Consider the following 144,179-nt stretch of genomic DNA (forward strand, 5'->3'; position numbering starts at 1 on the left):
TCAAGTCGATCACTTATATGGCACACGGGACTCTCTGATAAGCACCAAACTTGGCCACTCGCATGAAATTCCAACTCATATTTATGTCAAAATCCATCAAAGCTTATGTCGCCGCTCACCGTTAGAGACATAATACAATACCCAGCCTATCTACCTACCTACCTACTATATAAATCTATCTATCCATCTATAAAACCCCCCTCAATACCTATCTCTATATACATATGTATGTATATAGTTTTGCTTGAAAATCAGCTTAGGTGCTCGTTGGCGGCAAACAATGCTCGGCTTTGGCTAGTCAAATCCGACAGGGAAATAATGTAGGAGCAAAAAAAAAACCACAAAAAGGCTCAAAAATACAAAAAAAAAAAACCAAAGAATTATATATTTTAATGAATAACACAAAATCGTTTTGAAAATGATTTGTTTAGATCATAGGTGTACACCACATTTTGTTTTGTTGTTCTGCCGGTGTCGGTGTTGGTCATAAGATGGGCGGGCTAACTTGTTTCTTCTCAATTCCTCCTCAACCGCCCCTCGGCCATCACATTATTACTAAGGTTGAGTCAAACTTCCGACGTGACAATCAGTTAGTAGCCCGCGGCGCTCTCTATAATCTATCTCCATATCGTATCTAACTTAATCGATGGAAAATTGATTCTTGTATATACATATAATTCCCCCCTTATTTCGAATTACTGCCATCGCGCTGACGTCAGCGTTAATTACATAAAAATATATATAAAATAATAGAAGAAAGGAAAACAACAAGAAAAAAAATCTCAATGCACGACTTCCAGCCAGCTGAATCACTCCATTGCACGTGGCTGATTTATTACAGACTCTCGTAGTCGTATCTGAGGCATACAAACATACATATGTATATGTAAGTACTTCTAGATATATACTAGATACCAAACATATACATACATATGTGAACTGTCAGATATATGTATGTACATATGTATATACATATTAGTAGAGGGCTCAAAACCTTTTTCTACCCATTAGCCTTGACCGCATATAGACACAGGGGACCTAACTGACTGAATGACTGACTGACTGCCGCCAACTGGTTGACTCTCTCCCTACCTTTTGACTGGTCATGACACAAAATGGTCTCTCCCCTGCTCCACCCCCTCCATTCGTCTATCCGTCATCGGGGTCTAGCAGCAATTAGCATATTTTCTGCTGATATGGGTCAGCATTTGTATAAATGAAAGTGGGTTGGGCACTAACCCAAGTATGTACCATATATATATATATAGATATATATGTATGTATATGTATGTAGTTACTTAAAGGAGCTTGGTTAAAACTAATCATCATGGGCGTTGCCATTGTCCCCAATTTCGCACAAATGAAACGAAGGTAAACCACACAATTTTCACATAAACTTTAATTAAACTTTTGGCCAAAAGTTAGCCGGAATGGAATTGCACGGGAATGAGAATTGCAACGTTTTATTTTATTATTTTTTTTTTTTTTTGTGTGTTGAGGTGTGTTAGAAAAATGGGATAAAGATTTGTATATCAACAATTGGTTTTCATTATTCATTAGAAGGTATTGAAATGTCTGGTGTGATGTCTATTAGAAGGTATTGAAAACTTAGTTATCGTTTAACCATAGCAAATGTTTCCAGCTGATATTATATTAGGCTATTAAATATCTTATTGCAATTAGTTATGCACGTTTATTGAAATGATCTCTACCACTTTACATATATATAAACGAAAATGTGTAAGTGATTATTAAAGAGTATAAAAGGGAAAACCATAATAATAATTCCAGTATACAAAGGTTTCTAATGGTATAAAATACAATTTCGCGTTTTATATGGCAGATTTGAAATTGAATGTAAAACTTGTAAAAGTTATAAGTGAGATTTGTTATGGTAGATAGATCAACTCTTTTGTCTCGCATCATTCGATCTCTAACCTTTTTTGATAGTTATTTGTCTCTTGTTTTTTATACCCTTTATCAAATGTTTGTCGCGCACAGAAAGGGATCTTTTCGATTCCATAAAGTATAGTCTTACTTATATTCTTCCTCAGCGTAAGCAGTTGAGCCGATTTAGCGATGTCTGTCTGACCTTTCGTCTGTTCGACTAAGCGAATCAAATTTAAAATCTATTGGGATGAATACGGGATTTAAGCGAGATCAAGTATAAACTTTGTTTAGAGAACGAGTTGCAGTATCCTTATTAAATTAGGTATTGAGATAGTTTCTTTTGCAAAAACATCATATCCCCAAATTTTAGTAAGTCAGTATAAATCCGCTCAACTGTAAGTATCGAACTCTCTACGGATCAGTGATATACATATGTACATATGTATGTAGAAAGGACAATAACCTAGGGATAAGAAAAAGAAATTAAGGTCCTAGCGAACTAGAAATGTGTCTACATACGTCTCTAAATACGTCTAAAAAAAAGTGTTTGGAACATTTCAAAATATGACTGCAAGGGTATAGTAAGGGTTCGGCTCTGCCAAAGTTAGTTTTTTTTTGTTATATATATTTTTGTTTGTTTTTACAGAAGTTTGCCGCTGATGTTCGCCTCAAGTCACTGTCAGTCACTCAGTCAGTCAGCCAGTCAGTTAGTCTGTGAGTCAGATTTTGCAAAGAGTAGTTACGTGTATTCAGCATTCGGTCGATTGGCATTTAACGAGCTTCAAGTCTGCGTTTTCATTATGAACATTTTGGCATAAGTATGCACACACACCCAGCCTATTTGTTGTCTACATAATGTGTGTGTTCATGGTGTGTGGTGTGTGTGTGTGTGTGTGTGTGTGTGTGTGTGTATCTATGTCATCCGCCCAACTATCCCTGGCTATCTATCTAACTATTGTGAGTACTTGTCATTTAGTTTACTATTTACTGTCACGCTTTTCAATGAGCTAAGCTGAACTGAGTTGATTTGAGTTGAGCTGAGCTTCATTTCAAGCTGGGTTGGGCCTCTGTCCGCTGCTGCCGTTGCGGGTTAAATATGGGATGGGCTAAACGATAAGTCAAATATATTATAGCCCAACATACATTTCTTTTATTAAATCTTAAAAATTCTTGTCATATAATACAATTTTCTTATCTGAGAGAATAATAAAGAAAAACAAATTCTTAAAAAATCATCGAGTAACTATCACTAGCATTACCTTCTATCTCTCTTCTCCTTCTCCTCCTCCTTCTCCTCATCATTATCGTCATCATCTTCATTCCCAACTCCTCCTCCTCCACCTCCTCCTCCTCCTCCTCCTCCTCCTTTGTGTCGAAAAAGCAGCTTGCCTGTTTGGCCTGTCTCTTGCTCTGTTTACAAGTTGACCAAGTTAAGCCTCAGAGCTTTCAGTCTGATCTGGCTGGCTGGCGGGTTGGCTGAATGGTTTGTTGGTTGTTGTTGTTGTTGCCATTGTTTGTCAAACGTCAGGCGGCTGTAAAGTTGACTAACTTAACAGCTTCACTCCCGCCTCAGTTGCCCTCCCCTCTCTCTTGTTCGCCACCCGGTCCCCTCTTGTTCGAGTTTTTCTTAAGACTCTCTTTCCGCTGGAGTATGTATGACTTTTTTTTCTTTTCTTTTCTTTTCCTTCATTTCTGGCGACAAAAACGCCGCGTCAAAAGCAAACATTTTGCTCGGCACAGTTTTGATTTATGAGCTGAAATTAAATTAACTGCTGCAGCAGCCCCAAAAGAATTTAAAGCGTTAAAATGGACAACAGCAACAACTACAACAACAGCGGCAGTCACAAGAAATTGCAATGTTACCCCTGCTCACCCCTCACCAGAGCACCCTTCCCTCTACCCTATCGATTCCAAGTTGGTCGCCTGTCCAGTTTCCCCTCTCAACTGACAGCAGAAAATATGCCAAAAGGAAGAAAAAATGAGAAAAAAAAAGAAAGAAATCAACTGAAATTGTTATTATATTTATTTTATTTTTCTTCTTCTTCTTCTTCTTCTGTCTTTTTACCCTATAACCGTTAGGCTAAGGCAGAGTATATGTCAACTGGTCATCGGTATGGAAAAAACAAAGAAAAGGTTTAGTTTTTAGCCTGATTCTACAGACGTTGGCGACTTCAATCCAAAAGGGATTATCTTTCGAAGAGAAGCTTTCGTGGCTTTCAAATGCAGCCTGTATATTTGATAAGAGAATCCTTTTCATTATCCCCAATGGAACTACCTTTAAAATACTGCCTTCATGGGATGGGAAACTTTACTTAAGTCCACAATCTCCATCTCGCCACCGAGAATCTATACCTCGATTAGAGTGGAGCTGTGCTTCTTTTGCTTCTACTGAAATTGTTATTCTTAAGGCTTTTACATCCTTTTTGATCGGCACTGGTAAAGAAGGAATTATAAAATTGGTCAGATGTTTATTAAACAATTGATTTGGAACTGTTTCTTTTCGTTTCGTTTCATAGATGGCAAGACATAAGCCCAAAAGCAATGTAAAGGACTGAAACAGGTGAATTTTGTTATCCACCAACGATTTTCATTTCAAAATGAACGGTTATCCTTCCAATGTCCTATTTCTCCTCGATAACTATGGGCAAAGTTCGCCACTCAGTTTTTAATTTCTAATTCAAGTAAGCTTAAATAAGATTTATAAATTGTAACAGAATCTAAGTCCTTATAGTACTTGAAAAATTCCCCAAGGTTGAGGAAGAAACAGGAGCCTCGTCGTGGAAAGGGATAAGCTATGCCTAGATTATAGGGTATTTCTTGATCGTTTTGTGGAGGACATTTAGTTTTGGGTGGATAATTTGCTGCTGACGAGGCTGCGAGAATTGCAAGAGGTTCACATTTTGGAGTTACAAGGAAACCATTTCCATTCCCCAGACCCTTTAACCATTTCGGACGATAAAAAAGTAAAACTATATACATATATAATTTTTGGTGTATGAGTGAGACTGTCGTAGCCCCCCTCACACCCTTTTCCTTTTACCCAGTTGATAAAAAATACATATATATATATATCAGTGTGGCCTGTGGCGTGGTTTTTCTGTGTGCGATTGTGGGGTATATGTTTTCTTTTTTGTTTCTTTCTTTCTTTCATTTCATATTGTATATATGTATATATATTTTTTCATCGTTTTATTTGATTCCTGTACTTATCGGTGTAAGGCCCGAGGGGGTAGGCGGTTGGGGCGGACAAGGGGGGTTTGCCTAGCACAGAAATATAGTTGTATGCATTCTCCTTGTCCATATCAGTTGGGTTTGGCATTGCTGGCTGCAGCAGCCGGCCCAGTCAGTCGTATCTATAAAGTGCATATCTTTTCCTTATGTTCCCGTCCGTCTGAAAACCCAAAAATACAAAAAGAAAAGAAAGAAAAATAAAGAGAAATACTCGACGACTCGATGTGCGTGTTGCTGCAATTGCTAAGGAATGGAGCAACTTGCTGCCGCTCTTGCTGTTGTTGTTGTTGTTATTGTTGCTGTTGCTGCTGCTGATGATGATGATGATGCCTCCGATGCCGCCGCCGCATTGCCGCACTTTTGCTGCAGTTTTATTGTTTGCGCCATTAACTCGAGAAACTGCGCGTTGCACTTTTTCGAAAGTCTTCTTCGAGCACAATATTTGCTTGCATTTTTCGTATATGCTACATTTTTGGTTTCTTTTTGTTTTTCCTTGTTGTTCTCTCTCTGTGTGTGTGTTTGTATATGTGTAAGTTTTTTCTTGTTTTTTTTTTTTTTTTTGTCAAACTGCCGACGAAAAAGGTTTTTGACATTGCAACAAGATTCGAAGGTCTTGGGAATGGCAAAAATAAAAAAACACAGAACATGTAACAGCAGCAACCTAAAAGAACCAGCCAGCCCATTGGAACGCGGAGGTCGGTCGGCCAATTCGGTCGAAACACAAAGAACGCATTGGCCCCAAACAGTTTGAGCAAACGGCGCTCAATCATTTGGGCCAAGGGAATTGAAATTTGTGCCTCGGGGTTGAATGAATGTTTAAATAATTAAATGAAATGCGCTCAATGCTTGTCCAATTAAAGTTTTGTTTAAATCAATTGCAACATAATTAGAAAACTCCTTTTTGCTTGCTCCTCTTTATATCTCTCTTTTTCTATGTATAAATTGCCGTCTTTCAATCAGAAATATATTTGTAAATTGTGGCTTGAGCAAAAATGCCTAAATAATTGTATAACGCTGCTCAAATGTCTTGGATCAATCCAACTATAATTCTTTCAGAGACTTCAGTTTTATGAAAAATAAAAAGGTTCTCATAATTAGCATTAATGAAAATTCTCTTGTTGAATTTTAGTATTCTTTCCATTAGAACTTTAGTGGAATAGATTTGGTAAACAAATCTACAAAAAATTAAAAACTGCAAATGAAAGTTTGATAGACATTCATTTTAAATTGCGCTTCTAAATGTAATTAAGAAACGATTTCTTTATTGTAACTAAAATGACCATTTCATAGACTTTTAGCCTTGGCTAACTTTGAAGCAAGTTACACACATTGCCTACGTCTTAGTGTTCTATTAGTTTCCAAGCGGTTTTCAATTAACTAACTTACTGACCAGTAAGTAATATGTAAGTATAAAGCTTAAAAATCTAATTCAATGCTATATTTTACGCAATAAATTGCAAAACCAAACTAAATTGAACGGCGGCTTTTTCAGTTGCCATTAGAGGCAATCTAACTGGTTACATGTTTCGTACGATTTCTATTGGTGGGTAGGGGGGAACAAAAAGAAGGCAAAGGGGGCAACTCATTGAAGGGTATATGGGGGTATTTAAGTACATGTGGGCCCCATAAGGGGAAGTCCAATCATGGAAATTAAATTAAATTTACGACAAGTTTCTCAAGTGTCTATGGGTTGAGCTTATCCTCTCTGATAATCACAAAACGATCAGCATGAGAGCTAAACATATATCATTTTATGGAATTTGAGAAATAATAGTAACCAATGAGGTACATATAAAACCTACGTACATATATGTAATATATATAAATATATATATATATAGATATACATATATGTAGAACCTAAATTGTAGATGTATTTGAACAATAAACACTTAACACTATATCTTATCTTGGAATTTCTGTGGGGCTCACTCTATTTCTCTGTGCATGTATGTGTTGGTATATGTATATATGTCTGTGTGATGATTGCTTGCTTGGTCTTGTTGGTTGTTTCGTTCTTGGCAGTTGCTGTTGGTCAGTTTGGGCCGCGTTAAAGTTACTTTTGGTTTCGATTTCGTTCTTTTTGGTCGTTGTTGGTATTTTGCTTATTGTTTTTCTGACACTTGTTATGCTTCCTTCATATAGGGCACGTAATTATATTTCTTTAGCCAAAAAACAAACATGAACAAAAAAAATAACAAAATTTACAAAATAACTTAAGAAAAACCATAACAAAATCACGTAGAGATCACTAACGTTTAACCGCGCATTCTCTTGACCCTCTGCCTCTTCCTTTCTATTTCTCTCTGCCTGCCCAGCCATATTTGGAGAAGCCTTCGTTTTGGGTTTTGGTTTTAGCTTTTTGTTTTTTCTTGTTGCTGTTTTCGTAACGTTGTTTTTTGGTCTTCCAAGAGCACGGTATGAAGTTCCTACGAGTTTATTAAATGAACGTAGGAACTCTATACCTCGCTGATGGCAAAAACCAGGTAGCATATTTTCAGCATTTCCTTTTTACGAATAACACTTTTGGGAACCAACCAAACAACCAACCATCCAACCATCTAACCAACCAAAAAAAAAAAAAAAACAATTTTAAAAAAATCTTGCGAGAAAAAAAAGAACATCGACTCGTGAATTCCAACCTTTTTTCTTTAGTTTTTTTTTTTTTGTTTTTTCTTTCTTTTTACTATGCTTTTTTCTTTTTTCGGCTCTGGGTCGGCGGTCAATATGATGATGATGATGATTTCAAGTTGCTGTTGCCCTTCTCCAAGCAACATGGCATACGATTCTCTGTGTGAATTAAGTGTACGTGTGTGTGTCTGTGTTTTCTTATATGAACAATTCTAGTTTGTTATGGAAGTTGTTTTTTTTTTTGTTTTATAAAATTTACATAATTTTTTCAAATTATTATTGATAGTTAGAATATGTTAAAAAAAAAAACTCAAAAAAAAACAACAATATTTCTTAAAACTTTCCAAAAATGGTTTGTGTTAACCACTGAATGGAAAATTTGGCGCATTTTATTATAATATTTTTCTTCTTTTCATAAATTTTGCCCTTTAGTTTTTTCCAAACACTTTTCTTTGATTTAATTTTTTATTTCTTATAAATTCTAAACTTCACTGATTTAAAAAAAAAAGAAATAATTTTTTCCTAAATATTTTTTTTTGTATAATTTTTGGTGTTTGTATTGATTTGAGAAAAAAAATTTATAAAAAAAAAATTGTTTGTTTATTTTCATGTTTGCTTTTTCTTTTGAAAAATGTTTAAGTTTTGACGAGATTTTCGATAGGAACACGGAAAAAAATATTGCACTGTTAGTCGTAGACGAGAGTGAACGGAGCGATTATTTAGCGTAAGATGCGCGACACTGGAGCTCCAAGAGCGAACTGAATAAAACGCAACGAAGTCGCGCAGAAAATAACTCGAAACGGCGACGGCAACACAAGCGATGTCGCTGCCGATGCCAACGTCGACGGCGCAGCAACGAAACTCAGCAGAATAACACACACACACACACATCGTGAGGGGGCGGAACGCGACGCGACGCGACGCAACGCGACTTGAAGCGAAGAGGCGATGACATACACTACGTATGATCGCGCGACTTTGCCGAAGTTGTGAACGAAGTTAACGCTGCCGCTGCTGCTGCCGATGTCGCTGCTTTGTTGCTGATGTGTTTGCTGCTGCTGCACTTACTGTTGGACAGAGCACTTCTAATGGCGCTCTGCCGCAAAGAGATCTCTAGCATATGCGGTGGTGTGTGTGAGAATCTGTGTGTAGTGTGTGTGTGTTGAAGTTGCAGTCGCTGTTGACGCTAACGTTTTCTTATCTGACTCCTGTCTCTCTACTATCAATCGATAATCGCCAGATTAGAAAACGTCGACGTTCACTTGTGCACGTAAGCAGCAGGCCCCCAAAAACGAACGGAGCAGCAGCAGCAGCGCTACAAGTGCAACAGAAATACATATACACACAGTAAGAGTGAGTGAGTGAGAGAGAGAGAGAGAGAGAGAGAGAGAGTCAGAAAGAGAGAGCTAGCGAGCGATCAAGTAATTCCAGTTAAACGACAACTGCAATTCGAGCTGAAGCATCTTTTGGAAAATTCATTTTACCGTTAGCACAACTGAACACGTTCGCCGACAAAACGCAACTGAAAAGCACGCGGTTGCCGATGTCGCTGGTTGGCTGTTGCTGCCTTCCTATGCTGCTGCTGCTGCCGCTGCCAATACCTCTGCCACTGCCACTGCTGCTGCTGCTGCTGGCTAGTGGTGAATTTTGAACTGCCGCTGCTGCTGTTGGTTTTTGTATTCGTTGGTGGTGGTTTTTAGTGGCCATGTTGAGTTTCTCTTGCCGTTGCCGTTCTTCTTGTGGTTGCAACTCTTTTTTTTTGGGGTGGGTTGGGGGGTTTCGTCTACACACATGCCGATGCAGTCGGCAGCAGCAGCGCATTTTGTAGTTTTGTCGCGCACGCAAATATGACGCAAACAGCAAAACGGTGAAAGCTGTTTGTGTGTTGTTGTGTTGCTGCTGGCTTTAAAGTTGTTGCTGCAGTCGTTGCTGCTGTTGCTGTTGCTGTTGCTAGTGTTGCTGCTGCTGCTTTTGGAGCTGTTGCTGTTATTGATGCGTGGGCGACGCACGCGTTGCCAACTCAATTAATCTCACAACAACAACAGCAACAATAATAACAACAAATAAGCAAACAGAAAAAAACGTTGTTTTTAATTAATGAAACAATTAAAAAGTTACCAAAAAGAATAACAAAATACAATATTAAATGCGCATTTCAAGGCCAACGGCAGCAACAGCAATAACAACAACAACAACAACACCCACAAGCTGTTGCTGCTGCTGCTGCTGTTGCTGTTGCTGCTGTTTGAACGGAGTTCGATGATCTGTTTACGATTGTTTTGCGCGTTGTGCTCAGTTGCTGCTGCTGCTGCCGCTGTTGTTGTTGGTTCGTTGCCTTCACGAGCAGCAACAGCAGCAGAAGCAGCCCCCCAACAACAACAACAACAACAGCAGCAACAAGAACAACAAATACAGATACAAATACATTACGATACTATGTGGGCCCACCAAGCAGCGACGCTGACGCAGATGTTGACGTCGCGTACGTACAGTAGCATGCCTCAAGTGTATTTTCACAGATATTTATCTAGATACGCGCGACGAGCGCGCGCGTTTTTTTATAGTTTTTTTCTTCCTCCGTTGTTGTTGTTGTTGGTTTTTTGCTTTTCGTTTTTTTTGTGTGTGTGTGTGTGTGTGTGTGTTATTTACCGTAAGACTCACGAAGGCGGCGGGTAGAAAGCCCAAAAGTAAACAACAACAGCAAGCACTGCGACAGCAGCAACAACAACAACACGCACGCACACGACTTTTGAAGTGCCTACAACAAACAACAACAACAACCACAACACCAACAACAGTTAGAACACCAGCAAATAGACTAACAAAAAAAATGAAAATTGAAAAAAAATGTAAATAAGTTGTCATCCATTTATGATTAGACTACTTCGCAACGACAACATTGTTTTTTGGCGCCTTTTTGGCTTTTCGCAGTTTCTGTTGTTGTTGTTGGTGCTGTTAATTTTTTTTTCTTTTTATTGGTTGTCTCTTCTGATTAACACATACAAAATGTCTTGGAACTCTGTTGCCTGTTTAGCAACTTTTGACACGTGTTTGAAATGCATTTAAACCCGCAAATACGCATACGTTTAAGGTCAATTGGTTGGCATAAAGCAAGCGAATAAATTCAAAAATAAAAAATATAAACAATGAAATTTATCCTCAGAATTTAAGTAATTTCTTTTTTAAGGAGAGAGGGAGTTAGTGAGAGAGGAAGCGAGCGTGTGAGCTATTGCATTGTCTTATATATGCGACGGCCGACGGGGCGTATGAAATTAAGTATTTTAACCCTATAAGCCTTGTGAGGTTTTTTTTTATCGATTAACATATAATTTAACAAATATGTAATTATTAAGACTGTTAGTTTTTTTTTTTTTTTGTAAATTTTGTAAATTTTTTTTTCTAATTTGGTACACTGGCAAATGAAAAGTTTTTAACGTAATCTAATATCCCAAATTATATTAAAAATGGTCGGCTTTAATATTTTTATGAAACACATTCAAAGATGTGACTTGGGGCAATCTTAAGTTTTAGACTTTAAGGAATTGTGATTGTACCTTTTTTGCTATAAACTTCTAAACTTATATTCATCGAGCTTAACCTATCGATGCCCTTTATCCCTTTAGCCCCTTTTAGGATCCTCTGCACTGATTAAGACCTTAAAGAGACAACCTCTGTAATCACCTTAGAGTCTTCTCTTCCTCTAGAAGAGAAAACTGCATTAGACATCAATAAAAAGACAAATTGATTTTGGTTAATTAAAAACACATAACATTTACCTAGTTACCTAGTCTAGATTAACACCTGCATATAGAGTTTTTGTTCTTGTTCTGGATTGCAGTTCTCCTTAGTGTTGGGTTAATTTTAAAGTATTTTCCAAAAATAATGTATTTGTTGGTTTATGTAGTTACCTACTTATTTTTGTTTTGCCAATATATCGTTGTCATTCTTGGTATATATGTATATATATATATTGGTATTTATTGTACATGAAATTGACTGTGAGTGTGTGTGAAAGCTCTTGACTCAACTTTTGTTGCTTTCCGCTTGAAAAAAAAACATAATAAAATGTTAACAATAACATGAGGGGGGCCGTGAGGTAAAGTGAGAGAAAGAGAGAGGAAGAGGGAGAGAGCAGCAGCAAAAAAAAAAAAAAAAAACAGACAACCTGTTTCCAAGCAGGCCGTAGCCAGCTTATACTCGTATATTTAGTATATATTTTTTTGTTGGTTTTGATTTTCGCTTGGTTGAGTGTTGGCTTTTTGGCTTTTTTTCTGTTGTAGTTGCTGGAATTCTTGTTGTTGTTGTTGCTGTTTGATTTCTGTGCGTTTTTGTTTTTTTTTACTTTTTGACTTTTTTTGAAGGTCAACTCTTGTTGTTGCCTTAGCTGTGTTTCGTGTGTTTAAGTTTAATGAGCCATTTGCGTGGATAGGTGGGTTGATTGTGTGAGAAAAAACAAAAAAAAAAGAGTTGAGAGTAGTATTTTTTTTTTTATTTGTTAATGGCTTTTTGGTAACTGTTTCTAATGAAAAGAGAGGGCAAGTGGTGGAGAATCTTAGGGGAGGCACAGAGATGAAGACGCATATAATCTTCTGGTGTATGCCATAGAAAATGTGCCAAAGATTTCACAGTGAGAGAGAGAGAGAGAGAATGAGAATGAGAATGAGAGGGACTATGACAAATGCCTTCTGTCTACGTCTACAAGACAGCAAAATACATACAAGCCGACGAAGCTTGAGAATTTTTTCTGCCAACTCATATCGCCAAATTTTTTTGGCTGGCAAAGACAAAGCCAATGCCCCACGAAAGGAAGAGGACAACATGGAAGAGGAGGAGGAGCAGTGGTATAAGACGTTCTAAAATAAAAAAAAAAAAAAATAAGCAGGCCAATGTGTCAAATATGACGCAATCGGCAATTGCCCCTGCCCCCACCGCTCTATGCTTCTCTTATTTAATTAATATTAAGCGATTTTAAACCCACAAATACATAGCTTCCCGCCTGTCTCTCTCGCTCTCTCTCTCTCTCTCCCTCTCTGTCATCTAGTCACTCTGTATAGCTTATGCTGTCTCTTTTTTTGGGCGAAAAGATGAACATAAATTTGAAATTTATAGCTCAAATACACACACTAACACACTCACACACACACACAGTAAGAGATACAGATGGAACAACCTGACAGAGCCCATAGATTTATTAGATTATGCCTATACACATAGTTTCATCCATCAACAGTTCTTTTCATAATCTTTGAGCCAACTTCCCTGACACACAGTTTCTTTTTTTCCATCTCTGTCTGCTGTTTTTTTTTTTTTTTAATATTTAATATGCCTGCCTTGTCGAAAAAAAATTATAATTTGTTTTATATGTTAGGGCGTTATTATATGTAGGTATCTTTTGAATGAATATATATGTACATATGTATGTGTGTGTGTGTGTGCGATCCCTCATATAAATCTTGAAACACTGCGTAGGTGCAGCCACACATTTTCATTGCTCGGTTGGCGGCACGCCCTGTTTTTGAATGGTTATTTCTTTTGAAAATTTGTTAAATAACAAATAACACAAATCACAGAAAGAGAGAGAGATGGAGAGATGGAGGGATGGAGGGATGGAGAGCACAACAACAATAAGAAAACTGTGTCTTGTTTACTAAGCATTGAAATAAATCAAGGGAATAGAGCAAACCTTATGAAAAGTATAAGAATTTGAGTGCCCACAAAGGGGTGAGGTAGGCAAAGAGTCCAGGGGCCTCTTATCAGTCATGTCTGACATCATTTCTTTATATGTATTTTGTCTTCTCGCGTTTTTTTTTCTTTCCTTATAGAATATATATATATTGTTGTTTTTTTTTTCGCCATAACTGATGATTGCTTTTCAATTGCTCATCAGCAACATTTTGGATCGCGCCCTGAGAACGTTGAGACGCAGACAGACAGAACATCGGACATGGACACATGAAACACGGTCGATCGACACCAAGACATAGGCATCGACATAGGCATCGACATCGTCGAGTTGAGTTGAGTTGACTTGCGTTGAGTCGACTTGGTTATGGTAGTCACTGATAAGATAAGCCGCGTTTTGCCCCTTTTTTGTTGTTGTTGTTTTGCTTTTTCTCTCTCTTCTGTTGTCGTTTGCAACGTCTAAAAATAAAAATTGGATGAAGCTGTGCATTTTGTGCGATAAACCAGATAGCTGAGGGCAGTTAACCCGCCATATAATATACAAAAAATAAATATACATACATAGGTACACACATGTACATACATACATACATACATATATGTATGTTATTTAGTTGGCATTATGTTAAACCTTTTTGCCTTAATATGCCTTAGATGCAATTGTTGTATATTGTCAAACAGACTTTCAGATAATCTTTATATGGATAGTTTGTTGTGTGGAAAATTCTACAATCGAAAAACTGTAAGTTCTAGGAATAATAAAACTTCTCTAACGAAATTTCACACATAATCTAAGATCCTTAAAAACAAATTAAAAATAAAATGGGTCATTTTTTGGGATTTGAAAAAAAAGGTGATTAGATTGCAATTAAGTTTTTTTTGCAACTGAAAATCTATTAATAATATCTCAACGATCTCAAAATCAAATTTGTTTTCATTCAACTTTTTGTGTAGTTAAATATGTAGTTAAATATTATATCAAGAGATATCAAGAGAATGTCTTTTTAGAAAAATATGGAAAAAATGGCATCAAAAAATACATACATACATATACCAAATAAATGTTAATAGATGAGGTATAAGTATGCCAGCGACTAAGAGAGAGAGAGAAAAGTTTTGAGCCAACTTTTCCGGCACAACTTTGTGGCACAGTTTTTGGTTTCTGGATTTTGTTTTACTTTGGGTCGTTGTTTTTCTTTTGTTTTTTTTTTTTCGTACGTTTTTTCGGTGACGCCTACAAATGATACTGCTCATGTGTGAGTATGTGGCATTTGTGTGGAGGATATAAACATGGCAGTCAAACATTTGGCCAAGAAACCACCACAACTCCCAGACAGAGACTGAGAGACAGACAGACGAAGGAACACACACACACACACACACACGAAGTAAGTACAGAGACTGAGACACATATTAAAGCCAGGAAGGGGGTGTGGATGAATGGAGCGTTGGGTGAAAAGGAAAAAAAAAGTCGGAAAAGTTATGAACTACCCATAAAAATAGTCCACATATGAGGGTGATTGTGACTCGAGGACTTCTTGTACCCACCCCCGCCGATTGCCTATTGATTATCGTTTTCCTGGCTATTTGGGTGAAAGTGAGATAGAGAAAGAGAGACAGAGACAGAGAAGGAGAGAGAGTGAGAGGGAGTGAATAAGCGATGGAGAGACTAAGAGTGTATGGTTCTTTAGGTTGACGCATTTTATGGCCATCCCTTTTTAGCCTGCTAATAGAACGAAAGTTTTTCCTCTTGTTTTCTTGTTGGCGTGTGTGTGTGTATGTTTTTTTTTTCTGTTTTTGTTACCCTAAATAGCTAAATGGTAGCTACGTACTTTTGATTCGATTTTTCCCTAGACTTTGCGTGCCTATTTAACATTCAGCCATAGTTGTTGTTGTTGTTGTTGCTGCTGCTGCTGCTGTTAGGGAAATGTCTCATAAAAATGATTTATGCCAAATTGCGTGTTGGCTTCAAAAAAAAAAAAAAAAAAAAAAAGAAACGGAAAAAGCTGAAGACGAAAAAAAAAATACACAATCATGAATTGTAAGTATTTATTTTAAGACTTTAAGCAGTTGAATTTCAATTGTATTAAAAACCAAAAGGTGTGTCCAGGTGTGCCTAAGGCGATCCTGATCTCTTTCCGTTTCTTTATTTGGAGGACTACTTCAGCAGACCACTTCAGTTATGAATTCAATTCTTTCAATTGCAATATTAACAATCTGAATGAGATGGAAAAATAAAGCCAATACCACTTGCTGATTCCCCACATTTCCCCTTCCCCTTCCCCATTCCCAGTCGCAGTCGATCTCAATCGAGCATGTCAATCATATGGCAAAGAGGCACTCTTCATATATAATATATATATATATATACATAGATACCCTTTGATAGATAGTTGCAAATTTTCTTAGATCCCTGATTTACTAAACTCTTACTTCAAGTTAAAACTTAGGCAATTTCTGTTCAATTTCATTCTAGTTTAAGAAAAATGTTGCTCGACAATAAACTGTTCTTGTTATTTATGGCAGAAGGTAAGTTGCTTGCTTTCATCAAGGGTATAGAAAGTTCGGCAGATCACTTTTTTCATTTTTTAAGGTAGTTTCTGTGTACGAGGGTTGCTATCTATATTTCGGGAAATAGAACAAAAGTTTTGGAAGGAAAATGACTTTATTGATGTAGATCACTTTCGTATGAGTTTGAAACATTGTCATAGTTTTTTGATTACCCTTCACGGGGCAGTTTTTCCTTGATGGGAGGGAGAAAATTAAGTTATTGGGTGGCGATAAGGCAGATGAGTTATTAACTCAGTGTTTTGATTGCTTAGAAAATCACCTGTTTGCCAAACAAATGGTCGTGTACAACTCCGGATTGAGAGTTGAAAGTTGCTCTAGTGAAAAAGTGACCACAATAAACCATTTCTCGAAGAAATATGCGACTATTTGCTTTGAAGTGCTTTGTGTTCGAACAACTTTTGTTGAATTTGTCAAGCCCGCTCGGTCGATTAAGGATCTCTAACGATTACACAAACGTCTTTTGAATGGTGATGGCAAATAAAAATCAGTAATCGATTATGACATCATATCAATAATCGAAAGGACGCTACTATAAAATACTAGTAATCGAAGAACGAATAAAACAACCGATTAATAAAACGATTTTTCCCCTTTTAAAATACATCTGTAAGGCAAATATTTCTTAAAAGCAACAGCAATTAAAAAAGACATTTAGAAGCAACACAATTATGCATTATGATCCTCTTTTCCGTGGAATGAGTACTTGCTTTGGAAGAAGACAGTCCCGAAGAGTGCAGTGGTAACCTTTGCCACTAGGTGAAACGTCGCTTTAGTTTTCATTTGCTTTTAATAGTTTAGCTATTTTTTTTTTAAATCCCTCATAGCTAAAAGTAAAATAGTAGGATAAAATAATATGGTTTATACTAACAATAAGAGGCGATTATTTGAAACAATAATCGATTAACGATGCAAGTAATCAAAAGTCATTTTTCAATACAAATTAATCGTAAAGTTGTACAAAATATTCGATCGTTACGCAAAATGCAGTGTATTGAAGGAAGGATGCATGAATTTCGATCTAACACTCTCAGTATTATCGTATCGATTAAATTCTGCAAACCAACGATAAACTAGTGCCTTTTTGCCATACAAAGAACTAAACTTATCGGCACATCCTTATTGGAAAGAATACACGTCCAAATTTATGTAAAATAATCCCACCAAAAACCCTCTCGAGAAATTGACATTGTTTTTCCAAAATTGATTTTTCTAACTTATTCCAAAAAAAAAAACAAAAGCCAGTTTTACACAAAAACATTGTACAACCGTGCTAAAACAATTAAACTTTTTGGCACGTATTGACATTAGTATTGCCAATTTTACAAATATAAATAGCAGCCCTCGTAGGTAGGTTTTTTTTTAACATCAAAATAACCATATGGAAAAAAAAACAACAGCAACCCCAACAGCAGACAAAGAATTTAAAATAAATTCGCATTTTTTTGTGACTATGGACTACTTTGGTTTGTTTTGTTGTATTGTTTTGTACATGTGTGTGTGACAGTGTGTGAGTGGTGTGTGTTTGTTTTGCAATTGAAAGTCAATTGAGCAAATGTTGCGGAGGTTGCATTGAAAACTGAAAAAACTGGAACTTCCTTTCATCGCGCAATATGCCAATGCCAGGGTTTGCATTTGGATTTTTAGGTTTGGGCTTAAGTTTTGGGTTTGGGTTTGAGTTTGGGTTTTTGGGTACGGTTTTGCTTATGTAAATGCAAATTCACGCAGCGCTGGCGGGCACAGTGAAAAAACCAAAAACAACAAAATATCGAAAATAAAACTCTTTTGAACTGCAACAGCAGCAGCAGCAGCAGGAGAATCACCAGCTGCCTGTCCCCTTTCTGTCATGCATTTCAGCAATTTGCAAATTTACAAGTTTTACACACACACATACATTCAGAGACACATACAGAGAGGCGAGTGCATGTTTAATATCAAATTATGAAACGGCAAACGGCCTTTCCATCCTATGCTCCACAAGCCACATCGACATCGGCATCGACATAGCTCTCCAGAACACGGACCCAGTCCCAGACCGAGACGCAGTCCCAGTTTTCAGTGTTCGGTGTTCAGTGTTTTTTTTTTTGTTTGCAGTTCCAGCGATTCTGATTGCACTTTCAAGTGCCTTGGCAACATTTGTATGCAAATTGCTTTGACGAGTGCATAAGCAACATGTTGCTTGTCGCGCGGTATGGGTACATCGACTGGTCTGGCCTGGTCTGGCTCGGCCTTTCCTGGCCTCTTCCTCCTGCCATGAAGAGAGACGACCACCATTGTGTGAGCGGGTAAGGCGTTGGTGGTGGGGGATTGGGGGAGACGGTCCCGTCAGCGGAGGTGAGCGGCTGCCTGCAAATAAAGAACGCATTGAGTTTTTATTAGTTTTTGATGATGCTCATAAAACGACGCGACGGCAGTGATGATAAAAATCAGTTTGCTTAAGTAAAGTGAGGCATTTAAAGAGCACACACACACACACACATACAAGGCACATTGAAGACCAAAGAGCAACGAGTGTGTGGAGAGGGGAGGCTTAGAGAGAAGAGTTGAATTGAATGGCACTTAGTTGGTTGATTGTAAAATAAAACATGAAAAAAAACAAAAGAAACACACACACACAAATACACACACAACAAAAAGAAACACTCAGAACTGAACTGACTAACTAAACCATTGATTCTATATACTAAGCAATTGTTTATTTGAAAAGTGTAGGCAAATAAAACTTATCATTTTCGGACGAAATCAAATCTTCTTTCATCATATTTCAAACTGCTCAACATAGAAGGGTTAGCAGATTAGAAATCGATCTTGCACATTTAGTTAGATCTTTTAACTCAGCTTAAAATCAAGTTTTCCCCCCTCCAACTGCTGTCCAAGGACAATTTGCTTGCTGCTGATGTTCCTGTATTCCTGTGATGTTTTTTGCCTGCTATTTTGCTTTCATGTTCATAATGATAATGACTTGGGACACTCAGAAGGGGCCTCTTTTGCTTCTCTTCTTTTGGTCTCTCTCTCGTTGGTTTTGGCCTGCATGTCACACATCATAATAATTACGGCTATTGATGGCTTCTCGGACTGAATTATAAGGATAATTATCTTAATAGTGCCAGCAGCGAAGGCAATTGCAATAAGAACTATAACATTTAATGGACTTTTAGCTAAATTAACAAAACCAACAAAAACCTCTAAAGGGAAAACAAGAGATAGAGATAGATAGCTAGAAAGAGAAAGAGAGAGAGAGAGAGCGAGAAACCCCTCAGTTACCTTTTTTTGTTTGTTTCTTTACTTGGACGCGCCCCTTTCTATCTACTATATAGACATATATATACCTACATATATATGTATATGCCGTCTATGCGTCTAATGACACAACATTTCATTAAAAATAATTTTACTAAACATTTGATGTATTACGTGCAATTGGCATTTCTAATGACAAAACTCATACAAACACACACACACACACACACGGACAGACAGATACAGAACCGTCTGTCCGAGTTGACTGACAATTTGTTTGGTTTGCTTTGTGTGTTTTATTTTTTTTTTAGTTTTGCATTGACTATACACAAATACATAATGGTAATAATCATCAAATGGTTTTGTTGTCGCGCTTGTTAGACATTACCGGGTAGCTCTCCATACAATTTTGTTGAAATGTATTACTGATTTATACCCAGTGTATTAGAATCCATAAAGTATATATGTATATGTGTATATAAAGCTTTCAATACGACAAACAACAATTGGTCAGTAAAAGACAAGAAGCCGATTTTGGTATAGTTTTAGCCATCAGAGTACTCAATCTCTCACTAAATAATGATTCTTCCTATCTCACTTTCTCCTACGTTGAAGTATATGTTTCTATCTCATTAAAATGTCACATTTTTCGTTACATGGAGTTTCAAATCACAATGAACTTTAAAAAGTTTTCACTTCAAATAAAGTTCGCTTTTTATTACTGGGTATTTGGTGAATCGGCTAAACCCATTTTGTTCAACTATACTACGCCTGACTGCAGTCAGCAGTTGTCCATCTTATCAGTTTGTATCGCTTGGTAAAACGTTTTTAATTTTCTATCGCTGCCGCACAATCATTTAATTATAGTGCTTGAAATCTATTTAGTTTGGTTTTAGAATGTTGACGAGAGGCATAGTAAATACTAGAAAGATAGTCAAGTGGGTCTTTTCGATTTGGATAAAAAAACCAACAACAACAACAACTCCAATAACAAGAGTATCGTGGGCAGGTGGGGAAATAGTTTTAAATGTGTGATCGAAAATTGATTTCCTTGTAGATTGGCTATCGTATATTGTGAGCTCATGTTTTCCCACTGATTGAAACACACACAGAGATTGTAGGTCACAACAACAGCAAACCAGTTGGAAGAAAAGAAAAAAAAATAGAGGGCTTTGGCTAATTTCGGACATGCCGAATTTTATATACCCTTCCTTGTTTTTCTGTTACTTTTTCTATCCTTTTTTGAAAAAGTCAAAGAAAAATCTTCAATCTAAAGTTGGAACCATAAGGCGCATATAGCATATATTTTATCCGATGTTTACATAATATTGTTATCTGATTTTAATCAAATTAGCCCGAAATAATCGATTAGTATCGATTAAACAAGTTAATAGCCGTCTTCACCATAAACGCAAAGGAAGCAAAAATGTTTTTCTGACTCAAAAGCTTTGGCGTTCTATTAGAAGTTTGTGTTTGAGCTTAAGAACTCGACTGATCACTTCTATGATTTGCACACTTCTGATCAAAAATTAGTATACCCCTTTTGCAAGGGTATTAAAAAATTATTGGTGGGTTGACGATCAAATTCATGTAACCAAATGTAACCAAACTAAGAGCTTGACTCCATTAGGCCAAATCAATTGAACATCATAGTCAGGGTTGCAGTTAGAGCAAGAGCAAAAGAGAAAGAGATAGAGAAGCTCTGCGAACGAAAGAGAGAGAGTGGGGAAATTATACTATTTGCTGTCAATCAATGTCAAAGCAAAACTTGAGCCATAAACAATATCAGATTTCTGGCCACAGAATACTAATTAAATTACGCAAAAAAGGCAAGACAGAGAGAAAGACAAAACAGACAGACAAACCGACAGAAAACAGACAGATGGACAGTTGGAGTAAAGGAAAAAGAAAAGATGCGAAGATCCAAAAAGAAAAACCGAAAGATTTTCAATGCTGAGATAAGCAAAGACACTGAGATGAGGAAATATGCTGCACATGTATCTGCAAGATACTTACAACTTGCTCATGTTGCTAATAATAATAATGATGATGTTGCTGCTGCTGCAGCAGCAGCAGTTGTGGCTAATTTTAAATGGCAACATCAACTTTTGAGTGAAGTTTTTCACTTGTTGTTGCTGCTGCTGCTGCTACTTGTAATATATTTTAATTTATGCTTGGTTGGCCATACTTTTGGCCAACAGGCAGGCAGCCTGGCTAGCTTGCTGGCTGGCAGGCAGCGCCACATTTCAGGCACGCTGTAAAATTGCGCGTAAATAAACATTAATTTTAATTTAATGAATTAAACACAAACACACAACAACAACAGCAACAGCAAAAAAGAAACAACACTGCAATGCACACATTCACAACACTCGACTGCATTTTCAACGCTCTAACTGACTCTCTCTCTGACCAATGGACGAGGCGAGGTTCGTCGTATAAAGACATCAGACCTCCCTTCTGCTCCTCCCTTGCTAAAAAATTTTCCACTTTGCTTTACCCCTCGGGGGCTGAGTCACTAGCAGCTACTGTTGTTGCTGCTGCTGCTCGTCGCCTTGGCACAATAAATATGTAAGATTTTTTTTTTGTTGTTGTTGGTGTTGTTGTTTTCGGTCGATTATGCGCATAGTGCAAGTGTTTGCCATACATATACAATGCAAATATATATATGTATGTACATATACATATTTTATTGTATCTATATCTATTGCAAAATTGTAAATACATTCAGAGACTCGCTAGTGTTGTGCCCATTCATAGAAAGTGTCCATTGAGGAATCTGTTTAATGTTCCGAATGGTTCCGTACGAATCGATCGACAACGACGTCGACAACATGTCAATCAAAAGCGCCAGTTGAAATTGCCGATTCTTGTATTAATTATCATAATAATTCGCCACATAATTGCAATCCCAGACAAAAACGCCTAAGAAGTAAACAAGATGTATGTATGTGTGTATCAAATGTGAAGCGAAAGCAAAACTATAAACTAGAATCATTGATATTTTAAGTAATCAGAAAGCAGATTAAATAGATTTCTTATATTCACTTGTTCTCACTGACTCACTGAATCACTTGACTGACTAATTTACTTGTTCACTTACTTATTAGTTCACTGAATTACTTCATTATATTAGATTAATTCATCAAATCATAATTTTATAATAATTAAAGTGACTATATGGATTAATCGAAGATTTTGCAATATTCACAAACTTTGTAATACCTTTAATACATAATTTATACAAAAGTATCAAAACTGATCAGGGACTTTGGAAAACAATAAATTCAGCACAAACTGATCAAATCAATCGGTGAGACAATTAAACAACTGAGTCAGTTGTTGAACAACTGAGTAACTGAACATGTTCATCGACTAATAATGTGTTCCAGTAAAATCATTGATCAAAATATCACTACTATATAGAAACCCATTTGTGTACTTAGAATTCAGTTTTATCAGTTCACTTTATCAAAGATGAAGTGAATAAATTGCCCTTTTGGCATAATTATGCAATTTCATCCTTGAGCTAATGACTGGGCGATATCCACTAGTGGATTTAGGGCTATGTGCCCCCTAAAGTATGCAATAAGTAGCTAAAGAATTCCATTTTTGAGACACTAAAAGATAAGTTTGAAATGTGTTGTGTCTAAAAACTAATTTTCGCAGCAAACATGCAAAAGTTATAAGCTTGTTGCAAAACAATGATTACTTTTCCATCACATTGCATACTTTAAGGGGCAAAGTTTCCCCCGTTTCGTAGCCCTAGATTCGAAAAATGTGCTTAGCAAAAACTCAAATAGTCCCGCATTGATTTAAGTATAAGTTTCCATAATTTAGTGTTTGCCTAACGGAGTTTTTTTTTTAATATTAGATTAAACTAAAATTGTATACTCTATATAGTTATTAAGCTAAATATTGTATTTTGTTTACTTTAACAAGTTTTTTTGGTTTTTAGACTTTTATCTAATATTGGATTTAAACTTGAAGAATCAAGTAATACAAAAACGGTTTAAAATGATTACACAATTTTTTTTTTTTTGTTTAATTCGAAAGTACAGTCTTTGAATTAGTTAGTTCGCTAGGTTAGTTAGTCATCAGTGAGCGGAAAAGAGATATCGAGAGAAAGAGAGATCACAAACCTCAACAACATAATTAAATATGCAACCAAAAACTATGTACAATTAAATTAAGCCGAGTTGCAGTTGTTGGCAGTAGCTTTAACTTTATCTGGCCCATGCATCGCCAGTTGTTGTTGTTGTTGTTGCTGTTGTTGGCAGTTGGCAATTGCTGGCAGTGGCTGTTGCTGCTGTTGCTGCAGTAAGTAGTCGCAGGTATTTCCTGTCAGATTTTGCATAAATAATTTTTGATAATCAGAGTTGCGACGGGCACATAAATTTAATTAGCAGCATATGTTGCATTTAATTAGCAGTAAGCTCACTGAGGCCCATTTTCGGTTTGCATGTGTTTGTGTGTGTGTGTGTGTGTGTGTGTTTGTTGGGGATGGTGGGGGAAAAAGGGGGAGGTTCGGTGTGGAGGTGGTGAGGGATTGTTGTTGGGGAGATTGGCTGGGATGTCTATGAGTTGCATTGTGCGTCTAACTGCTGCTATAGCTACAGTTATTGCTGATGTTGTTGTTGTTGCTGCTGCTGATGCTGCTGTTGTTGTTGCCGTTGTTGTTATTGTTGTTGTAGTTTTAATTAAAATTCACACGATGTGAAACGCTCATTTCGTAGGCCAACTGCGTGCGTCGTTTGCCTTTATTGCAACTCGTATTTTTCTTTATTTTGTTGATGCATTATTATTATAATTTTTCTTTTGCATTGCTGCATTGCATTGCATTGCATAAGCAGCCAACTGGCAGCCTGTTGCTGCTGACTTTTCTAATGCAAACGCATCAGCAACAGCAACAGCAACAACCACATTATGAAAGGTGATGAAGTGTAGTCGAGGTGGTGCTGTTTGGTTGTGGTAAGGGGGGAGTACCCTGAATATGTGGCATGCATAATTAGCAGCCTCTACATAGAGCAAGAGAAGGAGATAGAGAGAGAGAGAGAAAGAGAGACATTCATTCAGTCAGTTAGTCAGTCGATTGCTGCTAGAGAGGAGCATATACATAACATTTTCATTTTCATTTCTATTCATATGACCAACAATAAATTTATAATCAACCACAGCTAAAAAGAAAAAAACCAAAAAATAATAATAATAAAAAAGAAAAATGAGAAAAACGCCACAAAAAGTTTCAGAAAGAAGAAAAAACCAAAAAGATATATACGAGTCAATGAAAAGATTGTTGTCTATCCCTTTTCCCCTCTCGCCACTCGCCTGCCTCTGGATCTCAGCATTTCTATGTTTCTCGCTTTAATGAGCCATTAAGCTTTAGATTTTTGTGTTTAGATATGCCCCCTCAACTATTTTCTTTTTTTTTTTTGCCTGAGACGACGAAACGCAGTAGAAGAAAATGTGTTTTCCACGAATCGAATTAAGTTATTAGTTATGCTTGAACTGGATAAGTCTTTGTGTGTGTGTGTGTGTTTGTGTGTGACTGTGTTTCTATGGTTATGGAATCAGTTTCATGGGATTACAAATTGATATGTGAAATGTCTTAGAATGTTTCTATGTGGATGTGGGTGTTTGGGGAGGAGAAGTAGCAGAAGAAGCTTATCGGTTGGCTGGCTAACAAGTTGCCATAAAACGACAGTCAGACATTCCCTTTCTCACCTTTTACAACCCGTTACCCCATCTGCCATCCCTTTCATTCACCACACACCAATTCCCTGTCCGTGTGTTGTCACCTTGTCAAAGTGACAGGCATTTCATTTTCAAACAATTTGCTGAAAACTTTATTAAAATTTCACCACAATTAGGTACAAAAAATGTGGCCAATATTATATACATACATATAAATTATCCCTCTCTTTCTCTCGCTCATTCCGCTGTCTGTCTGTCTCTTTCATACTTTTCTGCTGTTGATTTCCAACTGTCAAAGTTTTGTTTATTTGGTTTTGGAGCTGGTTTCTCGTATGTTTATTTTAGCTAATTTTAGATTAAAAACAGGAGGAGGAAAAAAAAAACTCTTTTTTTTTTGGCTTTGTTTTTGCTTTGTTTTTGTGACAGCTTTTTGTTGTTGCTTTTTTTTTTTTAATGTGCAAGTCTCCCTTTCTATGCATTGTAAGTTTGTGCCCCGTTTTGTGTCTCTATCTCTTTCTCTCTCTCTCTCTATCTATCTATGGGTGTGTGTGTGTGTGTATTGCATGTGAAAATTTGCTCAAACAATGATACAAATAATAATAAAATAATCAACAATACAAATAGCAACAAAAGCAACCAAAAGCAGTTAGGCAAATAAATAAACACACATACAGAAAACTAAGTGAAAATGTTCTGGTCTATTCTAAAGGTAGAGGGAGGATGGGTAGGAGGCAACCAGGCAGACGGTATGACGACAACTGACGCTGCATATTCTATCCCATGGGTGTGTGTGTGGAAAGTCATGCAAACTAACTGAAAGAACAGACAGAGAGCTGATAGAACAAGTGCGGCAGGGCAGAGGTGTGTACACCTCTCTCTATCTCCCTTTCTCTCTCTGGCTGTGTGTATGTGTAAAAGACACAGACCCAAACAAATAATAATAAAATAATAATTGTTTGTCAACATTCGTTTAGCATGTGGCCCTAGCCGCTCATATGAAGAGATGGCAAAAGGAATGAACCAATTTTCTACTATTTTTTTTTTTTTGCATATGTCGCCAATTTTAATACTCTATCAACTATGAGGAAAGTTGATACCTTGAAAAGTATGTATACATATAGAGCCCTTATTTACGAATGAGTGAATTGAGCACTTAAAGAGAAACAATTATTACAGAGTCAATAGATATTGAGGAACAATATAAAAATTAAACCAAGAAAAAGTTACTTTTCAAATAAATATATATGATTAAGTAACTATTGTCTATTAAGTGCCCAAGTATATGGATCCCAAATGCAAGGGTATTCAAAAAAAAGGGGTGTAGTTGTTACAATTGACAATTGTCTACATTTTGGCATGAAATGTCATACACACATACGTACATACATACAAATGTACATCTAGACACATATGTATGCCCCCTGGCCCATAGACAAGAAACAAGAGAACGTTCCCGTCAAAAGCCTTCTCTCTAAACTGCGTTTTGTGGTTAAGACATATCACGGAGAGCAGGAAAGGAAAGGAAAGGAAAGGAAAGGAAAAGGAAAACGGTTGCAGCTAGTCCAGGAGCGTCAAAAGCGGGTGAATGCCACACGGCATGGTTTCTTATAAAAATTATATTTCAACTGGCATTTTCAGCACGTCATTTGCTTATTAAATTTCATGACACGATGTCGTCATGTGTGCATACATATGTGTGTGTGTGTGTGTGTGTGTGTGTGTGTGTGTGTATCTGTGTGAGCCATGTCTCTATGTCTTGCGTGCGTCACAATTCTAGTATAATCATTTTTCAACCCACCAACAACTCTGCGATAATTGATGATAAATGTTGTATAATTTGACAAAAAAAAAAACACAAAAAAAAATGAAAAGAAACAAACGAACGTGTCAGGGCAACTAGAGAATAGAGTATAAAGAATGGCAGTGGCACCCACAATTATCGGCTAGAAAGCATTTCCAAATAATTACCACACATTTTCCCAAAAAAAAAAGTAAAGTAGAAAAAGAAATAAGAAAAAAAACAACAAAAATTATAATAATATGCAGTTTAAAGCATGTTTCTGTTAACCATATGGAAAAGAGTGATGAAGGGTCATTCGATTACACCACTTATTTAGAACTTTGAAATTAATTTCAAAGAACTTTTGTTTATACCCTATAAAATGTAAAAAGTTAATGGTATAAAATTGCTAAATGTGCTTAAAAATAACTGTGAAAACGTTAAGTGAAGTTTTCTCTTGCACTAGATTACTTTTAAGTATTTTAAATATTAATCAAAACTAGAGGTCAATAAATCGTATAAATACATACGCACAAAATTTGAGCAGGTTGCCTCTGTAGCTAACGTTGCCAAAGAATTTAGAGTTCTTATGGCCATACCGATGTTAGAACTATTTGGGAATTCTAACTAAATGAAGCAGAAATAGAAAACCAAATCTTGCCACCTTTGTTAAATCCTGTTAACTGAAAGCTAATGTTAATGTTGCCGACTGAACATAACTCTAAACACCAACAATTCTATTCTAAGGGAATTAAAAATTCGTTGTAAAATATATTTCTGGGTAATTATGTAGTAATGGAAAATAATATGCATACCATTTGAATAACTAACTGTAATGTGTAATGTGTAGATGGGTGAGGTGAGGTCAGACGTTGCAAGGTGTTTCATTCAGTTTAAATAGTTGAAAACTAAATTAGAGAGAGAGAGAGAGAGAGAGAGGGAGGGAACAAGTCCCCTTAACTTTCATATTTCATCATTCATTTATCTCCTTTGTTTTTATATTTGATAAAATTACGTATACGTCATGTTCCATTAGTTCAAAAATTCAGTAAAATTTTTGGAATAAAAATTCAAATAAAAAGGAAAACAGCAACAACAACAAAATTGAAACAAATTAGAAAATTAGAAAATGAAACTTTTAGCACACCACACACACACACACCACACACACATACACCCAGGGGGAAAAAAATGCGTAAACTAAATTTAATTTTCTTTTTTTGGGTTCCGCTTGATTTTAGCATGTAGACGATACCTATATATAGTTTTTTTTTTCTGTTTCGTGTTCGTGTGTGCTGAAGAGTGTCGATGAGTAATTGCCTCATAAAAATTATGTGGAAATTAATTTTCAGTGTTTTCTATGCTCTCTCTCACACACACATACACACAGCTAAAGAACACGGTGATACGTTTTTTTTGTTGTTTCTTTCTTTCTGGCTATTTTTAAAAGTGGGAAACACACATAAAATAAAACTAGAAGAAGTAAAGAAAAATGGAAAAATATTGAAATATGAATGCAGTCCGCGGGGCACTTGTCGTTTTTGTTGCTGTTGTTGTTGTTTCTGTTGCTGCTGCTGCTGCTGCTGTTCGTTCCACCTGCCAAAAATTCAAAAATATACTGGCGATGTCGTCGCTTGACACTTTTAGCCCTTCACCTCACAATGTTTTTACCCATCCCCGCCGTACTCTGCACAACCCCCTCTGGGAAAGAGTGCGTGTGTGTGTGTGTGTGTGTGTGTGTGTGGAGGAGGGTGGTGAGAGGTATAAGGAAGAAATGCCAATGCAGTCGTTTCATTTGCTGGCTATTTTTGGTTTTTTCTTGGTTTTTGCCTTCAAAAAAAAAAAAAAGGCCCCGCGTGTTATGTATTAAAATTAGTATGCAATATTTTTGTTTCAAAAGAAATGAAAAGAAAGAAAAGAAATTCATGTTGCGTTTTTCTTACTCGTATGTGTATGCGTGTGTGTGTGTGTGTGTTTATTTTTGAAGCGTTGAAAATAAACCGTAAATAATCGCGTCGCTCGGTCGGGCAGCTTTACAATCAATTCACTTGCACACTCAATGCAGATACATACATACATACATACATACATATATATATATATATATATAGCAAGACAGAGAGAGATAGAGTAAGCGCAGGAGGTGAAGCAGGCGAAGGTTTATATATATGAATATATATGTATATATATAGTAGGTGCTTATAAGTATCTGCGGTTATATTTATAACGAGTTGCTTGCACCCATAACATCAGCAACAACAACGACAACAACAACAACAACAGCAGAGGCAGTGGCAGCAACAAATTTCAAAATTATTGGTAATAAAAATCCACCTTCTCCTACATCCACCACCACCACCAGCACCACCAGCACCACCATCGCCACCAACAACTCCACCTCCTTCTACCTTTTGAGCACCCCTTCGAGCACAATATTCTCGCATTATGCATCATAAAATTTGGATATTTAATATAATGTTTTGAGTGCTTATGCCGTTCGTTTTTATTTTTGAAAAATATTTAAAAATGAATTATATAAATATGCATAAGTTTACGTTTAAGTGGGCACAGCTGACATTTAGATGATTCTTTTGAATACCCTCGAATAATTGAAAGGGTGTACTTGAATATATAAATAAGATAAATTCAGATTAAATTAAACTAACAATAAAACAAATTAGAAAATATATAATTTTGCTAAAAACTCGTAGAAATTATTATAAACTTTTTGCTTTATTTTTAGGTATATTGAATGCTTACAGGGCATACGACAAGTCGACCATGCCATATCGTTTGAACATTTCATTTTCATATTCTCTATATAAATTTAGATATATATTTTTTTATATCTCGCTTTCTGGGATGGGGAAGTGCCTAAACCTCACATATGGACCACACAGCTGCCAACAGGTGCTTGGGCCAGACCAAAGATGTTTTTGTTTCATTTGGTGGGGGGATAAGAAACCATTTCCAACTGCAATTAGACTTTCATTAAGCCACTCGATGAGATCCAGAAAAACATATACATACATATATTGAAAGATCAACGTTAGATACATATGTAAATCCAGACAAAGATCTCAGATTGCAATTGGGTTTCATGTTGCGTATTAATATACGATAAAAGTTTTCTAGTCTCTGACAATCTGTTCTTCAAATTTTAGTGTGAGTGTGCATATAGTTTTGATTGCCCAAGTTTTATGGTTCTGAGAGTGAGTTTCAGTGCTGTTTTTTGTTCTTTTTATTTTATGGCTCATATATGTAGGTATGTTCTTTCATTTGCATGATTTCAAGTTTTCCCTCATAGCTCTTAATTCAATTAAAAAATGTAAAGTTGCTCATATAACTACATCAAGTACTACTACATCTTAAATACACTTGAAGAAAATATTGTATAAAAAAGAAACCCATTGGAAGTTGATTTTTTTATGTGAGACCAGCTGCAGCTATATAATTTTATAGAGTATGGAAATATTGTTTTATTACAAAAACTCATTGGGGAATTAACAATAAAAATGTTGAAATAAATTGGTGCAGTTAAATTTTGCACAAAAGTTTTAGATAAGATCAGTGCCGGATTGAGCCAGTCCGGGAGTAATTTGCCAATGTGAAAAATCAATGATGAAAATCGGTCAATTTACGGATTTACAGTGACATTGATTTTTTAGCATTTTTTAAACTGATCAGATTTTTTTTTGACCATTTTCTAATCTTTTTCAAAAAGTTTTAAGCCAATTAAAGAAACATAATTTTTAAAGTGTCATTAAACACTTGGATATTTAAATAAAATTCATCAATAAAAATCTTAAAAATTAAATCGTCTTTAATTTTTGAGATTTTTATGCAGATCTAAAGAAAGCCATTTAACTTGGAAGTAAGTGATTCAAATACTTTCAAAATCTACTAAGTTAGAGTTTTTTAATTAAGGTCTATTGAAATATTGCTGTTCTTTAGCTTTTGAAAATATAACTTGCTAATTTGTGTTTAAAATTTTAATTAAAACAATTTAAAGATATCAAATTGAATAATTAATTAAAATTTGGCAAAAATTAAGAAATTTTGTTTGTTAAAATAAAACTAAAATTAATAATCATTTGAAATTTGGAATCTTCATTTAAATTTACATTAAATCGACTGAATAAAGTCTAGAATAAAGTCCTAAATGGGGCTTGTGGAATATATTTTGTATAGAATCGTTAAAAAAGTTTCTTGCTTTTTGATTTCTTGATTGATTGGTTTTCAATTTGTTACTTTTGTTTGTTGGTCAAGTTTTTCTTTTAGTGTACTTATTGTCTCTATGAGTTGAGCTCAGTTGGACAGTATTTTGGTTAGCTTTTTATGACAAATTGTCACGAGTGCATTGATGCAAAAAACTTAAATGAAGCGACATGCTGTTGAAATGTCTGTGCCGCCCTTTTTGTTGCTGTTGTTGCTGTTGCTGTTGTTATTGTTGCATGCCCAAAAGCAGATAGAAACGATATACATTGCGTGTACTTGCAGATACTTGAGAGCAGGCTGTTCGGTTGTCTCATCATCTACGTCGTCATCGACATTGTCATCATCGTCATTATCATCATCATCATCATCATCAACGTTTCTTTCCATTGTCCAAGTTCGTTTAGGTAGCTCAAACGAAACAATGTGTGGATATTGCTGCTGTTGTTGTTGTTGTTGCTCTTGTTGCTGCTGGCTGACTGAAAACTAATATGGGCCAGAATTGTGGAGATGGAGACCACTACCCAGAAGTGACTAAGCCCGCAGCATAGCCTAATATTGGGTATGTCTGTCCCTTTTTCTCTACTCCTGGTCGACCCTGGTTTCTTCTGGTTGGGTTCTTGGCCATTGTTGTTGTTGTTGTTGTTGCTCCTGTTCTGTTGTATATATGTGGCTCTCGGATTACCAAGCCAGCAATGTGGCTGCAATTGAAAACTGAGCTTGACATTTTTTCACTGTTTTATTTTATTTCGGTTTCTGCTTCTGCCACTGCTTTGTTGTTGTTGATATTTTTTGTTTTTTGTTGCTGTTTGGTTTATGGATTGCCGAAATTGAACTTGGGGGTCTGGTTTAAGCAAGTTGTAGCTGGTTACCGTTAGAAAAAAGGCATTGAATCTACACTCTATACACAGTCTGGAGCATTTTTAGGTCTTCCTGGAAACGTAAGCAATATTATATGAGTCTGAGTCTGAGCCTGAATTGCTGCTGCTGCACACACATACATATACACATACATACACACAAATAAAGGGTTTGCCCTTTTTTTTGTTTGTGTCTTTTCAGTTTTCGTTTTTTATTTTCATTCTTTTTTTTTTGTCTTTTTCTGTTGTTGCTGTTTTATTATTATTATTTATTTTTTTTTTTTTTGGGGACTGGCAATTAAATGAGCCAAAACGTAACGAAACGTAGCAAACGAAGCGAGCTTATGCAGCAATAATTCAATTAGCACTCTTTCGGTTTCGTTTCATAAAAGTATTAGTTGATTTTGTTTTCTTCTTTTTAATTAATGTGCACTTATCATGCAATGCGATTAAGAGTCCAGAGAGTGAGAGGTTCCCTCGTTTGTCTCCTCCGTCTGTAGCTGCTGCTGCTGCTGCTGCTGTCGGTTGTCGGTTGTTGTCTTTCTGTAATTGCAACTTGTTTGTTATTTGTAGTTCAAGTCAGCCAACGCGAAGTAGGAGGAGAACGAAGAGGAAGAGTCAGTGGTGCTAGTGCTGGTGGTGTGCTGGTGATGGTGCAGCATAGTGGAATGGAATGGAGTGGAGTGGAGTGGAGTGGCGTGGTGTAGAATGGAGTGCCTGTCACTGCCTCTGTCTTTGTCTGGTTGTTGTTGTTGTTATCTGCCAAGAATGCTAATTATAAGATTAGTGCAGTAGCCCAATCTCTTCTGTGCGCCCCCTCCCTGCCCTCCCCTCCCACAATATAAGTTTACTTTGTAGCTGTTTTGGTTTATATCTTTTTCAATCTTTCTATGTGTGGACTCTTTTTGCCTGATAATGCACACGCACATCAAAAAAAAAAAAATGAAAAGAATAAAACGCCCCATAGTAATTTAATTTCTCTTAAATAAAATTATTATTCATTAAATAAATAAAATTCCTATTCTAAAAAGAACAACTTTATATTGCCATTTGGAATGCAATAGTTTCGTTCCATTTTTTTTTTTGTGTGATTTAACACAAATTTAAAGTATTTTATAATCATAAATTCAGAGTTATGCTAAATACTTTTGTACAGCTTAGATTTTTTTATACAATTGAAAAATTTCTCATCGGTTTCCTCTTAACCACAGAAATATTTCAATGCGGTTTGGCTCTACTCAGTCTTACGGCCTCAGATAATTTTGACATAAAAATTCTTTTGGTTATTAAAACATTTCAAACTCTCAGCAAATTCAATATAGAATATTCTATTGAAGAAGCTTTCAAATGTCTCAAGTTAGCTGAAGTTACCGCTTCATTTATTAAGTTTTCGTCAAGTTTCTTTTTGTTGTTAACTAACAATTTGAGGCTGATTTTTAATGTATAAGACAATCAGTTGGTCAAAATGTAAAGTCAAATCTTTCTACAGAATTTCTGCCCAATTTTAAAGGTAATATTTTATTATACATAGAAACTTAATATCATAATATGATCTAGAGATTTTGTTCGATCAAAAACTTACTTTAAATTATCATTTATCTGGCCAAGATTCTTGGCTTTACTGAACCATGTTTAAAAGAATTGTAACACCCTTACACTTACACTTAGACCTTTGCTTACTTTTCTGACTTGCACTGGGATCAAAACCTTTAACCCTTATTTAACTTCCTAGTATAGAATGTTTACTATCCAAGTACGCCTAGTACGATCCGTAGTTGGATCATAGATTCTAACCAAACTGCAAAAACTCGCATTATCTATCATTATTTCACACAGGCTACCAAATGCCACTCTTGTCTCGTCATAAGTAAAAACAATGAAAAATCCGTACAATTTGGTTATTTTTTTAAGAAGGAGGGATGCCAATGGTGGCTTTTCCATATGTCGCTTTGACTTATAAAGTCAAAGGCAGTACTTTTCTCCTTACCTCACCCGAAATTGTTTACTTTTTATTGATTTTAAACTCAAGTCATTCTTTTCCATTACCATTATCTGGTAAGTCCATGCACCTACTTAGGTCAGTGTGGAAATTGGGCATAATTTTGTTTGTTTTTTTTTTTTGGCTACTTGTTACAGACCTAGGCCTGGTATTAAATGGGACACTTGATGCGTCCTATAAAATATGCACAGAATCCTTTGCATTATCCTCTCGATGGAACTACCTTTAAATAATATTTCTGTATTATGAAGTGGCAAGAAAGTGACTGATTATGTTAAGATTTGTTTGATTTTCTGGATTTCTAGCCTACTATTGGGAATGAAATTAAGTGCAGTTTTTGAACAGAAGGCTTTTGATATTGAAATTCATTGTTGTGAGTTTGTCAGCAAATTGTAAGACAAAATGTAAAATTTCCATGGGTTTTCTGTTTTTGGTATCTTTTCGAATTCGGCTAGCCCATGTTCTAACTAAATCTTTGGATGCGCATTTCATCCATCAAGTGCAGCGACATTTGAGAGCTCCAAATCATCATCATCATCAGCAGCAACCAACTGAATGTAACTTGGTTCCAGCGCCAACATATGTACATACATATGCTGCTGGGTAGCTAACACCCCCACTTGCCCATCCTCCCGGATCTCTTCAGAATTCCACCAACTCATACATATGTACATATATATCACTATATGTTGTTGTTATTTCTTTTTTTTTTTGTTTTTGTGGCTTCTCTCCCTCTCGTATCTGTCGTGTGCATCTCTTGAACTATCAATTTAAATGTCAGTTTAAATTGTAGAATTTTTCATTTTGTGTGGACTTCGTGCATGAAAACTATAAAATGTTTTCATTGTTTTATGTTTTTTTTTGTTTCTCTCTCTCGTTTGTTGTTCTTTTTGTTGCTGTTGTTTTCTGCTATGCCGACCGTTTTGTTGTGAGTGTTTTTTCGTTTTTTGAGAACTTGGTTAGGAGAGTTAAGGAATATGGCAAGGCTGTGCCATAATGTGTACCGCTTTTAGTTTTCGATGGGGAGGAGCAGGAGGAGGAGGAGGTGTAGGTTGTTGTAGTGGGTTGGAAGGGGGTTTTAGACCATGGTTTTTGATACTCTCCCTGACTCTGTGTGTGTGACTTGTTTTAGATTTCTATATGAATTGTTGCTGTTATTGTTGTATGGGCTGGCTGGCTGCCTTTCAACATTTGACAGCAGCTGTCAAAAACTGAAAAAAAAGAAACTTGAAAGAGTTTTGCCGAGAGACCCATGAGTCCAAGACTCTACATATGTATACACACACACAGACACACACACACACACATGTATAAACTTATATGGACAGTGCCAAGACGACCCTGGGCCCAAAGCCAAAAAAGCTTAAAGTAAAAATTGCAATATGTTTGTTTTGTAGTTGTTGTTGTTGTTAGTTAGTTAGTTAGTTATTGGCACTTGGGGCGTTTTGTTTTTTTTTTTTTTTTTGTTTTTGTTTTTGCTTACCTTTTAGCCAAGTTTCAGTCAGCCAAAAGTCAACCAAAGAGGAACGGAGCAAAAGAATTTATTCTATAAAAAAGAAAACACAAAAAAGCAATTGTTAATAAAATATGTTTCACCTTTTTTTTTATTTTTTTTTTTTTTTGGTTTTGGTTGTTCCTCTTATCTCTAGAAAACAAAGTCTCATCCCATAACACACACACACACTCTGCTTCGAGACACCTCAGAGAGATCTGTCCAAGTGTCTGTCTACCTTCTATCCATCATGCCGTTAAGTAATCTTCAGAAAAAAAAAACTTTTTTGAAATGCTGAAAAATTTGTTAACGAAAACTATGAAATGGTAGACAAATCGATTTCATTTGCCAACCAGACATGGGCTATTAATTTCATTTTACACTTTGAAGTTAATGTTTTTTCCCCATTTCACCTTGTTTTTTTTTTTATATTTACTATAAACTCTTGATCAGTTAAAGATATAATTAGTATATTAACATGAGGGTTATGAATTATGAATTCTGACTCTCTCAATCGATATTTATAATTTTTATGTTCTATTTATTCTTTGGTGCAGACAATTATCAAAAAGATTTATAGTTCAAGTTTTGTTTTTTCTTTTGTTTTTTTGGTGTGTGTGATTCCGGTTTTTGTATTTATTTTGTCGATTGTCTAATGCAGTTAACGATGATTCTTATATATGATTTGTATATTATTTTTATTTTGGCTATTATTATCATCATCATCATCAAAGGCAGCAGACACTAATTGCTGCCACCGCGAGTCTTTTTTTGGGGACGGTTATTGAAATTGGTTTTGACTGGCGACCATCGAGAAATACAATGAAATTAATTAACTTGTTTACAATTAAAACATCATTAAGTCATTATCTATTGTGTGAAATTGTGTTTCTGTGTGTGTGTTTGTGTGTGTGTTTTTTTCCGTTTGCCAAAATGCAGCAAAATGCCCTTGACACGAGCAAAAAAGCAAAAAAAAAACAAGAGAAGAAGAAGTCAATGTGATTGGGGTTAGGGTTAGGGTTTTAGGTGTAGCGTTAAAGGGAGTCTCTTCAATGTGCCAAAGTCAATATGAAATAAAGTCAAAGCAACCCCGAAAACCCGAGACACACGTCACCGCCTTTGTCTGCCAGTGTCTGTGTGTGTTGTGTTGTGTTGTTGCCATTTCAAATTGCCAATTATCGATGAATTTGCGAAAATACAAACAGACACACAGTAGGCCAACAAAAGAGGCAAAATGAGGGGCGAGCCAGCAGTTGGCAGCTTAAGCGGCTTGTGCCCTTTGTCTGTCTCTTTTACTCTTTCACTTTGCTGCTGATCCTTTTTACCAGTCAATAATTTGCTAGTTTTCCGTGTTGGTGTCCTTTTTCACAAAATACCCCGTATGCCATATAGAATGTTTTGGGTATATTTATTTTGCCAAAAGAAGTTGCCATAATCAGCTTATTTAGATTTCAATTAACAAATTATTCAATTAATACTGAATTATTGTCTTTTAATTGAAAAAGTTTTTCTTAAACAAATTTTTTGTGAAGGATATAGAAACTTTCTATATAGCCCATGATGTTGATAAGCATAGGTTTAGGTGTTTCTATTTTTGCCAAATGCAAAATGACTGTGTGCGAAATTATGCAAATCAAATGGCACACACACACATACACACACATACATATATGCATGTATGTATGGCACACCCGTAGGCCATAGATCGGTGTCAGTTGCAATATTATTGTTGCAATTCAGCAATTTTCCCTTTTGTCAGCATGAGGGCAGCAACAGTTATTTGATGATGATTATGACAATGATTACGACAACGATGATGATGTTGTTGTTGTTGTTGACGATGATGATGACGATGATAATGATGGCTTATAAATGTCATTCATTCAATGGTGAGACAATGTTTTAAAGGCATTTCAATTTACACTTTATAAATATTTTCACTCAATTCTTAACATTTTCTCTTTAGAATAAATCTCTATCGATTAAAAAAAGTATGAAAATCTTATTGAAATTTGAAGCGAACAGCTGCTGCCGCTGCAATGGCCTTGCCTCTTTCCTTTCCCAAAGAAGTAGGACCACACCCCAACAAAAAAAAAAAAATTCGTTTTACCTTATGAACCAACCAAAAATAAATTTACATATGACTGCGCCCTGTCAATTGCCATTACGCAGTGAACAAAACAAAAAAAAAACATAACGAAATTTTATATTTCGTTTTCTTTTAATAGCTTTTTGCACTCAAAAAAAAAAAGAGTTGAGAAAAATGAAGAAACGAAATCGAAACTAAATTGAAAAGAAAACGGAAAACCTAAGCAAACAGAACAGAAGGCACTATTACTCAGGGGCAGTTGAAATCCCTTCAAAGGGAATGGTAGAAAAGTAGAAATTAATTCAGCAGTAAATACAATTTACAGCAGCTTCAGTTCCAGGTTCCTTCTTTTCATTCAGTCAGTCAAGCTGCGGCTACTATTTAACATTCAAATTACAAATCCTTTTTTTTTCCTTTTTTTTTTGGATCTGTCAAGGGGTTGACTGACTGAATATTCTCGAATCGTCTTAGTTAAAATTCTGCGCACTGACAAATCGTTTTGCCTTCATTGAAAAGAAGCAAAAGGAAGGAAAATCGAAAAAAAAAAACGAAATTCCCCCCGTGTCGACCCTCCTCATTGACTTCAGCCGCTTGAGCTGAACTGAGGACTAAAAGTTGAACCCTTCTTCGCATTGTCCTTGCTCTCACTCTATCTCCTTCTCTCTCTCTATATATATATATATATATCTGTGTTCTTTGTGTGTTCTGGGATGCATTCGTCATCTAATTTGAATATCTGCGTTGTATCTCTGTCCTCTGCCTTCTGTCCTCACGGGATGCGTGAGAAAATTGTCAGCATATTGATTCGATGATTATCAACAGTTATGCGCATATTTAATTGTCTCCTAATGGCTCATTCCTCTTCAAACTAAATTCCTCTCTACCTCTTACTCTCTCTCAATAATTCTCTATCTCAATTGATTTTGTTAAGTTGAAGTGCAAATAGTGAATAGCGGCCGCAGAATTTCTACAAATATTTGCCCAGCTTTACAGTTTTCTATTCCTTTTTTTTTGGGATAGTTTGTTTCTCTCTCTCTCTCTTTCTCTCGAGGAACAGAGTTCATCCAGCTGCTGCTGTTACCCCTCTATGACAACTTCATTTACATAAAGAATTTCTTGTTTTCACCAGCAAGCAAGCCAGCCAGCCAGCCAGCCAGCTGACCTTTGTCCGGGGTCACACAAATGCTGATTAACCCAAAAATAGACGCGTAATTAGGCGAGCAACGGCCAAAAAGGTTCAAAAAGGTTATGCCGATGCTCGATTAAAAGGATCAAATAGGTTTTGCTCGCGTTCGCGTTCTCTACTATCTAATTTTCCCATTTTTAATCGCTAGCCATGTTCCTTTCTGTCTCTTTGACTGACTGCCTGCTGTGCGAACGTCCAAAAGCTATGTGGAGTTTCTGTATATTCTATCCTTTGAGAGAGAGAGAGAAGAAGGAGGAGGAGGCACTTGGTTGACGCCAACGTTGATGAATGCTCTATGCCACACAGTGAACGCACTTGCTGCTGCCGCTGCTGCTGTATTCCCAAGCCAAATTCCTAACCAGACTAAAAGTTTGGCATTTGTTGCTGTTGCTGTTGCTCTTGCTGTTGTTGTTGTGGCATGTTTGGTCGTTGCCTCGTGTTGGCTCTTTTGACTGCGGCATTAATCAGCTTCTCGTGTGCATGGGCAACGCAGCCAAAACTATTTAGTAGGGTCGTGGAGGAGCGACATAGAGAGAGCCTGCACTGACTTTGTATTATTTCACTGTAATTAATAAAGATTAAACGTTGTGACACAGCAACAACAACATCATCCACTATGGGGAGCCAAGTTTTCCCTTGATTTCGGGTAGTTTTACCCCCGCCCCCCACACGACCCGAGCTCAATTTCTAATGCCTCTGCTGTTGCCCTGTAATTTTGGTTCCGTCTGGAGTTGTGTTTAAGTGAAATGATTATGCAGTTGACAGTTTCAATATTTTCCATTTTCTAACAAGTGTTAAGATTAATGATCACAACCAAAGAGTCGGAGAGACATCTTTCCTCCACACCAAGCTAAATAAAATGGGAGTGCCGTCTTCTAAAGAAATTTCTTTAAACATTAAATCTAAATATCTATGCAAATGTGTATATATCCACTCCTTCTTAATTCGATCATCATAAAATCGGCAATGGCTGGACATAAATTAAAAAAAAAGATCTCTGATCTTTAATATGCATCTGCTTAGACCAAAATGCTGCTTAATGCTGCTGGCCCATCCCATATTCGTTTAAAGAATTAGGAATGAGAATTGGTAATGGGAATGAGAATGAGAATGGGGGGGTAGGGGTAGAGAGAGGCTATATCATATTGCACATTTTGCATAAAATTCGATATAGAAACCATAAACATAAACTAAGATTAATGCATTCATATATCACTCAATGTAAGACAAAATGAACCATTAAAAAAAATATATATGTATATATCTACATATATATGAAATACTTGGAAAATGAACAAAACAGAATATGAGAAGGGGAACGGGGCAGAGACGATATATACGTATATATATAGAGAGAGAGAGGGAGAGAGAGAAAAAGAGATAGGGAGCTTATGGAAAATGAAATTCAAATTTAGGTCACAAGTGCAGTGCATAATAACTGTGTGTGTGTGTGTGTGTGTGTGTGTGTGTGTGTGTGTGTGTGTGTGTGTGTGTGGTGTGTGTGGGGGGGAGAGGGAAGAGTGAGAAAAGATCATATATGTATGAGAGAATGCCTTATGGGTGCCTTGGCTCGTACTTATAGTTAATTGCAATGGTAATTAATAATGTTATTTATTAGACAAACACACAGACACAGCAGATAGATAGAGATAGAGCGGGAGAGAGAGAGAGAGAGAGAAAGGGAGAGACCGAGTGAAGTAGTGTCGTAGCCAACGTTCCCATGATGACCTCACCCAAAAAATTCAGAACGACTGACTCGTGCCCTCGTCTTTGCTGCGTTGTGTGTGCCTCTTCTATATGTGTGTCATTAAGTAAATTAAGTAAATAAACATATGCCTGAATCCAAAGAAGCTATGAGCATAATTAATTGGCAGTCAGTCAGCCGTTAGCTTGATGAGGCCAGGCCTCGTTTTAGTGTTACCCCAACAAAAGCAACAACAACAACCTACAAATGAAAAAGTACAACAGCTGCCCCTGATTCCTCTGTCTCACTCACTCACTCATTCCCTGACTCACTTAGTCATCCTGAAACGCGTTAGTTTTTGCGCCCTTTAAGCAGACCTTAAACGCCTTAACTTTTAACTTAACTGCCTTCCTATCTACACACACAGGCACACACACACACACAAAGTCAAAAGTCCAGCAATATTGGCTGGTTGGTGTTTTATAAGCATTTCAACGCCTTCATTTGCATGCGTTTTATGGCTTAATAGTTAGGATACAAAGGACTTTTTGGTTTAAGAAAGTCGCCGCCTGCAGCAGCCAAACAACCGAAATTTCTTGTTCCTTGTGTGTGCTCAATAGATTTCTGTTGATAAGAAGTAGCAGCAGCAGCAGCAGCAAATGGCAAACAGGTTGGGCCAAAAACTGAAAAGGTGTTGCCTCTTTTTTTGTTTCTTTAATGCCCACCTCGGGCCACGTCTGCGCACTTAACTCACGCATATTGCGGCACCTCAACACATCATGAGAACCGGCGGAACCACCGATAGCAAAATATATGTATATAAAGATACATATATGTACATATATATGTATAAATATTTGTATATATGTATATTTGGAAGGAACCGGCAAAAATTGAGACACAACTTAAAGCAGAAGTAGCAGCAGGCAGCAGCCAAAACGTTTAATTTACTTTTATTGAACTAGCACGATTTATTGAAATTGTTTTATCGAGCTGCTTTGCCTTTGTCTCATCCTCCCTCTCTCTCTCTCTCTCACTCCTTGTCACTGTCTCTGCCTTTGTCCAGCAAAAGTGTGAGTTATAAGTTATTTATTTGATTTTTATACACTAGCAAAAGGGTGGACTATCTGCTTTTTAATTTCTCACTTTTTAAGCATATTTAACAAAGCTTTGTTTTTGAATTATGCGAATCAAAAGATTCAAAAATATAGAAAATATAAAAAAAGCTTATTTCAAAGCATAATAAAGGAGTACCATAAGCACTATGAGTGTGAGAGAGATACTCAACTTTACGCCAAAGAGCTACATATATGTGTTGAGAAGAATTCAATATGAACTCCATTTGTGGCAAGAACGCCTAGAAAACTTAATATAATTATAGTTACTACATATACTGAATTTGACATATTTATATATATATAATATATATTTATTTATATTTGATATTTCAAACTTTTTATCAAATATTTTACTAATCATATTTTCCAAAGAAAGATAAAAAGTTTTATAAATTTCTATTTTACTTCAAGGACTAAATATTTCCAGATCCAAAAGGGGACTCTGGGTAGATATTTCTAATAATTTTTTACTTGTCTTTACGCCAAAAATAGTAAACCTTAAAAAGTGGTCGAGCAATTTTTATAAATTCTCAAACCGAAAATAACTGAATTTCCTAAAATCTTAATTTTCTGATCGAAACTATCCGGGCAGTATTTTCTATGTCTTCTCAGGGTCTATGTTAACCAATTTTGGATTTCATTTCAGATTTGTATAAGCTAACTTTTAATGGGATACTCTTCTTTGATTTCTTAATTAGAGACTATTTGCAAACATCGAGAACTTTTGAAATAGGAAAGCGAAAAAAAGTGAAACAAATGAAATGAAGCATCTATGAAATTTAAGTAGCTTCTATGTAGAAAGGGTAATCAAAATACTGGGTTTTTTTTTTAAATTTATTTTTATTGTTTTCTTTTGTTATTTTTCATAGTATGTATGACACTTTGTGGCGCGGAGAATTTTTGTTTTTGGCATAGGAAACTTGTTTGTCATTTCTTTTTTTCATTTAATATCCAAGTCTTTCTCTATGTTTCTTAATACTGAATTGCTTCTGTTAATATAGTGAATATCATTCGCAACTTTTTGAGTTTTTATGACTTGGATGGCATTTTGCAGAATTATTGGCAATTATGCTAATCAGACGACGAGAGAAGGAGAAGGAATACAAGTGAATGTTAGTGTAAATGCCATTAGCCATTAGCCGATGATGAACATTTTCACACCGACACAGACACACAACACAAATACACATAAACATATTAATAATGCCCCGTGCCAAAATTATTGGCTATCACTCTTAAATCGATGACCATAACTAAGCAAAGTGCTCATATTATTGGCAAAGCCTTTTTGTAATCTAAAACTATTTAGAGTCAAAGGCATTTGCATATTTATAAGCATTTTTTTCCACTCTTTTTTTTGTGCCCACTATATGTCAGTCAGTTGGTCCGTCCGACACGTCTGTCCATCTATATGTTGTCTGTACGTTTGTCCACTTTATGTTAATTGCATGGGTCTATGAAATTAATACTTTTTATCGCTTGCTCAATCGCCGCGAACTTGTAGCTCACATGTTAGCTGTAAATTAAGTTGACAACTTGGCGCTGCCGCTGACACAGTCATAGATACACACACATACATACACAGAGCACTTGAGTCCACTTACTCCTTAGTCTGGGGGCCCCACAGCTTTAAACAACTCTTGGCGGAGTTTGCTTTTGCATTCGCGAGAATGCCTAACTAGGCGCACAATTGAAATTAGATTGTTGCACAGATAAATCAGTTAGTTCTCCAAGTGTTATGGCAGACAAAGTCAGCTCTAACCAACTATTAGCATACGAAAAGCTAACTCCTACCCCACCATCCCCTCAACCACTTTATCTAAATAAGGTCCACCATAGCACAACAACTACAAGTCATCATAAATTTAATTTTTATTTGATAATGCATAATCTGCATACATATGCAGAGCACAAATTGAACTCGATCTTTCGGTCTTGACTTTAGCCGAAAAAAAAACAACAAACAAAAAAAAACGAGGTCAATTTTATAACCAACTTTCAAGAAATTTTTTCAACTTTATACATACATACATAGATGTCTAGGCAATATCTTGATCTCAGCCTAATGCAAAAAGTAAAATAACATACAACTATTTTATTATAAACAAATTCTTATTGCTTATTAGCAACTACTTAAAACTTGCCTGTCATTTTACAGCTTTAATTAAAAAATTCTAAACTAATCAAAAATGTAATTTCTATTTTATCCAACATATCGTTAAGATGATGTCAAGAGATGATTGGTACTTACTTAACAGAGGAATTTATCAAACTTTTTTCGTTTCAAAACAGGCTTGGAGATTAAAAATACTCAGCAACTTCGATAATTGCCAAGTTCATTCGTCAGTAAACTTTGATTTTCCAATTTTGATGTCAATGCTTAAACCAATTGCGAATTATAAATTACATAATGTGTACTACAGATCTGAAAAAACATTAGAATGAACTATATGCTGGCATCAAAGAGTATATGTATATGTAAATAGATCTGATAGTAAACTGAATTGCTATTGGTAACAAATTGTTTTTATTTCTTTGCTTTCAATCAAAGTAATTGCAAATTCTGATTCGATTTTAACAAACGAATGTATGTCCTATGAGCTACATATATCTGCTAAATCTTAATTGAAATTAAATTATAGTATTTAGTTTAATTAAATGTTTTTGTTTCTTTTCAGTTTCACACACAATTGGTTAGTACCTACTAAGTAATAATTGTTTTTAGGGGAACCCCTTCTATTAGTAAAATTGATTGATTGATTTTAACTTGAATGCATTGCATGGGAAAGGGGCAAAAGTTTTGTGTTAAGTTTTGTGCGTTCAAAATGTAAATTGTATGGCTCATTGACATTAGTATGGAGTTGGCATATGTTCAATAGTAGTATCATCGAACCACTGCCCATAAAGCAAACAAAATGAAAGGCAACGATGATAATCATGATGATGATGATGATGATGATGATGATAATAATGATGTTCAACTTGGCTTTATTGAATGTCGTTACCAGCGCTTCAAGTGCTGCTACTCCAGGATTGTATGTGTGTGTGTGTGTGTGTGTGTGTGTGTGTCTACATATTTGACAGACATCAGTCCGTCATTTGGTCAGTCTATTGGGTACACTTTACTGCGCAAATACTGGAGCTCTGTTGGCTATATACAAAAACGCCAAAAGCCATATTACCATTAGGCATTGACATGGGGGGCTTGTAGCTTGTAGCTGGGAGCTGCGATCTAGGTAGGGGAGTAGAACTGGGGGGGGTGGGGAAGTTACGAGTTTTTTAAGTTGACTGCCAATGTTTGTCTATGCTTGGCTGCCTACACAAAAACCAAACCAAACCTAACCAAACCTCTGCCCTGCCCTGCCCTGCCCTTCGTTGCCCTGCCATGGCATGAGTTTGTGTCTTGTCTATTATTTAGCAAATATTTAGAATATTTGAGCAACAGCTAACAGCTAACGGCCACTTGGCTACTGCACGCGCTTGGCCAAACAAATCAGGCGGAGGAGCCAAGCCGAGCCAACTGCATGTCATGTCAAACTTTTCGTCGACGTTGGTTTTTCTCCTCTCCCTCTCCCTCTCCCTCTGTGTGTGTCTCAGCACCTCCCCCCGCCCCACCACCATTCATTTATGTTTAAATATTTAAGCGGACTTTTTTGTTTGCCTCTGTGTGTGCATAATGCACGCCTCTTGGTTATACAAAAAAAAACAAAAAAAAAAACAACACGCAGAAAAAACTTTCTATAAATATGGCTTTGACTATGAGACATGAGTATGGGCTGTTCCAGCATGGTCATCATTATCATTATGGTCGTTAAAGCCACCTGCTGTCTGTGGTGGGGCTGCCGTTTTGGCCTTTAACCTTTTTTTTCTCTCTCTGACAGAGAGAGAGAGAGGGAGAGAAACTGTGACTGGGATTGTGGCTAACTGAGTCTGGGACTGATGTGTATGTGTGTGTGTGTGTGTGGTGTGGCATGGCTAGGCAAGCGCAGGCTTCCACTGTTGGCCCATCTACACTCTATGGCTATCTGCATATTGGCCGACTGTTGTTAACAAGCTTGTTAATAAATTACCAACAAAATGGCCATAAAATGTGCCAGGCATAAATCATGGTGCGCAATCTGCCGCCTCTACTCCCACCACTCCTCCTACTCCCCCCATCTCATCTACCCTTTACTCTTTGGGGTCTCTCTTTCTCTCTCTCTCTCTCTCCCTCTGCATAAATACATAAATAAATAATAGCAAGTGTGGACGCAAAACAGACAACGGGCAAAATTAGTGACAAGAAATACAATATATAACTATACCTATACCTGTATCTCTCTCTCGCTCTTTGTCTTTCCTTCTCCTTCTTTTTATAAATTGAAATTGGTTGATAGCGCGCGCAAAAGAATGCGCGAAATTATGAAAAGCTAAATAAATCAAATCGCAGGCAATGAAAAAGAAAGAAGAATAAAAAACCGTATATACCTATGTATCTATATATTGTATGGTATATACTCGTGTATATATTTCATTTAAATTCGCCACATGCATAAATCAAATCAATTAGTTGGCATTATACAATACAGGTTCAGATTCACATTCAGATTTTAAATCTGATTTCGATTTCGATTTCAGGTTCGGTCTAGCAAGAGACAGACAGAAAGATAAATAGATAGATAGGGAGAGAGAGAAAAAGAAACATTTTTTTCTCAATGAAAGGATGACAAAAAAAAATTAATCCACACAAATTGGATAAATTGGATAAGACTTGAAAAAGTAGCTCACAAAAGCTAAATGCAATGGTCTTAGCCCAAGACTGGCGGCCACTTCGAGCTACTTTGTAATATAGTAGAGGGTATGCATAGTCGGGCATTGGCACAAGGAGCCCATATATGTATATACACACTCACACACACAGGCAAACAGTGATCATTATATTGCTCACCCTATGTATGTTATTCGCTGTGAGCAGCTCAATTTTTATGGCACCAGCTCATTTTGTATCATAAAAAAACATTTTCAACACATTTCTTAACGACAAGTGACTATAAAGTGCCTGTGCAACATCAGCAGCAGCAACAACAACAACAACAACAATTTAAAGGCAACAACAATGAAAACTTACCCAGCTTTTTGCAGCTTATGGCCCAAAGGCGTTGGCGTTTTGCTATGGCCACGACTGCAGCAATAAACCCAAGAAAGAGACATCTACAGCCACATCCAGAGCAAGAGAGAGAGAGAGAGAGAGAGGTGAAGCGAAAAAGAGAAAGAGATAGAGAATAATAAGACAGATGAGACACAATGAACAAATTATAATAATGATATGTGCATGTGAGAAGTTTCACTTTATATGTCAAAGATCGTTTTTTTTTTTTTTGTTTTTTTTTTGGGCCAGATATCCATACAATATCCCTCACACTTCACTCCAAAGCACCTTCCATACCCCCCACCCACCCACTCAACTCAATAGCAACCGAAAATGTCCCAAAAGTTAGTTTGCTGTTTTAAATTAGTCGAAAATTACGTTGAATTTATAATGCCTTCCACACAGAGAAGAAAAAAAGAAAAAAACCACACCGAAACGACACAGAAAAGCACAAAAAAAAAACAGACGCCATGTCATGTCAGATCATTAAGAAAATATGGTCAAAAATGTTTCAATTAAAAAACCAAAGTAGACGAAGCAGCACGAATAAAAAATTCAACAAAATGAAATAACGTTGAAACTGAAAGGAAACTGAAAATTGTAGGCGGACAAGTTTGCCATAAATTGTGTAGGCTACTTTACTGTCAAGTCATTAACTGAGGCAGCAGCAGCAGCAACAACAACAACAACAATGCGGCAAGTGAATCATTAGCAACAAAAGCAAACATATCAAAAAAAGTAAAACCAAACACACACACCGAAGCAGCTTACCAACTATATAGAAATCAGAAACTGAACTGAAATGATGATCAACATATTCTTTTTTTAATTTCCCCTTTTTTTCCTTTGTTTTTTTTTTAATGAAAATTTTAATAGCCAATTTTTTTTTTAAATTTTGTTTTTAACAAAAATTTGTTTCTCTAATTGCAATTTGCCTCTGGTTAAATGCTTTAATCAATATATTTGTTGCGATAATTTTGAAATGATTAATGAAAATTGTTGGAAAATGTTTTATCAATAAATTATTATTTAGTTTGTTTTTATTTTTCAGAATAAATTAATGTCTGGGTTTTTGATATCACAAAAATTGGACCCAGCGACTAAATAGACTTGGCTAACAACATGTGGACAAACAATTAAAAGTAATATAAAATAAATAACAATTATTTGTAGCTCTATGTATATGTACCTATATTTGAATAACTAATTTGTTGTAGAAACTGTTTGAAGTAGAAATATAATTCAGGGATATAAATTGATAATGTTAAATGCTTTTTTTTCTAATTTATTATTCCACAAAACGCTAAAACACAGGTTGGCACTAAAAACTGATTAATTAATGTGCTAGTCATAATAGCAAGTAATAGTTCAATCTGTTTGATTTTGATACAATGTAGAAAACTTATTCAGTTATTCAAATCGCCTATCGGCTTACAAAAACAAGTATTGATTGATAATTATATTAAGATTGTCTATTAGATCAACGATTTTTTTTGTTTTGTCCTTGTCTTGTCTATTTGAATATCGTTTTTCTTGAGTCTAAATATTCAGTCCATTGAAGTAAGAAATATTATGTAGGGGGCAAATTTGATTTGGGTTACATTTCAATTTTCTGACACGTGGCCCCTTTTAATTTTGTTGTTGCATTTTTAATTAACAACCATTTTTTTCTTTTTATTTTCAATTTCTTCAGTTGTTTCCTGTTTTTTTTTTTTTGGGGTATACATGAGAAACAAAAGTAAGGCGCAAATGAATGCGACTTTGTTTGCTCACCTTTTTCGTGTATATTTTATGGTTTTTACCTGTAATAAACTGATGCGGATTGGTTATATGCCAAAGAGATAGAGGCATTTTGTTAGCAAGCTGGAGCTTTTCAGTTAGTAACTCATTTTTATGCATTAACAAACAGCCGAGACCAATGAAACCGAAAATTTCGATTGAAGCGTTTAAAAACGGCCCATAAAACGGGGCTATAAAAATGCAAATTTTGTTGTTGGTTTTTTGTTTTTTCTATTTCTTTTCGTCTAACATTTTTCTACATTAACCAAAACGTAGTAACGGCGCAAGAGTCAAAGGAAAAAATGAATTAATCAATGAAAACTGAATGACATACATATGAGCCTATGGATTAGGGATAGTTTCTCTACGGTTTTATGCTTTATGTCTAATATTTTTTATGTTGCTTAATTTGTTGTTTTCTTTTTCTATCAAAAAGCCGACTTTATTGACTATTTCCAATATACATAGCTGCCATAGAACTCTATCTAGAATAATTCACCATTTAAAGCATACCTTGAGGAGCGCTATTAAAATAAACCCCAGAGATGAAGATAACTATCATAACTCATTGAAATTGACTACAAGAATTATATTTCTAGCTTAGATAAAATATTCTTTGGTCACATATGTAATAGCATTGGATTTCGATTTTGTGGTTTTTGCTTTTGGTTTAAAAATTTTTAAAAAACGAAAAAGCATAAACGTCAAAATATACAACTCTTTTGGTTAGATTTTTTTTCTGTTTTTTTGTGCTCGTCATGCCCCAATGGCTTGACGACACCCACAATAATGCTTCGTCGGCATACTATAAGGGAAATATAAATCTTCAATATATGTATAGTACACAAGAAGAAAAAAACACACGGAGAAAAGTTAAAAGCCATGTTTGAAAAGGCGTTAGATTCGATGCGGGCGCGCGCGCGTTCGTCGTTCCTCTTCTTGTTGTTGTGTTTTTTTCCCCTTCATTTGCTTACATCAAAGCCTGAAAAGCCGCTAAACAAAATGCCCACACTTGGCAACACACACACACACACCCACATGCATAGACATACAGACATCTATACACAACAAATGCCTAATTGTCTTGGCGGCATCGCACTCGTAAAACCTACAAAATTATTACGGGCCAAAAACTGAGTAGTCGAACAGTCGAAACACAGACAACAAAGTGGCAAAAAGAAAAAAAAAACAAAAACAGCAAGCAAACGCGCCACTTCACATGTTTCGTCGTCGTCGTCGTCATCGTCTCTGAGATGTGCCAAAGGGTAAACTAATGACAGTTTAATTTACTCCCATTGCGATGAAGTGTAACGACTCTCAAAACTCAATTAGGTTGAAACCTGGACAACAACTTGGTCAGGTATACATACATACATACATAGATGGTAGTAGTAGTAGTCAGTCAGTCAGTGAGTCAGTTAGTCGGTGAGGCATTTCTAATGCAGGTGCAACCCAAAAACAAAAATATATATATTCCTTCTTCCTCTTCTGGCTATCCAGTCTATTGGGTCATGACTTAAAAACGCATAATTTGTTGGCTTTATGAGCCGGCATTGTGTAGCTATCCCCTCTTTTCTACCCACTAAGGCCTTCTCTTTCTCTCTCTCTCTCAATTAATTCGCCTAGTTTATGTTTATGGCAATGCTCTACGCATATTTCTGAGCCATATTTTATGATAAGCCCGGCTGAAATGGGTTGGTTGGTTGGTTGGTTGGTTGGTTGCCAGCTTGCTTGCTCTCCTCCGCCTATTGCCTTGGCGTTCTTTATTATAATGAACTTTTACGCAATGCGTATCTCATAGATACAAAAACTGCATGCCAGCCTCAGAGATATAGTAAGAGTAAGAGAAGGGAGGGATAGAGTTAGGTAGGTAGGTAGGTAGGTAAGATAGGTTAGGATCCCGCTCTCTCATATGAATTTATGTTATTAGCCTCGTAATTTTGTACAATATTATTGCAGTTATGTGTTTTTTTTTTTTTGGTTTGTTGTTTCGTAGGCGATGCGCCTAATGAGTTTTTCCACTGAAAATGGGCCTTCATCTAAATTTATGCATAGGCATTGTCTCTCAACTCACCCCTTTCCCAACTCTTCCTTCTTTCCCCCCTCTCTCACTATCTCTCTCTCTCTCTCTGTTAGAGACTGTGGGCGAAAGATTTCTTTCATTTTACCATTAATAAAAATAAAAAAATGAAGAAAAACCTGGTCTAACTTGGCTTATATACAACATTTAATGTGTGTTCTGTGTGGGCAGCTGACCAAGTGCCTACTAAGTGGGCTAAAGATCTTTCTCAAGGATCCAAGCAGCTAATTGGCAAATCAAGACCACAAAAAAAGAAGAAGAAAATACACTTCTTTGAAAAAACCCTCTAATAAAAACTAATTTACTTTAGCCATTTCCATTTCAATTCCTTTTGACTCGTCGTTAAATATGATTCCTATCACCACCACCATATGCATTTCCATTTATCTTTCACCTCAACCTGGCCAGATCTCCCATCAAAGTCAACCACAAAGGCAACACCTATCCATCAACATAACCCACAAAAACCAAAAAAACACAAAGTACCTAAGAAACCGAAGGAAGAAACATTAAGTTAAGCCAGCTCTCGCTCTCGCTTGGGCCTGTCATGAACCAATTTTAAATGCTTTTCAATGGCTATTTAGGTGCTCCTTTCACCTTCTGTGCTCCATTATTCGATTCAACTTTTATGCAAGAGACAATGGATCGTCGACGGATCGAGAAACGGTCGATGGTGACGGTGATGGAGAGATGGGGAGACGATGTCGTCGTCATCACCGTCGCCGTCGTTGCTGTTGCTGTTGTCGTGCCCAGAAAATTCAATTAGAAACCTACAAAAAAGGCCAAGCTATGTGGCATCGGCATTCTAACTAAATAGCATTCACCTGTCCAACACACACACACACACACACACACACACACACACACACAAACACACACTCACACCGCTCACACACACTTGTGAAGCAGCTGTCAATATCTTGGCGCCAAACAAGAATTTTTGTACAAGCCAAAAACAAAAAAAAAACTAAAAAAAAAAAGAAGTCAAAGATCCATGGCCATCCATTAAATGCCTACCGTCAAATCATAATTCATTTTTTTCTCTTTTATTATTGTTGGTGTTGTTGTTTGGTTGGTTGGATGGTTGGCTACGTTGTCTTGCTGAGATATTCTTCAGCTATTAGTTGCGGGCACTCCTAGACACGCAGCCGCAAGGCACAGGCTATAAACCAGGCAAAGAAGACGGCAGCAGCAGCAGCTGCATACAGGTAGATGAGAAGGTTCTTTTAAGCCAAACACCAAAAGAGGGCTCAATCTATGAATCTATGCTGGGAATTTGCACCTTGCGCAATGGACTCTTAAAAGAATGAGGAGGCCAATAAGAGTGGCGTTATAGAGTGTTATTTGGTGGAAGGAGAGAGAGAGAGAGAGAGGGAAAATAAGGGAATTGGGAGTGGGAATGGAAAATGAAAATGCAATGGGGTAGTGAAATGAGATGAGATGTGATGAGGTGAGGTGAGGCGAGGCCCACACTTATTCAACGATCTTCACTTATTCGGTTGCATGGCCCGCAGCTATGAGGCTACATCTTCGTCTTTACTCAACTCAACTCATTCTTATACTCAGGTAAGGTAAGTTCATTGATACCTTCCTCTTCTTCATCATCATCATCGCCGTCGTCGTCGTCGTCGCTTGCTTGTGGCTTTGGGTGCTCAATCAAATGCAATTAATGGCAACTGAAGGAAGAACGGAAGTTTCACTCTGAATATGCCAACATTTTCTTCATCTACATAGTATAGGTAGGTAGGTAGGTAGATATATAGGTATATATTTAATACCTGTATCTGCATCTATGCCTTTTTGGTCATACTATTGAAATGTCAGGTTTCTTCTCAGGTCTCTTACGTCTCAGTCGTCTCCGTCTCAGTCAGTTTCAGTCATCGTTGCCAATATGTCTCATATCATTTGCATTGGCAAATTAGCTTGGCATGCAATTTAGTTAGCAACAACATCATATAGAAATTCATACATATACATATATAGATATAGATTCTTATACGCTGCATTAGCCATTATGGCAACTTTGTCGCTCTCTTTTTTCTTTTTCCTTTTTTTGGCTACCCGAAGGCAAAATCAAACAAAAAAACAAAAATATGAGAAAAAGATACGGTAAACGGGGCAAAACTTTATTAGCCCGTTGACGCAAATTAACGGCGACCGCTTCCATTTCGCATTTCAAAAAAAAAAAAAAGCGTCAAACTTGCGCCGCTGCTGCTGCTGTTGCACCACCATCGGCAGCAATGTGGTGCAGCGGAGTGGTGCCGTTGCCGCTGCCAGCGAAATAATTTGTAAATGTCAGAGCATTTTGACAGTTTGCGGTGATGTTTTTCAAATTACAAATTTACAACAGCAGCGGCAACTGAAGGAAGGCAAAATGGGCACCAAAAATCAACACAAACATAAATGAAAACAATTTGGCGAAAACCAGCAACAACAAGAACAACAACAACGGCAGCAACAAAAATATATATTTGAATTTCAGATTATGCATTTTTTTGTTTGCTATCTCTCTCACTCTCATTCTGTGTATGGTCTTTGGTCTTTGATTTATTCTTTAGCTGTGTGCTTCTATGTGTGGGTTGATTAAAAAAATCAGAGGGCCGTGGCTGAATTCTTCAGTGCCGAAGTTTGTATACCCTTGCAAGTCGAAGTGGCAAAACATATTATAATCGCTAAGGAAATAACAAAGTTAACACTAACTCTCAGTGTTTTAGACTGATTGCTCCTACGGATCTATATAGTATAATGCCTAAAATGTAAAATGCATGCAGTTTGGCTTTAACGATCTAGAAGGAGTTTGCATTGATAAGATTAAGAGAAAGACAGAAAGACGAATGAGCTCTATAAACTTATCTCGTCGTGTTGATCAAGAGTACAAATACATATGTACGTATATATATATATACATATGTATATAAAGATATGTAAGCTTTATATAGTTGGACATACGTACTTCTCTATATGTATTGCACCCCTCTGTCTAAAATGTTTTTACAAATGAGAAATCTGATATGACACAGAGATTTTGCAATATGATTATTTTGGCTTCCATACACTACGTAAATTTACTTCTCTTAACTATAGCAAGCCATTTGCCAGAGCACTTAAATGTTGTTGAACATATTTGCAAGTGTTTCGCAGAGAATGTTACATTTGATCATTGCAAAGAAGAACTAAACCCTTGAATTTAATGTGTTTTTTTTAGAGTTTCTTTTGAAGGTATAAACCAGAGGGCCGGGGCTAACTTTGACCGCTTCAAAGTTTGTATACCCTTGCAAGTTTTTTGAGTAAAAGGTCTAATATTTGCGAAAGAACGGCTTAGGAAATAACGAAGTTATTGATCAAAGTCACTGTTCACCACCGATTGTTTCTATGGGAGCTATATGATATAGTCGCCCGATCTTAATCAAATTTGGCACAGTCATTAATAGTTATGCTAAACTGAGAAATATAAATTTTTATGACAATTGCTTCAAAAGTAACGAAATAATTGACAAAAGTCACTGTTTTCGAAAGATCGTTCCTATGGGAGCTATATGATATAGTCACCCGATCTTGATCAAATTTGGCATAGTCGTTTATATGTGTAATTAACTCACCAATATTAAATTTCACGACAATAGCTCAAAAAATAACGAAGTTATTAAGAAAAGTCACTGTTCGTGACTTTGGCGTTTGTATGGGAGCTATATGATATAGTGATCCGATCCGGCTGAATCCGAGATATACAACGCCTGCAGTATATAGAAGCCTACATGCAAAATTTCAGCTCTGTAGCTCTTACGGTCTAGGAGGAGTTTGCGTTGATCCAGACGGACGGACGGACTGACGGACGGACATGGCTATTTGAACTCGTCTCGTCGTGCTGATCAAGAATATATATACTTTATATGGTCGGAGATGCTTCCTTCTATGCGTTGCACACTTCTGACCAAAATTAATATACCCTTTTTGCAAGGGTATAAAAATTGTTGACAACAGTTTGGGAATATAGAAAGAAGGATTCTAGAAGCTTGTAAATTTGAATGAAAAGCCATGCATTTGATTATTTTAAAAACATGAGTAGCTTGTCTGTATAACCATTTAAAAAACAATCAAGTTTTATCATCAATAGATTTTTGCTAAAGAACTACAGAATTGCAATAGACATATGACTTTAAAGTTAAAACTAGTTGAGAATTGCAACTAAGCGAAGCGAAAAGCAAAGTTAAAATTATTGTAGTACCTCTTCTTATGGTTAATAGCAAGGTTTGTTTTAAATTTCCAAAAAGGTCATAATCTAAATAAATTTTAGTGGTAAAGTATTTTTGAAGGCTTATTTTACAAGGTTTTGTTTCGAGATTAATAGGGCCTCTAAACCACTTGGAGTTTGCTGGCCAAGCTCTGGTGCGCTAGGTTGCGGATTCTGTAGATGGTGGAGAGACGGGGTCTCTTTCGCGGGCTCCGTCTGTCCAGTTCGGAGCACACTAGCGAAGGATACACTAGGACTGGTTGTAGCAGTCATGTTGGGTGATCTAACAGCCTTGGCGAAGAAAACCTCCGGTGTAGTTTTGGTTCAAGGTGATTTTTGGTCCAGCTGGGGGCTTGCGCCCGAATCTTATTCGAAAGGTTCTTTCTATGTTAAATGGTTGATTTATGTTTTCAAAAATGATTTGAATTAAATGTTTGTTTGTTTTAGGTAAAGTTTAATAAGTTGAACAGAATAAATTTTTGTTTAAACAGCATATTAATTACTTTAACTTTGTTAATTACTTTAAAGTAAAGTAATAATAGTTCTATTGAAAAATGTATAATTGTCACAATCTCAATGCCAGATAAACAATATTAATCAAAAATAATTATATGTACTTTGTAGAATTTTTTTTATTATTCTTATTTCTTATGGTAGTGGAATCACAAGTCCGTCTCTGGTCTAAACTAATTAAAATTACCATCGAATTTTTAGGTATAAAGCCAATAACTTAAAGCTTGTCATAAATTAGCTAAATCTAAACTTAAAACAAAATTGGATTATTATAGACGAAAAAAAACGTTGAAAAATGATTCCTTGGCATTTTTCATTTCACTTAACTACAATTGAGGTCTGTTTTTTTTTTATTTATTGGCTCTTTAAGTGAAGAATTTTAACGAGCAGAGTAAAGTTTTTAGGCTTTTATTGTTTTTAGAAAACGATTTAACCGAAAAAAACCAAAACAAAAATAAACTAAACTAATGTGAGAAGATCGCATAAGAGAAAGGGATCTGAATGGGATGCAGTGGCCAGTACTTTCCCACTTTCACCTGGAGCACATTAAGTGTGTGTGTGTGTGTGTGTTTGTGTGTCTTGAATAGGTCTAAGTAAAGTAAAACTAAAGCTAAAGCATGGTAAGGTAAGGTAAGGTAAGGTCTGGCTTTTAATTTAATTAGAGACACTGACTGAGAATGGACTGGAAGTTGGACTGGGTCTGGGACTTGGTCGACTAATAAAATGCCAGTTAAAGACAAAGATAGGGCACTGCGTTTGGCTTTGACTTTGGTGGGGGGGAGGGGGGCAGACCGGGAGACAGAGAACAATAAAATGTGCAAATAAATACTTTGGGTGTGGTAGCCAGTTGACTGAAATGGAGAACTAGCTGGATTCTCTCGCTCTTTCTCTCTCTCTCTGCCCCTCGTTGGACAGACGGATGAACGGCTGCTTACCAGGCACGCGGGCAAATTAACTTGCTGGGCAGATTAACTACGAATGAGTAAGAGAGAGAGAGATACGTGGCATATATACATCGAGTCTATACATTGATAGGATGAAGGGGTTTATATATTTATGTATATACATATATACATTTATATATACTATAGAGGCTGCCCGCAAGGGATAGCAAATGCCAAACAAATGCGATAATAGTTGGCAAAGTCAATGGCTAGACAGCAAAACCAACAACAGCAACAGCAACAACAGGAACAGAAACAACAACAACTTGAAATTGAAGAAAATTACACTAAATTGGCTTCAATTATTGTATTAATTTGGGTTCCGTGTTGCTTTCCGGCTTATCCCTTTTTTTCCACGTTGCAGTCTCTTGCTCTCTTTCTCTCCATCTCTGTGTGTATGTGTGTGTGTGTGTGTGTGTGTCTTGTAGTTGTTGCCCTGGTGTGGCCATGGCCAAATGAACGATCTTTCTGTCTCTCCGCATCCTCCTCCTCCACCATCATCGCTTAGACACGTCTGCAAAACATTTTGTTTTCTAACTTGGTTTTGGCATTTTGATGGGCCACTTTTTCAGTTAAGTTTGCTTAGTTGAGTTATTTCAAAATTATATTAGACAGTTTTCAGAAACCAAGAAACACAGATAGAGGGGGTGAGTGAGACAAAGAGAGAAGAAGTAAATGTATGTAGGTAGGTAGTCAGATAGCTAGATAGATAGATAGGTTTGGCTTGCCATTGCATCTTGCCTCTAGCTGACTGTCGTGCAGGAAGCAGCGCCCTGGCGCGTTGGTCAAAAGGAAGCTGACGATTATAGTTCGTAAACCCGTAAGTATGTAGTTAGTTGCTGAAGTGAATGTGAATGTGAATCTGACTTGACTGAAACACCATCACAATCAACAACAATAACTCTGTAAATGCACTGGGCCCCATATGTATGTATATAGAAGTTGTTCAGCTAAGTGGAGAATGTATGTACATATATATAAACTTGACGTTGTGCAGTTGCATCCGGAAGAATAGCAACAGAAAACAAAAACTTTTCAAAGTTTTTTGACATTTCGACATTTTCGTAAACTTGATTAGATATTTGCTTAAGATTTTGTCATTCACACAATTACATAAAATACGAATAATAATTCAAACAAAAAAGCTTTTTTCCTTTTAAACTTAAATAAGCTGAGAAACAACTCAATTTAACTGATGAAATATCTATTTATCTAGTTATTTGCAATAAAAATTGTTTACTTATTTTAGTCCATGTTAGATAACTAAAATAAATGAAGCCGTTTTTTGTTTTATTTTTAATTAATTAAAGTTTGTAATTTTCTTTACTTGTTTTCCATTTCTCAAACTACATAAACTTTGACATATAATTAGACTTTCAACAAATTAATTTTAATTGTACAAATTTGGCAATGACCTTTAGTATGTATTCAATTCCAAGAAAAATGTGCGACAAATATTTCATATTTTTTTTACCTACTAATTATAAATAGTTAGCAACTGTGTTAGTCAGGTAATTTAATTAGCAAAAGCTTTTTGTGTTCACTTGCTAGTAAATTGCTTAGAAAATTCATCGGAAGTCATTTACATACATAAGAAAAATCTTGCAAGAAAAATTGTTTAGATTTTTTTTCGGAAAAGAAAAAGTTCTAGGAAATAAATTTTCACATTGATCACATCTTAAATTAAGATAACTTCATTTATAATCAAAGTTTAATAGACCAAATAGTTCAAATAAAAAAGGCTTTTAAAATATATTTTAAATAATATTTTAAATTAAAATCATTTTAACTAAATAAAAAGAGTTTACAAAATGTCTCATTTCAATGTGGAGAGCACTAAAATGATTAACACATAGTATAAGATTAAATTAAAATTAAAATTAAAACTCACCAATAAATTCTCGCCACGTTTTGCACACAATAAAAACAACAACAACACATTTTGTAATTATTTATAGCAACAAACAAAAAAAAAATTGTTCACTTCTTTTTTTGACTGAGTTTTGTTTATGTTTTGAAAAAAAAAAACATTTGACTTTCTTTTCGCACACGAAATGTTGTTGTTTTTTTTTTATTTATTTGATTTAGTTCATAGAACGCAAAAAAAAAAGGAAATATTGCTCATTGTGAATTGCCGTCGCCAGAAAAAAAACAGCAACAACAAAAAAAAAAACAAATAAATATATATGTTTATTTATATACTTTGTGTCTAAAAGTAAACTGAAGCTATCTCTTTGGTTTTGTGGGCCAGGACACGCAAAAATTAGATCTTGAACGCGAAAGTTTTGCTTAATATGTGCCAAAATGAAGGAGTTCTCTGCCTGACTGTTGGTCTCTTTCGCTATTCTCAAGTCGCCAATCTCTTTTTCTCTCTCTCTAGTGATTGTTCTGTCCGCGCGGCACGAAAGCCAAAAAGCGAATGCCGCAATTGGCAACTGGCGGCTAAAAAGCGACTCACACAAAATCGAGGCGGAACGGTAAAGGCAAAGGCAAAGGCAAGGCGATGTCAGTGGCAGCTTTGGTCCGACTGAGTCTGAGTGTGTTTACACCAACACACACGCAAATATATATATAGTGTATATATATATATTTGATATATATATATATATATGTACTCCAGTATTGTGTGTGTGAAATTGCAATTTTGCCAGCAGCTGCAGCAGAATGGCAATCGCAACATGTTGCTGCTGTTGCTGTTTCTGCTGCTGCTGTTGCTGCTGCTGCTTGGCTTTTGTGGTTTTGTAGCCCACCACAATATAAATTCACCACAGTTTGACTCTGTGTGCGTGTGTGTGTGTGTAGGTTACTTGCACGTGTTTTGGCACAGGATTTTGGATTAGCCCTAGAACCGACTCTGAGCAAACTCGTTGAAATGTTGCTCAGCTGTTATTGTCGTGGTTGTTGCTGTTGCTGTTGTTGCTGTTTGTGGGCTTGGCGCCTGACTGACATTTCCTTTTGATGCGCCTACGTGCTCAGCCAAAAAGCGACGTCTCTCGACACAGCGGTGAAGGGTATAATATAAGGAAGGGGTACACATGTATGTATGTATGTATATAGGTGAGATGGCAATGGGTGGTAGTGGGGGATAACTACAATATACCTCTTTCCTTATTTTTTCTTCTCCTTCTCCCTCTCTCACTCCCTCTCTCCGTCTCTCTCTCTATTCCTGTCTCGTTTGTGGTCTCCATGATCAAAACGCTCAACTTGATATGCGCATGACTGCACATAGAAAAAACATTGAGAAATTCAAAGAACAAAAACCAACAAAAGCACATGAAAAAAGGGGAACGTATATATACATTTTTTCTTTTTACTTTTTGTTTTTTTTTAGAGTGAGTGAGTGAGTTTTCCCACCAAACTCACTCAAGCAAACCACCCAAAACACCATGCCAAACACATTCAACCACTCTCACCCACCCAACACTTGAACAATGTTAATTGTGGGTATATACCTCTACGTATATGTATGCCATAATTAAAATGGCAACAAAATGTGATGCAAATATGCACAATTCAATCAAATGGATGGAATTTTACCACACACAGCAAAAGCAAGCAACGTGACGTATACTTGATACAGTCACCCACTTACCAAATAACCTGAGGCAACCAATTTTGTGTGTGTGTTTAACCAACAATTTGTGGTCTACTTTTTTTGGCAACAAAAAGGTACGAAAAAAAATAAAACTTTTTTATTTTGGAAAAGTTTTGCCAGCTTCTCTTGGTCTCTTCCTCTCTCCCTCTCTTTCTCACTCTATCAATGAAATGTGTTTTTCTCTAGATATGTCAGACACGCCTCCGACTGGCGACCCTAACACACTGCTAATTACATGCAGCTACATCCGGCAACAAACACACACACACACACACACTTGTTGAAATATAATTTTTTATTTTTCCTTTGGCCCATGTGCTTATCTTTATTACATAATCAGAGGCTGACCACAAAATAGACGAGCATTTATTTTCTCACTAATCAACAGAGATTTGTGTATCTCTCTCTCTCTCTCTCTCTCTGTCTATCCCTGTTTCTCAATCAACACATGTTCCATTTTTCTCATCATTCAAAGAACAAGAGAGAGACAGAGAGCGAGTGACTGACGGGGGGCAACAGCAAGTGGAGGAAGGAAAAAGACATAAACAAAGGGACATATTTATTACATCATAAGAAGCAGCAGCAGAAGATCTGAGAGGGAATAGCCAGGCAAAACTGAAAGTGCCTTCAGTTGGTTAGCCTATAGACCTACATAATACACAACGGGGACAGGACAAGCCAAGTAAAGCAAAGCGAACAAACAAACAAACCAAATGTGCAACACACACACACACACACACACAAGATGAAGAACAAGGAACACAGCAAAAGACAAAAAAAAAACACAAAAAAAAAAACAGGGGCAAGGGCTCGTCATTGTTTCGCTTTCATTGAGATTCAGATTCAGACTCTGAGATTCCGATGGCAATGGCGATGCCGATTTCGATTCTCAGCCAGGAAAAAACACACACACACACAGAAAGAAGTGAAGAGGGAGCAATAAATCAAAGATATAAAAGTTGAATGCACCAGCAGAAAGTGAGATCGAGAGAGGTAAAGGCGGATGCAAAAGTCGTCACCAAAAGAAACGGACAGGAACCTGGGAACCCTTGCCTACCTCAATGCCGTGTGTTTCGTTCGTTCTGATATTACTATACCCTATACTATATCTATCTTCAAAAACAAATCCAAAAGCGTTAAAGGAAATGCGTAAAAAAAAGTAAAGCAGCAGCAGCAGCAGCAGACGGCAGCGTTGAGAAACGTCAGCTGAGCGATGAAATGTTCGAGACAAGAAATAAAAGGGTTAAAAAACAAAAAGAAACCAGTGAGGAACGATGCTGAGCATGATAATCCTGCTTTAATTTGTTTGCCATTGTAGGACATAAGACGAAGGACAACTATCTCAGCAGGGGTAGCAGCAGCCGTAGCAGCAGTTGGACTGATTGTGCCACAGATATTTTACCCTGCCCTGCTTGCGCCCCCTTTGCCCCTTTTTCTGGCACAAAAATAAAGCTTAGCAAATTTCCCCAAATGGAAAAATGACGGCAAAAATGGATGGAAAAATTTCATATAAAAAGGGTTCGTTGTCCGTGGCAAAAAAAATGGCATAATTTGCTTAAGAAAAGTTTTCCAATTTATAAATGACAAACAAAACGGCCAAAAACGTAAAAACGTAGAGAAAAAAACCCCAAGAATCCGGGCAAAGAACTCAGCATAATGAGTGCAGAAGAAAATGAGAAACTTCTAAATGAAGGGCGGCAGCCTTCCTCCCCTCTCCCCTCGCCAAAGCAACTCTCCTAGACAAGGCATCTTTTAGCCATTTCTCTTTTGGTTTTGGTCTCAGTGTTTCTAATTAAAGTGCTTGGTCCTTTTATGCAAATAAAAAGGACACACCGAAAAAAAGGAGCAGCCGTTTAAGCATTAATCAAAAAATCAGCTGAAAATTAAAAGCACTAAAAGAAAAGCTAAAAGGAAAGGGGAAGAACTTGAAAAAAATAACGAGTTGGAGATTTAAGGAGACAAAGAGCACAAAGCAAAAGTTGCTGATGAAAAGAAAAAAAAAATTGTGCATAAAGGACACAATGATAAGGCGTAAAAATTAGAGAAAAAGGATTGCTTGGCTCGTCTATTTTGGCCAGGCACTTCAAATTGAAACTGATTGAGAACTTGTGAGTTTGGAATGCCATTAAAGTGATGAGACCGACGGAATGAGAATTAAATTAATTAACAGTGTTTGGTGAAGGGAGTGTTCGTGTATGTGTGTGTGTGTGTGTGTGCGTATGAGGACATTGGGGGTGTTGAGAAAAATTGAAAATGGGTCAAAATAAATGCACACACAAATTGCCTAGGTTGTTGGCTGGTTGCCTGTCCTCGACACGTGCAACCGCTTTGCGAAACTCTCGCAACTTTATGCAGCATCATAAATACATACATATATGTCTGTATATACATATGTATGTATGTATGTATGTATGTATGTATAGGAACAGACATTTCACTTGCTATTTGTGTATTGTTGTTGTTGTTGTTGCTGCTGCTGTTGTTTATCTTCACCCCGTCACTGTGTTCCGTTTCCCTTTTTTTGCACTCACTCTACAACTTGTCTCTGTTTACGCCCGAGAGTCCCGTCAGTCCAGTTTTTGAATTGAATATTGTCTGTCCAACCACCTCACCACCTCACCGCCTCACCACCTCTTGAAAACAGCTCCACTTACTGGCTAAAAGGATGGGATCCATGTCTCTGTGGGGCGGTTTTTAAGTGGTCCTTGATAAGCGGCTGGGCCCAACGTAATACCCATAATGCGCTTTAACCAAAGACCATACAATGAAGACTCGTCCACTGACTGCAACAACAGCACACTCAGGGACTCGCACAGAGCGAGTCCACACAAATGTATTTTAAAATAAACTTTTGGCCACGACTGTGGGATTGCGTCTGCAACTGATGAAATATCAATATTGAGGTAGCAGAAAACAATAACCAAAAAAAAAAAGAAAAGAAAAATATCAATTTAATTCGATAGTCGTGAGAGACATGCCAAAAGTTTTGGTGGAAGCGTTAAAAATATCACGGATTTCGTTTCTTTTTTTCCTTTACATTTTTTTTCTCTGTTTTTTATTTATTTATTTAATGGCACGCAGGTGCACCAACAGCAGCAGCAGCAGCAGTTACTACTGAGATTGGACTCTGGGCTGAATTTTGCCATTAAGAAATTAAAAGTATTGCCAGTCGATAAAACAAATGAAGTGGGCAGCACCACAAATGGTATTGAGATAATGATAAACTGATGGAATTCATAAATATCCGAAACTCAGTAGACTAACATATGAAAAACTTTGGAAGACTGAAATAATGAACAATAAGGATGCACATCCTGATGAAATGGAGTATAGACGAGTTGAACATAAATATTGAATTTCATTTAGTTATCCACACATAAGCTAAAACAGTAACTATTGTTATAAACTTATAACACTAGTTTAGAATAATAAATGGCATTAGGTAAGCCTCCGAGTTGTAGTTATGGTGAAATCCGTTAATATTTCTTAAGCTAGTTTTAAGCCGTTGACGAAATTTATGAACCTTACAAAAACACTTTTCACAACCTTTTATTCACTCTCTGATATTTCTAACCCAACGCTACAAAACCTATTTAAAGATGTTTTAATTTTTAAGTCAAAAAAACACTACGATTTCATCTTAAACACCCACTGTGTATTTAAATATCTTCACATACACAAATGCCGTACTTATTGTACACATTGAAAGTCCCTTATTCATACCTATTATATAGTTGAAGGCCTCTGCAGTTTAAGACACATGATTCAAATCTTCCTATATATGTACATATCTAGTGACTGTATTGTTTCGAAAGGTATTGAATTAGCCCTTATAATGATATGTGTTATGCTGCTTTCATTTCAGTGTCTGTTTTAACAGATGCAAAAATGGTTTAAAATTATTCTTAAGCTTTGATGGGAAAGATATTATGTTGACTAGTAATTGAAGTAATAAGGAATAATAAACGGGTTTCACCATCGAGTTCCTCGACTTTGGGGTTTTTCAGATGCGTCTTCCATTCGGATGTTCATCTATTGTAATTTGCAGCAGTTTTAGACAGGTAGCTGCCTCCCTCCCCCTAAGGTTTAAATTGAACGCAATGTAACAAATAATTTCTAATAATATCTTCAAGAATGTTAACGCATAGCATCAGAATATTGAAAGCAATATTTGAAATCTATAAATTGTTTGTTAAAAACAAAGATTCCTAAAGAGAAACACAATTAAATTTTTACTATTTGTTCCTTTAGGACGAAATCAAGACAAAAGACAAAAGACATTAAAGAATTTTATTGCCTTTATGCGGTACAAAGTTTTCATAGAGAAAAATCTTTCATTCCAAAATCTAGCGAAGCTCAGGAACTATGGATTCCTAAGTTCACATTTTACCCCAAATATTAAAAAGAAGCTCAACGATTGAAAGGTTAAGACTTGATTGCCCTTGACAATGGGAGAGTCACGTTTTAATAGTGAGTCTAGAGTCGTAGTAACTGGAGAAAAGCGTTTCTTTTAAACCTCTAGGATTATGTCTTTTGAGTGTTGAACGGAAAATGTTTGTGGAAAATTAAGCAGTAATTCTTCATGTTAGAAATTAGACGGCTTGAGTCTTATAAAATTGTAAAGAAACTTTTAGATGGAACTGTTTTAAATTTGGGCTCCCTCACCTTGCGGGCTGCACCCATGTTTAGAAATTCCTAAGATTTGCTTCTTTTTTAAAATTAATCTTTGTTTTTGTTTATAAAAAAATTAATATTGTTAATATCAATATACGAATAAATCATTTTAAATAAAATCTTTGGTTGATTGAAATTCTTTATATCAGTATTAAGAGTCAAAAAAAATTTATGATTCTATAAAATTAATTTTTATTACTTAAAATGACAATTATGATTTGTCTTTAAGGTCATTTTAAATAATTTATTTTAAAAAAAATTAAATAATTTATTTAAAAAGTCACAAGGCATAAACTCGAATAATGATTCTAGTTGTTTCAATTAATGAAATATTCTGGTTCAGTTTGATATCGTAAAATGTTTATTGAAGCTCAAAAGTGTTTAATTTTGAATTATAAAAATCGAGACTAAAATTCGATTAAAATAAACCTCTTAAAATTAAAAAAAAATAAGTAGCAGTTGCTTACTATTTCTTAAAAAAATGGATATCTATATTCTAATTTAAAAATAAAAGTGAATTGAATTTCAACTTACCCAAAATTTGAGTGGACTCGTTTTTCGTGATTTTTTGGGTCCCAGAGTTGAAGTTAGATTTAAGAAGTGTTCGAATGTTCATTCTTTTTTATTTGTTGCAATTTTCCATACTTAAAAAAAAAGAAAAACAACAAAAAAAATTATATATTGTAGAACAGTTTCATTTTCAACTTTTGTTTTCTTTAGTTTTCTTTAGTTTTTGAAAAAAAAATACTTTAGCTATGCCAAATTTCTTTATTTTTGGCGCGTTCTTGGTTGTAAGGTTTATTTTGGCACTCTACAAAATGAGGAATGGGGTTCGGGGCAACCATCTCTATTTGCATTTGCGACAACAACAAATAACCACAGCATGTTTATGTGTAAATGTAATATGGAAATGTATCTGCATCTGCCTCTGGTTCTGTCTCCGTTTCTGTTTCTGTTTCTGCTCTTGGTGACTAAAAGTCAATGTCAGAGCTTTTAGCCATAGCCAAAACCAAAATGGACATACACACACACTTCCACACACATGCATGCATATGACACGCGCACAATACACCAACACCAACACCAACACCAACACATACGCACATTTTACAGTTAGAGTAGCAAACAAGTTGAAAACTGACCAGCCAAGCAAAGCCAAGCCAAACCAAGCCAAGTCAGAGTCAGGCCCAGAGTCAGCCGGTGTCCAGTCCCAGTACCGGGCCAGACAATAAAATTTGCGCCATAAATCAATTTCAAGTTGCAAAGTCGTTGTCGTTGCTGTTGTTGTTGTTGTTGTTGTTGTTGTCGCCGTTCCGCTGCTGCTGTTGCTGCAAGTGTCACTTGGCAAAACGAGAGACTGGAGAGACTGGTAGACTGAACTGAACTGAACTGAACTAAACTGAACCGCTGGCTAGTCTGTTGATGACTAAGATTTATTTGTCGCAAAAAACAACAAAAAAAACAGCAAACAAACAAAAAAAAAAACCAACAACTGTTAACTGGGAAACTGGGAACTGGCAACAGCGGCTGCTGTCATGATACTGCACAAGGCCAGTTGGCAGGATAAACCACGGAGCCTGAGCCCATAGTCACATTTTGAGCCTCAGATGGACCAAACAAACGGCGACGGCCAGCGACGCAGCCAACAGCAGCGGCAGCAGCAACACATCTAGAACAACAAACCAAAAAAACAAAAAAAAAAGAAGAAGAGAAAACAACAACAAGAACAAAAAGCATATGAAAAGGGGGTGGCATTGGCCATGGCCCTGGTTAAAACTTCTGCCCAGCTTCTGCCAGCCGCCTGCCTTCTGCTGTAGTTGTTGTTGTTGTTGGTGGTTGCGCAAACCGCCAAAAAAAAAAGGAAGAAAGAAATTCAAACCATCTACACACGCACACCCTCCCTCTATCACGCACACACACACACCCACATAATACATATGCAAATTAACGTCCTTTTTTTTCCTATATGAAATTTTTTGAAAATAAAAATGGAGCAGCGACCATCAACCGCAGGACACAGGACGCTAGCGTCGACATCAGCGTCGACGTCAGCGTTCAGCTTCCACCATTGCCGTGCAATTTTTTCTAATGAAGCGAATGGCTCCCCCTTCACCATCTCCTTCCGCCCACCACAACGCGAGTTACGCTCAAAATTGAAATCAAAGCGGGGAAAATGCCCAGAACTGGAGCCAAAACGAGGTTACAAAAAAAAGGGAAACAGGCAAAAACCAACCCTGCCAGAAAGAAAAGTCAACACTCGCAACACCCACCCACCCACACACACACACACACACATGCTCACTAACACTAACTAAATCAAGAAAGAGGCAAAAAAATGAGTCCCCATAGCAACAACATCTCTCACCCAATGCCAAATCATCATCATCAATGCACGCAGAGCCCATATACAATTTATGTGCAACAAAATGGGCAAAAAAAAAAAAAAGAAAGAAAGAAGGAAAGCAACGCAGGAGAAAGACGAAGCCACCCCTGGCAAATGAGGGTGACTTAATACCCCCAACCCTCGCCATCGCCCTCGCCCTCGCCCTCACCCTCACCCAAACCCTGCCCAGCACAGGGAGAGCCGAAACCGCCGGCATTTGAGTCACAGAGTGCAAAAAATATGGGAAAAAAATGCTGAAAATCCAATATGGCTACAATTTGCGCGCGGCAAACATACACCCAGAGAAAGAGAGAGAGAGAGAGAGAGAGAGAGAAAGAGCAAGCGAGAGCGGGACTGAGTGGGTGAAAGAGAAGAAAGAAAGAAAAAAGAAATATTGTACATGAAACTTTTTTTTCTTTTTCTATTTGCCCTGGCAACGCAGCGAGACAAAACTAAGGGAGCAAAAAAAAAAAAATGCTGCTGCAAGTGAGGCCAGTAAAGATAAGTGGGTGGGCAGGTGGTTGTGGTGGGTGGGGGTGGGCTATTAGAAACTTTAAGAAGAAGACGACGACAGAAAAAAAAAAATAAAATAAAAACGAATGAAAAAAAAAATAAAAAAAAACTCCGCCCCCTTTTTAAGACAAGCGTCTGCGCGAAGGTAGCCAGACGCTGGCGCAATGCCAGCAGCAAAATCAGCAAACGTCTCTCTCTCTCTCTCACTCACACTGCCTCCCTCCCTCTCTAGCCACTCTCTCTCTCACTTGCACTCGCATTCACTCATATTCACCCCTCACCCTCGTACGCTGCTCTGTCACTCACTCACTTACTCACTCACCCACCAACTAAAACGAATGAGTAATTAAATGCTTATTAACGGTTCGCTGAGTCGCCTACAAAAGCAACAACAACGACAAAACTCTCGTTAGCATCGGCAATATAATTAAACTCAGAACACTGAGTGAAGTTCTCTCAAGGGAAAATCCCCCAAAAAGCAATTGCAACCACCTAACTATCTGCTGGAAAAAAAAGGCGAACCTCAAACTGAACCTCAAACTGAACTCGAATCGAAATTGAAAACTGAAAACCGAAAACGGAAAACTGCACGAAAAAAGGAGGGAAAACATTAAGTGAACTGAATACGAAATTGGGCTCAACCCTCGCTCACCATTTTTGCTTATTGCACTAGCCAACCAATTGCAGTTTTTTTTTTCTGTTCTTCTTCGACCGCTGTTGTTGTTGTTTTCTGCGGCTTTGGCAGTTTTCCTTGCACTTTTGTGTGACGCCATTTTGAAAATGGCATTTGTATGCATTTTAGCAAAGTGATTGCAGGAGACAATCGCACACACACACACATTAGTTCCTCACAATTGTCTTTCTCTCTCTCTCTCTTTCTGTCTCTGTATCTATGCCAGAGGGCACTAAGGCCGAAACTGTGATTAATTGGCCTTAAGGCGTCTATAAAATAATTTTATTACTCACCTTCATGTGTGACGTCACAAACTAAGGTACGGGCCAACATTCAACTCGTAGACATTATTTTAAACTGGCCATAAATATACGGCTTTTAGTCGAAATACACAAAAAACAAAAAATTAAAATTTTAGGCATTGATCATTAATCTCCCCCTCGCTAGTCTAGTTTTGTTATTTTTTTTTAATTGCCGTATTAATTTAGTAGTTTTGCGTAGCCAAAACCAATGTATATAGTAGATCTGGGTATATTGGCAATTTCAAAGAAGAAAACTCTGTTATCTCAAACCAAAAAATTCCCTCTTAAAATGCTTTTGAAAATTATGTTCTAACAGATCTCTTATAAAGAATTTCTTTGCTTATAATTATGCAGATAAAATTTAAATATATGTATATAGACTTTTATTTTATATTGGCATTGCCAAAGATCATCATGAAGAAATGAAGAAAAATTAAAAACTATTTGAAAAATATTAATCGCTTTGAGAAATACTCAAAAAATGCTGTTAAAAGTGAAGTTCAAACTCTCAACAAAAACTTCTTTGCATATAAATATGTGAAAAAATTATACAGGACATATTTTGCTGCGACAAGGACGTCTTATCCCTTTAAAGGGTAATTTGGAGTCAATCTTGGTTTGGGCTCAAGTTTTTTGAGACATTAAACAATTAATAACATTTTTTTAAAAATACGAAATTAAAAACCATAATAATTGAAAATTGCTTATTCTTTTCAAGATCAACCTCGACTTGGCTTAAATGCAAGGTTTGAGTTAGATTAGAAAAAACTGTTATAGATTAAATTTGAATTGGTTTGGAAACGTTTCTAGTAGTTTCTACACATACGTTTTAGATTAACTTTCAAAAGTGAAAACAATTCACAATTATAGTAAGTCTATGGGTTTTTGTTTTGTTTTTGTTGTAGTGGAACACATAAAAATTGAAATCCAAATCGAAATGGAAGAACGCATCATAATTTTTACATTTTTAAAATTTATTTGTATACTTTTGAACGGATTTGAAAATATGTGTTTTTATGCGTTTCTCCATTGTAGATACAATTTGAAATTCACATGAGCTGTGTTGAAGATTTGATTAACATCTTAGAAGACTAAAATAATTAGAACTAGAATTAGATCTAGTTGTTTCAGTTTAGTGTTTACATCTTTGAATATGTAAATGTGTTGAACTTTCTCTTCACTCTTTCTTTCTATTGAATTCCTAAACAGACTTTTTGATTTTTAAGGGTATCTTTTTATTTTTTCTTGTTAAGCTCTTAACAAATGTTGAATTTATGAATTAAAGGGTATTTAGCTGTGCGTTACAAACAGCAAATTGTTGAATGTCAAAATAATTTCGATGCTGCTCTATGTTTTGGGTCTATGAAATTCAATTAATTTTTTTTTTCATTTTGCCCCCCATTCACAACAAAATATTATTATTATGCGGCTGACAGGGTCTTTGACTTTAGAACCAATTAAAAATTGGATTAACAAATATTCCTAGCTTTTTGGTTTTTGTTTTGTTTTTGTTGTAGTGGAACACATAAAAATTGAAATCCAAATCGAAATGGAAATGGAAATCGAAATAGATATAATAGAAAATGTTAATCAACTGAAATTGCTGCATGCATATGTATGAATCTATTTTTGTTTTTTGTGTTAAACAATTTTAATTAAATTAATTAATTAAAAGTCTAAAATGGGTAAGCGTTTATTTGATCGCCTCATTAAAATGTCATTAAGCTGACAAACGGTTTTAGTTTCAATTTTTTTTTGTATTTGGAGTTGAAACTTTAAAGTGTGTGTGTTACCTTTAAATGGAGTGATGCTACCGCCTCTAAAAGAGGCTTCAAGAACTCCAATTGTTTTGGTTTTTTGTTCGTGACCATGACTCACTTTTCTTAAATTATCCTTGGCAACTCTCTTTACGCACAATTTACGCACAAATTTGTATTTTCTTTCCATGAAACACACAACGCACATAAACAAAAATAAAAACAACTAAGGAGAAAGACTGATGAAACCCTTTCAACCACAACAACAACACTCGCACACACCACGCAGAGATCCCGCCGTCAGAAACCTTCTTTTTTGGGGATGTGATGTCCTTTCTGTCTCTCTGTGTACGTGGCAAGCGACGCCGGCAAACTGTCGACGTTGAAACTTGTCGAAACTTGCCTCGGAAAAACGCATCAATTTTGACCGGCACTTGAGAACATACAAGACAAAAGCAAAAGCTGCGTGCTCAAAAACTTGTTCGATTCTTCTTCTTCTTGTTCCTTGGTGTTTGGTTTTGTTTTGTTTTTTTATTTCCCCCCCGAAAGGGTTGCCTTACGCAATTGCCAATGGTCGAAAACAAAAAGGGGTTGTACACAAAAAAAAAAAAAGAAGCAAAACTGCGGCACGCACAAAAACAACGCTTTAACTTTTCCTTTTATTGTTTTGTGGCAGTAGAGATCCCCCCCAGTTGTATGTATTTAGGCTAGGTGGAAAATGCGTCACTTTTGGATTACAAAGCCGAGTGTCGCGTTGAAGAGAGAGAGAGAGAGAGAGAGAGAGATAGAGCTCTCTGGCTAACCAAAGTGAATGTGTGTGTGGTCAACAAGAAAGTGTCAACGGTCAGGGGGTTGGCCAAAGGGTTGGTGTGATGATGCTTCTACCATATTGCACTCACCTCTCGTTTCACTCATTACTCATGCGAGTTACTCGCTTGATTCACTCCACTCACTCGGAAGGGGAAATGTTTGTGTCTATTAACTTGTCGGCGATGTTTTTGCTCGCTGGCGATGTTTCACGACTCGTTCATGTTTACTCCGCCCACTTTCTCGCATTGGATTCTCGTTCGCTCATTGAGTGTAAAAATACGAAAACTGTTTTGAGTGGCTTTTGAGTGAGGCGATGTTTTGTTTTGGTGTTTATTACGTGTTCGGGCAATGCGACTCGATTTATTTTTTCTCTCTCCCTTTTTACTGATCCCAAATATCCTGTGTCTTTTGTGATTTATTCTTCAAACTGTTCCCAGGTCCTAGGAGTGATTTTGTCAAGGTTTAGAACTTGGCTAAATCACAGTTTGTTTTTTTATTGTAGTGTTTCTTGCAAACAATCTCGATTGCAACAAGTTAACGATATTTGAATCATTTTTCTTGATTAGCGCAAAAGCCAGCTGGCGACTATAAAAAAGGAACACTAACTTCTCCTGTGTCCGAAGGTGTCTTAAAATCTCACTTTGACTTGACAGTTTACACACAAAAAAAAAAAAAATGGAATATAAAAAAAGCAGAGAAAAGACAAAAACTGCTTGGTAATTGCTGGGCCAAATTAACATAATTGATGGGCAGGCTAAGACTAGACTAGACACGATTGTTCGTAATCTCCTGGCGCACTGTTTTGCGACTTGCTCCGCCCCATAGATTGGCATACAAAGGCGCAGCAGGTGGCCCCGACTAAGCGTCCAAGCGACCAAGGCGAGTTGCGGATGCCAACGGCGCGCCACAGAAGTCCCATCGATTTTCATTTTTCCCCCCTTTATCTCTCTTATCTGCCATTTAATAGCTGTCACAGCGACAGTAGAGACACACACACTCAGACTCCATTCCATGGGCGACCTGTGCCGCCGTTTATTTTAGCTTGCAAATCCAATAAACATTGAAAATCGCATGCTGGCGATTTTCATTACGCGAACAAATTTGCAAAATCATTTTGTAAATTAATTGATTTTCATTTGCCCTCTTTCCGTTATCCATCTCGCTCTAGCTCTTTCTCCCTCTGTGTGAATCGGGAAATTGCTTACTCATACTCAAATATCAGCGAGGGGCCAGTTTATGTGTTCTTCGAAAGTAATTCTTTGTTGGACGACATCTATTGGGAGGAATGTGAGATGAATTAGGTTAGATGAGTGGAAATATCCTGGCGGTGAACTTTGACAAAAAAAAACCATTAGAAAATGGTTTGAAACTTGACTAAATGGGCTGCAATTCTTATTCGCTTTCAGTCTGCTTTGGTTAAGCACCCCAGTTATCAAGGACATGGACGTAGCTAAAGGATGAACTCTAGAAATGAAAAGTTGGAAATGAGAATTCAGAAAAGGACGAAATGTCTTTTAAACTTCCCCTCCTTTCTCTCATTTAAGAAAATTGAATTTGATTGTTTTTTTATTCTTAGTCATGAATATTTTATTTGATGAACTCATCAAAGAGGATGAGAGTTTGGAAATCAAGCGTTTGTAATTGTTAACAATTTAATTGTAAAATACTATAAATTAATTAATAAATCCCTTATTACAAAACGATTTGTGATTCGATTGTATTATATCTGAAATGAGTTGTGTAAAAATAATAATAATGATTAAATCTACTTTATAACAATACTGTCTAATTAAAAATATACTACTAGAATTTCTCAAATAACGAAATTGCTGATACTTCTAAAATCCACATTGGTTCGAGTTAGTATTGAGAGCCAACAAACCGATTTACCCTGTTGTTATTTTTATTCGCAGGGAGTTTTATAATAATATTTTTTGTATTCAGATTTTGGATATTTTGCGAATTTATAATTTAAAATTCTTCGTTTTTTAAGTTCTTTAAGGCAACTAGAAGCGTCGTTTATAAATTTTTTGAGGTTTTATTAAAAATGTTTACTGTATAATATTTTTTCTAAATATATTCCTTTATTTAACGTTACAAATTTGTCTCTAAAAAATGTTAAAAATATTATTATTTGCATTTAATATATTTAATTTGCGTTTTTCGATTTAATATTACGTGTAGCACTAAATTTCGAATAAATCTCTGAAATAAAGTTTAAAAAATACAAAATTGTTATTAATCTATGTTTGTTTTTAAGCTTTACTAAATTTCTAAAAAGGTTTTTTTTATTGTTAATTTGGAATTTTTCCCATACACATCATCAAAACATCATCATTACCTCTTAATATATGTGACAAGTTTCCAACTTTGAAATATCTCTTGGAAATCTTAATGATATTTTCTAAGTAAAAATTTGACAGGTTTTTCTTTAGCTGGATTGTTGAAGCTGCCGCTTGTGTTTTCACTTATGACTCTTTGTAGACTATATCCAAGTGCTCGAAAACAATCTCATCCCATTCTTGATTGTACTTATTGTACAGGGATTGGATATTCCAAAATGTTGCTTGCCAAATTCCATGTCAGCGACGAAATCCTTATTATCAACTGGTCAGCAGGATTACCAGACCTCAATCTTAATGATAATTTTTACATATGTAAGGTGTGCGAAGAAAATTGTCAATTCAACACATTTCGAGAGTTATTAAAAGGGACTTGGCATAATGGATAATGGACCAGAAATAATTTTAAAAAATTTTATTGTATTAAAACAACTAAATTAACCCCAATAATGAAAATACATTGCTGGCGATATTTGTGAAGCGTATTTAAATTTCAAAGGTATCTAATATTTTGAAATAGTTCAAAATCTTGTTTTATAAAGTTAACGAAGAGCAGAAAACAAATTGATACTAAAAGAACGACGTGAAGTGACTCCTATGTCACCAGGTCGGAGCTTAGACAGAGAGGTGCCTAGCGTCGGGTGGACGGTTATACGGTTTATACGGTTGTATAAAAATATATAATCTAATCTAATAATCTAATCTCTATGAGCAGATTGTGGAGTGTAGAAGGACGTAAGAGGGTGCGCAGATAATCCTAAAAGGTTCACGAAAGGAATAATTTGTAGGACCTTGTTTTGGAGCCAAAGGGATGTCTAGATCTTCTAATCCATCAAATGCTTTATTTTAATGTCTTACCCATTACTTACCTATTTTATTTGCTAAACATTTGCAAAGTGTCCTTAATCTTTACAAAAGTCAAATACACTAGAATACGGATATAAAGACGCTCAAGGGACCAACGATTTTGGTCGTTATATCCGGAAGACGTACAAATCGGAGGCCCTTTCATATAAGTTTTCATTGGGACCAATCAATCACTCATCGAACTTTAGTCGCTATAACCGAACGGACGTTATAAGCGGAGTCGTTATAACTAGTTAAACAATAATTCATTTTAAACTCTATTATTGTTTAACTGTTTGTTATTTTCTTCTGTTTATTACAATAAGATTAATACTTGAATAAAGCAATATAGATTCGTCCCTGCATTCGACAATCATAATTATGAACTTTGTCTTATTGGAAAAATCCCAGAATGTTTAAATTTTGTCCCCCTTTTAAACCCTTTTGATAGCTCTTTTTAACTTTAAGATATTGTAGTCAAAAATAGATTAAGCTCAACATTTACACTTTACGAAATCGGGAAACGTTTGAGAGCTTTATCCAACTTGTTAGAGATGCGAAGAATTCCCTTTGCATCAGGTATCAGGTAGCAGTAATCATTTCAGGGAGTCTCACCCTAGTTTGAAATGAATATTCATAAGTTAACGCTTCATTGCAGCAAAACTCATAAAATGCGAAAAAAAAAATTCCATGCATTTGTTTTACATTCTCTCTGTGTCTCTCACGTGTAGAAGTAACCCTTATAAACTGGTAATCAACTTGATATGTGCCGATATATGTGCCGATCCATGCCATCTATCTAAAATCCGCAAGACAAATCAACCGTTATCAATTACTTATATAACGGTTAGCCCATTCCGCCCAGTGCTTCTTCATTAATGCAAATGCCAGTAGATAAAAAATGTAAAAAACGATCGCAAGATCGCTTAGGGTACACTCGAAGGTTAAGGGTTGTAACTTGCAACTTGAATTTCAACTCCCATTTCTTTTGTGTTGTTTTTTTTCCTGGGAGGGTTCTAAGATGTAACAGACGGGCGCAAAGGTTGTTGAACTTGTTACATTCGTAATATCTTCTGCCTTGGTCTAAGGAATGGACGGTGTACGGTGTAATAAGATATCGTACCCTTTTCAAAGGTTATTGATGGGCCTAGAAGAGCAGCAGCAGCCAGAATATATTTGATTTTCTTTACATAGATGCAGATTCATTTTAATTTACCTTAAGATACTTATCGTCTCTCAATTTATTGATAGAAATCTACTAAAGACTAGTTCTTAGAAGAGCTTTTGTTTGCTGCAGTGAGCTCCAGCTTAAGTAAGAATTAGAATTATGTATTTAATCACTTTATTTCATTTTGTTGTTCGACAGCCCTCCAAGAGCACGGTATTAAGTTCCTACGATTATTGCAATTTGCACGTAGGAACTCTATACCTCGCTTATGGTAAATAGGCTTCGTTTATTTCAAATTTGTTTCACTTCACTTTACAACAAGACAATGCACATTTTATACGTCTACTTACCAAAATCTCTCTCTCTCTATCAGTGTCTATTTGAGACTTCTGTTTGACTTGTCAGTTTTAAGCTGCAATTAAAACCATAAACGGATTATTGGAAACCAAAAAATGTGTGTGTGTGTGTGTGTGTGTTGGGGTGTGTGTAGATGAGTGTGTTTGCCAGCTCAATAATGAAATTGGTTTCAAATATTTTAAGTAAATATCAAAAAGATACTGACGTCGTCTTGTCTGGTTGAACACATCCAAAAAAGCGGATGCCTAAGTATGTCTTTTTTTTTTGATACTCTTACAAAAAAGAAGTATATTCTCTTTTGGTTAAAAGTGTACAATGCAAGAAATGCATAGCATTTCTGAGTATAAAAAGTATATACAATGAGACGACTTTCTATAGTCATGTCCTTCTGTCCCTCCGGATCAAAGTAAACACAGCCAAATCGAACCATTGTGTCATATAGTCCCCCATGGAAAAGATCGTTTTTAGTAGCCGTAAATTGCCCTAAGAGATAATCAGATTTTCCACTGAAGGTAACAAATAACTTGCAAGGGTATTCGTTATTCGTCATGGCCTAAGTTATCCATTGGCCCTTTGGTTTTTGGTTCATTTTCGTTGGTTTTTTTTTTGGGTGTGTGTGTGTGTGTGTGTGTGTGTATGGTGGTCTTAAAATTTTATGTTTGCATATTAGATGGCGCCGGAAAGGCAAAAAAGATGTAGACAAGATGTAAAAAAAAAGAAATCCCTGCAAATATTTAAAGTAAATGCATTGAAATCTATGCAGAGATTACGAGTGTGTATGTATGTATGTATGTATGTGTAAAGCCAATTGAATATGTGCAAATTAAGACAATTTGGAATGGCAACAAGAAATAACATACCTATTTCTTCTTAACCTTGAATTATGTGGATAATTTTCCACCCGCAGTTAGACTTTAACTTATAGACCAAGTCACACCCGCCATTTCGCTAATTACCCACTGGCAACACAAAAAAGAGAGAGAGAAAAAAAAAACAAAACTAATCAACTTGATTGATTTATCTGACAGAACTGCACAAGTTGACATTTTGAAAAGGCAATGGCAACGGCAACAACAACGACTCCCACAGCAGCAGCAACAACAACAACAACAACAACAACAATACAAACACTTGACTGCACACAAATTATCATTTCAATTATATGCAAAATAAATGCATTTGATTTGCCAAGTTGCCATTGCCTGCAAGTAAGTAAGTATCTGTTAGATACATTCACAGCTTGCTGTTGGTATTTGTATTTGTATTGGTGTTGGTGTTGGTGTTGGTGTTGCTGCTGTCAGCAGCAGCAACTAACAATGATTTGCATTTAGTTTGCGTCTTTTCTATTTCGGAAAAAAAAAAACAAAATTGTTGTTGGTTCTGCTTGAGACGTAAATCAATTTTGTGTATGTGTGTGTGTGTGTGTGTGTGTGTGTGTGCCTTCATTTGAACCGCCTGCTGTTGAGGTCCTGCGAATCAAAAGAATTTTAGAATACTCAAAAGTTATGCCACCTATCATACTCTCTCCCTCTTTCTTCATCTCTTTCTTTATCTGGGTGTGTAATGGCGCCATAAGTTTTGCTTGCTTTAATGCAAAGTCCAAGTACATAAACTGCCCAAGTTGAGGCAACGACGAGGCTGATTAGCATCTAGAGACCATTGAGCCTGCTGCTGCTGTTGCCTTTGATTGACAGTTTGCATATAAAAAGCGCCAACGAACCCAAACCAAAGTAAACCAAAAGCCAAAACCAAACTAAGCAAAACGTACAAACAAACAAACCAACAGACAAACAGACAAACAGACAACCAGACAAAGAAAGAAACAAACAAGCCTCGCACATAAATCGCCTCAATGCATCCCGTTTCAGTTCGAGCTTTTGGCTAGGACGACAACGAAGCCAAACTGCAACTGGGTACAGATGTTCACTCACTCACTCACTCGGATTGAACTGACTGACTGACTGACTGACTCTCTGACTGCCTCACTGAGGTTTATGTTGCCGCTTTGACATTTTTATCGCCGAGTCTGAAGTGTTGACGTTTGCTCTGCCTAATGGTGATCGTGATTATGCCCCGTTGGTTTATGAGAGACTCTCTGCAAGACTCTTAACTCTTTTGCTTTTTTTCATTTTCGGTGGGAGTTAATAGCATCTGAAAATTGCAATTCTCTTTTTGGCCAATCATTTTGATTGATATGAAATGCCACTCATTGTCTGACCGACATGTAGACACTCTCCCACCCACACACACACAGACGCACACACAACCATTGCCATGCCCATAAGACTGGCAATTTTCCACTTAGAAGGAATTAATTAAACCAAGTTAATTGCAAAAGTTAGCAAAAGAAAAAAACCCGAAAAACAATTTGTTTTATCGTAAAAGAGAAATAAGACCTAAATATACCTTATAATTAAAAGAAAATCAATTTGATTCTCTGCAATTTTTTACTTGCCAGATTTCAATTAATCTCAATTCATTGAAGAATTGAAGAGTTTAATTCATGTGATTAAACATAAACAAGAGGATTAGCCACGCATGGACTTTGAAACATTCGAATCTTAATTTGCCTATATAACAATTTGAATACAACAAACAATTTTTCGAGAATATAAAAAGCTTCGTTTAAAACGCAATAATTAAAAGCAAGTAAATTAATGTAAAATATAAAATAAACTTAAAATATAAATCTATAAAAGATTATAAGATAAATATCTAAAACTTACAAACTCTACTGTACTCTACCTCCTCTGATTAGATTTCGCATGCCTTAATATACCCTTTAAGTCAGCCGCTGGACACGGTAGACAAAAGAGAAAAGCAAACAACGGACCAAAAAAAAAAAAGGAAGAAAAAAAATTTAATTAAGCCAACTAAATTAAAATGTAGCAAGTTTGCTTCAGACTGGATGTACCGGACCACGCCCAGCTGGCGGCAAAATAGCAACGCCCACCAGAAGAAAAAAAAGAAGAAAATAATAAAATAAAATAACTGACAGAGAAATTTAGATGCAAAAGGCATACAACATTTTGTGATGAGAGAAAGAGAGAGAGAGGGGCGAGAGGAAGAGCAAAATGATGTTATTATTTAATTGTTATTGGGTTTTCTATAGTTTGTTCTTCTTTCATGTCTGGATGCTAAGTTTTTCATTATGGTATCCATCAGATTTGTCGCTCATTTGTTGAGTTTTGTCTTTCATTGCGATTTCGTTTCACTTTTTGTTTTTGAGGAGATGCTGCCCACATTGGCCACGTTGTCCAGGTGTCCAGCTATCCAGCTATCCAGTTGTCCAGTTGTCCAGCTGTCTCCTGTCTGAGAGTGAGGGATGTGTGCGCAAAATGTTGTTGAGATAGGTGAAAGAAAAGAGATAAGCGTAGAAACTTAATTAATTCATATGCATTGAACTTTAATCAAGCGCCAAGGCAAAAGCCAAAGTAAGCTAGGCAAAAAAATAAAAACAAGAAACAGAAATAAAAAGTGAAGGCCTGACCATGGTGGTGAGTGGGCAGCAACGGCTACGGTGACGGCTCTGTGGCACTCACCTGCTGTGAGTTTTGGATCTACTACACCATATATACACACGTTTATATGTACATATATGTATGTATGTATATCAGCATATGGATATACATATGTATCTCCTCTCTAGGTATGCCTGCTTGTGCTATTAGTGTAAACGTGCAGTTTTATGTTATGGCAAATTGCCGTTGACAGCGTATAGAGCATATAGACAAAATGTTAGATAGTTGGGCTGCATTTTTTTTTTTTTTTGTTGTTTTGCTTTTTCGTGTATCTTTGAGATAGTTTTATGGTGCCACATTTATAATGGAAATTCAAACTGAAAGCTTTTGAGTGAAAAACACATTTACCTTGACATGAGAGAGGCAGAGAAGCAGACAGAGCAAACAGCTTTCGCCAATATACATAGTTACAATTTAAGAGTATAAGAGAGTATCTATTGGATTTGTATGTACTTGCCATTACTTTATGTTTATTACATTATTACAGCCTTTCTATTAAAAGTCATTTCTCCTTCCCCCTAAGTCTGCTGACCATCATGGGTCATGTGTGTGTCTAGACTCTAGACTTCATTTCGCACATCTCTCTCTCTCTCTCTCTCTTTCTCTCTCTCGCAAGAAAAAACTGTGGACGTTTTCATTACGTGGTCATTATCCATTATTATTATTATGTTGAATTTTATTGCTTTATAAGCGCATTTTAATTTTTGCCTTTCGCCAAAGTAACAAAATTTATGTAGCTCAATTGAAGACCAAAGAAGACGCGAAACTCGTAAAAAATGCATGGCACATACAGGGAACAACAACGACAACGTAGAAGCTGATGATGATGATAATGATGAGAATATGACCAACAACTGTCCAGATGCCAACTGACTGAATGGTTTGTGTTTCGGTGTGTGTAGAGAAGGAGCAGGGAGGAAGGCACGTTTCATATGCCATGTCTGTTGTCAACGCCGTCGACTCTTTGGCAACATCAAATGTCTTTTGTGAAAGGCAACCAAATTACGAGCTCAAGCTCTCATAGAGAGATACAAAATGCGAATACAGCATATATATATTTGATAAGTGAAATGAAAGGCTTTGGGTTTTCATCTTCATCTATACATGTGTGTGTGTGTCTCTTTTGGCTTTGATCCTGTCTTATAAAGACGTAGATTGTTGTTGCAATTATTTGCGGCACAGCCTTTGACGTTGATTGATTGCGTTTGTAACTAATCTGTACATTTATTGAGTTATCTGCCTGGCATTTATAATTTTTGTTTGCCCATTTTGCTGCTGTTCCACACTAACTTCTCTGTCTCTCTTTCTCTCTCTCTCTCTCTCTGACTCAGTCTCAGCCTCAGTCTCAGTCTCTGGTTGACCAATTAAAATCAAACGGTTTCTGCCACGCAATTAAATGGCATTTAACGGATGCAAAATCGCTTCCTCATCGATGTACATTAAAATTCCTTGAGACCAACATAAATATTCGCACTGATTTTTTTTCTTTTTTTCTTCTTCGTTTGAGACCGAGGGTCGAAACGAAATCCAGTTACCTATGCCTGCCCCTTCATCCTGCTGCCCTCGGTTACGCTTCCTGAACATGTTGTGGCAGCATTTGGACATTGAACATGGCCACGCAGCACGCAGCTTATCAATCGTGCCACTGCATTCAGGTCCTACAAGTTTGCTATTAATTTGCTTCCATCTCCTTTTTCCCCCCTTCCTCTCTCTCTCTCTCGCTCTCACTCGATTCATAGACAATTTGGCCAGCATCTCACCTTAGCATTTGCATTTCAGCAGCTGCCTTGTTGAGCTGTCAGCTGGCTGGGGCCATGGCGCGTGGTTATTAATGAAGTCAATCAGCAATTTTGACAGAAATTTATCTATAAGCGTCGGCATTCTGCCAGGCAACATGTTGCACAGTCAAACACACACACACACACACGCATACACTCAGGCTCAGACACACTTGTCGTTTGGGCTACATGTTGCTAATTTTGCGCGGCATTCAAACATGTTTACAGAGTCAGGCCGACAGAGTCCAGCAGAGTTAGCCAAGTCCAAGCCAGAGAGTCAGCCTTTTTATTTATTTAATTTTTTTCGTTTAATGTTAATTTGAAACCTGTTTAATTACCAACTCTCTGTCTCTCACTATGGCTAGATGAGTGCCTTAATGTCTTTTTGGCCAAAAGGAGAGAAGCTCCTCCTATGAATATTCTTAATTCTCTTTGTATCTCTATAGATGTAAATAATGATATTTGAGATATTTTCTGGTTTCATTTCATTTGCTCTTGCTGGTTGCCAAAAAGGTTATACAGTTTTAGTTAGCCCGGTTTGATGGCAGCTTGTGTATGCTGGACTGACTAACGGTTCATTTAACTGTGGTCATTTGTCTAAAAACAAAATCCTCGCTATCTCCCCACACAACTCTCTCTCTCTTTCTCTCTCTCTCTCTCTCTCAGTCCCTCCCTATCAGTTGGTTGTAGCTTAATGAGTTAAATCAATTTACAGTTCAATGGTTTTATTTGATAGCTTGTTGTTGTAGTTGCTGTTGTTGTTGTGGTGTTGTTGGCCAAATTAATATTAATACCTTTTGCAAAGTGGCCAAGTTGTTTGAATAATTAATAGTAGAAGTCTTGCAATTCAACATCAACAACGAGTGTTGCAGTCATCAATATATATATCAGTCTTTATAAGTATATGTACATATGTATTTTTCTTCTGACGGCAATTGGATTATCAACTCCTTTATCAATCGCTGCTTAAATCGAATCTGGGAACTTTTCGTTTTCCCATCAATGAAAAATTATTTCTTTAAAATGTCTCTTACAAAGCAAAAAATAATATTTCTACACTATCTTTAGATTTTAAAGATTTATATTAAAATTATAATTATTGATTGTTTATTAACTTTTTCACCTGCTTTACAGCGATATTAGTGGAAGGAATTCAAAAGGTTTCATAAATCGAAACAGGTTGTTTATAGTAAGATACAGCTTTTTGCATCAGGAATAATTCACTTATGATAGATTATCCCTTATAAAGAAATGTTTTTTTTACTTAATTAATTTGAAATCTTTCAAATCCCAATGGTCATTTCTTTTGAAAAGAATCGTTTAGGTAATCTTTAATCCTTTCAAGACTAATGTTGCCTATAGTCAACATTTTGTCAACACTTTTTATAAACCCTTTTGAATTCACAAAGTTTTTTTTTTTTGAAAGCTTCACAAATTAAAAGTTCCTTTATTACAAGAAAATTGGTATTTTCTTATAGAAACTATTAAAAAATGATTTTCTCAAACGTTTTTGATTTTGATTTTAAATGTTATCTATAAATATTTCTTAATTTATGATGTTTTCTAAAAATAAACTTCATTTTAAATAATCTATAATGTCTTTCTCAATAGTTGAACTAGCGCAATCAATCAATCTATCAACACACTGAATTTTATTAAAATCAAATTGCAAATAGCCAAGTTATGCGTGTTAGCGGTTTTCACTAAATGGGCCATGTTAAAAATAAAGACCATTGCAAATCTATAAAAAATTACATTTATTTAAAGGACATGCTTTCGCCTTTTAAGGACGTTTTTGGAGCAACAGCTTCAGTTTATCCACAAAGTTTTGCCTTTTGTTGTTGTTTTTTCTGCTACGTTTTCGATACGATTTTCATTCATTCATTTGTTTTGCTCATTTACTTCGTTCACCCACTCAGTCATTTGCTTACCTAATTTGCCGGCATTTTCCTCACGCTCTCTCTCCCTCTGTCTCTCTTTCTCTGACTGTGTCTCTTTGTCTCTCACTCTTTCTTGCTTTGGCTCGACCTTGCTGAAAATAAAAAGTTTGAGTTGTTTTTTTTTTCCTGCTGTTGCTCTCCTCATTTTAATTTCACTTTTTCTTTTTCTTTTGCTTTTCTTTTTATTTGCCCCACGACGGCAGCGGAAAACGATGACTACGACGACGACAATGATGAGGAGCTGACGAAGGAGGAGGGGACAGGAAGGGACGAAGCCAAGCAAACTTTTTAATGTCGCGCGGTTGCTGCAGCTAATTTAGCCTAAGGGAGAAGGGGGTCGTAGAGTAGGATGCCTGGTGGAAGGCATCCTTGAGCGGGTGTTGCCGCAACTTGGCGCCCAGACTTTGTCAGGCGGTGTCTTTGGCTTCATTTTCGCTTTTGCTAGAAGGAGTCTGCGTTTGGTCTGGGTTGGGCCAGGCTTCTTGGCTCCGTTTGCTTCTTGCTTGCCTTTGGTTCTTCATTTCCTTGCAATGAAATTAAAAACAGCAAGGAGTCGTCTTGCACACACACACACACACACACACACATACACACAGAAAGAGAGTAACCTTAAGAGAGAGAGAGAGAGTGAACGAGAAGTAGAATGTTGCCTTGGCCTGGCCTAAATGAAAATGAGTAAAGTTTGCCTTTTTTCGCACCCACAGGCAGCCAGCCAGGACGAGAAGGCAGGAAGAAGTCTACGCAGCTCGCTTGTTGATTATGCACTTCGTCGTCGTCGTCATCATCATCATCATCATCATCATCATCATGCTGATCATCATCGTCTGTTTTGCTTATTAACCCAGTTTTTGTGCCTCGGTCCTGGCCCACAGCTGCCGGCAGTGTCTTCCCTGTGGCCCTGTTTTCACTTTGCACTGCGTGGGCGTTTCGTGGTGTTTATTTTGCTTTTTCTGCCTTGTCCTTGTTTTAATTTTAATTTTTGTTTGGTCTACAGTTCTTGCTTTGCTTTTTACCCCCACTTGGCCTCTTTTGGTGACGTCGTCGTAGTCGTCGTCGCTTGGGTGTTTTTGCCTTCCTTTTTTTGGTGTCGTCATCATTTTTCTGTGCCTGTGTGCCTTTTGTTTCTAGGTCAAGAACTTTTTTGATTTGCCGGGCCTTCTTCTTTCACTTGCACTTGGCTTTTTAGAATTATTCAACTTAACAGTTGGCATTGAAAATTTGTCGAGGTGAATGTTACTTGATTACAACAAAATGTATAAATACATAAATAGTTTCTGTAGGATACCCTGTATATTTATGTGGTGCCCTATGCTGCGTGTGTCTCGTGTCTCATGCCTCAGGTCTCAGGTCTCATGTTTCTTGTCTTTTGGGCTGCTTCTTCTCTGAAGCGCAACTGTCATGCAAATGACATCACGCACTATAGTCATCAATTTTGCTGTAGCATAAGCAGATCTCCTCCTTTGCCAAAGGCAAATCCCTTGAACCAAACGAAAATAAAGAAGAAGAAAAAAGCCAGCCAGCATGAATACCCCCAACACATCTAAACCATCCCCGCCCCTCTCAACGTCTCCCTTTATACTACACACTTAAAGCTTAAGCAGCAGTCGAAGCGTAGATGCTGTGTGAATTTGAGTTTGAAATATTTGCAATTGCGAATCCTGTCGTATTTGTCACAGGATATATATACACGATACATATACATATATACGCGATATATATATATATATATATATATATATAGCCAAGACATTATTATGATGGAATCCTATTTGTTACAAGCAAAACGCGAATCTACATGGCTCTGGCAGTGCCAATGACAGGATTGTGCGGATGCCAGATATGTAAGAGGAGGAGTAGGAGTAGCGGGTAAGGAGATACGTTTTATGGTATACAGGAGGATGCGAGAGATTCAAAGATTCGTGGTTCTTTGGCAATGGGTATGAGGATGAGATACGCGCGACATTTTGCCTTCGAGTAAATTATGCTAATGTCAAAATAATGCATATTCGATGATGTGTGGGGAGCTTCTATTTTACGAGTATACCAAAAGAGACATGTGTGTGTGTGTGTGTGTGTGTGTGTGTGTGTGTGTGTGTGTGGGTGGTTAGTTGAGTGGGTGGCTGGGCGTGTCTCTTGGGGTGTGTGTCGGTGGGGGGCTGAAACAAACTTTGCCGCCTTCAATTTGATTTCTGCATTTGAAAATCTACAACATGTAACAGGCAGATATATATATATATATATATATATATTATATATTGGATTGATTTTCTGTTTGTGTCTGCAAAAGAAAACAAGAAAAGAAAGGCCAGGCAAAGATGGCAGGCAGCGTGAGCAACAACAACAACAACAACAAAAAAAGCTTTATAAATCACATTTATGTTCGGCTTCAAGTGCCAAAACTAATGATGGAAATAAATTCACGGCTGTGGCAAAAGGACGAGAACGACTGGAGGACAATGCTGACTTTCAGCTGCCAACTGCCAGTAGCAGTAGCCAGAAATTGTAAGCAACTCGTAGTTCGGCAAGAGAAAGAGCGTGAAGAAAAGTGATGGAGATGGAGAGAAAGTAGATGCCGATGAACGAGAACAAACGAAACGAAGGAGGAGCAAATGGTTAAAGCAGGGAATGGAAATGCAAAATGGGGAATGAGCAAAATGGGAATGAAAATGGTTTTTTGGACCCGCAACGCACTCGACTGTGTGTTCAGAGTATAATTTTTTCTGTTTTCTTATTTCTTCTTTTTTTTTTTTTTTTTTTGGCTGCTTTTGATGCCAGGCCAATATGCAGTAAATCTGCCAGAATGTGCCTCTTCTACTTAGATTTGGCATCGCTACTTGCTGCTTGCCATTGCTCCTTGCAGCTTGGTTCCCCGTTTTTCCGCTCAGCTCCTTCTGTCTGCCAAGTTGCCGTCGCTTTGAAATGGGTTACATATTTTATGCTTAATATTTTGCATTTTATTCCGCTGAAACGACGGCGGCGGCCTTTATGGCATTTACCCCCCCCACACACACTCAATCCGTCCCAGAAAATAGAAACACACCGACCCCCAAGAGGAAGCAGGGTTTGATGCCATTGTGGGTGAGGGGGAGGTGTGATAACTCTCATGGCCGTTAACTGTACTTGAGCCACATAGTTGCCACTGCCTTTGACTTTGCCTTTTCCATTGCCTCTGTACAAGTTTTTATGTTTCCTTTTTTTCAAAATTTTACAATATTTGTTAAGAATTTTCGTATTAAGATTTTTACCATGCGAAGAAATAAAAATCAATATTCTTTCTGTTCTAGCAATCTTTCTTGTTTTTTAGTTTTATTTGTGATTTTCTTTTTTTTTTCTCGCATTTTGCAAACTCAATTTGCTTATCAACCCTCATCCTTGGTTTTTATTTTTTTTTGCAATGCAACCCTACTACAAAATTGCTTCAGGAGATTGGCAAAAGGGGATGTGTGGCTAATGGGGGGGAGGTTATATGTACATCTATCTATGTGTGTGTGTGTGTGTGTGTGTGTGTTTGGTTGGTATGTAGATACATTGAGTTCGTTGCTTTCTCCGTCAATGCAAAACACAACTTGAAGTTAATTTGCATATTTGCCAACTCACTCACTCTCTCTCTCTATCTCTCGCTCTCTCTGTCTTCCTCCCTATATGTCTCCTTTTTGGCTTTCACTGCAAAATATATAAATTGCCGAATGCGAAAAACTAATAACAAAAAATGTAGCTGCATGTAGGCGACACAAACAGGGTGTGGAATAGAATAGAGTACAATAATAATAAAAAAAAGGGTGTCCTCCATTTATGCAAATTTATCAACCGAACAGAACTCAACTCTCCTCGCCGCGCCTCGCCTCGCCTCGTCTAACTCGATGCGATCCTTGTTATTGATTTGCACAGAATAGAAATGCGAAAAAAAACCAACAGCAGAATAAACTTGTTCGCCATTCATTTGCATAATCGCCAGACCCTGTCTGACTGACTGCCAGGATGCCAGCCTGCCTAGCTTGTTAAAGGATTTGCCAAAATAAAAAAAAATACTAATAAAACCTTTCGCTTTCTCTTATAACGAAATTGATTTGCCAACGCATTGCCAATGCATTGTTGACTCTGACAGACAGACATAGATAGATAGATAGATAGATAGACAGTAAGACAGACAGACAGACAGACAGACAGATAGAACGCATTGCTGTTCTGTATCTGTGTGAGCTGGTGTTTAGTCAAGCAAATATTTTTGCAACGAGTAGCCTGACAGTAGACAGTTGGAGCCAAAAAGAAAAACCCAAAGTGAAAATATTTGAAAATTGGTTTTGGCGGCGCACCTGACAAAGGAAAACAGCCAACGAACTCAAAGCAAATACAGACGAAGAGCCAAAAAAAAAAACAGCAAAACTGAAGACTGAATACTAAAAGTCGAAATGTGAATGCTCTAACAAGATGAAAATCAAAGGCAAAACTTTAGAACTTGCCTCACTCGCGAGGTCTGTGCCGCAACGAAGACAGCTCTCATCCTGTCAGAGTAACAAAGAGAAACAGAGAAAGAGACAGAGACAGAGACAGAGACGATATGTATATATATTTTCCTTTTTGGTTTGCTAAAAAGGATTACGCCAACGCAAAAGTGATCAGAGGATGCACAGACAAACAGACAGACGGGCAGACAGAGAGTCAGACAAGGCAGCAGGGAGCTTTGCCACATATAAAATATTTGGATTTTTGCACATGCCAATATGAAAAAGAAACACACACACACACACACACACACGAAAACACACACAACCACCGTGTTTAGCGTAGTTGTCGTGGTGTCGTGGTGGGTTAGACATGCCACCGTCACCCACCCTAACTTCATATGGCGCTGTGGGGATGGCTTTTCTCATATGTGTGTCCCACGCTTTTGTCGCCTCTTTCGTTTCGTGTTTTTTTTTTTTTGTTGGTGCTTGTCATTGCTTTTTGCTTTGTTCACCCTCACAGGATGTGTGCGTGTGTGTGTGTATGAGTGTGTGCTTGTTGTTTGTATTTGTACAGCAACCATCAAACATTCTTTGCTATGTTGAAAAATGTAAGCATGTGTGTGTGTACAAATTGGCAAAAAAAAAAATAAAGGAAAAACGCCAAAAGAAAATGGCAGTTGGCTGTTTGGTTGGCTTATACAAAGCTGATGTGTGTGTGTGTTTGTGTGGAATGGGTGTGGCAATTTCCCATTTAGTTTAGCGGGTTGAAACGTTTTAGATTGAACTATGCTTATCTAAAATGTTTTGCTGAAAGTGCCATATGAATTATGATTGCCTACTTTATGGGGCAACAACAATGTGTGTGTAATCAATAAAATTCTCTAGCTCTACTCCATTCCTTGCTAGCTCTTGCTAGCCTTGTTAATGGCTTGTGTGTCTACCCATATCTAGTACTAAGCTCATAATTGGCAAAAAAGGAACCCGCTTGTTTCTGTCAAAGGACCCTGCTCTAGTTTCCTAAGTATGTACAACCACTCAGGCACTTTTGGTTTTGTTAAAAAGTTGCCCATGTTGTACATGATTTGCAAATAATGCACTTGAATTTGCATAAGTTCTTGCCAAAATTATGCAAATTATTATTTTCACCATTTGCCACCCGTGATCGATGTTTTGCAATTAAATCTCTTTACGTTTTGCGAGGCAGCTGTTCAATAGCTGCCTTCAGGCAACGTCAACTCCAGGTAAAACTAAGCTAATTTGCATAAAAACAGAAAAACCTAAAACTAGACAGACAGAGAAAGAGCGAGAGTGAGTTAGAGAGAAAGGGAAAGGGAAAGGGAAAGGTAAGTGGAAAGGGGTAGCTAGTTGAGTTGAGCCTGTGGTACCTAAGACTCATTAGCATAAAGTAAAAGCGTAGAGAAATTCTGATGCTGTCTGCCAGCTGTGCGCATCCTTTTTTGTGTTTTTTGTTTTGTCGTTTTTTGCCAAAATGCCGGCCGCCTGGCATCAACATCATCATCAAGTTCAACGAACTGTGCGCCGTTGTCTCACTAACCCAAATTAAAATTATGTTAATGAATGGGGAATTGACTGTGAAAAGCGAGACAGACAAACAGAGACAGAGACAGAGAGAAAAAGAGAGAAACACTCCTTGACTGTAAGAGAGAGTCCACAATTCGCAGAGAGTCGAGCCGGCTTTAGAGGCAGAGGCCACCAAATCACGGCCAAGGACAACTGCAGGCATGCCGACGGCTTGCCATTACGCCGTATTCTGTGTCTGTTTGCCATTTATTTTTTTTTTATATTTTTGCCTTTATTCATTTCGGTAATGAGCGCGCAACTGCGACGCAACGTCGAGATCCTTGCTACCAACGTTTTTTGGGTTTTCTATATTTTTACTCCTGTTACCCGCTGCTCATTAACATTACTTGCTTCTTTTTTTTTTCTCGTGCTCTGCGTTCATTTCCGCAACAAAAATTTCTCCTCTTGTTTAATTTTCTTTTACTCCTTCCCCTTTCTGGTGTTTCATTTTTCATTTCGTACCGCATTTTAATGACGTCACAACTGAAGAGTAACGCACACACACACAGAGAGGCAGACAAAGAGAAGCAGAGAGAGAAGCAGAGAGAGAGCCTGGCCAGAGATTTTTTCTGTGCTCCGGCGTGTTTCGCATAATTAACATTTTAATTTATGCAATTATTTTGCCGGCTGTAAGCGAGTCCTTCCATTCATTCCTGCTGGCCTTTGTTGTTGTTGTTGTTATTATCATATGGACTGAAGGAAGGTTTGCGCTGATTTTATTTTTGTTTTTTGTTTCCCTTTTTCACATTCGAATCTGAATGTGAAGTTATTTTGGCGCGTTGCTTCGTTGGGTGCGGTTGTGTTTTTTTTGTAACTTTTCCCATTCGATCCCACTGATCGAAACATTTTTGTGCAAAGTTTTTAAACGACATAATGGAAAACAAAAAAAAACTTTAAATAATAATAAACCTTTCACCGAAATGATCTTGTGAATATCACTAAGATAATTTCCAAAAAAAAAAGAAATAATCACAATATCACTTAATTGACAAATTTTTTATACAATTATCCAAAATTTTTTATGTTTTTCTACAAGTCAAAAAAAATGTGTTGTTGTTTTTGGCAAAATATTCGAAAATTTTTCGAAACTCAAGTGAATATTAACAAACAAAAAAAAATGTTCAAGTGTTTTTTGTTTCAAATGTATTGAAAACTTTGACAAACTAAAAAAAAAAAAACATTTCAAATTAAACAATGAATCAACTTATATATGTTTAATATTTTTGGAGAACTTTGATGTTGAAATAAATTAAATTCATTTGATTGTCACACTTCACTTTACACTTACCCAAAATGTTTGGTATTTGAAAAAAAAATGTATAAAAAAAATTGTTTTTGAAAAATGTTCTTTGATTTTGTTGATTTGTGATGCACTTTGAATTCGTTTTGAAGTTTTTAGTTTCGTTCTTTTTGTTTAATATTTTAAAAATTGTAAAATGTTGACGAAAATGTTATAGATTGTCTGATTTTTGTTTTTGAATTTTTTAAACGTTTGTTGGAAATGTTTAGCTTTTTATGGTTTTCAATTATTATTTTATTTTTCTGGTTTTATTGTTGGAGGAGTAGAACACAACCGTTGCAAGACGCGTCGCGCTAAGGAATGACTTCACTTCGACTTTGACTCCAAAATATACATTTTGGCGTTACTACAGAGTGTTCAGTTGCCAGTTCCGAGTTGAGTTCGTGGCGTTTCGCTTTTCTTATCACACGCACACCGAATTGGAGTAATCACGCACATCCACATTGGAGCTGCTGTCAGAGCAGAGCAGAGCAGAGAAAGATGATGACGACGACGACAGCAGCGACAGCAGCCTCAGACATTAAGTCGCCAAATGTCAAGCAATATTCTCGAAAAAATGCCAAGACCCAACAAAATTGTCCAAGCACAAGTACACAGAAAAAAAATATAAAACGATTGGGAAACAGAATCTTTTGTTCAAGTTAGAGATGAAGCGAAGAACGTACCAGCCGGGCGTAAGGCCCAACTGCTACTGCCCACTGAATTGCCAAATGGCATTTGTTTTTGTGGTCGCCTGTCACACACACACACACACACACACACACTCACACTGGAAGCCCTGCGAGCAGCAGCCACCCCCAAATTGGACGACAGCATCAAGTGCTGCCGGCAGCTCTGCCCACAGTCTTCAGAGTCGTCGACGGCGGCCATGAAGTTCAAGTTTTAGCGCAGGCGCACTTGCTGCCCCCTTTTTACTTTGAGTTCGCTTCGGGTTTTCTCTCTCTTGCTCTTTTTGCCTTTGATGAGTGCGACTACCCTCAGGTGTCAGGGCATTTCTCCTGCGAAGGGAACACACACACACACACACAACAAATGCAGCCTGCTTCCAGGCGTCGCAGAGCAGCAGAGGGTGGGCGGGGGGTATGAGCAACTACCATGGAAAAAACGCAAAAAAATGAAACGAAAAGTGCGTGGACCTTTACCCCTCCGAAGAAGAATAAAACGAAATTCTCAACTGATGGCTGGTGGCGTATCTTTCACAGTTTCGTTGTTTAATACCATTTCGGCCAGCAGTTGTTGAACTTGGTGAACACATATACACATGGAAAACACGCTGGCTCGCAGCAGCAGCAGCAGCATCAGCATCAGCATCAGCGAGCGAAAAGAAAACCTTCCGTCAATAGTTAGGAGATGCCTTCGCGTTGTCGTCTTATCAGCCAGATGCCAGGCCACGCATTTTGTCATTTTTTGTGTTTTTTTTTGTGTTGTAGTCGTTATTGTTGTTGGCAAACATAGAAGTAGATGGGGGAGATGTAGATTCTAGGGAGTGAAGGACATCGTTGGGGACGTTAGAGCTAAACTGAGCAGCGACTGAAGTAGAAATGCTTATACGCTGGGGATTTTAGCTTTACAAGCGTAACAAAATATGTAAAAAGAAATAAACGTAAAGTCCCCGGCATGAGAGGCGTAAGAAGTAACAGAAGTAGAAGAGAAGGCACACAACCATCCACACCGCAGTCACCCAAACACCCAAAACCACCCACCCACCCACACACACACACACTTGGAACCAAACATACACCGTTAGATAGGTTGTAGAGCTCTCGCGTATCTATAAAGTTCCTTCCGTTTGCCGCAGACATTCGTTCGCCGCGCTCAACCGCTCATCCTCCCCAACACTCCACTACCGCTCCCGCCTATCCCGTTGATGAATGATAGATGGATTATGATTTTGTTTGGCGTAAATTGAATTTCGTATATTTTTTACGCTTTACTTCTGCACAGTCTATCCATACTTCAGCCTTCCGCCAAAAATATATTTAACTAAAAAGAAGAAGAAAACTTTAAAGGGTTCGTTTAGCCGTAGGAATTTTGGTTATGGCAGAGCCAGCTCTGCAACAGAATTGAAGGAGCCTCCCATTTCTACAGGCATTTCAAGCTGTCAACTTTTCGTTGCTGTTGCCGTTGCCGTTGCCGTAGCCATTGCCAATGCCTTTACTGCATTCGTTTGGCAGCGGAAATCAAGTTAACGAAGTAAAAATGTAAAATGCAGCCACCAACAGCAACGAACAGAAGCTGGACCAGATTCAAGAGCCTCAATCGATGGGGCGGGTATGATGTGAATGATGCAAAGGCAACAAAAACTGCATCCACTAAAGCCGAACGAAAGAGTTGAAATACTTTAAAATGGTCCTTGGCAAAAAGATACTTACCAAACCAAACCAAAAACTATGGAAAAATCTGTGACAATATGTATTTAGTGAGGTGAAATGATCCCTTTAAAAAAACTACAATATTTTATATATTATTGATAGCTTTGACTATGAAAAAGAAAACCATTAGATGTTTTAACTAATTAACGATTTGGGATTTGATTAATCATGACAAAACACTTTCGTAGAAATCATCCTAAAATAGTTGCTGGTATTTCCAAAGCGATTAGCTTTAATCGATATAGAGATATAGAACCAATTTGATTTGTGCTGCAGATCTGGCTAAACAAAATTTGGAAGTAATAGTAAAAAACCAAACCGTTTAAGTCTTTCAGTTAGTACAAGAATTAGATTTAATGCAATAGACAAAAGTGCAGTGCGTTTACTTTGCAGACCAAACAAAACGAAGTTAAGTTATTAAATGGGTAAACTTATCATCATCAAATCAATAGAAGGAAAGCCAGGGGCGGATCTAGAAAAAAAACGGTGGATAGAGTCGAATCACATAGGGCCATTTATAGTGTAATAGAGTTTTTTGCTTAACGGATAATATAATATCGATACATTATACATAACAAAGAAGAAACTGCCCTGCTTGGAGTCTGAAATTTCTAATTTCGGTGGTGGTCCGGACTTCCTGGACCACACCCCTTCATACATATCTAAGTTTAATTCTAAATTCTATTTCAGACTAGACCAAAAATACTTTTAGTAAAGATAACATACAAAATTAAAAAAATATATAATAATTGGAAAAAGCCAGAAAAAAAAGTCGTATTCAACTCCCTCCTAAAGTTACACTATCACTTCGTGGCATTAGGAAGACTATTTTTATTAAAAATCACCTATACATATTGTCTTATTGAGTGAAAAATAATTATTTTCATAATTGAAAAAAAAAGCTATAAAAATGGCTCTTCCATTGTCTCAAATTTGATTTATAGTGCAATACAATAACAAAAAGTAAGACTACCGCCTTGTATGATTTAGAAAAAGACTCTATTAAAAGTGAAAACTGATTAAAAGATGGGATGATATCCAACTTATTAAGAGGACTCGTGACTGGGGTACTATTTTCTCCCTACAAATAGAAACGAGCTCCTTTATTTAATCAACAAAAAGATTTGAAAAGGATTTGTATGTGATCAGAAATGTTAGGCAGCAAGTCCCAGTATCAAAATTTGAAGACAGTAAAATGATTTTGTTTTTTAACACGTACTTAACAAAGTACACGTACTTCTACATTTGTTATTATATAGTACATGTACATATTCTTATAGATTTAAAACGTATGTATTCCAAACTGACTTTATTTTTAGTTGATAACTTATTTGTCCTTTATAATAGGAGCAGATAAAAGAAGTAAACGATTTAGTACCATACATATGGTTGAGTCTATATTTTATGTCTGGGAGATTATGATGAATATACTAATCGGTAACGATATGTCAAGCTAATTGTAGAGATATTAGCCATTTTAAAAGCTTTAACCGTATAAGCAAAACATCTTCACGCTGAATAAAGTTTTAAAAGGCTAAATAAAGACCCTAAGACAAAACAGAACCAAAGACTCCCAAGAGTAGGCAAATTCCGGCAGAATTGGCCATTGGAGTTTATAAAAATGGAATATGCTGGAACACTTAAAAGGCCCTTGAGGAGAGAAAAAATCGATGTAGCTCTTTCTTCTTTGATCATCATCAATCATTGCTTATATGGATCAAAGTCTACGGTAAAAATCAAATGAAATTAAGCTTACTTTTGCTGCATTAGAATACTGATATGCCTTTGCAGTATGAAATATTTTAACACATTTGTTTTCAAAACGGTTTTCTTGAATGATCAGTTTCGTATATTTTGGTTAATAATATTTTTGGTATTATGAAATACATATCTTCCACTTTTTTTACATGTCTTTTACTACAGTTTCCACTGATTGTTTATATGTCAGCTATGTCAATGTTATAGTTGTCAAATGCGGCCAATATCCAGTTAGTAGAACGCCTAATTTCATAAAGTAAAGTTCAATCGGATAGAGGGACATATACATATGTATCTAAACAGCTTCTTATGTTGATCGAGAAGATATATACTTTATGACTTTGGAAAGGTCTCTTTCTTGTTTACAAATTTAAAATAGGTAAAAATATCTAAAGGCTTAGCTCGACTATTGCTAAAATAATGACATTCAACTGATATCTGTAAAACTAGAAGTTATTGAATTGCTAAATTCGTCATAGAATGTTCTTCTACTCATAATTCGTTTCCTAATTTGTAACAAAAAATATGTAAATGCTACTCTGCACTCCTGTTTTATTTTCACTAGTTAAGTTTTGATTATTTAATCAAAATACTAACCTACACACTGTCTATATAAATGCCCAGCTATCAGTCCTTGTGGTGTTAGGCTTCAAAATTGCATTAAAATTTGTAGCATAAAAAATGTTTTCTAAAAGTGTTCTCAAAATGTTTGAGGTTTATCTCTATTTAAATCAAACGGACTGTCTAATCGCTTATTACTCGTGTTTCGAAATTTAATTCTTGTATTAATGGGTCTACAATTGAATCAACTGTAGCTCCTGACTAGCCGCAATAGTCCCTTAATAAAAATTGCATATGGAATTTTTAATAAATTTGCTTGTCGATACGTTTTGATTTGCTGGTGTTCTTTGTAAGAGAACTATTCTCCCTCTCTTTCTCTCCTGTCTGTCGCTTAGTCGTTAGTATGAACACTCGAGTTAAGCTTTTGTTGCTGCTGCTGTTTATTGCATGCAACATATTTTTATGGATCAGATGCAAAAGCAATAGCAACAGCCAACAGGCAAGCCAAGAGAGGATTGAATAAGGGGCTTTGCCTTAACTTTGGGTAGTGATTTGCCTTTTACGTTCGACCGTCTGTCCATTCGTCCTTCTGTCAGTCAGTCAGTCAGCCGTCGTCTGCCATGCTTATTGCTAAAGCTTTTGTTATGCTCACACACACACACGTCTGTATGCGTGTGTGTGTGTATGTGTGTGTGTGTGTGTGAATAGTTGTCGACTTTTATAAGCAGCAAATTTTTATTTCCCTCTCATACTTGTGCTCACAATTCGCATGCGTCATAACTCAATAAGCAAGCAGCAGCTGCCTGGGCGGACTTGAATCTGGTCCGAGAGATGGTGGTGAGGATAGAGAAACTGTAAGCTAACTGTAATCCTAATGAAACTACAGCACACACACACACACACACGGCCAAATACACACATCCTATGTGAGGTATATAGTTGTAGTCAAGTAAGTAAGCAGCAGCATTTGCATGCAACAATTTTTGGGTAAAAGAGCTCTACGCAAGAAGGAACTTTTCTTGCTATGCCTTTCCTTTCCTTTACATACCATTCATTTCATTTCAGTTGCTGTTGTTATTGCACTCCAGTCTCGAATCCTTTTGGTGTTTTTTCTTTTTACTTTTTTCACATTTGAGGCAATCCTTGTCGTCCTTGTCGTCGTCGTCGTCATCATCATCAGCATCCTCATCTTGTTGCTTGTAGTGGAATTTATTATAAGATCCTTTTCTTCATATGAATGCAAGAAACTTGTAGTTGATGTTGCTGCTGCCGCCTCTCTTTCCATCAGCATGGATATTTTCTACAACATTAAAAAGGCATTTCGAGTTATTTTGCTTTCACAAATTTTCTTTTCTTTCTTTTTTTCATATTATAATTTCTGTAGTTAGCTACACATATGAGAGACCGGAGTCTAAGAATAGGCGAGAAGGGAAGAAAGCATGCTGCTAGCTTCAGAAACGGATGCCATCGTCTTCTTCCTTCTTCGAACTTGTCGATTTGTGTGTGTGCTTTTTCTTTTTTTTTTTTTTTTTTTGGAATTTCATAAACCAAATTCCTGAACAACGACTAATGACCATGGCTGGAAAAGCTAATCAGGCTGAAGATTGGGAGTGGGTTTAGATGGAGGCCTCACACAACGCATCGCATCGCCATCGCCATTGCCATCAAGCATAAGTAAATTGCGTTTTTAGTATCATTAATCTGCCACACTCGGCGTCAGACGTCAGCGGCAGGCATACGCTAGCTCCACCCAACCATCCATTCATCCATCCATCCAACCACCCAACCACCCATTACACCCACTTTTCAAGCCAAAACCACAAAAGGAACATTAATTTCCTCTGCCGGCGATAGAGTGAGCGAATAATATTACCTACTCTATTGAGTTATGTTAAATATACCCATACACATACATACATACATACATATATATTGTATATAGAAAATCGTCTTAGCATTGCCAAAGAATGTGAATCAGGTAAACGAAAATCTATTTGCTTTTGCAATGCTTCTAAATATATACATCCTTTAAGAGGAGCAATTGCTAGAAATTAACTCTTATGAGTTCACATTACGCATACGCAGCGTGTGTCTGATGCTGCTTTTGCTTCTGCTTTATGCCTGTTTGATGTTTAAACTGGGCTACATTCAGATGTAGGCTTGTACATACATACATACGTATATGTGTGTCAGGGTATGTGTGTATGTTTTTGTGTGTGAGTGTGTGTGTGTGTGTGTGTGTGTGTGTGCGGTATTTTATGATGACATGCCAAACATTTATGCAAAATGCTAATTTAAATCCAAGTCTTAGCCGTTGTAAACGCTGCTCTTGCTTGTCGAATACGAATGGCAGAGAGAAAGAGAGAGAGAGAGAGCTAGTGAGAGAGATGGAGAGAGAGAGGGAAAATCATCGAACAGTGGTGCAAAATGTTTTGAAATTAGGCATAGATTTGATCTCACCAAAACATACAAAAAACTTTGGTTTTATACGTTTTCAGTTATCTCATTATCATTATTTTTAAAATCTCTTTTTTAACGCAAATTAAATGAATTATTAAGACACTTTAGGGATCCTATTTATTTATTTTTTTTATTAAGCACAATCATCGGTAAGAAAAAATGTTAATAGTTTTTGATCCAATCAAATTGTATTTATGATTAATATGCAATAACAAATAAGAATTTTTTCTGATGTTTATTATATGAACTGGAAGTAATAATTATTTTTGGTTTATATTTCATTATGATTGATTTATATTTTAATTGATTATGATTTTTGACATTTATTATAAAAATCCCAAGTAACACTTTCTTTTTGCTTTTATTTTACAAATCAGAAATATCAATTATTTTTTACTTCTCTTTGCTATTTCTAATTTCTACAATAAATGTAAATAAATAACTGTTATTTTTATAATAAAAGTCAAAAATTATTGTTATTTGTCATATTATTTAATAAAAATAATAATTTTTATTACTTTTTTCAAAATATGAAGGTCCTTGATAAAATTAGCCAACCATTCTAATTTATGGAATTTAAAGTTTTCGCCTTGAAGACACCTTGGTGATTCCTGCATTAGCTGTATAGCTAATCTAAGTTTGTATAGACAACCTGTGCACCTTTCTGTGTTGCCTTTGAAATAATCTTCTTTTGGAAGATTGACCTTGGCTTAAATGCAAGGTTTGACTGGAATTTACAAGGTTTACTCATATAGATTGAAAAACTGTTGAATGAAAGGAAATGTAAGCCATTAAAGGAGAAACTTATGACAACTAGAAATATTTTACGAACTTGTTCAAATATAAGCAGAGAAATTCGGAAGCGTTCATTAGTTTAGAAAGCAAACTAAAGATAACCTGAGCTGTATATCAATTGGGACTATTAAGAGAAATGATCTAAGCCAATTATTTTAAAATAAAAACTAATACACTGGAAAATTTCAACTTTAAAATTGGTATTCCACTGTAAAAGCCATCATATTGTGTAAAGATCTCTTCATCAGCATAACTCGTGAAGCAGAACTCTCAAAGAGACTCTAAACTTTGTGCTCATGTTCTACAAACTGACTGACTGACTGACTCTATGAGTTACTAAGGACTGACACTGGGCTGGAGTTTCTCTCTCTCTATCTATCACTATGTCTTTCATTCTCTCTGTCTGTCAGACTGTTTGTCTATCTGGTTGTGGCATACACACCTTTAATGCATGTCCGCTGCCATTTTGTTGCCACATTCATTATGTGAGATATTGAAAATGGCTTAACAGGAAATTAAGCAAAAACAGAAGGAAGACAGGCGGATGGACGAACGAACGAACGAACAGACTGAGAGTGACTGAATGACTGGTTGACTGACTGACTGACTTGGTCCGATTCATATCTAACTCTATATAAGTATATACGCATATACTTATGTAGGCATGTATATATGTATGTATGTATATACATTGGGATATCTAACTGGTGCAAATCTTGAAGGGAAATTAGCTGCGAAAATGCTTAACGAATGCGAAGTTGAAATTGGAATTTGAAATTCGTAAACTGTATGTGAGATGCGAGAGAGGCATATGTATGATAATGGGGGATTTTAGTTGTTGCCTTGTAAAATGTTTATTGTAATTCGGCAAGTATTTGTGGAATATGAATTGCGAGTATTTGCATAAATGAAATGTGTATGTAAATGGCAAAGAGAATACACATACGCACACACACACATGCACCACACATATGTACATATGTACATACAGAGAGTTTGAGCTCATCGTAATGCCAATCAATCACCCCAAAAAAATAAGAAGAAAAAAAAAACAAGAAAGAAAAATGAAATGGGAACTCACTTACTTACACACATACGCACACATACATAGGAGCAAGCAGCTCCTCCCACACACACACACACACACACACACACACATATACACATTCATACATAAAACCAATAAACTAAATTCGCATGAAGTAAAAGTTGAAAAAAAAAGAAAAGAAAAAAAAAGTAGCAGAAATCGTCAACAACACAAAGAGGAAGGGCGAAAAGGGCGGCATGTGTGTGTGAGTGTGTATGTGGGGCGTATTCCAACCCTTATCCTTGGCAGGATATTACATGCTTCAACAATGTTGTAGCATTCCCAATAACAGCAACAACAGCAACAAGAACAGGACACAGAGCACTGAGCATTCCTGCCGAAAATGAAATTCTGTTTTGCATTTTATGTCGACGACGACGTCTCTGAACCCAAAATGTACAAAACAGAAAAAAAACACAGAAAAGAAAAATAAAGAACAAGACGAAAGAGCCAAAACCAGCTAAAAAACATGACGACGAAATGTATAAAGGAGCCAAAATGGAGCGATACACTGAGAAAAGAGAGAGAGACAGAGAGAGAGGTAGTGAGAGAGGGAGTGAGGAAAGTACAAAAAAGGAGAAAAAAAAAACCAAATGATGAAGAAAAAAATGAAATCTAAACAAAATGCGTTCGAGCGTGTGTGTTCAATTACAATGTGTGTGATTGCTTCAGTCGCGGGGCCAGGAGCCTGGGCAGGACCTCGCCCACACACACACACACACACACACACACACGCTTGGCATAAAAATTTACAATGCGAAATAAGCAAGCGAAACGCAGAACACAAAACGCTTTTTGTGTTTGCCGCTGCTGCTGCTGCCTCTGCTGCGGCTGGAGGAGAAGAGGATGATGATGATGATGATGCTGGTCCACAACAACCTAAGACCCAAAAATCCAAAACCCGTAACCAAAACCCAAAACCAAGGAGGACCAGCAGCCCAACAGCAGCCAGGGCATTCTCCTTTTTTGTGCAAACAACAGCCAGGATCGTCCTCGACAGCGACACATAAAAATAAAATAATAACAATACAATATTTTTTGATGACAGCCGCCGTTGCCGCCTGCTCACCGTCTCCGCCCCCCTCTCATCTTCACCCACACTGGCACTCCACCCGCAGCTCATTCACTTCACTCTCGAGGTCCAAGACAAACGTTCTGTGTTGTGCTCTGAGTTCGTTCAGTTGAAAAGGCTCTCCAGAAAAGACAGGCAATGGTCGCATAAAAGAAAGGTTTAATCGACAAGCATTTCACGAGCAGCAGCAGCAACATCAGCGGGTAACGGAAGATGGCACTTTAAATGCCACTCCCACACCCACTCTCATTTTCTTTTAGTGGAAATTGTGAAAATTTTCTTATGGCCATCATGATGCGTCATCAATTTTTTCGTTTTTATGCTTTTGCGAGTGGTAACCCAAAAATAGGCCACAACGGAAAAGCTCTTTCATCATCTTATGTTTTAATGTGAAAAGCAAATCTCTTTAAGACACCTCCAAAAAAAAAAACCCTTGCCACAAGTCAGATAACTGTAAGGAGAATTGGGAGATGGGAAGTGGGAGATGGGTGCTCTTCGTTACTACCAATATTATGCTGCTACTGCAACAACAATATAAATAATTATTTTTGCATACGAAATGTTAAGAAAACAACACGATTGCGATGCAAGAAAATGCCAAAGGAATGAGCTGAATGGCGAGTGTAGGGAGAGGAGGGCACAGGCACACACACACACACAGAAATCACATTTGAATAACAATCAACATGCGAGTTATTTCAATTGAGTAATGGAGAGGAGGAGAGTACAAGTAGTAGTAGTGGTAGTAGGAGTAGAAACAGCAGCTGGAGACAGAGTCGGAGCCAAAGATATTGAAAATATGAAAAGAGAAATAAAAGAAAGAAGACTGAAAAAAAAGCACGCAATATCACAAAGAATTCATGATAATAAGCGTCATTGTCATGCGAGCGAGAAAAAATGAATAATAAAACATAAAAAAAAAAAACAGAAAGAAAGAAATCAAAATACACACAACAAGGACAATATCAGAAAAGGATGAGATGGAAAAAAAAGAAAGGTGAAAGGAGTAGGAGGGAAAGGGGGAATTCATGTTGGAATTTCGAATTGAATGTGTCGCACAGGATGCGTGTTTATTTTATATTTCCAAGGCTGACAACGTCAACTCCATCCACATCCTTGTCATCATCATCATGATCTGCATATGTGAGAGGCTCCGTTAGCTTGGGCCATATGAATTTTGTATGCCAATTCGGTATGACAATTCCAGGCATTGCTATAGAAATATCTACAACAAAGAAAAAAAAAGAAAAAAAGGAAGAAATGCCAAAAAGGAAACGGAACGCACCACTCGAAACGGGATGTGCCACAGAATATTGCCCCCTACCCCAGGCAAGCAAAACATACCTAACAACTCCTTTTTTCTGACTGTAGTCATTGTAGTTGGGATTGTCCTTGCGTCTCCCATGTTATGTATTGACAAATTGTGACATTTCATTTACACATCATCATTTCGCCACCAGTTGCTGTTGCTGTTGCTTTTGCTTTTGCTGTTGCCGCTGCTGTCATAATTGATTTCATTAAAAGCTACCCCATCAAAATCTCCAAAATAAAAATTCTGAAAGGAAGGTGGCAGCAACAAGTTGCCAGCTCTCACTTTCTTTTAAGAAAAGGCAAAAAGAGAAAAAAAAAACAAATTAAGCTCTCGTCGGCGTCGACTGAGAAATAATTGGGGGAATTCCCACGAACACAGCAGACAAGGCAAGGAGCAGCAACGGCAGCAGAAATCGCACTGGCAGTTCCACCAGCAGCCGAGCCAGACACTTTGACATAATTTCCCAGGCAGAGCCCAGACACAACGTAGCCAGCCGTTGCCGTTGCCGTTGCCGTCACCCGCACAAGGACACAAGACCATAACCAACCCCAACAAAGTTTTAATTAATTGCGACTCGAGTCGACTCTCGCACACAGCCGCCCCATCTCCCAAACCCTCCACCCACACCCACCCACCCACTCACACACACCCACAGCCAAATGAAAATGAGTCAAGTTGTAAAAGTTCAACACAAAAATTTTCATTTTCACGTACACACACACACACACACACACAGATAGAAAGGTCTCGGGGAAAGCAGAACGAGAGAGAGAGAGAGAGAAAGTATACAATTTTCTTTTACTTTTTCCTCCCTTTCCCACCATACCACATGAATTTTTTGGCCAAAAAGAAAAGACACAAGGCTAAAGCAAAGACAAGAACAGGTTGTTGTAGAACCGACAATGAGAGACTTAATTTCAGTCTGGCTCAATTTTAACAAAAAGTGTAACATTTTAAACGTTAACCGTTTTTTCTTAAAGATTGAAAACGACATCCCACACCCCCCTCCCTCTCCACCATCAAAACAAAATATGAAAATAAAATGAAGAGAGCAAAAAGAAAAAAATATATATTAAACCATAAAATCCTCAATCAAATTCATGATGCGTGAAGACAAAAGACAAAGCGTTTTCTTCGTTTCACTTCAGCTTCAGGTAGGGCAAAAAGAGGCATAGAGCTGGATATAGGGGCCTCTATATATAGTATTTAGATTTTATATGCAGATGAGAGAGCCAGAGCAAACAACCAACCAACCAACCATCTATTCATCTATCTATCCCATATCAACAATTTAAGCATGAAATCTATATGGAAGGAAAGTTTGCTGTTTACTTTCCTTATCAAAGACTAATTAAGTATAACCCCGCAGAGGAGACCCGTTAAATGAGACACAGATACTTCAGTGGCAATGTTTCGGCGTGCCGAGGAATAGAAAGTCAGGTATGCCACACCACATCACATTAACCCATTCCACTCTGTTATTTCTAACCCCTTGTCTAGTGATGGAACAAACAAACTACCAAACAACCGACCAAATCAAAAAGGTTGCTCTTGAAATAAAAAAACCCTTTTGTTTCCAGCCATTGTCTGCTGTGGCATCCGAAGGCGATTTATTGCCGATTTGCGCATAAAAATCGAAAGTGGTTTGCTTTTGAATTTTGCATTTCTAGGCATCCGAAGTCTATGATGATCATCAACTACTATAGAGTGCGTAGTAGTGTATAGATAGATAGATAGATGGGGGTGCGGTTACCCCTTTAACCTTGTGCATTCATTGTGCTCAGATGGCTTTTGGGTATTATTATAAATTTGCCTTTTAATTTACGTTACGCCGATTTTAAACAATAGAAATTGCAAAACTATGAATATTCATAATGCCACTGAACCATCTGACAATTGCCGTGTGTGTGTGTGTGTGTGCATGTTAATGGGCTGGCATATGTTAAAAAGGGGTTAGGGGTTTATCTATGCCCTTTGCTCCCTCTCTCAGTGTGTGTGTGTGTGTTTGTTATCTTTGCAATTGCATAAAAATTGTTGATTTATGCGATGATTTCGCTTTCAATATTTTAATGTCCTGAGAGCATTTAACAACACATTTACATGCTGTTTTTTCAATCCCAATACCCTACAAGTAATCAAAGGGTAGATTAGTGCATCACAGCCTTAACTTAACTTTTGATATGCAAAAACAAAAACAAAACTTTACGTTAACTGTCATGAAATATCATCTGACATGACTTGTCTATAAAATTAAGTATTTTAGTTCTTATTACTCAGTTTTGTTTTTCGTTTTTAGAAACGTTAATCGGTTTCATTTTAGAACTCTTTTGGAACTGGAAAATGAAGTTAAAATATTTTTGAGAAAAAAACTTAATGCTTTAAATGCATGTTATCAAAACGAATTCATTTAAAATTCCCTTATTTTAGATTCCCACAATTTTATGCGAAATCGAAAATGTAGGTAATGGCCCTGTTAATAATATAATTGTTAAATAGGTATTGTCTTTCAAGATCCGAAACTCGTGACAGGTTCATATTAAAGAAGATAAAATAAGTAAAGAGATTTTATTTAAGCTAATCATTTGGCTTAGAGCTTTAGTATAAATATTTATGATAAACATATATATCATTGGTTACAGGATATCTCTCTGTCGATCTTATCTTTTATCATTATGTGATATTTGTTGGAATGGTTATACATATGTATATATCTTTGTGTCACAGAAGTTTGATTTTCCATAAAATGAGTTTTCGAAGGGTTAACCATAAAATTTGAAGTGTTCGTTTTGTAAAGGCAAATTTGTTTTTCTTTTATGTGTTGTTTCTCTGTTGTTGCCTTTTGGCTTGGCAAAAAAAAGTATTTTGACAAAATTCATAAGTCCCATATATCCCATCATCAAAATAAACAGCAAAAGTCTTAAGCTCTAGCAGCAATAGCAGCCGGCTAATACCGCTAAAAGTGAGCAGAAGAAAGATGGGAGAAGAAACAAAAACAAAAAACCAAATGAAACGAAAAAAATAAACGCCTGCTCATCAATCAAACGACAGGAGGACTTAGGCCAGAGCATTGAAATTTGTCAGCTGATAAGCCTAGCGAGTGCAAAGGATACACCCAAGGAAGAGCCAGAGGGACTCAAGCCCAAGCCCAAGCCCAAAACCCAAACCCAAATCCAAGAGCCAAGAGCCAAGAGCGGCGGTAACATTTGCCATTCAAATTCGTCGTGCAACGATTGATGTGGGCATTACGTGACCTGCCAGTGATGTCAGTTTGTACCTTTTCGTTTACATTTCGAGAGTTTCGGTTTTCGTTTTTTTGTTTTTTATTTTGATAATTTATGCGCCTGCGTGAACGCCTTTTTTGCCAGGAGACAATCAGAGTGATAAGGGTGTGGGGACTGCTACCTGGGCAAAGGTAACCCCTTTACCCTTTTGCTTCGCTTTCCTTTCCTTGCTGATCTGTTCACAGCGTGCAGCTCTCATCTCAGTTCATCTCTCTTTCCCTCTCTTTCGGTCTAATCTACTCTCTGCATAAATTACAATTTATGGCGATTTGCATGACTGAAACACACTATTCACAGCTGTTGAGATTGAGCATCGTTCCTGGTTGTTGCTGTTGATCCTGCCCAGATTTCTGTCAAGGTTCAACTTCTTAATTCAGTTTGTGCGTGAAGCTCGAGCGAGTTGGTTGCTGGCAGGGAAAGAAATATATACAAAGAGGGAGAAGGAAATCTATAAGATAAGATTAATAAAATGATTATTAATCACAAACGGATCTAAGCACTGGAAGATTATTTCAAGAATTATATCCACCTCTACGGTTACACTATGTTTTGCTGAGTTTTCCCAACACATTTAAAGCGATCCTCTTTTCAATATTGAAATTGTTTGTATCCTTTGGATGTTTCTTATAGTTTTTGACCATTCCTGTTCACTTTTAAATGTTAAGGGCACATATTTATTTTTCTTTTAGTAGGATATTTATAACCCTTTGTATAGGGTAATATAATTTAAGTCAGATGTTTGTTACGTTGAGAAGGAAACGTATGTACCATATATATTCTTGATTCGTATGAAAAGCTGAGTGGATATAGCCATGAATGTCTGTCCGTCTATAAGCAATTCAATAGCTATTGGATTGAAATTAGATATTTAGGCTTTTTATTACCCAATCGAGATCAACTTTGACAATTCGTCGGATCGAACCACTAAAATATACAAACGTATGTATGTACATATATCTGATCGATATCGATCGAAAATCAATGAGAAATACCTTAGTAGATACAATAAATCTTTTTATACTAGAATTAGTGAGAAATTTCTCATAATATAAAAAAGTCTTTTGCAAAACAAAAATATTTGGATGACAAAACTTATTCAAGAATCTTATTCCGATGTTAAAGGGTAAAAGGGTTTTTTTTTGTGTTTTCTTTTTTTTTATATTTTTTTATTATAAAGTGCTTACCTTGCTTAGTACAAACAAAACAAGTGTGCTTCAAGTTTCATCAATTAATATATTTCAACGGAAAAATAAAATTTTACTGCGATGGTTCAAAAACTTCTTACTCTGAAGATCTTTAAATGAAAAGTGCATCTAAACTTCGGCGTTAAGAAGTGAATTGTGTATTGAAATATATATATAAATATTGAATTGAAACATGTGTGAAAAAGTTAAGTTGATTCTGTTCTGTGCCGTTTTGAGTAGGGGCTACGCATGCGTAACCTTTCCGGTCAAGTGGTAAGGCGGCAAGAGACTTCCACATGCGTTTCATTATTGGGGCGTTGCTTCTGGTGGCTGCCTCTGGCGGCCACTTCACATATAAGCCTCAATGTACTTCACTCCATTCACATGTGTGTGTGTGTGTGTGTGTGGCGGGGGGAATTGGTGGCTCTTCAGCTCTAAAGTTAATAATATGAAAGAAATCACTTTGCCGCTTTTGTGCATTGTTAAAAGTTTTTAAGCCGCGCCTCAAACAGACTCTCACACAGAAGCCGCCTCCTTCACCCCAACACTCTCCAGCATATGCTCTCTATCACATGCATGCCTCATCATATGAGGCAAACAAAGTTGTTTGTGGTAGCGCTTTTGTGGCTCTGTCTTTGGTTTCTCCTTCTCGGGTGCCCCCTTTTATACCCAGAACATCTTCGACTACTTCTACTACTACAACTGTTTCTTACCAATCGAAAAGGTAGTTCTCATCGTTTGCGGGCGCCAGCAAACTTTGCTGTTTGCGAAAAGTTTTTCTTCTTTTTCTTTTTATTTTTTTTTTATTTTGCAGTTCTTTTTCTTTACTTACTCGATTTCTTTGTTGGAGCGTAGCTGGAGTAGTAGCACCAGCAGCGGCAGCCGCCACTGCGTAAAACTTTTCACTTTGACTCCACTTTATTGTATTTCTAATACTTTGCTTTTCAGCCAAGTTTGTATGGAAACGGCAACGGCAGCGGCAGCGGCAGCGGCAGCATGTGAACAATGTAAGCGTCCAACGGTTGCCAAACTGTAAGCGGCCATAAAATGCTATGTTGGGGCTATTGGCGTTTCAGGTCCAAGACTCTGACTTGGTTGGAGTTTAGTAAAGTTCAAGAGAGAAGAGCATATACACACACGTACACACAAATTGTAGACAATTGAAAATTTTACATTTTATGACGCTGCTCAATTTGTGGCTAAGGCAAAAGACTTTGGCAAATTGCTGGCCATGGAGTTAGAGTTGGAGTCAAAGTTGGAGTCATCGTAGGTCGCTTTTGAGGTTGAGTACCTCTGTTACTTTTCTGTACCTGTATCTGGTTAGGCAAAACATGACAAGCAACCGTCTCTCTCTTTCTCTCTCTCTCTCTCATCTTTCTGTGTGTGACAAGATAAAGATGCCATTTAAATGTTTATGTTATTGGGGGGCATAATTTACTTACAATTATAATGGCTACTGTATTTGGACATCGAAGTTTCATTATTACAGCATACAGCATTACCTAGATAATGCACTTTGATCGTCTAACGATAAGACAAATCACGAATTGTTAAAGTTCCAATACATTTTGATCATAGATATAGATTTTTATTCTAGGTTGAATAATTTTTGTTACATCAATAAATTATTCGAACAATCTTAATAGCATCACCTTGAAAGATAAAAAACTATTAAAGTTACTTTACTTTTCTAATTGAAAAGTACTATCAACAAATACTTCTAGACTGAAAGTCAATGTTTATGCAAGATATATATGTTTTAAAGCTAATTTGTTTTTAGAAAACAGAAAGGCATAATAGGTGTAGGAATGTTAGGGAAAGCTAGATTGTAGGGAGTTGCAGTATTGAATTTGAGGCAAAGGTTCTTGAAAAGATTTTTTTTTAAGTTCTATAGCAATAACTGGCTTAATAGATGGTTATCGTAATAGCGAAATTAACTATTGATATCATTTCATAAAATGTATTATTTGATCACAAAAAAGAAGAAAATCCTAAAATAATGTTCAAGAATTATAAAAAAAAAAGAAGAAAAATCAATAATAATGATCGAAACTAAAATTAAAACTTTTTTGAAGAAAATATAAACAAATTGCAAATAACATATACCTTTACCATATCCCGGTTCTTGGTAAATACAGTGGTGGTCACGAAATTATGACGTTTAATTACACGTTAAATTACATGCAAAATTCAGGATTTCATTTGGCCCAAAATCGAATGTTAGAGCTTAATAATTTTGCTAGATCCATAACATTTAAGATTTTAGCAAAAAACTTAATATTTGCTCAGTCGAAAATTTGTTTTTTTTTTTTTTGTTTAAATACTCCCTGTAGAAAACGAGGTGTGAGATGACCGATTCATTATCTGACTACCAACAAATTACTGACAATTATTTCATTAAATTACTTAGGAGTAGAACAAATTAGAATTAAAGTCCGAACACCAAAAACGTCATCAATTCGTGACCATCACGGTATTTATTTTATGATACGATTCCATACCAAGTTTATTCCATATAAAATGTTAAAAAGATAACTTTACATTTTTGCCATCGAAAGATGCAACATTTTCTTTTGTAAATCATGTTACGTTAGTTCCCTAAAGTATGCTTTAATTTCTTGAGTAGGTTATAAAAAACCTAAAGTTGTGGCAAACTTAAATTTCTAGTGCATATGTTGATTTTCGATTACTAATTGACGACTGAAATGGTTGTTGTTGTTGCTTTCTCTATCTCTCTATTTCTCTGTCTCACTCTCTCTCTCTCCCTATTTGTCTGTATTGTATGTGACTCAATCAAATAGAAAGTTCAATTGTTTAAATCGTCAAATAAAATTAACTTCAATTACCGCTAATAAGTATTTCAGGGACCAAACAAAAAACAAAAGCCCATTAAAAGGTATCTTTACACAAGGACAGAGGTAGGGATAGACAAAGAGAGAGATAGTGAAGAGAGAGTGAGAGAGATAGTCCTGATCGACAGGCTCTCAGGGTCTTTTCCTCAATTCAACATCAAATGAAATTTGATGAATTGTGTGTAATTTCGACTGGGGGGAAATGGCATTTGCATGCGAGTCATGCGAAAAGTGAGCGAAATTTATTCTTCTATCTCTCTCTCTCTCTCTGTCTCTCACACACACGCACACGTACTCCCTGTCTAACGCTCTTTTTGCCACTAAAAGCGAAATACGAAAATTGCAAAAGCTGACAGACAGAAGGACAGAGACAGTTGGAGCATTGAGAAACTGTGCGGCACTCACATCTCATTAATTTGTGATTGATACGCTGACTCTTCGTGCCCCACCTCCCCTCCAAACTTCCTCGCCCCACACCCCTCCCCGCCCCCTTTGTGCCCAGTGTCTGTGTGTTTGTGCGTAAAGCGTCACAAATGAAATTGAAGTGTGTTTGTGATCCCATTACAAATAAGCAAAGTGAGTCGCTGTTTGGCTGGTGGGGGGTGGGGGCGGAAGAAGTTTAAGGGGGCTGGGGTTACGTTCCACATTTGATGGATTTGCACGCGCTGTGACACAAGTCACTAAAATATCTTATTACAGAGTGAGCAAGCAGAGTGAGAGAGACAGGAGACACACAGACAGAGACACACATGTTTGGCAGCCATTTTTATTTTGAGCGCGTATAGGCCGCATAAACAAACAGGACACGACAGGACTCCACACACACACACACACACACACACACACACACATTATCTTACCTTCCCATACCATCAACTGCACTGAGACGAAATTGTCTCCCATTTATTTTTCAACTTCGATTTTTGCCTGTCGCGTATTTCAGTTTTCTTTTTTTTTTTTTGCAAATTGACACCCTTACACACACACACACTTGGGCGGATAGCTTGTTAGTGTTGTTGGTATGTGTATATATGTATTTATATATATATATATATATATATATATCTATCTGGCTGTCAAGCTGCGGCTGCGGCTGCGACTGCGACTGCTGACTCCTTCTCCAAAAAGTTTTTTGGACGGGCAGCCTTCAGGTTCAGCATTCAGCTTCATCAATGTTGCCTCACATGCCGGAAGCGTGAAAATCTACACAGAGCCAAAAAGGGAAAAGTTCACAAATGGAAAATTACGGGTGCACACGTGCACACACACACACACATACACACATCCTCCTCTAACCACCCTCTCCACCGACACCAACACCACCACCATCACCACCACGACCAGCACCACGATTCATTCACTCATCCCTCTTTCCTCTTTCGTTTGTCATTTCAGGTTGTTTTATTCAATTTCAAGGCAAGCGAAATTCTTGCAAAAAAAAAAAAAAAATGAAAAAAAAACTCTTTGAAAATACAACGCGCAAAATGTCATGTGATATGTCACACATGTAGCACGCTGCCACGCCCCACCTCCCAACTCGCCCATATTCATCCCATTCGCATTACTTTCATAGCGCGTTCGTTGCCTTATCGGCTGCCATATTAATGTACTGGAAATTTGCCATTTTTCTTTTCTCTTTTTCATTGCTTTTTCTTCTTGTTGTGTCCTCCTGTGTATGTGTCTTTTTTTTTTTCTTTTTTTTTGCCATTTTTTGTTTTGTCGAAAAAAGCTTTTCATTTAGTTGCGAGTCCTTGTGAAATGTTCTTTAATCTTATTTAAGGGCATGCGAAATAAAAACCATTAGGCATAAACATCAATTGAAATCTAAATATACTATATGAGACAGAGTGACAGCAAGACAGACAGACAGGCAGTGAGATACATTTGTATCTCAAATGGCAAATGGCGACAATTTGCCCTGAAGCCTTAAGCCATTCATTGCCAGCGATGCGTGTACTTTTTTTTTTGCAATCGATTCTAATCAAAAGACTAAAAAATAAAAGCCAACCAGGCAGCAAAAGGCAAAAATTGTGCAAAGAAATGACAAACGAGAACAGAAGGCAGAGACAGAGACAGAGAAAGAGAAAGAGAGAAAGTGGACAAGATTGAGGTTGTTGCACTTGAATGATTTTCCAAGCAAATAAAAGGGTCAGTTCAATCTAGTCAGTCAGTCCGTCAGTCAGTCAGTCAGTTAGTCCTTTGGGTTACCTATCAACATGTCAATTGGTTATTTTCTTGTCTTGCTTTGTGGCCTTTCAATGAATGAGATAGTAGAAGAAAAAATCGTTTTCTTTTTTTTCTTATCGCTTGGGATTTTCTTAGCCTACCCTCCTGCTCCATCTTTCTCTTTGATGCTCTTTCTCCTTTGCAGATGTCTAGATATTCTTATATGCTGGTACGCCTCCAAGTATGCAACATAAACTACAACCCGCCTTACAATTTGGTAACTTGAAAGAATAATCTCGTTTACAGATAGATATATGACACATGTTGTAATTCGATAATCTACTTATATACTCCCAAGTTTCCCACACACACACACACACACACACTCACCACCGCACACACACAAACACACACACACACATACACACACATGTTAATTTCTTTTGCCATTTTAATTTCGCTTTCATTTTCGGCTGCAAGGCCAAACCAAATGCTGCATTTCAGCCGAATGGCGGAAATGACTTTGCCAAAATAAAAAAAAAATATATACCAAAAACAACAAACATAACCAGAAAAGAAAGAGACAGAAGAAAGAGAGAGAAGAAAGAAAAAAAAACTGTTGCATTAAAAAGTCAGAGGAGCCGGCTACGTCATCGTGAAAATGAGCCAAGTTTCGTTTCGTAGTTAGTTAACGGAACCGGAGGAGAAACAGAATAACGGCTTCGTTTTGTTGCTCCTCGCTGCTGTGCTCCGCTTGTTTCATTTCATTTATTTCAGCCTGATGTCCCCCCCACCATGAACCCCCTCACACTCCCGCAGCGCAACCAAAAACAAATCCCTTCCCCCCAATCCACCCATCAACTCGGTGAGTGTGTGTTGGGTTATAATTTCATTCGCCCATTAAAAATTTACTTTGCACAACCCACTCGGTGGGAGCTGGATGGAGCATTGGAGCTTGGAGGTGATTTTCGTCCTCGGGTTGCTGCTGCTGCTGGAATTCGTTTCGTTCGTTAGTTTGTGTTTGGGCGAAAAGCCACAAGAGAGCAACGCGCCCAGGCGCCAAATGAATGTGAATGAATGAAACTGAAAATGAATAAATGATAATGAGAGCATTCGCAGCTGATGGCCGTGGCGCGTTGGTTGGAGCGCAAGGGCGGGGCGGTGCGGGACGGTAAGGCCAACGAAGGTCGGTTGGTCTGAAGGGGAGGTGGATATGTTTTTTCTTTTTTCATTTTGCAGCAGCAGCAGTGGGAGCCAGAGCCGAGTCGCGCGCTCATTTTCATTTCGTTGATGAGATAATGGTTCGGTGTCTCTGTGTTTTTACGTATACTTTGCATTTTACTCTCCTGCTGCTGCCGCTGCTGCTGCTTTTGCTGCTGTTGCCGATGAGGATGAAGATGATTATGATGTTGCTGATGATGATGTTGCCTGTTGGCTGCTGCTGCTGCGCTAACGAGTGAATTATTTTAAATGTGGGTTTCAAGGTCAAGGTGACGGCGGTATTGTGGTTTTTGTTTTGCTTTCTGTTGCTGCTGCCTTCTTCTTCTTCTTCTTCTCCTGGGTGGCAATGGCATTCATTAAGCAATCTCTCTTGTTGTTGCCAATTCCTTTGTATTGCGTAATAAATAGAGAGTGTGAGTGGGGGAGACAGTCAGAGAGGTGAATAACCCCGGCAACTGGTGGTTTATCCCCCCACCTCCAGTCCTACACTCCCTTTGCCATAACATTTAGTTCAATTAATTATTTGACTATTTGTGTTTAGGCCAAATAAGACATTTGCTTTGCCAATTTCTATTTCCTGCTTCAAGGCGCAATTCTTATACGTGTGTGTGTACAGGGAATGTATGCTTTCTATGTGTGTGTGTGTGTGTGTGTGTCTCAGTGGGAACATTTGATGAAATTGTGAAAATTGCAAAAACGAGGCAAGTCAAGTCGACTCGAGTCGGTCGAGTCAGACCGTCGAAACGTCGACGCACATCAAAATATGCAAATTAGAATTTCAAAAATACAGCAATATTGTTGAAGCCTTCAGTCTCATACCATCTCAACATTACCAACGCCACCAACAGCAGCAGCAGCAGCAGCAGAAGCTGGAACACTACGAAAAACCCCTTATAACCAACCTACACCCTCCCCCCCCCTCTTACCACCATATACATACATACACATTTAGTTAACCCGATTTTGGGCGCATGCAAATTTTAGCCGTTTGCCGCCGCTAGCATCGCTCGCTAGCGTTAACGTCGACGCAAACGGCCCGAGGATATAGCATAGAGAACGAAACGGAGACCGAGACCGAGACCGAGACCTCAACCGGGGTCTGCCATTATTTGCCTTTAGCTCTATACACTCTATTTCGCAGAGAAGGGGAAAGCCACTGCCAACAGAATCAGCAGCAGCAAAAGAAGCAGCAGCAGCAGCAGCAGCAGCAGAAAGGACCAACCAGTACGCATGCGTTTTACCTCCTGGTGATCCATCTCGCTTGCACTAGCGAGTCCAATATTATTGCTCTCTTTCACACTGACCTGCACGTCACTGTAACCACCCCCTCTCGCATTCTCACCCTCTTATTCACGCTGGCTCTCTCCTCCAATATATATATGTAGGTATATACATATATCTCGATAGGAACCACCACCATTTGAAGTTCTATTGCCATTGTGTTCCGTTCGGGTTTTTTGGTTGTATAATTGCCATAGGAACATTTTGGCAATTGGCACATGGAAATTAACGCCCCGCACTCGCAATGCATTGGTGGGTAATGAATGTGAAATGAAAATGAAAATGAGAAAAACAAAGGCTGCCGAAAATTACCTTAAAATGAAGTTTTCCAGCTGCAGAGGCGGCAGCCGCAGTCGCGCGCCAGTTCCTGGCCGTCCATTGGCAGCGACAGAAGGAGAACTGACTGCAGCTAGCAAAATTTAATGGCGTAGACATACAACGTCGACGTCGCCGTCAGCAATTAAGCAACAGTTAAATTAAACGGGTTTCTAGTTCAAGGACACGAGTCAACGTCAGCCAACGTGCCGGCACAGCAGCCACCAGCCACCAGCCACCAGATGATGAGGATGAGGATGAGAGTGAGACTGATGAAAAGAAGGATGAGTATAATGATGATGATAATAATGATGTTAATGATGGAGAGGTCGGAGAAGTATCAGATTTTGGCTGTTGCTCATTTTAATTGTGGCCAAACAGGTGAATGAAATAAATCATATGATTAAAGAAAATATATAAACAGCTTATTGAAGATATTCGAGTTTGAGGAAAACTCTTCGAAGAGAGAGATGAATCTCTTAATTAAGGATTTTGTTCATGTCAAATTAAAGTAGGTCCTGAGTACTAATAACAGAAAAAAAAAAATCATGTTTGGAAAATCATATAAATTAACTTACACAACCAAAAAGACAAACGTTCAACTAATTCTAAATAAAAAATGACCTAATTTTTTATTAGAACTTTAATTAAAAAAATTACTTGATGTAGGAGACTTGAAAATTAATTTATTTGAGTTGGAACCTTTTGAACCTATATTATTTTCGACATATGCACTCTTAGAGGGTAAATAGATATAGCCTAAAGAAAACGACATGAATAAAGAACGTTGAAGTCATTGGACAACTTAGTAGCCTTTTTTAACCTCTTTTATAATGACTGAAATCGTAAATACCGCATTGATAAGAATACCTTGAAGATTTTTGTTTTGATAAATATCGTTTTAGACACAAAACAAAAGAAATTAACAAAAAATCTTTTGTTTTACTTATTTCTGATTTTTATTTCAATTAATAAATGTTTTGCACAAAAACCTGAAAACAATATTTGTTTGTTTAATTTATTAACCAGAAATGCTTAATTCAATTAGTTTGCATTATGAGGGGCAATTAGTTTGGGTTGTTTGCTCTCTCTTTCTCGCTCTTTCTCTCTCTCTCTTTGTGTGACTCTCTTAATTTTCTATCTGTATCTCTGATGGGCCTCTCTTTCTACTCATTCGCCTAGCCGGCAACACGTGCTTTGGCCACCGGCAACGTCATGACGCTCATTTTCATTTGCGCGCTTTTCATTTTCATTCATTTCACCCACACCCACCCCGCCTGCATACCACCACCCCTTCTTACTAATGATGCCACAGCAGGAGGATGGAAAAAACAGCTGATGACGACGTCTCGTCCTTGTTGTTGCCATCGTCCTCGTCCTCGTCGACATCGTCATCGTCGCTGTTCATTTTCTTTTTAATTTTTGCGCCAGTTGTTTTGTGCGCTTTTTCTTATTTTTATCGTCTCTTTCGTAATCTGAGAGAGAGGAGGAGGATAAGGACGTAGACTTGAGACAAGCGAACAGCTGTTCATTAAAAGAAAAACACACGGAAAATTAACATTGGCCAACGAAGGAGTTGCACTCGAGGTTGCCCCACAAAGTAGGCAATTTTTATATGAAAACATTCTCTTGAACATTTTCGTATTAACAATTTCATAGAACAAAAATATCGATTGTTGCCAAAATAGAAAATATCTATACATACAAGTATGTGGGTGTCGGTGTGAGTGTGTGTGTGTGTATGTGTGTGTGAAGAAGTAAGCACGCCCAACAATCCATGTTCTATATAGAAATATGTATGCATAAAAGTGTTTTTTGTTGAGGACTTGGCCCATCTTACATATATTTTTTTATGAGATAAAATAGAAAATTTTGTTATCAGGCAGCAGCGGCAAAAGGATATAAAGCAGCGCATACACACACACACACACTTATATATATACATATATATAGACACATGAGCACAAAGGCCCCACTCGAAATGGCAGCTACCCTGGCAATGCCCTCAACCACCTCCTTCTTCTCCCCTTTTTCTTCTTCTGGTTTTTTTTTGCGCTGCTGAGTTGCCAGTGCCAACGGAAAATGTCTTCGGGTTGAGTGCTTTTCCGGAGAAAATGTAATTTTCTCATGGCAGGCAGCCGGATTGCCCGTTGCTCGTTGCTTCTCGTTGTTGTTGTCCTCCTTCGTCGAACGTAGCACGATTGAAGTGTCGGTTGGCTGACTGGGCTGACGGGGGACGGCTGGGGGGGATGCTTTGGGGTACCTAGGCGAAACGGAAACTTAAAGGATGCTCCTTGCTCTCGCTCTATATTCGAACGGCAACCAACGTATTCCACTCCTCAACCGCTGTCTTGCCTTGCTTGCCTTGACAGTTTCCTGTTGCCCTTTTTTGCCAGCGTCTTGCAAATTGCTCACGCTTGGCGTGTGTTTGTGCGCCTTGTTATATATATGTGTGTGTGTGTGTGTGTGTATGTGTGGCATTGTCCTGATGCTTCTGCTGCTGATGCTGCTGCTGCTTCTGCTGCTGTCTTTGTCATTATCCTTTTGGGGTATTGCGACGTGTCAAAGCAACAACGCCATGCTTGACTGTCTTGCCATCGCAACTCCAGTTTCGTTTCGGAGCGAATGGTTCGGTTGTCTGTGTGTGTCTGTGTGTGTGCAGTAGCATCCATCAATTTGATGGATAAATATATGCAAATTGTGTATTAGCTGTCCTTGTTGCTGTTATCCTTTAGCAAACAGACACACAGGCACCCACTGTAACACCAATAGTCGCCCACGACGATGGCATGGAAATGAATTTGGCACACGTGTAGTTGAGGCGCCACAGAAATAGAAAGACGGGGTGTGGAATGGGTAAGGGGAAACGGCGGATAAGTTCAACATCTTGAATTCGGTTTGTCTCTCCTTGCCTCTTGGGAATACAAACATACATACGTATACATACATATGTATGTATATACATACATACGTCGTTCAATAAATCATCCTAACTGCTGGCACTCAAAATGCTATAACTTAAGGACCAAAAACCCGTCACAAAATCCAAAATTGTCAATATATCTAAACACAAAATTTGTGGAAAGCCTCGATTCCCCTTACAGGAAGAACGACATCAACAACAAAAACGTTTTCTTCGCTAATTCAATTACTTGCCTCTCTCACCTTTTCAAATATTTTCGTTTTCACACGCCCCGAAAATTTCGTCTTTTTGAAAAACGAAAAACTTACTTTCCATTTCACATGCAAATTCCTTAACAGGGTTGCAATCCTTTTTACACACATCTATGATTTATATGCAAAAATCTCTTTAGACAATGAAGCAAAAGGATCGCAGGCAGGAGAAAGCGAAAGGTCGAGACGGAGGAAAAAAAAACGATCAAATGTCGCCGCTGTTGTTGTCATTGTTGCCTCATTTGCATTCGAATGCCACGGAACTGCCTACGGTGTCGCAAATGGATGTATAAGGGAAGGACTCGCCAAATGACAAAAAAAAGGACTCATATGTCAAACTGTGAAAATTAATATTTTTACTCGTTTTGCGTTTTTACAAGCGCTCAACGCAACGCAATGCAAAATTTATGCAAATTTATTTTCGCAAATGCTGACACAAAAGAAGTTGTAACAGTTTTCAAGGTGTGAAAGGGTTTTCTTTTGTTTAATTAGCACACAAAGGCCAAGGGATCTCTGCAAACTCACACAAACACACACACACACACACACACTACACTGAGCGAACTACGTGGTAGCTTGTCATGGCCATGCCATGCAATGAATCGCAATACTCTGACTGATTGGAAAAACCTTTTAATTAAAGTTCTAATCTGCAATTTGATTCATTTCGAATATACAGTAGTGGCAAATTATTACATCAATTATTCGTTATTTAATTCTAATTTTAAAGTTCCGAGTTGTATTACGATCGTGTAGAATACGTTTTTTAAACATACCTTTAGACGTTTTGGCTCTACCTTTAGACCCGAGATTTGGTAGCGGCAAAAAAAAGGAGCATAACCAAAGCTCAAGCACTGAACAATAAGTTTAAGAGCCCTTAGAGAAAGTTGCAGGTCTAGTAAAACTAAGGAAAACTGTAAACCATAAATACTTAATTTCGCCCCACAATCCGATTTAGAGCTTATTAAAAATCAGACTTTTCAGGGAAGTTCCCGCTTCTGATAACATTTTTTCGCGTCGTTTAGAATGAATTTGTCCGCACAATTCTCATTCAAATCGTTAACTTTTTAGTGAACACATCAGCTCAAAAATAATCCGATTTCGATTTCCACTTCCCAACGGATTCTTAAATAAATTAACGTTTCAAAGCCATTCGGAAGCTGGATAAGGCCTGTTTGTATGCCATTTTTAGCCGTTAAATTGCGTCACCAACTAATTTCAATAGCATTATTTTAAACTACGAAAAGAACTGAATTAAAGTCGAATAAGTCATTTTTGATTAATGTTTATGAAATAAATAAAATAAAAAAAAAAAGATTTCAGTTCTGTATAATAAAAATTGTAATGTTTAAAATTATGGTTCTTGAAACAGACCGTTCCTACGAAATTAAATCACACCTACGATATTAAGTGATAAGGACTTATGGCGCACAGCTCTGGTACACGGAGTTAAACTCAAACATTGAAATTCTCCAACGATTCTAGAATAAGTTTCTACGAAGGATTATTGAAGCAACTCTTTATGTGCGTAACTGTGTCATCCACAGAGACCTCAACATCCCGTCAGTTAAGTGGATAACTCCAGGATAGAAATCCATGGTGATGCACTGGTCCTCAATCTGCTGGACGACTAGACGTCTGACAAGTCACCCAATAGCCCTGCCGTTTGGACTAGAGACGGACTGGTGAATCCCCATGTCATGTTCACCTTTAATAAGATTAGCTTATGCAAATAATATATAAATAAAAGAATACTTGAAAATATTACCAAAATATGTATATTTTAAATTCAAAAATGTTCTACTTTTTATTTATCACTTATGGAAACTTCTCGTCAATATAACGGTTATATCTCATGTCTCATCTTTGTTGATTATAAACTTTTTAAAATTAAAATAAAACCTTATCTTTAAACCAGTTCGCAGATTGCAAATTACTAGAAACCCAATGTTTGTTTTTATACCCTTGCAGAGGGTATTATAAAATTGGTCAGATGTTTGTAACGCACAGAAGGAGACGTTTCCGACCCCATAAAGTATATATATTCTTGATCAGCATGAGAAGCTGAGTTGATATAGCCATGTCCGTCTGTCCGTCTGTCCGTCCGTCCGTCTGTGCGAATGCGTTTTACTTAGCCGTCTTAAGAGCTATCGGGCTTGTCGGTGTTTTTTATTACCCGGGAAAAATAAAGTATGAAAACCATCAGGATCGGACCACTATATCATATAGCTCAAGAAGAATTAGAAGAAACATTTTCATAAAAATCGAAGTATGCTATGAAATTTACATATGTGATTGTAAAATAATTGTAAAATAGAGAGTAAAATTGTTTTGTTTGTATATTGATGAATTGAGTTGCAGAAAACAAATTTTGAACATGTAAAATTATTATTACCAAGGACTGCAAGGGTATATAAACTTCGGCATAGCCGATGTTAGTTTCTTTGATATTTTAAACTTAATATACATTTTATATATTTTATAAGTACCTATACAATCGGCCTTTAGAGCTGTCATCAGGCACATCAGATTCAAGCTCATGGAATGAATGAAAACCTACATTGGAAGAATTTAAAACTTTACAATTTTATTTTGACGCAAGTGCCGGTTCCCCCTTTCAAACGCATTTAACTCTATTTAACAAATTGTCTTTCATAGCAATCCAAAATGTATTTTACATTTTTTACTTCAGTTTAAAACTTGTGTAACTCTAATAAAAACAAAAATGTTGCTTACGTTTGAAAAGAATGATCTTGTATCTCTTTCTCTTACTTCTACAAGAAGATGAGCTGAGAAAAATAGATAACTTTTTTTCTAAGATGAATGAATGGAGACATTAATAATAAATCAGTATATATATTTGAATTAATTGGCATAGACTAAAATTTATTAATACTTAAAATAATTGAATTAATTGATCTGATTAGGCAGCTATTCGTTGTAAGGGTCTACGAAACTAACCGATCCGCTTATGTGTTAGGCTTAGAAAGGCAAGCTTAAAGCTATTTAACATATCATAAAGTATATTTTGTTTATCCAAGGAAGTTTATCATTATTCCATTCAAAATAATTATAATATCTTGTGTCAAGGTAGAAATAAATTACATGTAACAAATTGATTTCCAATAAAGAAAACATATCCCAACCGAATCGATAAAAAAAAAAATCTTATTTAGATTTATTTTCTGCTTGGACTACAGGGCAGACAAATTTTTGGCATTTGCAAAACATCCACCACCACCAACAACAAGAGGAAAAAATAAATCAGAACAAAATCCTGGTTAACAACATCGTGGCGCCATCTGCAGCAGAGATGGTGAAACAGGATAAAGGACGAGATAGGCGGCGCTAGAGAACAGCATAGAGGGCGCTAGAGAATAAGAAGGAAGCTGAAGGACTAAGCATTCCAATAATGCTTATTACTTGATATTATTCATACGATAAAAACTCAGCAAAATCTAAATAGTGGGCGTGGTTAAACGAAAAAGAAAGAGAAAGAATAAACTGAAATGCCTCAATAAATAACAGACTTTCATTCTCTCTTTCTCTCTCTCTCTCGCTGTCTCTCTGTCCCTCTGGGGGGCAATTATCATTTTAAAATGTTGTTTTAATTTTCCTTTTCTGAAATATGTAAAATTGGATAATACGAAAAATTAATTTCAATAATTTTGCAACAAGATGCCGCAAGTGACGACAAAGTAAGTTAAAAATTGCAAATATTTTCTTGTTGTTGTGCAAATTCTTGCTGGGCAAAATGATGATTAAAAAGCAATTAATAAACATACAACGATGTCCAACAAATGGCCCAAAATGCCTATTCATAATTATATAAGGCAGGATGCGTTGTTTAAGAGAAGAAGGTAGTAGCCAGCCAACGATGAATTATGTTGTAAATGCTCGGCATAGCCAACCGACCAACCAACCAACAACCAACTAACCAGTTGACCAACCCAGCAACCAGCTGACTGAGACTGGGTCTGGGTCTGGGGACCGGACCGGACCGGGTCCGTTTGTAATTTCAATGGATAATGAGTAAAAGACAAGTTGTTGGTGTGGTGCAGCTGCCGCACTGCGCATTAATTTCAAAATAAACGCTTTTAATACCGCAATGGAACGAGCCTACTTCTTTCTCTCTCTGTCTCTGTCTCTCTCGCTCATGCTCTTTCACTCACTTCGATTTGATGATTGCTCGTTAATTTGCGTTAACGATCAAGGGAAAGAAAGAAGCGAGAAACAAACAAGGAAAGCTTAAGCCAAACCAAGCCAATGCCCATTGATGAGCCACGCCAATGCAACGGATCGGAGCATTTCAATCGATCTGCTTTCGATCAACAAATTATCTCCTTTTGATGGGGTGCAAGCCAACGGGATAATCGCCAGTGTAAACACGCAGCACTTTGCGTGCCGTAAAAACCAAAAAGATATGACGAAACCCTCAATCAGCAGCAGCAGCAGCCCCAGAACCCAGGCAAAAGCCCCTTTGACTAAACTGACCAACTGGCTTGGACTCGGCCTGGGCCTGGCGTTAGGATTCGCACTGTTAAGCAAACAAAATGAAAAGGGAATTGGCAACTTTAACTCACAGAGAGGCTCTTTTCGACGCATTTTTAACCGCTGCTTCTCTTCACATTCCCATTCCCATCAAATTAAATGTAATTATTCTTGACGCTGCTCAAAAAACAAAAAACTAAAAAAATGCAATTCATGAACATGCTTTCATGTTCATTCATTCATTCCGTCCAACCATCAGAGAGTGAGCAAGAGACGTTTTTGTGAAGCTAAATCAATGGCAACAAAAGTAAAAGTTTAAGAAACTCAAAAGAGGAATTCAAAATTGATATGAAATACATATAACTTGAGTATAAACACTCGAAAAAATTTGAAATTCCATTAATTATTTAATATTTTCTCATTAAAAGTAGGTTATAAATGATCGTTAAAGATACAGATTATTACAGATAAAAAGACAGATGCTACTATGTACTATGTAGATAATCAATAACCATTCTTAATGATCAGAAATATGTGTATATGCATATAAGTAAATATCAACGATAAATTTACGTACTCCAACTTAGTTGAACCGTAAACAAACTAAGATAAATGACAACTGCTTTAAATTAACTAAAGCAAGAGAAGAAGCGAAGAAGGTAACAATATCTTAAGGGTTATCTTACTCCAAGTATTATCATTATATGACAATATTTTTGTTGTTTTTTTTTATTATGACCCAAATCTTTCATTTTCCAGAGAGGTAAATTTCGTTTGAATTTACTCCACTCATAGTTCTTCGTCATATGCAAGGTCATAGCCAGGATTCAAATTAAATCAAAACATCCATATTTCAACTGGATTTGTTGAAGTCACTTTGATTTCAGTTCTTAAATTTTAAATGAATTGAAGTAAATTAACTATTAAAACCAAAAATTTAGAGTAAAAATCATCTTAAATTGAATGAATTCTTCAAAAAATATATAAAATTAAACACTCTAAGGGGGAAACTATTCTAGAGAGGGTAGGTTCGCCCCTGCTCATAGCTGGCTATGCCTTTGGTAGAAATTGAAAAAGAAATGTTAAAATAATTTTACATAGTGCTATTTAGATTCTAAGATATATGGGCATTTCCGCTGTCCCTTCTACCATTTTCGGAAAAGAACCTACAAATTATCCAAATAATTTGAAGAAATTTAAATTTGTCACAATTTACCACCTATAATTTTCTTTGTATTTGGAGAATACTATCAATCGTAGAAAAAAAATGAGAGCGTCCAGCTTTTATGTTTTCAGGACGGTTCAGGCGTGTTAGTTAGAAAACCCAATAAATGTGGACTGTGACTTGATTCTCGCGTCTTAAATAGTCATACAATAAAGGATGCATATCCTTTGCCGCACATTAATGGCATACTTAGCAGATTACCTCCAGCTCGTTATATTACCGGCCTTGATGTGAACATGCCTTCTGGCAGATACCTCTTGAAGAGAAATCCAGATGATACACAGCTTATTCAGACCATTATATCAATACCGTGTAATGCCCTTTGGATTGTGTAACGCCCCTCAAACACTTTGTAGAGTAATGGATCAGGTTATACCAGGTCACTTGAGAACTCGAGTATTCGTCTATCTTGATGGTTTCCTTATTTTATCTGATGATTTTGATTTTCGTATTTCTTTGCTACAAGAAGTCGCTCTATATTTACGCAAAAGCAAACTTAACTATAAATGTAGCTAAATCGAAGTTTTGAATGAAAGAAATAAAATATTTTGGTTTCATTATTGGAAACGGTACTCTTAGTACCGATCCAGCGAAAATAGTAGCAATCAACGAATGTCCGGTCGCAAAAACTGTTACAAAAGAGTTGTCACTCTCGCGACTTCATTAAGGCTTGGCTTTAGGCATCATTGCTAAAAATCGGCAAACTCTGCGAGCTGTGTGATAATTTTAAACTTTTGGCAAAAAAAAAATGGCCAGCTTTATTTTAAGACTTCTGATTTTTCAAATTAATTAAAAGTATCCCACTGGTTGACTCACGCGCCAATTTTTTTACCCTTCAGTCTTGTTTCCAGTTGCACGTAGGTACAATATATTGGTATTTAAGCCAAGAATACAAGCCAAAATAATGAAACGAAATCGATAAGGTGATAATGATCATTTAGAAAGAGAAACTCTACGGTAAGATAACTCTAACGGTGTTCAATATATGAACGAAGTAAACATAGTGCATAAAAAATGGAAACTCAACTTTGCTTCACTCCACTTCTATTGAAAAATATAAAATTTTAGTTAAATATGTTATGAAAAATAGCAAGATTTTGGGATCCCATGGTACATCTTTTATTAGAAATGCCAATATCAATCATTTATATCTATATAAATGTTCCGAGGCATAAAACATTAAGTATGATTTCTATAGAATCATTGATAAGTTTTTTTAATTGCCGCTTTTATTACACATATTTTGTTGCATCTTACAATTTGGCAAAGATCGTGAAAATCTACATATAAATAATGGCGGGTTAAATTATTTTACACAAATTGTAAATGGTATTTATTTGGAGTTGAAAATATACCCTTTGACTAAATGTGGGACAATTGCACAAGGGCCAGACCGAACGGGACAAGTTGGAGGCGGGAAGGAAGTTAGGGAGTCAGGTTCAGGTCCCTGCGTGACTCATGCGAATTACGGAAAAGCGCTAAAATGAAATTAACATTAAAATCGCATAATACAGTTTAAGTCATATACATATATGTATATGTACATATATATTTTATGGCCAAACATTTGATGTATAGTTCTAATTATAATGCAACTGCAACTGGTACACACGCAATCGTGCATCCTTACTTGCCCACAAGGAGTCTTGCATACATACATACATTGCATATATGTACATAAATATGCAATATATAAGCCAACTTGGTCTTGTTCTACTGCTTCTGTTTATTGGCATCGTTATGTCTTCATAAAGATGGCAATCATTTTAAAAGCTGCAACTTGGCCATGTAAACTGGGCCAACAACACTTGACCATTAACTACTAATAATAATAGCCTAGGCCTCTCTTTCTCTGCCTCTGTGCGTGTGCGTGTGTGTGTGTGCGATGGGCGAAAGGCGTGGTGTGGTGTGCCAAAGACTTAACATTGTCGAATGCATACATATTTCATAATTCATGTTATTATAATTATTTTTAAATATATTGTGCAATGGCGACACTTTGCATGATTTTCTGCTCGAATGCTTGATTAAGTCCGGAAGGGTTAAAGCGCTGGAAAGGAACAGAGTGTGCATGTGTGTGTGTGTGTGTGTGTGTGTGAGTGAAAGAGAGAGCTGAAGAGCTTGCACTCAATGGCACTCGACGCAGACGACGCTGGGCAAACGATCTGTTAATAAACACCTTCCATCCTACCATACTTACCTCTCTTCTGGATGGGCTGCTGCTACTTCTGTGACCCCCCTCTCTCTTTCTCTCTTTCCCCACAACCGAAACCTTGCACTTCACTCCACTTTACATCTCCAATTGCAACTCTGCCCACATACTTCACATGTGTATGCATTATTTTAATGACAGGGTCGCTCTGCCTGTGACGCACGCCTCCGACATTAAGCACGACAACGACAACGACAACGAGGAGGACAACGGGGCAACTCCAACCGCCGAATATGCGAAGGACAACATTGCTTGCTGGGGCACTTGTGTTAATTGCAAGGCGACATTCACCGCCAACTGGGAACTGGGTACTTCAGACTGTAAACTAAAAACTGAAGACATATAGACGGTAGCCCTGTAGGTTGTCGATGTAACTTCGACTCGGGACTGAAAGAATTGGGTAATGGGCAACAGACAACGGGCAATGGGCAACTGTAAATTGCAAGTTATGCAGTTTGCAACATAACTTCCTTTTGTACATATTTTCTTGTTGTTGTTGTTGATGTCACTGATGATTGGAGGCACAAAAAAAAAAAAAACAAAAGCAAAAAATGAACGGTGGCTGCATTCGTCTTATTATGGGTCAGTTGGCAGTTCGTTGATGATGGATCGAATCGATATACATATACATATGTATATGGAATATTTTGTATGTGGATGCAAATTACAAAGTTGTTCAGTTGTTTTGCAGTTGTTGATTTTGCATTAATGAGTTTGTAGTTGAGTGTAATAATATGTTGTCGAATCTTTGGCCTATATATATATATATATATGCAATGCCAGGGCCTAGAATTATCGAATGTTTTGCGGCCCGAAGGCTTTACCCTTACAGTTTGAAAGCAATTGTAACCCTAGAGAGAGAGAAACCGAGAGAGAGCGAGAGAAATAGTCAGACAGGCAGAGAGTGAGAGGGAGGCAACAAGAACGTGAGAAAGTGAGAGCTATTGATTTCAAGGGTTGCTGCACGGCGATTGGGAGATCAATACAAAACGATTGGAATTCTATAGGCAATAGAATAAAATTTGCGTTGGAAAGGCAGTGAAAAACAAAATTGAATTGGAAAACTATTCTGATCATTTGCCAGCTTCTAGCTGGAAATGGTTTAAAGTTAATTTTAGCATTATGCCTGACCTTATACACACACAACCACACACTGACAACTAAGGCAAATAGCTGGCAATTGGCAAAGCCATTAAAACAATTGCCTCCCACACCCCCAACCATCAACCTTTCAGCGGGAGCTTGCAGTGATTCTATGCGATACTAAAAGCAAACAAACAAGCAAAGTAAACTAAACAAACTGCCGCCAGCAGGCTAACGCTCAATGACCCTGACCCCGACCCTTACTCCTAACCCTACCCCTACCATTGAATGCCTGACCCGCGGGCGCACACAACGTTTAGAGAGAGAGAGAGAGGGAGAGAGACAACCCTTTTCTTTGCACAGTGCCTGTATTAAGTATTCGTTTGGCTATGGCAATCAGTTTTCCCAAATGTCGCCCCTTTACCGATTCCCTTCAATTCACTCTATTCTGCATTCACATTTTCTGTCAAATCGTCATGATTTAATGAAAAAATCAAGTGAAAGAAAAAAACTTATTTGCATAGGGATATAATTTAGCATTAAGCGAGCCAGTCAATGGATGGGTAGAACCCAAAAGAAAAAAAAAGGATTTTAAAGCGAGATTTGTTTTTTTTTTTCTTTTTTTGTGTTTTTTTTTATATGGTTCGACGCTATTTGTTTGTTTGAGATTAATATGCCGTGCATCTGTCGGTTTGTGTCTCCTCTGTCTCTTGGTCTGGGACTGAAACTGGGTTTGGGATTTGGAGTCGTCTCTCTATCTTGTGTGCGCTGTCAGTTGGTTGGGTTTTTTTGTTTTTATTTTGAATGATGGTTGAAAATTAGCATGGATACGATTTCAGTGCCTCGTTCTTTAGTGCAAAGTAATAGATAGGATTGAATTTCGCTAAGCAAACGAAGCGGAAAAGTGTTGAATATACCTATATAATAAGGGAATAGATAGGGGAGTGGGGGAAAGAGGTAAGATCCCTCTTAGCTTGCCAGCTAGAGATGACTAGAATAGCATCAATCTATCTATCTATGGATGACCACAAATCTTGCTTACAACCTAAGCTTACGATTTAACTATATATTATAGATTAAATTGTCTTTTAATTTCTTCTTTAAAATTAGCATTTCTTTATCTCAGCCTCCCGCCCAGGTAAGACCAAAAATAACAACCAAACAAGAACAACAACCAACAAGAACAAGAACAAGAACAACAACAACATGCTATTGCCTTGGCATTTACATAAGAAATTAGCTTGTAAAATTAATCCGCAATAAGCTCAAGTCGAAGTAGCAGACGAGCAGCCCAAAATTACCGTATTAAAAAGCAATTAGCATTTAAATATCGCGCCTTCTTCTCACCGCTTACAGACAAAACAAAAACTGGGCGTGGTAACGCCCATAAGTTAGCAGCATATGGGCGGCATTAAGTCTCAAGCATCTCATCTCTCTCATCTCTCAGTGAAATGCTTGGTTCGATTTTCGGTATGGCCTCTGGTCTTAGCCTTAGCGTTGAACCGTCAAAAGTTGCTTGGAAATTAAATTTCCGTTTAGTTGGCAAGGCGTCGCAGTCATCGTCGTTGCCGTCGCCGTCGTCATCGTCATTTAAAATTAAATTTGCCTGAGTCGATGCAGAAATCAAATATGGCCAAATCAGCGGAGTTGCTTGCCCGCCGTTAATGCCGCTGCTGCTGCTGCTGCTGCTACTGCCGCCGATAAACAAACGCAGCTCGGAAGCCATTAAAAATTATCATTTGCTCATATTGATTAGGAGCACGGGCCGAGTGCGGCGCGGTGTGGAAAGAAGGCAAACATCAGCCGACCAGAAGCCCCTGAGACATTAGATTAGGCCGACGCCAAGAGTACACATTGCTCTGTCTCTCGCCAAGCGACGGATGAGTGAGTAGGTGGGTAGGTGGGTAGGTGGGTAGATGGGTGGGTTGGGTGGCTTGGTTGGTTGGTTCGGCTTGGATTTGGCTGTTGCTGTGTTATAGAAAACAAATATCGATTCCATCCCTTAAGTTTTGCACCCACAGCGTGAGACAACGTTACCCTCAATGGCCGCCAAACAAAGGAAATGGGCAAAAAAACGACAGAAAAAAATAAACCTCGAGAAAGAAGAAAAAAAAAAAACAAAAAATCACCCACCCACCCAAAAGGAAAAGCCTGCTGTTGCACCACCCTCTGACAATGCCAGACGACGATGAAGAGGACGACGACGGGCGGCAAGCGGCGGTAAAGTCGACTCTGGGCTTTGGCTGAGTCGTCGTCGACTCTTCAGCGCCTGCTCATCCGAGCAGCAGCAGGAGCGAGCAACCATTAAAATTTCGAAAATCCATCATTGGAAAAATGGTCGAAAAAAGAAAAAAACAAGAGCACACACACACAACGAAAAAAAAGAAGGAACACAGTGCGCACCACTTCCGTAGCCATGTTTTTTTTTTCGTTTTCTTTATATATATGTATTTTTTTTGCCCATCATGTGGGAGGTGGAATTGAGGGTGAGCTGAATGTGTGTGTGTAATGCAAGGTAAGGGTGTGGTAGGTGTGTGTGTGTGAGTAACGCTTGAAACTTTAGGCCACTACACAAAAATTTCTATTTAATTTTTCAATATTCATAAATTTTGTTGCCAAAAAAACAGCAAAGCGAAAACGAAAACGAAACGAAACGTAAAATAGGAAGGAAATGCCGTTGTGTGTGTGTGTGTTTGTGTGAGAGAGATGATTTGATTTTCTAATTTGAAACGATTTCAAAATATTTCCTCCCACACCCATCCCCGCATTAGGGCCTTCCATAGATGTCTGGACGCTGTAATAAGACGAACATGGGCATGGCTAGAGGCAGCCATGTAAACACAAATCCAATCAAATAAACGAAATTAAGTGCACGTTGATTGGAGGCAAATCTGTTTTTCAGGCTGAATGATGACAATCAAGCACTAGGCAAAGGACTCATAACACACACACACACAAGCACAACCATACACAGATAGACAGAGTTTACAATCGAATCAAAATCCGAGTCGTCGAAAATGCGTGCAAAAATTGATTTCTGTCAACTCAGCACAAAAACCAAACCAAGTAAAACCTAAAAGATAGGTAACAAAAAGAAAAATAAATTTCAGAGGGAGAGAGAGAGAAATAGAAAACATAAGACTTGAAATTATTTTTATTTAAATTTTAAGCAATAGCCACCAAAAAGAGAAGAAAAAACACCAAAGAAGCAAGAAAATATGCCCCACAAATTTGCATTAGGCACCTGTAATTTCCATAGGACTCGCAATGGCAATTTCCCTCCGCTTATCCCAGCGGCCAAGATTACAAGAAGACGCAAATGGTGGGCAGCAGCGGGCATTGGCAGTGGCAATGGCAATGGCCCTGGGTCCATGTAACCAAGGCAACGAAGGTAGGAAGATTTTTTTTTTTTTTGATTGTTATTTGTGGGGACTGTGAAAAGCCGACAGTATGCGGTTGCTTGGCCAACTTGTGCTTGTGGCCTACAATGGCCCCACAGGACACACACACACGCACACGAAAACACACGGGAGACAGAACAAAGGACGCGGGACGCATGACAGTGGCTTTTATTATTACTTGAACCAAGGTAAAGCAGGCTGGCTGGCATACGGATAAACAGGCAAAGGCGAAGGCAATGGGCTACGGCTACGGCAAAGGGAAAGAGAAAGATTGAAATGTGAAATATTTTTAAAAACCAATTTCGTTGAGCCGCCCCAACAGCCGCAGCAACAGCAACAGCAACAAGGCAATGTGCCAAATGGGGTGTGTGTGTGTGTGTAAGGGGGCACAACAAGAAGAAGTAACAGCCAGCAGGAGGAGTTGATGGTGCAGATCTGGAGGAGGAGTTATAGTAGGTGGTGGCATTAAAATCTCCATAAAATAAATTGTTTTGTATGAATTTCAAGTAAAAAATCCACAACACGAAAAAAAAAGAACCAACCGAAAAAACAATTGAAATAAGTTTTATTCAGTTGCCACGAATCCACAAATATTTCATAAGAAATACCACCAGTTTCATATTAATCATGCAAAAATCTACTAGCATTCAGCGAGTGAAAAGAAAAACAGAACTACAACTGGACACTTGAGTTAGAATCCATGAATAATTCCCAAAAAAATAAAAACAAACATAGAAAATCGATTCATTAAAACCTCATAAGAAAATCTTAGCTATTTCTTTTCAATAGCAATAAAAATAACTTCAGTAGCACAAATTAGTAATTTGCTAAAACATTGATTAGACTAAGCCCACATCAGCCAAATCTATTCTATTGTTAGTAAAATCCCTAAGATTTTATTTAAAAGTCTTAAAAGTTTGCTATTAAATGAATGTTTGTTACAAAAGTTTGGGAGCATTGGACGTACATCGGTGAATCAAGACTTTGGCCCGATGTTTTAATTGTGTTATTGGATGAAAAATTCTTAAAGATCATTGTGATGTGAAACTCGATGTAGCGAAAAAGCGACAGTAAAGAGAGATGGTCACATAAATTCACAAATTTGAAATCATCTTGCAGTGTTTCATATGTTTGGATTCTATTTAAGCTTTGCTCTATGCCCCTTCCATTCGCTTTTTATTATTAGTATTATTATTATTGAATTGTAGAAAAGAATTCGCTTTTTATTATTAGTATTATTATTATTAATTTGTAGAAAAGAATTAATTCTAAGATTCTAATGAGATTGTGAAGTCAGAGCAACAAAAGTCTTCAGGCTGTCCATTCGCTTTTACAAAGAGCATAGTAAAAGAAAGTAAGAGTAAAATAGAGTAAGCAATAGAGTATTCGATTTTTTAAGCTTTCACTTATACCACCTCTTTTTTTTAATGTTTAATGTATTTCTTAAATATTCTTGTAACTGCGAGCGTAATAAAAAATTTGAAACATTTATATTTAGTCTAGTAAATAATCTTAGTCCTGAAGATGCATGTAAACGGCCCTAATCACTTATTATTGGGTTGCTCTGTAATTCCTTTCAAGGTGAGTCCGATTTCTTACTCGCGTAAGGGAATTGGTTTCCGAAGAAAATGTTGATAAAATTTGGCAACCAATTTTTACAGTCTTTAAGCACTAAGTAATAAGAAAAACGAAAGATACTGGCCAAGGCAAGCCCTAAACATGAAAAAACTTACATTACAATGATTATTATTAGATAAAACATTATTATGGACCATTTTGTCTTTTTATTTTCATAATTTCTAATCAATTTCGACAATCTGTTTCGGTATGAAAAGAAAGTCATTCGCCGCCCATTGTTTGTTCCTGTCATAGGCACTTCATAGTTATGAAAACCAAGAAATTGGCACACTTTGGCCCTACACAAGGGAAAGAGAACACAAAAGAAAGCCGCAGCCAAAAGAGGATCAAGGTGAAAGTGAAATTGCCAAAAATTAAATCAAACAAGAAAAAAAAGGACAAACACACAACAAAAGGAATTAGCAAACATGACAATGATAATATGACAAACACGCAAAAATCCACTCGCACACACAAGTAGGGAGAGAGAGAAAGCGAGTGAGCGAAAGAGGGAGAGGAACTGAGGGAAATGGCATCAGTTTACAAGGGGATTTGGCGAACCCCTCCGACAAGGAAAACAAAATCGATTCGATTTTGCGACTTAATTGCTTTGACATTTGACGCCGGCAATTTGCACAAATCGATTGATGATTGGCAAATCCCCGACAGAGTGACACCAACAATGGCAACAAGAGAGGGGTTGATGATCTGCAAGGGAAAGCCGCGACGGGGATTATTACCAAATTGGCAGGGCGTTGTTTGGGTTTTTGTCTCAACCTGTTGATGCATTTTGCGAAATCTCTGCAAATAGTTTTCTAATGAGAAGCGAAAACCTCATAAGCAGCTGCTGTATGCAAAGCATTTTGTTCTTTTAATCAGCTTTCGAGAATATTGTGTAATTTTGTATTTCTATACTTGGGAGTTTCTCACGCATCCTTTTTTATTTTTAAAGGAACTGCTGTTTGCATAATGCATGAGGAGGTTGCCCTTACCTTTCCACCGTTTGATCAGCTTCCTTCCTTCCTTGTTTCTCTTTCTCTTCCATTTTTTTTTTTTGAATTGAATTGAACGTGCCTTGACAGGAAGAAAAGGAAGCAAATGTCCTGTTGTGTCACTCATATGCAAATTGGCAGGCTGTTTCTACAATACCTTCCTCCGATGCCAACCACTTCGTCACTTCGTTTGCCATCATCTGCTGCGTCTTATTAATTAGAATAATAATTAATAAAGCAACTTCTCGAAATTGTGTGGCCTCAACGCACGCACGTGCAGCAGCAAAAGGAATATGCTTTTCCTTTACTCACTCCACTCCACTCCACTCCACTTCACTTCATTCCACGTCCAGTCCACTCTACTTCTCAACCCTTGCTACATTTCAGGCGCATAAATTAGTTGACTGACTGTTGTTGTGTGCCTACCTGTTAAAAGCCAAACCAATTAAATTACAAGCCAAAAGCAAATGATGCGTACTTAAACACGTCGACGTGATGTGGATGCGGATGCGAGAAAAGCGACCATATCCTGAGGAGAAATGAAGATGAAGCTACGGGCCACAGCGACATAGACGGAGTGTAATATCAAATATCATGAGATTTTCCTTTAGGGTTAGCGCTTTCTTTCTGTTTTTCATTTTTACCCCGTTTTCTGTTGTATTGGGTTAATCACAAACTCATTTAGAATTTGCATATGATTTCGATTTCGATTTCATTCTGGAAAAAAACTTAACCAAAAAAACCTGAAAAAAAGGAAACTAATGTGGAATGGGGTGAGGCGGCGGTTTTTTTTTTTTTGGGCAGCTGTCGGGATGACTGGCAATCACCCTACCTCTCTGCCCCACCCTAGCTCCCTGTCGCCGGCCAATTAACAGCAACATCATTTTTGTATCAATTTCTTTAGCTAGACTTTTCCACCAAAAAAAAAAAAAACAAAATTATTTTTCAAAGGCAGCCAAAAAAAAAAAGTAAGTGAATCATTCAATGTACAACACACTTCCTGTACAGACAACCACAGCAACAGCAACAACAACAACAACAACAGCAAGAAAAAGGACGCATCCGTATCCTGTTCAGCTGCTGTGTATGCAAATTTTTGTTGGTAGCTCTAACCTTTTTTCCATTTTTTTTCTCTTTTTGATGCCTTTTCCTGTGTTGTTGTGTGTGTTTTTTTCCAAACGTTTGATGGAAAGTGAAGCGTTTTGTTGTTGCTGCTGTCTCGGCAATATGTAACTGACACTTGAAGGGGTGTTAGAGCAACATTTTGATGTTGCTCCTCTGATAAAAACAACAAAAAATATAAAATGAATCGAGCAAAAAAAAAAAAAAAAACAACAACAGCAACAACCACGTTACACAGTCATCTCAATGGGCAGAAATCTCTTCCGTTTCGATTCTTTGTTTTTTTTTTTTTGCTAATGTAAAAACTCCATTAGCAACTCCTGCCATATATATATATTTAAACATCTCCACTCCCAGCTCCTGCAATCCTGCAAGTCGCATTCTCAAAAGTTGTCGCCTGTTTGATGATTTAGTGAAATATAAGCCTGATTTATGATGTTTGAAAATGTTCACTTTCAGGCCGCAAAACAAGTCTAGTACATTAAAATGGCCACACGCTTGACATTATTTTTCTCTTCGTTTTTTATTTTTGGGTATAAAAATTGGCAAAAAAGGAAGAAAGAAAATAATATTGCTGGCTGGCAAGAAAAATGAGTGAATGAATGAGAGAAAGTGGGAAATCATCATCAGGCAAAGGCGGCTGAGCCAAATTGATATACGCCATTAGGGTGGCTCAGTTTAAAAAAAAAGTCCTTTCGTGTACACTCGGCACGTGTGTGTGTGTGTGTGTGTGTGTGTGTGCGTGGGTGAGTGGCCATGTTGCCTTAAGCCGAAAGAAAAATGAAAATGGATAAAGACGTCCTAAATTGCGATGATCCCTTTTGCTTTCATTTGCGACTAAAATTTGTTTTTCAGCTATTTGAAAAACAAAAAACAACAAAATTATACAACAATTTATAAATATGTATATGGTTTTATATTATAATTACACTCAATTATCCTATTAATTTCAGGTCTTTTGTGATATTTCAAACATAAAACAAAGACGTTTTAAAGAAAAAGGCGAAAAAATATAAAAGAAAATTGTTTATTAAGTGAATAACCAAAATATATGTTTTTGATTAGGTTTTGGTTGTACGATCAAAATTTAATTATTATTTCTTACAATTTTTTTTGGGTATGAGAAAACTAAACTTAAGTATTCGACTTTAATTATTTACAATTACCCAAAGTCTGTCATTATACCATACACCCATAGGGTGAAATGGTATATTAAAGTCGCCAAAATGTATGTAACAGGCAGAAGGAAGCATCTCCGACCCCACAAAGTATATATATTCTTGATCAGGATCAACAACGGAGTCGATCTAGCCATGTCCGTCTGTCCGTCCGTCTGTCCGTCTGTCCGTCCGTCCGTCTGTCCGTCTGTCCGTATGAACACCTAGATCTCGGAGACTATAAGAGCTAGAGCCACCAAATTTTGTATGTAGACTCGTGTAGTATGTAGAGTGATCAAGTTTATTTCAAATTTTTGCCACGCCCCTTCCCGCCCCCGCAATTTAAAAAAAGCGTTTATCTCAAAAACTATTCCAGCTAGAGACACCATATTTGGTATGTATATTCGCTTAGTAAATGCACACATGTTGTATGTGTAAAAATTTTGCCACGCCCTTTTCCGCCCTCGTAATTTGAAAAACTTGATTATCTCCCGTATTTTTTTACCTTATGCAATCAAATTTGGCACACTTAAATTTAATACTAATATCTAGCAAAATACCAAATTTGATCAAAATCGGACAAAAAACAGTCGAGTTATGCATATAAACGTTTTTCCATAAGGCCGGAGTTGGCCGTTGGCTGCTGGGGGCGCTAGGGTGCTCGTATGATTGAGTGAGCGAGATACTAAGATATGCTTGTAAGAAGCATGTGCATTTGTTTAATAAAGTTGAAATATTTGCTTTACTGGTGTATGGTATACCTAAGTCGGCGAGACGACTTACTTACTTCATTTTTTTCATTTGAATTCCTTAACAAAAGTAAAAACATAACTTCATTGTGGAATTGAAATAAATTAAATAAACTTTGGACAAAGATATGTAAAACGTTATAATCTAGGTCGAGGGTGGGAGAGCTGCCATCCCCTGTCCATACCTGACTATGCCCTCGAATTATTTAAAACAATATTTGAAATGAAAAAGAAAATTTCGATTCATTGCATGGATTTGGTTATGTCTAAAATCAAATCGAATAATTATATACCCAAATTGAAAGGCAAAATGAAACTATTGATTGCTAATAATCAATTTCATTTTCGAATAAATAATGTAACTGTTGGTGTGGTTTTAATATTCTCTTGAAGAAATAAAACTTGAGAAATTTTCCAAAGTTTGCAGAAGAAGTAAAGAGGCACAACAAATATGGCGGCTCATGCACCACACTTGTTCGTATATACCAAAGATTTGCGTTAGCTGAGATAGAGGAAGGACATGGGGATGGGGGAGTGGTGAAGAAGCAGCACCTTATCCAGAAGCAATGATGAATAACGGTGCTTACGCGCCGGACATTTGATTAATGATGCGTTTACCGCCCCTCTTCGGTCTGGCAAAATAAGGATCCAGTGGCAGGGATCCAGCCGGCAGTCCAATGTCCTTCTTGCGCGCGCGCACACAATTTCCATCACACACAGCGTTTTTCTTTTTTACTGTTTTTGTATTTTTTTTTGTGGGTTTTCTTTTCGTACCGCACACTATTTCTCACAATTTTCAGTGGGTTTTTGGTGCGGGTATTTTTCTACTTCTTTTTATGCCTGGACATAACTTTATTTTATTAGCACTACGTGGCAATCTGCTGGATTTTCGAGGCATTAAAAGACAATTTTTACAACTTACCAGCAGCGACGATGGTTTTTCCTACTTTTTTAAGATATACATATACATATATATATTTTGTTTTTTACTATTTTTCATCTCATGCTCAAGACAGACAACGACGTTTTTTTGTGGGCCATAAAGCGTGCACTGTAAGCGATGTTTATTAAATTCTTTGCGGGCAAGTTCATTAGACAAAAAGCAAAAATTAATCAGCCGCAAAATGATGGGAGGATATGAAGTAAATGGAGTAGTAGCTGGGTAGTGTCTGCTCAATTCTCGGTATCCCGCATCAACAGCATCAATAGACTATAGACGGCCTTTGTCAATTGTAGGGCCGTGTTGACGGTTAAAGGCAACATGTTGCCAACCGAAAGACCCGGTGTGCTCTGCGATTTACGTAACATAAACATCAACAGACGCTGCTCGGCAACGGGCAATTTATACCAAAGGCATTGTGTATAAATTATCTCACAGCAATCGTCATTCTAAAGACAACAAAGTAGAAGGGGAGAATGCGTTAGAGTCAAGTCATGGCATATTATACACTTACCGATATAGTTACAACACTTCCTAGGCCACAAAATAGATAAAGATTCATAACCGAATATAATAGATAAGCTGGAGCTGCTGGCCAAACGCCAATTAGTATGCAATAAAGTGTGCACAAAGTGCTTAAGGCACTAGCAAATACATGTACAAATATAATCACAAAAAATGTACGCTCCGAACGGTCCAAGAGGCTTAAAGAATGAACAAAACAACTTTTAAATCTAAGGAAATACGAGAAAAATCATTTCGTTCCTAACTTACTTGAGATACTCTTGATGCCATTGTACAATGTCCACCATTTCCCAATGTATTCTCAAACTTATCCGATCGTTTCTATTATGCGACTTACGCAACTTTATATTGAGATCCTCGAACTTGCAACGTAATATATTCTTCAGGAGCGGTGCATTGCTAATAAAAACAAAAAGATACATATCCGCTGCATAATTGCCAAAGGCACCAAATGCCAAACAAACAAAATGTACGACAAATAGCATAATATAACCACTCTCCTTTTCGGGATCGAGGCCGGGCAATAGAAATTGCATAATTAATATTTTCTTGTTGTAAAATATATAGTAAGCGGCTGGAAATCCAAGTAACACGGCCACCACAAATATATACACAAATGCGAATCCCTTAATACACGACATACTGAGAGCAATTGCCTCGAGCAGAGCGTCCCTATAGCCTCCGGACAATTGCTCGTACTTCATAAAAGCGGCATCGAGAAAAATTTGAGCCTCGCGCATCTCGTGTCGCTTGGAGATGCAGCAAATTAACTTGGTTATACCCTGCACGCCGGCGCCAACAAAACAAGTGGCCTGCAAAATGATCGACCAATCACCATCATGTACAATGCCCACATAAATCGTATAGACCGTGCAAATGCAAAACACTACGAACAGAAAACAAATCGTATATGTGATCACATTCATTTTATAGTCCAACTCGGTGATATCTGCCCCACAGAGACGGGCACAAAATTTCAGCAACTTTATAATACGACGATAACGCGCCAGGCAACTTTCTTCATCATCCTCACTTGGTGGTGATGGCTTTAAGGACATTGTCGACGGCCTTATACGTTCTACGTTCTTGAAGTGAATGATTCTCACCTGATTTATTAACCTGTCTTTATAGGTGACAATAATAATTGTCGCTTGTTCTCGGAAAATGTCACGGCTGTAATGGAAAGAAAATTACCTTGTCAGGATATTGACATATAAATTGGTTGGCCATAATCCAATTAGTCCTATGCTTTAATTGGGTCATAAAAAGAAAAAATCTTTTTTCCCACATTTACATTAATGTTAATTTTCAAACGTTTTTAAATCGTTTTCATATTTTTGTAGAAGGATATATACCTATTGCCCCAAAAAAAGATATTTTTGAGAAGATTTTCAAGTAAAACTATTTGAAATTTATTACAGGGTTTAATTAAAATAAATGAAATAAAATTAAAGTAAACGGCGAATAATAAAAAAAAATGAAGTAAGTAAGTCGTCTCGCCGACTTGGGTATACCATACACCAGGTGAAACAAATATTTAAAATTTCGAAAACCAAATGTATGTCTATTAAATTGCCACTAGCCAACGGCCAATTCTGCCCTTAGGGATCGCGTAGCAAAATACGTTCATACGTATATTTTGTATGTTTCTAGTCCGATTTCAATCAAATTTGGTAGTTTGATAGAAATAGATAAGATTTACTAGTCTGCCGAATTTGAATTTGAGGCTCAAAAAATTGCAAGAGCCAATCGGTTTTTTCTAAATTATGGAGGCGGAAGTGGGTGTGGCAACATATTAAAATATATATATTCTGCGCGCATACTAAGCCAGTACTGGTACAAACTAAATTTGGTGACTTTAGCTTTGTTAGTTTTCGAGAAAATCAGTTTTGTTTAATTTGAGGGGGCGGAAATGGGCGTGGCAAAATTTTTAAATAGTAAATGTCTGCGCGTCTATTAGGCTAGCTTACATACCAAATTTAATGTCGGTAGCTATCATAGTTTTTAAGAAAATCAGAGTTATGTAAATTCCGGGGGCGGAAGGGGGCGTGGCAAAATGTTGGAACAATTATTTTCTGCGCGCTAACTAAACAAGTATATAACCCAAATTTGATGTCTCTATCTGCCATACTTTTTAAGAAAAACAGTTTTATGTAAATTCCGAGGGCGGAAGGGGGCGTGGCAAAAATTTGAAACAAACTCGATAAGCGTACATACTACACGAGACTGCATACCAAATTTGGTGGCTCTTATAGTCTCCGAGATCTAGGTGTTCATACGGACGGACGGACGGACGGACAAGGCTAGATCGACTCGGTTTTTGATCCTGATCAAGAATATATATACTTTATGGGGTCGGAGATGCTTCCTTCTGCCTGTTACATACATTTTGGCGACTTTAATATACCATTTCACCCTATGGGTGTATGGTATAAAAAAACAAGAGGGCCGGGGCTAACTTCGACCATCAAAGTGGAAAAACGTTTTAGCTAAAAAGGCGAAAGAACGGCCTACAATCTTAGCATGGGAAAAACTAAGATAGTGATCAAAGTCACTGTTTTCCACCGATCGTTCCTATGGGAGCTATATGATATAGTCACCCGATCTTGATCAAATTTGCCTCGTTTATAGGCATAATAAATCTCTCTAATATTAAATTTCATGACAACAGCTCAGAAAATAACGAAGTAATTGAGTAAAGTCACTGTTCGTGACTTTGCGATTTGTATGGGAGCTATATGATATAGTGGTCCGATCCGGCTGAATCGGAGATACACAACCCCTGCAGTATATACAAGCCTACATGCAAAATTTCAACTCTGTAGCTCTTACGGTCTAGGAGGAGTTTGCGCTGATCCAGACAGACGGGCAGACCGACGGACAGACTGACGGACGTGAATATAACTCGTCTCGTCATGCTGATCAAGAATATATATACTTTATATGGTCGGAAATGCTTCCTTCTATGCGTTGCACACTTCTGACCCTTTTTGCAAGGGTATAAAAATTGAAAACAATTTTATTAATAGTAGGCTTATATCCTTATTACTTATATTTTGATTTAAGCAAACTATATGCATTTTAGACTGAGATATTAGATAATTTTATATAAATATTAAAATTAGTTATCCACTAAAAGCCAGTCTATGGGTTCAACAATCATCCAAAAAATTTTGAGTAACATTTTGGAAAACAAGATTTTGGAACCAAAAAAAAACGGGTTTTGATTTTCAAAGGTTGCCTTCGTACGCTAAAATTGAACTAACCAATTTTGGAACGTATTTATCAAATTTCCTGTAAAATTGCAATATATTTAAACTTATATACACAGAGAACTGCAAGAATGACAGGGAAATTGAAATGGATATTTTTGGAGTAAATCCAAATGAATGAGTGATAACTGTACAATGAAATGAATGAGTGTACGTATGTATGTAATCTCCTAAAACACGTTACTTGTTTAAATAAAAGGTGTTCCTGACTTTAAGTCGAATATCTCGAATGGTCTTCTTTAATTTAAGGTATTTTGAAACAAACAAGAAAATAATTTCATAAAAACCTTCGTCAGAGTTTGAACTCTAGAACAACAGTATTATAGAAGGTATGAATAAATATACCGCCTAGAATATCTCTAACCTACCGTAAAAATACTAATAAATGAAAATCAAAATTGGGATACTCATTGTCCTACACTCAAACTCATTCAATATGTTTTTTATTCGTGCGAATATTGAACCTTGAGCTCACCAATTCACTCGTGCTCGATTCCAATTTTCATTCAAATTCATTTCCTTTTTTGTAAATTCCGAAAGTACAATATCGCCTTAAGATAGTTTTGCTTTTTAGATGATAGTATTATCATGGAAAGTAAATCCACAAGTAAATGTTACATCACTTTTTATGCCCACACATTTATTTTCAAGACACAAAACTTGTGATTTACATAGTTTATTTATTTAATTAATTCACATGAATAAACAAAGCATAACATAATATAATTTAAGATTACTAAACAATCTTTATAGTTCTTAAGTGCTGACTTAGCCAGTGCCATCCATTTGGATTAATGGATGTCTTATGCAGACTTCTCATAGCCCAGATATGTGATTAGCATCATGCTGAAACTATAAATTCCTTTTGTCAACTGCAAAGCCGTGGCCATTGACAAGGGTAAAACATCCGCAGCGGTAAGAGCCAATTCATTCTGGGATTTGGCCAACATTAGAATGACCAATTTCTCCTCCCTCACGGGCAGCTCATACCACAGACAGTTCGTATAGATTTCTGTGGTGAAGTCCTCGTTCTGCAAGAGACACATTCAAAAAACTAAGTCAAAATGGCATTCCAATTGCACAGAATCTTACCGATGTCTCAACAACAGTTCCAAGGCCACAAAACGTGTAGAGAACAATGAAAGAGTAGATCAAATAGATTGGAGCCGCTGGCCAAACTTTAATGAATATGCAAAATATGGTGCACAAGATGCCAACACATGTTGTCGATAGCTGAACAAACATTACAATTTTATAGATTTTCTCTGTGCCACGTAGTATTCTACAGAAATTGATTGATTATTTTGTTTAGCCATTTGAATGGATCTATTGTAGATTATGAAAAATTACCTCACATATTGTTGATGCCAGGACAAAAGGTCCCACAACATGGCATGCATTTTATCATAATCCGTTCGCTGGATAACCACCTCATTGAATTCCATAAGTTTGACATTGAAGATATCCTTTAGCAGTGGCACATTGATGATGTAAAGAAAAAAATACATATCGCCACCAAAATTACCAAAAGCCCCAAAGCACAGACATGTCACATGAAGGCTGACCAACATCAAATGTCCTCCATCCGAGTGATGATCGATGCCCGGCACTAGGAATTGCATGACGAGCATTTTTTTCTTATAGACAATCAAATAGAAGAATGGAAAACTGACCAATACCACGACACCGATTGTATAGACCCACATGAAACCGACCATTAGATTCCAATAGATATTAATGCGTTTATGCAAACATTTTGTGTAATCGCCACCCTTGACCTCATACTCCTTATAGATACTCTCATAGGTGCCCTGAATGTCCCTCATCAATGGGGCCTTATTTGTGGTGCAGAGCAGTTTCGTTAGACCCTGAATGGCCGAGCCGACCATTGCAAATGCCTGAAGTATAACCGTTGGGTCCCCATCGACAACCACACCCACATACAGGGTGTAAATGGTACAGGCAAAAAAGAATAAAATGGCCGAGATCACTGCATAGGTAAGCCACCACATGCGATAATTGGGATTGGCCACATCCGTTCCACAGAATCCCACACAGAATCGAATTAATTTGATTATTTTACAAAAACGTTTTGCTGGACTCTCAATCATGACTGCAATATGTAGATCTCACCGAAACGATAGTCCTAGACAGAGTGCTAAACAAAAGCCAACACACAATTCCTTTTATGATGATTCTCCTTTAACAGGTCAATCAAATGTCAAAACATTGACAACTTAATAAGAACGTGTTTCCATACATCACCACTAAAGCAATTAGCTTGTTAGTTTGTAAAAGGAAAAAGTCAAGGTCCTAGGTAAAATAATTGCAAAAAATGTATAACTAAAAGCAAATTGAAATTGCCATAACTTTAATTTACTAAGGGAAAAAGTAGATTCAAAAGTTTATCTATATTGTATTGTGTTTTAAATTTATAATTGTACCTTACAGGATCGCACAAGGCTTCCTTCTGCCTTCTGGATCGTGCCTTGTGCCAGCAATTTACCAACCGAAAAAGACGGCAACAAGTTCTACAAGTTAACCATAAATGTCATTTATTATTCAATAAATAAATTTCAAGTCCAATCGTGTTTCGGATTAAAAACTTAGCCCGACTAAAACTATTATTGAACTTTTTGTATTGTATTGTTGGTGTTAAGCACTATATAGTCTTAAGTTAAAGTTTAAGTAATAAAATATCTAATGAAATAATGATGGCTTGTGCTTATAGTCCCCACACCTCCAAAACCCGTGCTGACCTCTCCCTGGCTCAGCCTTAGGCTTGTTATGTGTTCCATCTTAGAGTTTCATTAGGTTTTGCTGTGCCATCTAGAACCAGAAAAAAATCAACATCCAACCGACCGACCAACTTTATGCTTGAACACATTTAACACCCCAAACCGAAATCTGCACGCAATTGATTTAATATAAAATTTTTTAATAAAATTTGCTGCCAAAGAAGAAGAAGAAGAAGCAGAAGCTGAAAAAGTAAGAAAAAAACAACACAAGAAAAATGTAAACGAAAGACGAACCAACGTAAAAAGTAAAAAAACACCGACAAAAGAGAGCAAACGCACATAATACCTATTTACCCAAGGCACAGGGCCAGGACAGGCCAAAAGAGAGAACTGAGCTAAAAATATGTTGGCGGATGGCCAGGGGCATGTGGGGCGAATGGGGGAGTGGAGAAGCTGTCAGAGGAGTCAGAGCAATCCAAAGTTCGAAATCGAGTCCTGTTGTCCTTGCTCACGTTCTGCTTGGTCCAACAAACAAGCAGGAAGTGTGCTGAGCAAAATGTAAAGCGGCTAAGCTTTGGGCCAACAACTAATAAAGGCTATCAACAACAGTTCAAACAGCAACGGCAACAGCAACGGCCTAACGACGTCCAATGGACAATGGTAGAGAACTGATGAACAACAACAAAAACAACAAGTAAACAAATAACAACAACAACAAAAACGAGAAGTAACAGTAAAGGACACGAAATACAGTGGCTGATGAAATGGGATGAGATGGCAGGCAGGGTCGCTTGACTCATACGCACTCAAGTGTATATTTTCTCATTTTCTTGCATTTAACTTAAATTTGCTTTGAAGTTTTGACATTTCATAAAGCAGATTTCCACCAAAAAAAAAACTAAAAAAAAACACCAACAACAACCAAATTTTTCTTCTTTTTCTTTTCCTTTTCTATATTTTTTTTTCTCATTTTTTTATCGAAAATCCAAGCAAACAAAAGTAAAAGCAAACGGCGCAGTGCCTGTTTTTTTTTTTTTATTTTTTTTGTAATTGTAGTCACCCCTGCAGAAGGTGTGGCTTCAGCGCTATAGAAGGAACGAAAAAAAATGAGAAAAAACGACCCTCAGAGGCCTACCCTCAGCTTAAGATGTGGCCAGGCGCAGACCCTGGCCACCCACCCACTAACCACCCTCTCTCTTTACGCACTCACATGAGCCCAAAGGCAGAGCGAATGCGCGTATACTTAATATGAAAGACACCACGACAACGATGGCTTAAAGTAGCCACGGCAACAGCATTAAACAAGAAGACCAAGAACACAATCATGATGATGATAATGATGACGAAGGAGACGAAGATGCAGAAGAATAAGATGGCAAAGAGATAGAGAGAGGAAGAGTGAGAGAGGAAAGGAAAGGAAAGGAAAGGAAAGGAGCTCCCAGCTCCCAGTCAGGAGGACAGCATTAGCTGCTCCACAAAATTACTTGCTCGTTAGTTGCCAGGTTGCTACCTGGCAGCAGCAACTGAGATGCCGACAGCAGCAAAATACTGCGAGTGCTTGCTGCCTGGCAGCGACATCGCATCACATATTGCTCTTTCTTTCTATGCCCATATTCCCGTGATCCCTTTGTGTCCTCCTCTCGCTCGCTCGCTCGCTCTCTCACTCTCTTTTACACACATTGAGCCTCTATTGCGGTGGTTGTGAGGATGGGAGGTTGTCCCAGCACACGCTAATTTCCAGCCAA

The 144,179-nt window shown here is 37.1% G+C and overlaps 2 protein-coding genes and 1 long non-coding RNA gene across 3 annotated transcripts; all 3 read right to left on the minus strand.

Annotated features, from left to right (window-relative positions):
* Positions 1-17,785: 17,785 nt before the first annotated feature.
* On the minus strand, positions 17,786-64,941 carry LOC111519104. Its single transcript, XR_002724246.2, has 4 exons — positions 64,838-64,941; positions 46,467-46,549; positions 35,274-35,336; positions 17,786-18,348 (listed from the first exon to the last, which is right to left on the minus strand). It is a non-coding gene; the product is annotated as an uncharacterized LOC111519104 (long non-coding RNA).
* Positions 64,942-136,000: 71,059 nt separating this feature from the next.
* LOC111519100 (odorant receptor 67d-like) lies at positions 136,001-137,581 on the minus strand. Its single transcript, XM_023178053.2, has 3 exons — positions 136,674-137,581; positions 136,414-136,603; positions 136,001-136,348 (listed from the first exon to the last, which is right to left on the minus strand). The coding sequence occupies exons 1-3, from the start codon at positions 137,480-137,482 to the stop codon at positions 136,133-136,135; spliced, it is 1,215 nt and encodes a 404-aa protein (XP_023033821.1). The 5' UTR covers positions 137,483-137,581; the 3' UTR covers positions 136,001-136,132.
* A 2,881-nt stretch (positions 137,582-140,462) lies between these two features.
* Positions 140,463-141,842, minus strand: LOC6646464 (odorant receptor 67d). Its single transcript, XM_002069044.2, has 3 exons — positions 141,047-141,842; positions 140,789-140,978; positions 140,463-140,727 (listed from the first exon to the last, which is right to left on the minus strand). Exons 1-3 carry the CDS (start codon positions 141,805-141,807, stop codon positions 140,500-140,502), a joined length of 1,179 nt encoding a protein of 392 aa, XP_002069080.1. The 5' UTR covers positions 141,808-141,842; the 3' UTR covers positions 140,463-140,499.
* Positions 141,843-144,179: the final 2,337 nt, after the last annotated feature.

The sequence above is a fragment of the Drosophila willistoni genome, assembly GCF_018902025.1.
Source record: "Drosophila willistoni isolate 14030-0811.24 chromosome XR unlocalized genomic scaffold, UCI_dwil_1.1 Seg143, whole genome shotgun sequence".
Taxonomy (NCBI): Eukaryota; Metazoa; Arthropoda; class Insecta; order Diptera; family Drosophilidae; genus Drosophila; species Drosophila willistoni.

What these genes read in the sequence shown, in the direction of transcription:
- LOC111519100 (XM_023178053.2), bottom strand. Translation starts at nt 137,482, where the DNA reads ATGTCCTTAAAGCCATCACCACCAAGTGAGGATGATGAAGAAAGTTGC. An exon ending in TGGCATCAAGAGTATCTCAA is followed by an intron (nt 136,604 to 136,673) that starts GTAAGTTAGGAA and finishes TCATTCTTTAAG; the next exon opens with CCTCTTGGACCGTTCGGAGC. An exon ending in GAAGTGTTGTAACTATATCG is followed by an intron (nt 136,349 to 136,413) that starts GTAAGTGTATAA and finishes TGTTGTCTTTAG; the next exon opens with AATGACGATTGCTGTGAGAT.
- LOC6646464 (XM_002069044.2), bottom strand. Translation starts at nt 141,807, where the DNA reads ATGATTGAGAGTCCAGCAAAACGTTTTTGTAAAATAATCAAATTAATT. An exon ending in TGGCATCAACAATATGTGAG is followed by an intron (nt 140,979 to 141,046) that starts GTAATTTTTCAT and finishes CAATTTCTGTAG; the next exon opens with AATACTACGTGGCACAGAGA. An exon ending in GAACTGTTGTTGAGACATCG is followed by an intron (nt 140,728 to 140,788) that starts GTAAGATTCTGT and finishes TGTCTCTTGCAG; the next exon opens with AACGAGGACTTCACCACAGA.